Source organism: Genypterus blacodes, unplaced genomic scaffold, assembly GCF_046128005.1.
Source record: "Genypterus blacodes isolate CSIRO-AG114 ecotype Tasmania unplaced genomic scaffold, CSIRO-AGI_Gbla_v1 ptg000037l_1, whole genome shotgun sequence".
Classification (NCBI taxonomy): domain Eukaryota; kingdom Metazoa; phylum Chordata; class Actinopteri; order Ophidiiformes; family Ophidiidae; genus Genypterus; species Genypterus blacodes.
Window position 1 is genome coordinate 3,276,667 of NW_027466850.1, and position 121,896 is coordinate 3,398,562.

Below are 121,896 nucleotides of genomic sequence, written 5' to 3' on the forward strand. Positions count from 1 at the left end.
TGTGCCTTCCCAATTTCCTAAAAAAAAGAAAAGACATTTTGCGGTTTGCGGGGGAGGGAGTCAGGGTATACAAGCGCAACATGGGAGAGCAGGATTTATGGACTAATTCTGAGCAGTTGTAGATTTCGACATGACAACCCAACTCTGTTCCTCGTTCCATTGCTTGATTCATCTTTATGAATCATATTGTGTTCCTATGTTTACGCCTCCTTCAAATTCAGTGTGGCTCAAGTAGCAATGATGCAACGCCAAGACCCACTCTTTTCACTCGTGTGTAGGGGGTGTGGCTTATACTTTAGGCTGGCCAGCATGTAGTCCTGCCCAGACCTAGTTTGCCTTTAAGGCTTCTTGGTTTACTTTGAATCATTCCTTCTATTCGGCTCAGCTCATTTTGATTCAGTTCAAGTCAGTTGCTTTACTGATCCGACATCTTTTGAAATCATAGTGACTTCATAAAGTTGATTATTGCTTTATCTCCTGTGTCCCTTGCTCTTCTATTAGGTGTTCATAGTAGACGTGCACAGTTACTCATGCACAATCTCATACTTTCTGTATGAGTCATTGATGGAAACTGCAGCCTTTTTTTTCACATTCTCCGTCATCACACTTCTGTAAATCACCCATGCTGGCTGACTGGAAATAGAAGGTGGTGTGCGTGCCGCTCTGCATGCAGCAGGCACTCGGCAACCACCTCACCACAGCTGGGTCGAGGAGCCAGGAGACAGGAGGAGCTTGTGTGTTACCGGTGTTACAGCTGGTTTCAGCCACCAGAAAGTCAAGTTGATCATTTTAAACAGTACGATCAGGTTTCTAACAAACAAATCCAGCATGCTCACAATACAAAGATGATCTCATGCACCGTCCACATTGTTCCTGTTGAGTCACCTTAGGTAACGAAATGAAACATACACAACACACTCATTAAAGATATTCAAGAAGTAAAGAGAGCATTAGAATGTGCAGACACACCCTCAATTAAATCTTAACTTGACTTCTAATATGTTTGGCATGTTTGGCGTTTGATCTACAAAAGGGATGCTGCACTTATTTAATGGGCCCTTGTGAGATTATTGTTTATAGATTACATGCCAAAAGTTAAATATCTATTTACAGGAACAGAAACAGTCAGGGTGGACGAGGGAGGAGTGGAGATCAAACCACCTGAGCACTGAGAAGGTGGACACACTCTAAACTGTTGCTTAAACATACTGTATATCGAAATGAAGGAAACATATGGTTTGAGACTACAGGGGTTGATAATTCGACAGGGTTCAGATGGACTTTGCCCTTCTCCTGCTTGCACCACTTAGGCGTGGCATTGTTCTCAATACATACCAGGAAAAATGTTTGTAATCGTGATTCAACCACATTATGGTGTACAGGATGTCTGTCATCTGTGATGTCTCTCTAATTTCTCAGAAAGGGGATGTGTGCTGGGGCTGAATCAGACTAAATATCCTTCCTCACAATATCAATCCCTGTTGGGCAAACATTGAGTGAGACAAACTACGCAACAATGAAGAGAAAATGAGTGATTCTTGAACTAATAAGCAAACTTTGATCCTAGAGACCACTGTTTAGTCATTCCCATGCTCTTTCACACACAAAAAACTTCCAAAAACCATCAAGGTGGAGGCTTGATTCTCTTTGAAGCATAAAACAGCAAACATAACAGGCCTTGCCTTAGAGGAAGCCCCCACACACACACCACAGCCTTTGACTGAAGGGATTTCATTGTTTCGGGGGAACAATGCAATATAAAAGCTATTTTGAACCCAAAACTACCCCTGATGATGACATCTCCACAAAAGCTAAAAGGATTCTAAAATCATTTCAGTTTTTCTCTACTTTTATTGTATGTGAGCTAAGGGGTGGAACCCATAAAAATATATTTTAAATGGCTAAACATGCTAGTAAATGGAATTCTTTTAAACGTTGCTTTGAATGCCAAAGCGTTCTTCTTGCAAAACTAACAATACAGGCTGGATTTTAGAGTCCTTGAGTCCTCTTGATTATAATCCAATATTTGAATCACTCTTTGTATAATCAGTGTTATTGAATGTCTGTTGGTTTCTTGCTTGTCTTTATTATTTTGTTCTGTACATTTTTATCAGAATAACTGTTCAGTCAGTGCTGGGACGAAGGATGTGGCCGTTGGTAGATAGGTAATAGAATGGCCCCCTCTAGTGGAGCACAGTCTATAAAATGATTTACAGATGATTTTAAGAGAATAGGTTTTAAACTGACCTCTTATGTAAACTAACTTAGAAATGTTGAATAGATTTACACAAATCCGAACTTGTTACTTGCACAACCCTTCACCACTACATTTAAACAGTGGATCTACTCGGCAGAATGGGAGCCCACATACATATTTTATGAAGCTTCTCATGTATAATCTGCACACATCTAGCCTGTGATATTATGTAAATGTCACTAGGCAGGTGTTCGTTCCAGACCAGCTGAGAGGCAATTGTGTCCGGCGTTACTTTTCAGAGGCGATATGAGCTACAGAGCATTAATATCAGGCAGTTTGCCTGGCTGGGAGCCCATAACAGGTCTACAGGGATTAACCAAATTACTGGAATGATACTGTGTTCGTGCTGCTGCTGCAACTGGGGTATCAAGGGAGCTATGAAAGACCAGATAATTAACTCAAGGGCCAACCAAATAAGTCATATTCTGATAAATTATTCAGTATTTTCAGGCAGATGAATGCACTACCATCTCATCTTGCAGGCAACACAATAGCGACTCCCTACAACATGAGCAATTCATCGCTGTCAATTTTACTACCATGCTGGGTCATTTTCATATACATTAAGGATTCAAAGCTTGTACATGTTTGTCTTGCCCATTTTGAAGACTGATGTGAATTGAAGGGTTAGTGTAAGACAGAAAAAAAAACATTAAATTGTAATTAATCTAATATGGGCAAGAAAAGATGCAGAACCCCACATCCCTTATGTGGTGTGAATTGGAAGTATTGAGATTATAGATTACCTTTTAATTGATAAGTGAATCTAGTCAGTGATTCTTTACATTATGTTTTATAACACAACCTCATAATTAATCAGTTAAGGTTAATATTCAGAGTTCCATATTTCTACTAATGTGATGACACTGCAAAAACTTCCAATTCCCAATATCATAAACATTTCTGTCCTACTGGTTGGTATGTTTTTTAGGACTACTATGGACTTTTTTGATGGTGAATCACTTGATATGAAGTACAAACACTAAAGTTAGGCTACAACAGAGCTGTTTGCTTGATAGTTTTGTGTACCTGGAATGACAAATCAACACAGAGGCTTCAGTCCCTTTAAGGCTGAGTGACTTAATTCTTGGGGAAGTGTCCCACTGCAGAGGTTGGGCTCAGGCCTTTGACCTGCTCAATAGTCCTTGAACAGAAGATAAATCCCCGGCTGCTACATTGGTGGTGCGTTGAGGGGTGGATCCTGGCCTATGGCTTCTCTGGAGGAGAGAAGTGTAACGGCAGATTTGAACTGAAACCTTTAAGAATTACATTATGATACACCCTTCTTTCTGTAGTGACCTGAAGCAACCCTGGCTCCCTTTGTTTCTTTAAGTGTCATTTGCATTTGTCCCAATGAACGCATTCACTGAGGTTGTGAGGGCTGAATTTGCTAAATGCTTGCAGGATTCAATTTCATTGCCTTTGTTCATCTCTTTATAAAACAAAAAAAGCCTTCATAGAGATGTTTTCTCATAATCAATGTCGCAGCGTACGAAATTGGTGGTGTATCCCTTTAAATTTCCTTTGTTACCATGGAGATCGTGACAGCGGTCGCGACTTGACAGGCGCGTGGAACAAGAGACAAGAGGAGGGGATGGAGGTATTGGGACGTCCTGGAAGGGGTGTGGTCATCGCCCGTACTGTCCGCCCATTGGTGAGGACGGCGTCACGTGGCCATTTTGGAATGCCGTCCTGAGCTCGCGCTTGTCTGCTCGGGAGCTTGAGAGTCGATTTAGCCAACATCCAGAAATGGTGTAGAATAACAAGAAAAACACCGAGGCAGAGCGGCCGGAAAGAGGAGAATTCCCGAGGCTTTCACGACGAGGGTATGGAGACTCCACACTTGTTTCTCTACGGCGGGTAACGAAGGCCTGTCAGTGTGTGTCGGAACGCGTGAGGTCGGCCGAGCAAGCTAACGTAAAAACCCCGCGAGCCCCGGGACGACAGCAGCGACAGCAAAACAGCAACAGCTTCTATTAGCTTGCTTGCTAACGTTGTCAATAGTTAGCAGCAAAGTGTCGCCTAGATACCATCAGATAGTTAAGTAAACATGCAGATGGTGAACGATCTCAATCGAAAGACCTCTGCTAGTTTTTCGTGTTGTTTCAAATGAAAATAATCGCATTAGTTGATATCAACGAGCTATGGAAGGAAGTTATATATGGAACAACTCGACGTCTGTGTGTTATTACAAGCTTATTGACGATATAGGTTGTAGGTTTTTATTTGAGTGAGTATTTTGAAGTTGACTGCTCGTTTTTGTGACACTGAAACATTGTCTCATTGGTCGTGACCTTTGCACGGAGGAGGAGCGAGTTATTTCGGCCGTCAGACTCGGCTGTACTCTGCGGTCGTGGCCTCCCTGTGACATAAATGTGGTCTAAATAGCATTAGATGCCATTAAACGGAACAAGCCTCCAAAAGGTTTATTCACACGTGTGTTTATCTGTGTTGTTACAGGGAGTGCATCTCCCGAGGTTGACTAGTCACCCTGAACTCTCAAGAGGCTCAGATCATGACCAGCAATGAGTTTATTTACAGATTTAAAAGACATTTGGGGGTTAATTGTTCACAAGTACATCATGCTTTATCGTGTATGTTCAGCGAAAATATCACTTTCTTAGTACCATCAAAAGCGTGTGGCTTGTTTAGTAATAGTGTCTTAATTCAATGCTTAGTCTTCACATGTAGATAGATTTGTGCCCATCAGAAGTCATTTACAGGTTGTCTGTAGGCATGCATGAAATTAGGCTTTATATTAGGGTTATGCCTTATCAGTATTGCAAATGTGTTCTTACTCATACATTTTCATTTATTTTGGACATTAGCTCAAATGTGACAATTACAGTTAAAATTATGGTTCATTCTCTGAAAGTCTGTGGAAATCCAATTAAAATGTTTCACTTCTTCTTATCTTGTAAAGAAAATGTCAGCCAGATCAACACCTCATGCTGACGCAAGTAACATTCAGTGCATCTTTAAAATGTTAGAATTTGTGTTCATAGGCAGATGGATTTCTCCATCAGATTGTAAAGCAGTCTTGTTGTTTAGATTAGTTCGTCTTGATTGAAGTGCTAGACTCAGGGACAGATGGCCCAAGATCGCCCTGGCGCCAGCATTGTTAAAAATGCTAGAGTGAAGATATTTACTAATGTTTTGCCTAAACAAATGACATGGTTTCTGTATTCAAAGTGCTAGGAAACAGTGAATAGTTAAGTTATAAACAAGAACAGACACAAGTCTGGATCTGTCCCAGTAGAAGTATTATAGGTACATTCAACTGGTAGAAACTAGGCAAAAGGCTGTTAGCGCTGACTGAAATTATTATGCAATTTCTGAATGTGGACCAATGACAGACATCATCTTGACCTTAAAGCTTTAGCTTCATTCTGACGCATACAGTACGGAGAATAGTGCATCCAAAACAGGTCAGGTTAAATTAGGTCATCCTCCTCATCATCATAGCAGAGGGACTTCCCTCCATTTTGTCTCATGCAAAACAGGATTATAGATAACGTTAGTGTGGTACCAATATGGTCTAAGCAATCATGAAAGTGTGAAATATGCTAAATATCCACTACCAGGTTGTGCAGTTTCAGTAACGAGATTAGTATGTATGAAATTTGAAAGAAATGTTTCCGTCTCCAAACAAGGGTGAGATAGGGAAGGGAAATACAAAGGTATGATACTTAGGCCATAAACTGTACGTCTTATGGCAGATCTCAGAGTTGAGATTCCAAAGCGTCCCTGGGCCCAGCTGTTTCCCCCGACCTAGTTGAGCGTTTGATGGCTGGCACTGGCATAAATTGAACATGCTGCATTGTAACGAAGACAGGAAGCACATTTCCCTACATTTCCCTTTGCTGCAGCTCATTATATTTGGCTCATACCTGACCTATTTTCGCTCACGGTGTGAAGAGTGATGCTTTGCAGATTGCTTTGAGTGATCTCAGTATCAGATTAATCATGCTGCTAATCTGCAAGGTTTGCCAGAGCTGTTTAAGAGTGATTTAGTTTTCCTCTGCTTTTATTTCTCTTTCTCTATGTTGACTTTATCAGATATTACAGCCCAAGTGACTTTTGCTGTGTTATAGTTGTGAAGTTTTGCACCTGACAGGCTTAATAAGCACAGACTGGACTCAATGGCCATGGTTACAATTTGCCATTTAATGTGACTTGTATCCGGATCTAAGCTGAATTAAGTGGCATGGTGTAACTAATGTCAAAATCAAGCAAAACTGTTCTCTATCTGCAATGCATTGGGCTACATGTGCTTTGGTGATACACACAAGTTCAGCACAGTTTACCCAGGGAGCAGCCAGAGGCCCTTTGCACTGGTCTACTCAGCTGTTTAAGGCGAGTCAGATGTCTCAGTTACAGCTACACGACCAGTCTGCTTCAAGATCAGAGGGCATCTCACTCTGACACACTCAAACAAATGTAATGCACTACTTGGTCTGTTTGGACAAGCTATGTCCACCATGATCAGTCACAGGGGACGGCCCTGGCACCATTACAAAGTCCTCTGAGGACACTGATGGGAGCACATGCTGACGTTTTATAGTTTGAGTTGCAGTGCTTATAATTAAAAAAAATCATCTAGACATTTTGTTGGGGGTATTTTCATCTGTTAAGTTATTTTTAAGTAAACACCACAGTAAAGGTTGTGTTATGATCTGAAGGGAAATGGATGAAGTAGATGCAAGTACGTCTCTCAGATCGCAATGTCCTCAGCTGTGTTTGTTTAGGAAGGTTCGGTCATGGCCCGGTGAAGAACTCATTTAATCCTGATCCAAGATTAACAAAAACATTTCTTAACTTTAGGAGAGGATGTTTTTTTCCATATTTCTGTCAATTACTGCAGACACCCTGACGTTTCACCCGGTCCAGACTGGAACCCGCTCAGACACAATGCATATCATTGTGTAGTATAGTATTTTATTCTATGGGTTTCTTAGCTTGTCGTCCTCTTAATTCTTCTCCTCTGACCTCTCCTTAACCCACTTCTCCTCAGGCTGCTCCTCCTCCTCTTACTTTATATCTTTTATTTTCATGCCCTTTACATCAGGCTTCTTCTTCCTTTGACTCCTCTTAAATGAGCTCTTCCATCTACTACTTGTTCCTCACCTCAGGCTCCGTCTCATCCTCTTTCCCCTTAATGTCTTCCTTTATCCCATTCCGCATGTCCTCATTCTTCACCTCAGGCCATTTCTCCTGTAATGTCCTCAATCTTCCTCTCAATGTCCTCATTTACCTCAAACTCTTGTCTCCTCTTGACTCCTCCTTAATATCATCCTCCTGTTCAGTTCTCTGACTTATTCTCTTCCTCTGTCTCTCCTTTAACTTCCCTTTCCCTGTTCTTCACGTCATGCTCTTTCTTCTTCACTGACTCGTCTCTAATGCCCTCCTTAATCTCTGCCTGCACACCCTCCCCCTTGTTCATCACCTCAGGCTTCTTCTTCTCCTCTGACTCCTTAATTTCCTCCTCTGACGCATCCCCAATGACCTCAATTTCTGTCTGGCTGTCCTCCTCCTCCTTCCTCAATTCAGGCTTGTTCTTCTCCTCCGACTCCTCAATGTCCTCCCTTATCTCCTCTTCGCCCTTTCTTCATGTGGCTCCTCCTCCTTCCTTCTTTAGACATGCTGGGGTGAAGAAACTGCGGAAGTTCTTCTATGTGGAGGCTCTGTAGAGCTATGGTGCCCTCCTACTGTTGTGATTCTGCCAACTACTTGAAGCTTTTTGTGTTGCCTTCTGCTGATCTTCCATTCCTCTCCGTCTGCTTTGAGATCTCCATGAGCTTTTTAGATCCAATTTGTGAAATTTCTTCATTTGTGTAATCCTTGGCTAGTTTTATTTACCCTTAACTCTCTCACTGCCACCACTGTCATGGAGTGTCTCATGACCGTCCCTTGAGCTGTCAATCTTTGGGTGCCTCATCAAGCAGCTTGTATCAAAATGAGTCACCCCATCCTGCTCTTTCCATTGTAAGGCAACCTTGTCAGCTGCACGGTTCCCTCCGCCAAATGGTAAATTCAGCGCTTGTGTGTCTGTCTGCACCACCAGCTAATCTATATGCTAATGAGAAGATCATAATCAATGAGGTTCACGCATGGATGGCCCCAATCAATACCACATTGCACCAGCAAATGATTCAAATGGCTACATTTCATATAGCCAGACAGTTGGGTGGCGTGTTAATGCATCGGGCCGAGCGGCTGTGTGTGCCATTATCCTGTGGTTTTATCTACCCTATCCCTCGTTATGAATACTCCTGTCATTAAAGGGAGGTTTGAATTCAGCTGCAAAGCTATCCCATTTCACCTTTATGAGGGGGGGTTGTAATTTTCAACACAGATTCGTCTCTTTTTTTGTCTCATTTTAATAACAGCTATAAATAGTTTTCTCTGACATATCACTGAGGATTTTCTGGCACGTCCCTCACTGATTGTAATTTATATATTTAGTTGAGTTAGGGCTTTAAGGGTGAACCTTTACCAGGATTGGGATAATTGTTGTTACAGATCTGGTCTACCATTACCCCCCGCATGACAGGCAATTAGTGGTATTAGACTTCGATTGAGGACCACAAGTGTACTCCTTTATTTTCAAAATTAGTAATGATTAGGGTCCTGTAAGAGAATGGGCTGGATGTTCAGTCTGGCTCTAAGTCACTGCACCTGTCCATGGCTAAATCTTCTCATAGGCTCAGATGGAGGTATGTAATTCATGGTAATGGACCCGTCTTAGCTGTAGCTGTAGCAAATATGGAATTAAGCCGCCACTTGAAATGCAAATTGTTATCCTTAAATTACCCGCAATATCTTGGATTTTAAGCTTTTCCGAAAAATATTTTGAGTGATGATTACAGTCCAGGTGTTGGGTCTATCCATCATACCAAATCCAGTATTCAAGCAGCAGTAGAGGGGGAGGGGAGATGCAGAGTAAAATCATTACCATCATCTTCATTAGAGACGATCCTGCTGTCCAATCAGCACGCTACTCTGCACGGGGATTCCATAGGCACCCCGTTGGCTGTCGCTAGGATACCAGATAATCAGGAGGCAGGCCGGGGCCTGGTTGGTGGAGTGGGGTGTTGATGCTGGGACGACGAGCTAGCTGTGTGTTGGGGGTAGACAAGAGGGGCTGGGGGTTTGGATACACCACAGAAACACACTCACACACGCTCACTCATTCACACAGCCAGCCAGCCAGCCAGCCACTCAGTCAGGCAGGCAGACAAAGAAGAGCAACATCCTGCAGGAGGACAGCACGCTCCCGGGGGATGGGGCATCATACCCCTGCATCGCGTTGGGGGGGCCGTAGGAGGTAGGAGCACCAGGGTTAGGGGTCTTTGTCTCAACAGCAGAGTACCCCTCCACACACACGCACATCGGTCTGCATCTCCTTGTTGTAAAGGCTATTATCAGGCATCAGTCAATTTGTGTTGTTGGCAAATGTGCTCTTGTGGTTTAAATGTAATGTGGGTGACCACAGTTTGCCTGTATATGGGCTGGAGGATACTGATGGAGGGTCCTGCACTTCCTAAGTGTGATCTCAGCTCTGAGGAGACAGCCAGTCTGTCTGTCTGTCAGCCTCTTAACTCCTCCATCCTGCAGGCTATGCGGATCCTCTAGACACAAATCTGACAGTCGTCTCCTGTGGTTTCATGATGTTAGTCTGGCCGCAAAGTGGGCAAAATTGTTTTGTTATTGTGTTGACCAGGTTTTGCACTGCACCGCACAATGCTGGCACTACTCGTCTGAAACACGCAGGCCGAACCATTTTTACACGAAACCATCACAAACAAACACGGTTGCCAGTGCAGGTGTAGTAGGATGTGGGATTCAGATTTGGAGCAGGGGGGTGTTCTCTCTCGCATCACTGATGGATGGGTGACTCCTCTCACTCAGACAGGGCCAGCAGGCATCATTACCAGAGGGGATTCCCAGCCTGGGAGGCGATGACACACAGGCTGTGTGGGATATAGTCTAGAGGAGCACATCCAGGCAGGATTTGGCAGTGATGGAGCTTTAAAAAAAGGAGAAAAAATCACATGGACCAAACTGGATGTCTAGTGTTTTTCACAAACAGACACAATGCTAAGACAGAAGTAGTCATTCGCGTGGTGTGTTGGCTGTTTTACAATGTGTTGACATGTGCTGTTAATGGATGGGACAGTGCTACAGTGATGAAATACACAAATGAATTCCAATAGAATTTCAAATGATTTGTATGCTACACATACAAATCATATACTGCGTCTATTAATAGAATAGCACAAACAATCCAAAATGTGTTATTTTTATTATTAGGGGCTCTAACGTGTTCTTCTGGTTCATGACACGTTAAAGCACATTGAGCTCTGTGTTCCGTCTTCTGCCAATTCTTTGGAGGAATGTGGTTTATTAACATTGCACTTTGTGTCCGGGCCTGCTTTGTAGCGGAGGTGAGCAAAAGAACTGTGCTTTGCTTCTTAATCCACTCAAAAGAACAATGAGGAGGAGGGGGAAAATAGCTTAAAAATGTGCCACTGTGCCTTATTTAATTACCTCCATTAGACCCTCTCTCCTCTTCAACCCATTTTCTGCTAGCTGAACCTTCACCCCTCTGCCCTGTGCTCACTTGCTCTCTCCATTCCACTCTCATTCACTCTTCCGTCCTAATGTGCACACGTCCAACCTCCGGGCCAGACACTCCTTCTGCCCCCTATTTGCCTCTCTTTTCTGCTCTGTTGCATCAGCTGTCATGGTGATTGAATTTTGCCTACACACCCTCCACCTCTGCACCGCCACCATTTCCAGTTCTTGATGAGTTTTGCATGTATTTGCATTGTGACTCCGGCCTCGTCGCAGACTTCTGAATCGACCGAGTGTAAAAACTTTTTACTTAAGTTATTTCTGTCTCTGCTGTCAACCTCTCAGCATTTTACCATCACTCTTTCATGCCAAGGCTCCTTCCTTCTCCTCTGCCTAGAGAGCGCTGAACCCTTATTTTGTGCTAATGGATAGTAAAGCACCAGGGGACCAACCTTAAAAAGGCTTTTATGCAGAGGGCCTAAGTCATCCTACCTCTTGATCTATGTCTTGATGACTGACGTGGAGAAATAGATTCAGAAGGCATATATGTTGTATAATTTAGTTTTGGCACAGCATCAGGAGTTTTTGTAGTTTGATACAGTATCCTTACTTGGACATACATGTATATACTTCTGTAAAAAACTTAAAAATTAAAAAAGTTTCACAGTACTTTTGTCTTGTGTAATTGCAGAGACTGATTAGATAGTGGTGTTGGTCCAGGGCCAACTGGTAGGTGGGTGGGCTGCTCTCATATTTGGAACAGCCTCTGCCCTATTAAGATTTAAACTCACACTAAACGAATGTGTACTCCTTTACATAAAATGGTCAGTATTTAAAATGGAATTTTGTGGCCATTAGTTCACTGGAATTTGTAGTTCAACAATTCAAAATGTCTAAACCCCTCTACACCGGTGTGTGTATGTGCGAGAGTGTGTGTGAGAGTGTGAGAGTGAGTGAGTGTGTGTAGCTTCTAGATAGAGACATAGATTTTCAGACAGATGAGGTGGGTTCATTGTTAATTCCAGAAATAAATGTACATTACACAAACACTAAACAGTGCTGCTGATACGATTTGATTTATGAAGATATGTTTCATGATGATGATGATCTTTGTCAATATAGTAATTGCTTTATCAGCTGTGGTAGCTGATATTGTCAAAAAACAAAACAAAGCAGCAGTGTGTGCCCAGAACAGTCTTTAAATAGCTACTGATACAGACTTAATTAATATTCCCCAGTATGTTTTCCTGTTGCCAGGAAATCATGGTGTGGCTCAGCAAACAGCTCATGCTATTTCTGTTTCAAAGGGAATTGGGTTTGATTCCAATTTGCATTTCAGCCTTAGACTTTGGCAGAGTAGTTTGCATATGCCTGTGTCAAAATTGGCTACGGTGCAAATGTTTTCAGACCAGTACTAAAATTACCATCAACCTTTATTTATTTTAACTATTTATTATCTCTGTCTATTCATTTCTCTCCTCTACATCTTTTAAAAATACATTTTATGTGTGTTTAAGGTCCTATATTTCCTCATATTTGATGCACTGAGTTTAATTATGTCTTTGTTTGTCAGCTGTACTTTTGTTCCGACTAAAGAACGTTGTTCAACATGTTTTCTTCCTTGACATTTTACTCATGCACTGCTCTTTTCTGGCCTTCCAGGCACAGGAGGGCAATTCAGAAGAGCCGGGGGTCAAAAGTGAGAAGAGCAGAGGGCACCATGGACACTGAGCCAGCGGCCCCTGTCTCCACTGCCAGCAGCACCGGAATGTCCACCTCCTCCACAACATCCACCTCCAGCACCACAGCTGCCAACAGCAGTAGCACCCCTAACACTACTAGCACAACTACCACTGCTACTGCCGCTAATAGTAGTGGCAGCAGCAGTAGTAGTGGTACTAGTGGCGGTTCTAGTAGTACGACAACAACAACAACAACAGGGAGACAGGCAGTGCCTCAGATATCTGTTTACAGTGGAATCCCTGACCGACAAACGGTACAGGTAGGTTCACTGGTGTAATGATGAAATTACTGAAGATTTGAATTGCTGTTGCACTTTGCATGTAATCTGAGGACATTATCAGACAGCCACAAACCTACAAAAGTCAGTCAGCTCACACACACATGGCCACACTTTGCTCTGCTGCCCTCTGTTGGTGTACATCAAAGGACACCATTGTACTCGTGATTCCTTCCTGGGTTAAGTCAATAAATCAAATAAGAGCCATTTGTATTCCTGATCAGTTCACAAATGAGACGTTAATGTAAATTGACACTGACATTTCTGCAGACATATCCGACTGACTGAAAGACTGCTTTCTGCGCTCACTCTCCTCTTGGGTAATGTCCAATCAGCGTTTAGTGCTGATGGAGTTATGGCGTCAGGGGTTATGTCTGTTCAGGCCTCCTTTTCTTATATTCAGCCTTCGCACAATAAAGTACTGTTGTCTCCAAGCAGTTTTGAACATAATGCTCATTTGTGCTCAGTGTAACTTGGAACACATGGTGTATTCTTGAACACTACTTAAGAACTCCATTTGTGACTTTGAAATTCAACACATACAAAACTGTTGGAGAAAAGTGGCTGAATAATGAACTCCACAGACACTCTCTCTCTTTACTTCTATGCAGGTGTTCCAGCAGGCGTTACACAGGCAGCCAAACACAGCAGCACAGTACCTGCAGCAGATGTATGCTGCCCAGCAGCAGCATCTTATGTTGCAAACTGCAGCCCTCCAGCAACAGCACAATCTCAGCACCGCTCAGCTGCAGAGCCTGGCCGCTGTACAGCAGGTCAGCAAACACAGGACACACACGTCACACAAAATAGCCATTTTCTTAATAGTCTTTTAATATCTTCATTCTCTCATTTCTTTATCTTTTAACAGGCCAGCATCGCAGCTGGCCGGCAAACCTCTTCACAAAATGGCACTTCATCACAGCAAACAGGATCTACTCAGACTACGGTGAGTGCAGTATTAAATCTTTAGACATTTATTTGAAAGACTCCAATATATCTTTGGATTACCATTGAATTAGGTTTCGCACCAATATACTTTTGAGCGACTGATCATTTAAGCAGCTCTTGAGTAATATATCTTTTTGTTCTCATCTTGGATTTAAGGATTGATTCTAAAATGGGATATGTTCTATTTAAATTGGAGATGTCTTGAAGGTATTATTTGCCGTTGTGTCTTACATAATTTTACCTATCTGTGACTCCATATCTTATCTCGTCCTCTTGTGTACCTCACAAGCGGTATGTAGACAAGTACCAGAGTCACTACCTTCTTATTAAGTATCTACTCACCATTTAACAATTGATGTATATTTTAAAAGCAATCAGTGCACTACAGTGGTATTTCACTTAGCATAAACACATTAGTGTCAGTGGAGGAAGGGCACGTGTATCAACTAATTATCTTTGCTCCCCCCCCTTAGATCAACCTGACCACCTCCCCAGCGGCAGCACAGCTGATCAGCCGGGCGCAGAGCATTAGTTCCACCCCCACTAGTATTTCCCAGCAAGCTGTTCTGCTGGGCAGCCCAACTAACCCCACTCTCACGGCCAGCCAAGCACAGATGTACCTACGCGCACAGATGGTAAGGGGGAACGGGATTGTTCATACGTGCATAAACACAAGTGCACACACACACAAACACACTCACACACGGCATGAATAAACGGCCATACTACAGCTCCTCTGGAGGATTAGTGTGTGTGTGTGTGTGTGTGTGTGCGTGCATGCTCGCGCGCTTGTATGTGTGTGTGTGTGTGTGCGTGTGCTGTCGTAAATGTGTTTTATTTTCATTTCACCACCAGAGTAGGTGGTCAGGTCATGAGGGAGTCGGTCAGGATAAGTCTCACAAGACGGATTATAACCTAAGTGGGAATGAATTGAATGTGCTTAAATGCCTTGGAAACATGTTCAGACGTCACAAGTGCTGTGGCTTTATCATCCACTTAGTTTTAACACAGTTGGTTAAGGAACATAAAGTTGTTTTAGTACCTAGTTCATCAGTTCCGTTATGGGTAATGTTTGGGTTTAATTATGCTGTCACATATACCATTCCTTTATGATGACTTTATGTTGTTATGCCCTCAGCTTGTGGTTTCCTTTGGCCTTCTTTATTTCCACATAAAAACCTCACCAACAAGAAGAGTAGAACATTTGATGTAATAAGTGCTAGAAAATCTTGAATAAATTATTTTCATTTTACATTCAAAAAAGATAAATTACGATCATTTTTTACATTACGATCATTTTGGCAGACGCTTTTATCCAAAGCGACTTACATTACATTCCCACTTCGCAGAAGGGGGAGCAATTGAGGGTTTGGTGCCTTGCTCAGGGGCACCTCAGCAGGGGCTCGAACCGGTGACCCTCCGGTTCCCAAGCGGAAGCACTACCCACTGATCCACTGCCTGCTAGTTTGTAATGTTCAGGGTCAGAGTGGCATCACAATCTTTGCACACTGGCTCCAAAACAAGTTGCTCTCTCTTAAACAGCTTATGAAGGCTTAGGATTTTTAATGGTTCTTATTTTTTGGTGATTTGTGATTTTTTTTTTTTCCTAATGTGGACTGCAAAAAATAAATAAATTCACAAGTCAATTTATGGTACTCACTGCTTTCTTCTGCTTTCCAGGCCCAGCAGAGTAACCTTGTGCAGGTGGCCAGGAGTTTGGGTCGGGCCGTTCCTCTGTCCCCTCAGCTCATCTTCACTCCTACAGCCACAGTCACGGCCGTCCAATCAGAGAGTTCCACGCAGGCTTCCTCACAGGTATTACCTAAAGTAAAACATATGGGATTACTCTCTGGACTAAACATCCTTCAGAAAAGTCAGATTAAAGGCAGTGATAACACAGTTTCATTCATTCTGAGCCTATTTCCTTAACCAATCTCCCTCTTTGTGTCCAAGAATCAGGTCCAGAACCTAGCCATCCGCGGCCAGCAGGGGGCGACTGTGTCCTCCTCTCAGACGCAAACCCTGCAGGCTCTCAGTCTGAAGCACACCCCCGTGCCCATTCAACCTGCCTCACTTATTAAAAGCCCCAGCCAAGGGACCCAGGCCTCTACAGCGGGGAAGGCCGGCTCCTCTGACAGCCTCCCCGAAGGAGGAAAGAAGGGCGAAAGCACAGCGGTCACAGAAGTGCGAGCTATAAACATGAGCCGCAGTGTCACAGCTGTCAGCGCACCGCCTCTCATTGCTCCAGGTAAGCTGTGGGTCCCACATCCAGTAAACTAAACATTTTACAGAAGCGTTTTTGCTTCATCCTCAATTGATTGTTGTTGTTTTGCTCATTGTGAAGTATGAGTAAGTAATGACAAGGAAGTGACAGTAACAGATTTTTGACTGGCACCCCTAAACAATGTACAATATGTATTAATGATAAGTGGTTTTCTTAATTCTCTGTCTGGTTCCATTTGATTCACTTGCTGACTCATACTTATATCTGTTTGTGTGTGTGTGGGGGGTCATAAAACTTCGATGTACTGTACATTATTAATGCATGGTATTTAGTTGTGTGCCTCTTCATATTCCTGTATGTTTTGGGGTAGGGTGTGTGTGTGTGTGTGTTTGGGGTCGAGTATATAAATGTCTGTGTATGGGGTTGGGGGTGGGGAGCAAGGATTACGGGAGCGTGTGAGTGCACAACTGTGTCTTTGTCTTCCTTTGTTGCGGTAATGGATTCACATAAAATAAAAGGGCGATTGGAAGCTGCAAATCTGGCTGCGCACAGTCTGGAAAAAAAAAATTAACATTGGGTTGCCATAGCAGCAAGCCATGAGGGACAGGTGTACCCATGAGATGCTGGGGAAATGAATACACTGTGGACCAGGAGGCGACATGGCAGGCTGCTGGGATCCACAGTGGGATAAAGGCAGACAGGCTGGGATTCAAGAACTCCATAACCGGGGCTGCATGCACTTGATTTCCAGCCTTTAACCAAAGGATGCTTTTGTCATCCACATGCGGTTATACAGTATGTTTACCACTTTCATTGACGACCGACGTTCCCATGGCTTAATGACCTCTTTTCCCATGGCTAGTGGATGGGACAATACAGAAAGGACAGATAATGAGGTTAGAAATCTGGTCCTAGAGGTCATTTGAGCATTTCCTTGAACCTCTCCCATGGTTGTCCATGTCCGATGAGGTCATTGTATTTAAGTTTTACTCTGACTTTACATGATACCATTACTAAAATACTATGGACATAGTTTATGACGACTTGTTTTCTTTGGAGTAGCCCGGTCTTTATGTCATGTTAGAGTTGCATTCAGTTAGCCTGTCCTTCTTAAAGTTCAGACCGATTTGATACTGAAGCTACTAACCTCTCTTTTTCTTATTGCGTTAATGTGGGAAAAGATGTCTCTGTTGATTTAGTTCAGAATGTGTTAAGTGAGCCAAAGTAGCAGCCACAGTTTGAATGTGGAAACTCAGGGATTTTCCAGGGCCCGGTGCTAGAAACCCATGGGGAACGTGTAAACTCATCTTCCTTGAGACATTGTGCAACAACATGAGCACACAGAGACAGCCATCTACACACTTGCATAACTTAAGGGGAGTGTGGGACACTGCACCATACTGAAGAATGTGTGTATACATGTGTGGGCGAGGGGGGGGCTGAGTCATTTCACTCCTTAATCCCAAGACCTTGAGGGGGGAAATCGCATTTAAATGACTCCCCCTCTCTTGCCCTCCTTCCAAGACCACTCTCTGTTCTTCATTAGGGGCTTAAGAAAGCTGTCTGGACCCTTGAGGAGGGTTAGTTGTATCCGGTACAGAATGATTCAGAAATCCCCCTCCCTCACTCACACAGAGGCTAGCGGCAGAATTGACGGATCCTGACGCTTCAGTTTAACTTGCTTTTCAACTGTGAAGTGCTTCATGGGTTAGTATTGTTGATTATGATGTAGTCAGCTGTTAGTTGTATCCATCCATCCAAGGCTCCTTTCCATTTTACTAACTCTGTAAATCTGTATGCCATACCTTACCACCATCTCTGGCACCACGTCTCCATATGTGAAAAAGAGAACTTTCCTCAGCAGATCTGCTAGCATGAAGGAGACTAAGGACATGTGAACCCTGCTGGACAGAAACATCTATATTTTCCACAGCAGGGTACAGACTGTGGTAAGCTCCTCACAGGAAAACCTTGAGACCAGATGGAGCCTGTCCCACACATAATATCGTGAAAGGGAAGCGGGGAGCCAGGCGGGGATGCGGGGGATTAAAAGACAAACGCTGATGCATTTGGCAGCGCTCCGTGTCAGACTTATTATGGACTTTGTTAACATTGCCTAACACACCTCCGTGTTCACACAGATCGCCTGGCGGAAGCTGATACAGCCGAGGCGCAGTAGTAACATGGACTCGATTAATCTTCTTGGTTCCTGGTAGAGTTTTTCCTTATGAAGGACGCAGTAAATGGGCTGAGGCTGATTCACGTTACCTCTATGAAGCGTGTCATGGACAGTTGGCTCTGCCTGTTGGTTCCTGAGGCATTGGTGTGAATGTGTTAGCCTTGGGCCACAACCTCTGCAGTTTAGGAACACTCATCTCACAAACACATACCATCACATTACATGATTGATGGACTGTCTTGAGCTTTGGGGCAAGTTATGAGCTTAAGTCTTCTTTTTGCCCACAACAGCACCAAGACGCGGTGATGTACTTGCTTCTACACCTTCAGTCATTAATCATAAACCTTCTTAAAATGAATTGCCTGTACATCTTTCAACAGGCTCTTGAATATTACACCCTGTTAACAAGAGGCACAGTCAGGACGTTTCTGTTTTGCACACGTCTACATTTTTGTTTCTGTTGTTTACGAGCCGGTGGCACAGTGCTGCTGATATACAGACTTTGGACACTTTGTGGAAAACAAATCACGGTTATGGTTTGTAGTTGGTTTTGTAACTGTATTGATGAATTGAAGTGTGAAGGCATTTGACAAGACAATGGCCTGCAAATGTGAGCTGTGTCCAGTTTCAGCATTGGGTCTTTACCTGACTGTTGGTGTCTTGTTCTCCTTCAAGCCTACACCCAGATTCAGCCGCACTCTCTGGTCCATCAGCACAAACAGCAGCAGCAGCAGCAGCAACAGTTTGTAGTCCATCAGGCCCAGGGCACCCAGAGGACCCAGGGTCAGCTCCTGCAAACGGCGTCCATTCAGCCATCGCAGCATCCGGTCCCCGTGTTGCCCAAACCTGCTCCCCACCAGCCGTCCACGCCTAGCCAACAGGCCACCATCTTCCACTCCACCATCAGTCCCCACGCGCTCCACTCCTCCCTCAGTCTCGCCAAAGCTCAGCCCGTCCAGCTCACTGCCATTAACCTACAGATACAGCCAACGGTGAGTGCACTTACACACACACACACACACACACACACACCTCACAGCTGAGATTTACATTTAATAAGTGCGATGAAAATGTTTTTGGCAAAGCTAACGGTACAGGAACTGGAAATCAATCTTGCATTTCCATCCAGTGGAGCAGCGACGATGTGATGAACCTCTTTTACACACGTGACCAGTTTTTAGTGGTAGATCCGTTTTTTTTGTTGCCTTTGTTCACATTCTTTAAAACGGCAGAAACTCCCACACCACAGACAATATTCTATTATTTTCCAATATTCGTAACATAGGAATCTTCTTACTTTGGGATTTCTGCTTGAATATTTTCCTTGCGGTGTCACATTTTCCGAGCCTGATGGATTTCCAGTTCGGCCTCCGCTGATCTGCGTCTTACAGCTTTTGCAGACCTCCTTTCACAGACTTTCTTTCCTCTTCACCTCTTCTTCCTCACGCACACCCAAAGGCCTCTCGCTTGGTTCAGGAGAGTAAAGACAAACCGACCTCGCTGGTGGTCAGAGAGAGATGTGCGACGCCCGCCGCCGCACAGCAACCGCAGCTACAGCAGCTACAGCAGCTACAGCAACCGCAACCGCAGCAACCGCAGCAACCGCAGCAACCGCAGCAGCAACCGGCCGCTTCTCCATCACAACCCGCCAAGCCTGTAGAGCAGCCCAAGGTGGAAACGGCCACCACACCTGCCGTCCAACCACAAGGTGAGGCTCCTCTTTGTTTCCCTTCGCTCAGCAAACTGGTGTCGACCCTGAACTCTGGAGCAGTTCACTCATTCAAAAACACAAATATTGTTTTGTGTTGTTCACTCTATAGCTTTTACTCCAGTCATAACGTTGATTGCCTTGTTTAACACTATCGCTTCATCCTCATACATAAGCGACCGTTTGAAGACAGGCAGCTCGTCCATTTTGAAGCGCTTGATGTGAACACGAGCATAAAGGTTGCGTATTGTAGTTTAAAGCCGATCGGGAGCCGATCCAAAGTACCTTTGTGCAGCCTATTATACATAACGACTGAGCCAGAGGGGCGGGCATTCCCCTGCTGGAAACGTAGCGCGGCACACACACACACCCAAAGGCCTTCAGCAGTCTGACATCAAACGGTAAACTCAGGAAATAAATAATTGGCAGGTTTAGATAATCGACTTTTGACAGCAGTTCAAAAATCAAAGCAACTCTTGAAATTAGCTGTCCAAATATGGGCGTAGTGATTCTCTGCCTGGCCCTGGAGTCTCATCTCTTTGTGTAACAGAACAATATTAGTCTCTTCATTTCTACTTTGCAGGATATGTCAGGAACTTGCCTCTCTTGTCTATAGCCAAGTGTGTCTTCAATGAATATCTGAATACAATAAGCAGAGGAAAACATGACTTCACATTTTACTTTGTGGAGGTAAGGATTGCTTCACTTTGGACCGCTTGGAGTTTGTTGCTGAAGTAATGAAGTCTGTGACACGTTAGACGGTTAGAAAGCTTTCAGCCGCAACAAGAAGATTACACAAGTTGGCGAGTCAGCAAAGACATTTTTAACACTGCTGCGTTTTTTGCTCTTTGTGCAAATGTGTGTGCCAGATGATTTGATGAAGCAGTAAAGTGCTTTGACTCCGTTTGGCAGCTCTCTGATCACAGCAGCACACACACGGTGTAGAGGGGAATGGTGCTAATGTTGTGTTTCTCGTCAAATGAAACATTGTGTGAAGCCACAAAGTGCTTGTCTACATGCTAACCTACATTTATCCACTGATAGGGACACAAACTCATCCAAAGCTTTAAACAAACCTCCAGGTAAGAGCAGTGTGTTTGTCAGGCTCACTTACTGTCAGAATATCAACTTCATCAGCTTCGAATCCGTCACTCAGCATCTCCACACAAACAAACTTACCGCTAACCACTTGGTAGCACCCGACCCCAGTTTGAGAACCCCTGGTGTCGCCGCTGTAGCTTTGCCGCCTGAATGCAGCGCTGCGTGTCCACGTTTACCTGGAAGAGCCGCTTTAGAGCAACACACACGTGCTGATGTTGTAGTTGTGCGGTGTGTGTGTGTGTTCCACGTTGGTAAGCTTGGAGTTAATGGAGGAACTCGGACGCCGTGTGCATGTTTGCGCGCGTGCGTGTGTCTCTGTGTGTGTGTGTGTGGGAGGGACAGGAGGCGGGCCCTCGCTATGGCTCGGGGGTGCAGCACACACACGCACACACACACAGGAAGGAGCACGCTGTGTCGGATCATAACAGCGGTCGTTCCACGCGTTATGCGCCGTGAGAGCGGACGTGTTGCGGTAAGATCTGAACTCTCTGTGTGTGTGTGTGTGTGTGTGTGTGTGTGTGTGTGTGTGTGTGTGTGTGTGTGTGTGTGTGATGATGTGAAGTGTTGCTACGCGATGTTTACTTTCGCTTTAAGGGGTTTAGATCAGAAAGATTCAGATTCTGTTATGATTTAGCATCGAAACTCCGCGTGGATCGCCGTAAACTAAGACTCAGCAGCGGCGGCGCTACAGTTTACTTTACTTTACTTTACTTTACTTTACTTTACTTTACTTTAGTTTAGTTTAGTTTCGTTGGTTGGTTTAGAAAATGGAATAATCTGATTTTGGATAGAAACCGAATGTTGATGTTGATGGATAGCAGGGTTGAGTGATGAGCTCCATCTGGTGAACATGTGAAGAAAACAAACCGCCCAAAGCTGCAATAACATTCAAGCTTTCTCCTCTGACAAACAAACCTTTTGTATTCTGAACATTTGAGCAGAGTGATGTTATGATTGATGCCTGTTTATGTGAACACAACTGGGATGAACACAATGAAAGTGTGTAAACAGAAAGGATAAGGCTTGACCTCCTGTTGCCGGTGTGACCAATGAATGATTGATGAATGTTTCCTCAAAGTCACTGGACTAATGAACAGCTAATGAAGAACTGCTGCTCATTTCCTGGTCAGGAGGAGTCTCGACCAAGAGGCAGAGTTCTGCACCTGGTACCCCACCTCCAGGCATGACCTCGGGAACCGAGAGCGAGGCGCCCACCGTGACGGGCAGCACGCCTCAGAATGGAGAGAACAAGCCGCCCCAGGCCATCGTCAAGCCCCAGGTCCTCACGCACGTCATCGAGGGCTTCGTCATCCAGGAAGGAGCCGAGCCGTTCCCCGTGTGTGTGAGTGTCTCCTCTCCCGCCGCACCGCTGCTTTCCTGGCACACCAAAAAGCTGTGAACAAGCAGGAAGCAGCAGGTTCCCTAGTGTAGCTGTCACACGTGAAGTGACAGCTCGCTGCTTCCTACACACACTGTGTGATTCAGTCCTTAATGATGTTACAGAGTGAGGTAGAGCTCTGCTGGAGTTCAGGCTTCATAGTGACACAATGCAGCCAATCAGCTCAAGATACTTTGTTACATTAGTGATAGAATCTGTGTCCCGCCTCCATCCACCTGTGACCTGCCTGACTAGAGCTTCACACCACTTCACTCTTCTCAGACGTCCCACCGGACATTCGATATGGTACCTCATACAAAAACTATATCTTCTACTTCTACAATCTGAACATGTTCAAATGCAACACACTAGAACTGGAGAACAGCAGGTAAACTCCATTTCTAGCCCGTGTAGTTTCTAGAGCTTGAGTCTTACTGCCACCTACTGGACATATTTTGTACATCTTAACTATTTATAAACAAAGAATAAAGGCACAGCTATGTGAGACCACAATGGAAATGGAATTGCACACTTATCTCTCACCGATGTCACGCAACCTCATCTTCCTCTCACCAGGTGGAGCGTCTGCCCATCCTCATCGACAGCCCAAAGAAGCATCAGGACCATCAGCTCTCCTCAGACCCGGACAAGACGCCCGTCAGCAACCCAGCGAATACCACCGACTCTGAGGCCGAGGACATGAACCAGCCGGGTGAGTCACAGCTGCTGCAGGAAACAAGATGGAGGGGAGTTCTACAGACCGTGAGATGTTATTGTTGATGTGTTTCAGCTTAGAGAAGCTCTAACGGTAATGTCTCCAGTCTATGATGCTGCTTATACTCCCAAACAACAAAATCATGTATGAACTATAATGCACTGGAATATTCCTTTGGTTCCATAGGGGAAACTCAAACTTTAGACGTGTGCTAATCCTATTCTCTCCCTTCCCTCAGACAAAGAGGAACCTAAGCTGACGTGTGAATACTGCGGCTGGGTCGACTTCGCCTACACCTTCAAGGGCTCCAAGAGGTTCTGCTCAGTGGTTTGTGCAAAGAGGCAGGTCACCTTCTGTAACATCAGCTTTACCTCTCAAACACTCGCCTGCTTCCTGAGTTGTGCCGCGGCGGAAGGAAAGCCCCTAATGGCTCTCGCCCTCCTCTCTGCAGGTATAACGTGGGATGTACCAAGCGAATCGGCCTTTTCCGCCCAGAGCGGAGTAAACCCACAAACCGCTGGCGCAGGAGGTCACAGGGCCGACCGAGTATCGGAGCTAAGAAACAGGTAGGAACCAGCCAACAAACTCTTTCCATCTGCTTCACTTTCGGACGCCTGGATTTGACACAAACCATGAAATGACTTTACAATCTACTTTGTTTCTGTCCTGCTGCAGGGTGTGAAAGTGTAGTCTGTTTGGAGCTTAAGTGTGTATGGAATACAGTGTGTGTGTGTGTGTGTGTGTATTGTGTATTGTAAGCCAGATGTGTCAGCACTTGACAATAAGTCATTGGTATCGATCTGACGCTCCTTCCAACTCCCTGCAGGTGCATAATGAGCATTTTATGCTGCGGGGCGATAAAATTTAACTTCTCCCCGTTTTAATGTTTGCTGTGATTAACACAACGTCCCAGAGCTTCTACTGATAAGGCAACCAAATGCTGAAATGCTGATCATGGACATCATGGCTGACCATCTGCCCTCAATGCTGCGTTTCAGAAGCTGTCCCCTTCACCGCAGCAGCAGCCTCAGCCTCAGCCTCAGGGCGGCTCCGTGTCGTCGCCTCACCCCTCTCAGCCCAGCCAGGAGGAGTCCAGCCCGTGTTCGGACATGTCCAGCTACGAGGAGCCGCCGTCTCCCATGTCAGCGGCCAGCTCGGGGCACCTGGCTCCTCCCTCTCCCCCGGTCCCGTCTCAGGTCCCCGTCCACCGGCAGCCTAGCAGGGCCTCCGAGCAGGAGGGCGGAGCTACCAGAGACGTTCACACACCCTGTCAGCAATTCTTGCCAAACGACCCCGGCAAGTGGAACGTGGAACAAGTGTACGAGTTCATCCGTTCACTGCCAGGTCAGTGGGGCGAGCAGAGACCTGCTGGGGGCTCAGGGGCCTTTCTCTTCTCTTACATACACGCAATGGAGCTTTCTAGTGCCACTAACTTCAGCCTCGTCCCTCTCTTCTGTCTGTCCAGGTTGCCAGGAGATAGCAGACGAGTTCCGCTCTCAGGAGATTGACGGACAGGCCCTGCTCCTGCTAAAGGAGGACCACCTCATGAGCACCATGAACATTAAACTGGGTCCTGCACTTAAGATCTTTGCACGTATCAATATGCTCAAGGACTCTTAGTCTGCGAAGGAATGTGTGTTTTTGTGTTTGTCATCACCTACATCTGTGTGTGTTGTGTGTGTGTGTGTGGCAGGTAGGGGTGTGTGTGGGTCACTGGGCAGGGCAGAAGGGGGGTGCAGGCAGCCCTGAGGGATGTTAGACCATCACAGTGAGAAGGCACGGGGCTCGTGTGTGTGTGTGTGTGTGTGTGTGTGTGTGTGTGTGTGTGTGTGTGTGTGTGTGTGTGTGTGTGTGTGTGTGTGTGTGTGTGTGTGTGTGTGTGTGTGTGTGTGTGTGTGTGTGTGTGTGTGTGTGTGTGTGTGTGTGTGTGGAGGGAGAGATGCAACATCACAGCACGACATCACTACCGTCTCACTTTCCCCCCAATTCTGGATTTGTTTTCTCTGTAAATAATTTGACTCCCCTGGACCCAAACACCAGGATGACAGAACCATGTGCTGTACATTCCATGGTTGATGACAGGACACACTCAGAAGTTCTTTCACCAATGGCAGCAATTCTTAACTTAACTTAATTCTCACTTGACAAATCTGCAGGACTAACGGCTGCTTTATGAAACACTAAATAATAATAATCCTCATTTCTGTTTCTCTGATCGGGCTTCATTAGATGACTTGGATCAGATCCTGTTAGTCTTCACAGATGTAGAGGTAAACATCTCTACTTCAGATGAAATGAGTCAAAGAGCCGCAGTGACGTCTGTGCCAAACTCCTCCCCCTGCACACACACATCATCTCATGAGCCGGTTCTCTGGATGAGATGAACGGGCTCATGTCTTCTACATCCGGACTCTGCAAACAGGAAACTCATGAAGAAGCTGCAGTGACACACACACACATGTGGCAACAGGGTCAGACTGCAACTAAGAATAAATTATTATTATTATGATTCATGTTAGTTTTTACTTTTGGTTGTGTGTGTGTGTGTGTGTGTGTGTGTAGCTGCGAACAAGGCTACCTTCAATTGTTTATTTGCTCATCTTTGTTCAGTAGCTGCTCTTCTTCCTTTCAGTCATCGATTTTCCTTTCACGATCGACCGCCCACCCGCTTCTCATGCGTACTTAAACGCTTACAAATGATTTCTTTGCTGCCATTTTAAGGTTATTAGCTCAAATATGTCAGATGATTGATTTCTTGCCCTGTTTTGAAGACATTAGACACCAATGGAACAGTGTGTGTGTGTGTGTGTGTGTGCTGCTCTCTTCACACAGATCTACTTTCAGCACTTTTTTCTCTCTTTTTGTCCTAAATCTTGGAAATTGTGAATTTAGCGTTTATGCCACAATGCTAAGGATTTGAATGTCCACCGCAGGTCTGATGAGGAAAATGAATGAAATCAATGTGGAACTATGTCAGTTTTTAAGTTAACATGTTTTTTATACAAAAATGCAGTGATATTAAATTTTGAAATATGCAAATGTGTAAATATCACAACCTGGAAGGTGTTTTCAAATGTTTTTATTTTGTTTCTATTTGTGTTTTGTAGCTGTGATCAAAGGACAGATTTTTTGGATATTGCTTTGTCAAATGCCTGTATTTATAAAAAAAAATGTTTCACAACATTTTGCAGTTATAAATCATTTGCAGCACAACAAATGGCTTGGAATGTGTGTGTGTGTGTGTGTGTGTGTGTGCTATATGCTGCAAACACACTGTATTTCTTTCTTTCAACACACGGAATCTCATGGTGAAGGTGTCTACAGCGATTGTGACCTTTTCTGTGTGTGTGTGATTTGATCTCTTTATAAGCATAAAAAGCAAGTTTTAACATTGCTGCCTGAAGGCGATAGGGAAATGTCAGACTTAATATTGACAAAACGTCGTCTTGTGATACCTAAACCGATGATGTCATTGAAGCAAATGTGCTGCAAAGGTATTAAAACCAGGGGAGCACAAGTTTGCACCATTTTCTGTTAAAGAAATAACAAATGTAACTTGTCCTTGTTACACTTAATACCTTGTAAATCTTCCCCAGATATCCATCCATCCATCCGTCTCTACACCTGCTCACGGTGACAAGATTTACAGGGCCGCAGCGTATTCCTCCGCCCATATTGCAATCGATTTTTTATCCCATTTCACTTGTTATTTATGTCTTAGTTATATAGAATTTAATTTACCATTTTACTCTGCAGCTGCTCTCTGACAGAGGCCTCAGAAAAGACATCATGACTCAGCCTTGGTCCATTCGTCTCCACTGCTGTCCACAAAACCAGAAATAACCTGAAGTCACCTGGGACCTATAACACATGAGTCATCTTTTATTGATCATGAGGGAATGTTGTGAGTCTCTACACACACATTTTGGAAATAGTACAGTAATGGGCATCATTTTCAATAAAAACACTGGACCTGACCTGAGCTCTGTACACTTTGATGTTCAGGTCAGTGACTCAAGCTGCAGGCTCTGGAGGCGTCGCTGATGCTACTGACCGATTCTCAGCGTGAGGGCGCCATTTCCTCCGTACAGGAGCTTGTAGGTCCATCACACAGCCGTGGCAGGGAACAGCGTGGAGATGCGTGTACAGTAATTGGAACCGGTTGATGCGACAGGAGGCAACTACAGCAGCTTGTCACAACACATCAAGCTGACCTCATTCTTCCCTTTCAACAGAAATTCCATCACAATGGCAGACACAAACGTTGAAGAACAGCTTGTGAAATCCAGGACTTAGTCACGTCCTGATCTCAGCTGCAATGAAACACAGCACAGGCAATTTCTTGTTTAATCACCTTTATTATAATGTAGCTTTGTTTATTCTAAATGCCTTGTGAGGGAACTAGGTGGTTATAATAGAGGCTTATTTATTGACTTCAATGAATCCCCAGGACGATTTGCTTAATAGGCCTTATAAATGGACCAAACTAAAAGGTTACAATACTGACCATTTTATTAATGATTTTACAGGGCAGCTGACCTGAGGGGAACACTGCTGGCCACCCAGGGAAGACGGCCGCTGCCTCAGTACAGCCAGAACACACTGATTTGTGTTGCCTAACAACCATATCCTCCAACTCACAGGTCTGTTGAAGGGCAGATGTGTAAAAGTGTGTATAGTGGCCTTTAGATGTTGCACAGGTAAAAGATGAATCGAAGCACAAATGGGGAAACTGTTATAAAAAGGAGTAAAATTGTTGGTCAAATCTAACTTAAACACTCCTCTGACCTCTTAACCTCTTCTTCTCACTTCTCCAAAACAAACAATTTAGTGTCCGTGAGAAGTTTACATCCCTGTCTCTGTCATTCAAACACAGGAGGAAGAATACAGGACTCCCTCCAGGCCATGCTGCAGGGTGGCCCCCTAAAAGGAGACCTGAGCCTCAGGCTGCTGAGCTGAACCGGGCGGCCTTTGGGAAAATCAGCTCAGTCTCTGGTCCTTCATATGCACTGATCCTCGGGGAGCTGCTGCTCCAACCAAGACAGGCTGAGGCTGCGCACATCAAACAAGCACTGGTGACTGTGGTCTACTCCTGAGCAGTAGTTGGGTTTCAGCATGTAGTTTAGAGCTTCTAGTTAACTGCTAGGATCACAGCTTTGTTCTTCTCTTTTCTTCTGTGGTTTTTTTTGACACTCAACTACTTCTGCATTCTGAAGACACCATTCGAACATCAACCTATTCAAGACATTATTGGTAATTGGACATTATTTGGTGTTCATATCTGAAATATGAAGCATTTTCCAGCTGAAAAATCCCCATTTAAATCTCTTCCATTTTCCTCCAGGCACTTCCTGCCTTCAGGACCTGTTAACTTCTTTATACTTTCAGAGAAACCATTCAAGCATTTTTCAGACCTTCAGACCCGTTCAGTGTTTTCAATCTTACAGGCATTTCATTTGCATTCAGCAATGATTTCAGCGTTTTCAATCATAGCACATTTTCTTCAGGAAATGAATTTTTTGTACATTTTGAATCACTGATTTGAAAATTAAAAAAGTGACTTTTGCAGCTTTTTGTCTGAAGTCTATTTCATTTTTATAATGAAATCAAATAAGTTTTAAAGACACATTTACAATCTTCAGGAGGAAATGTTGTTAAATACTAATTAAGAAAATATTGATTGATTGATTTAGAACTTTCACATGGACAGGAACTTCTGTAACTTTGTGCACTTAAACATCAAGGTGCACCAAGTAGAACAAAGCCAAAAGTCCTGAGCTGCTCTGAAAACTGTTCACTTTGCTTCCATCAACATGTAACACACTGGAGTTGACCCACCTACACACCTGGTCAGTCACACCTGTGAAGTATGACCTAGCAGAGCCCTGATGCAGCTGACCAATCAAAACAGAGGGCTTTCGCGAGGGGGCCTTAAAGAGACAGTAACTAAAATGAACAGTTTCCATTCAATGTGCGCAATTGTGGTTCAGAGTGGAAAAGCACAGTTAATAGCTAATTGACACACACAAGGTTTCATAGTAGGACCCTAAAGTAAATAAACCCATATATATATATCTGTATAATAGGTCCCTTTAATGAGAATATAATGGGGTCATTTGACTTCAGCTGGAGGGTCGATTCTGAAACACATTTCTTATGTTCATCAAAGATCAACATCTTCAGGAAAAACATAAAATAAAAACAAAGAATATGAGAAACCAAATATGAAATATTAGTAGTTTAAATATCTGTCACTGGTTTCTGTTCCCTTCTTCTTCTTCATGTTTTAAAGTTGAACATGTGTAATTTTCCAATGGTAGTGCTCAATGAAAAACGACTGCTGACAACAAACTTGGCACTGTTTTATCATTGTATTATTTAATTTCATTTATACTGTATATTGCTTTGAAATTTGAAACAGTAGGACATTATCATCGACAAACCAGACTCCGTCCACAAACATGTGGCAGAGCATCGTATGCTGGTACAGTTTCTTACTCTCTACTCTTTGTTACATTTCAGTTTAGCCTTAATAATTCCCACAGTTACAATCTCCTTACAGACCTGAATCAATAGAAATGCTCATTAATGCTCTCTATATCATTAATGCTCTACAGTGCTCTAAACATTACAGTACCTACATTGGCAAGATCAAAAAGTCAAACGGTGGACCAGGTAATAGATTTGACCCTTTCTGATTTGACCTTTTTTCTGGAGACAGGAGTGACGGACAGGTCCTGTTCAGCCAGGTTACCTTTTCCGGTGTGTGTTAGGATTCATATCAGGGGGCAGTGGAGGAGTGGGGGGAGGGAGGGGGGGGGGGGGGATGTAACTGGAAAACTAGCCTCTGGTCATAACCCTTACCTCCCGTTTCGTCTGCCCAGCTAACTTAACAAACACACTCACACGGGCCGCTCCCCTTCAACTCACAGCTTGGTATCCGGAAACTTGAACGCTGGGGTGAGCTACACAAGGAAAACACCGATGTTAAAAGACCGGTACATGCACAGCCATATCATGCCACCAAAAACTTACATTTGCTTTAAATAGCTGCTGCTCATTAAAACGTAATGCTCTTATATTATGCATTCATACTAGAGCAGGTTGAAAGTGTCTTGGTGACTCACAGAACGGGAGAACGTACGTGACAAGATGAGGAATGGAGACGACTATGGAGACGGTGGATGGGCTGAGATGAGAGGCTGCGTTGGTGTAACCGGGGATGGGAACAGAAAAAAGCCAATGGGGAATGAGCGAGAGGAGACAAGACACGGCTACGGTACAAACAAAGACGGCTCAGGCCAAATGCATCAAAGGTACAAAACACAAAACACTGCCAACATGCATCATCAGTGGAAGCTAACAGTTAACAGTCAGAGAACAGAGAGTGGCAATGACACAGCCACAGTACCGCACACACAGACCAGCCCGTCTCAACCCGTCTCCAGACAGCACTGTGTCTCACACACACACACACTGTCACACACTCTGGAGACGAGCGCAGCAACACACCTCACCTCTCCTGCAGCACAAACAAACAAGGACAGTGGCCGGCGATGTAACAGTAACAGTCCAAACCCCATGAGGACAGACAGAGACACACACAGTAAGGTAGTGCAGACGGGGACGAACCCACACATACACACACGCACACACAGACACACACAGCGTTTTGAGTCACGGTGCAGGGGGGAGATTGAAGCAGAAATGATGTGAGGTTCTCAGCAAAGCAAATCCATTGGCATCAACATGATTCCAGAGCAATATTTAGATTTGGTTCTTTATTTGCAGCAAGATTCATCTTTTCACCGCTCACTCATTTGCAAGTGACACACTTTGCTGTGCTGCATCTAATGCTAAACAGAGCCCATACCTACCCATGGAATCAGGATTAGAAGATGCTAGAATACACACAAGTGTTCGCTTTGGCTCATTAATGTCCCAGAATCATTTCGATTGATCTTTAATTCAGTCCAAATCTTTCCATGTGGAACCAAAGTCAGAACATTAAAGGGGAAATATTGTGCTCTCTGTTATTTCCCCTCATTTTAATAAGTGTGATAAAGTGGGGGGGGGCTTAAAGAGACAGGACAGTACAGGACTGTAACCTGTTTTCAATCACTGTGCACAACGGTGCTGCAGCAAGGGAGGCTAGAAGTGAATCAATGTGTTTTTGAATATTAAAGCATGTGGAGGGTTAGAGAATACGTAAATAAAAGCTAAACTATGACCTCATATCTGAAGAATACACCCCTTTAATGTGCTTGTTGATTGTTTCCTTCCTTATTTTTGTCTCTGGTTGTATCATCACACACAAACAAAAACACCAAAGTCCTGATTGCACCATCAGAGGAAAGAATAAGGGATTCAAAGGGAAGAATGCTATGTTATGTTGCTAATGCTATCTTTTTAAGCACAGTGATTTGCAGTACGACAGGCGACGCTGTGATCTGCAGTCCCTCAGTGCTACGGTGACGGCTGAGAGGCACAGGGAGGGGCAGAAGAAAGGAGGGCCAGGACTCTCACCCTCATCTGGACAAAACTGTACCATCATAAGAACGCCGCTCGCTACTTCATCCCGCACTACGTTTCCTTTCTCAGTCAATTTCAACACCAGGAGTTCAGTCTTTAAGAAGCAAGAAGGAGGGGAGGAGACGTGCAATTGTTTGGGGCGGTGGAGGTGAACGAGGGGGAGAGGGGGGCGGGGCTTAGACTAGATAATTGAAATGAACTAAGGCTGTTGTCCTTGGTAACGTGTAGGAAAGTGGTCTTCCTCTGTGTGGACTGCGGTCCGTTTGAGTTCAGACATCAGTGGCAGATTGGTGACGGATCCGTCGGGGTTACCGGGTTATGGTCGCTGTACAAATGCGTTAAAAAAGAAGTCTGCTGCATGTGGCTGCTGTGTCTGTAAGTCAGTGTCCATCTTGCATCCCATGCTAGCAGAGCAGCCTCCTCATAGCGCCTCACAGTGGTCGATGCCTGCTATGACAGGACAAGCTACAGATGGAGAAAGGAAAAGATTCAACCGTCTTGAGGCCCAAAAAAAAGTCAAAGGATTCTGTCAATTTAAGTTGCCGTTGGTTACAATGCAAAATAAAAAGTAAGCATGCGTCTTTGCAAAGTGGGGAATCGATTCAAACGTCCGAAAAGAGGAACAATAATGATAAAGATGCGACATCTGGAGCCGATCAGAGGATTGGAGGCAGGAGGAAGAGGATGAGGAGGAAGAGGCAGTTTGGTTTTGAAAGCGGGACCGCGGCAAAATGAGATTGGTCCAGGATGGGTCGGTTCCAGGACTCTGCCGCCGAGCTGCAGCAGCGACAGGGAGGCTGCCAGGGGAGTCAGGGAGGCACGGGGGAGCTGCAGCAGAGTCATGGCGTCGGGCGGGCGGGCAGGGGGGGGAGTGTGTGGGTCACCGGGCAGGGCAGAGGGGGGGTGCAGGCAGCCCTGAGGGATGTTAGACCATCACAGTGAGAAGGCACGGGGCTCGCATGTATGTGTGTGTGTGTGTGAGAGAGAGAGAGTCGGGGCGAGCGGGAGACTGCGGGGATCCGGCCTCAGAATATGGTGGTCTCGTACTTGGTGCTGACGGGGCGCCTGTTGGAGTCCCGCTGGTCCAAGAGCCAGGTGGTGCTGCCCAGGGACTGCATGTCTGCGTCCATCTCCAGGGGGTCGATCTGCCGGGGGAGGGGGGAGGGAGGGAGGAGGGACGAGAGGAGGGCGTGAGACGGGCGGGAGACGGGCGGCCGCTGCGCCGCACTGAGCTCACAGTGCATGAGTGGATCAGAGTCCAGTGATCCTGTTAGAAATCACAGACTCACTCACGTCTCAATCCACAACACGGGACCATGTCTGAAAAACACTGACACACTGTAAGCCGCCGCCGCCACACACACACACACACACCACAGCTAGCATCCTCTGCTACGTACGGCTAATGGAAGCTAAAGCAACATGTGTTCTTCACCAAGGTGCTGCTGTCTGTAACCTACATAGATGAACATACAGTATACTCACTAACATGGATTTAGCTAGAGCTACATGTGAAGATGTGCAGAGAAAAGGAAAGCTTCAGATTCCAGTCTGTTGTTCAGGTTAATAAGGAGTAAAATAAAGAAAGGAAGCTTAAACCGCCCAAGAGACCAAAGACAGAACGTTCACCTGCTGGCCTCAGAGAGTCCAGCACAGTAGAAACATCCAGATACAAGATACCCTCTCTGATTACACACAAGTCCTTAAACTCTATGATGTCAGATGGAGATGAGCGATGGAGGAGGAAGAGGAGGAGGAGGAGGAGAAGGAAGGTCATGGTTTGATATATTAAGTCTACAAAATTAGGAGCTAAGTGCAACAACAAGAGATGAAGGGAGGAGAAGAGGTCGGGCGGGGGAGGGGGAGGGGGGGAGTGGTGGAGTGTAAGCGGATGGGTTGTGACTGAAGGGTTGAATAGAGGAAAGAAAAAGAGAAGGACCTGGACTCCGGGGCTAACAGAGTGCAACGGGAGGAAGGAGGGACGGTGGGTGGTGCAGGTGTGACAGTGACAGCAGCGGCATTCCAGGAGAGGTGCACCCTGGGAGGCAGGAGGACCAAGAAGACAAGAACAAAGACATGTTAAAGAAAAAAGGAGCGGGGGACAGGAGAGAGAGAGAGAGAGAGAGAGAGAGAGAGACAGAGAGAGAGAGAGAGGCAGGGTAGACATCCCAGCTTCATCCTCTAAGAAGGAGACAAATTATTTCAACATAATCCTCTGCGTCTTGTGTTATAATCGCTCCTTGGAGGCATCGCAGAGAGAGTGTGTGTGTGTGTGTGTGTGTGTGTGTGTGCCTGTCACCCCAGCTACACACTGCCAGGCTCAATATGCAGCCCAGTGATTACACCATTTATTATCTTTGCAGGCAGGTAGTAAAAGCGAGTGATTTGTGTCTCTGCATGAGTGTGTGGTCCGGCCTGGCGAGCCTGCGTGTGCGTGTATGTGAGTGTGTGTCTGTCAACCTCTCAGGTGACAGTGATCACTGGCTGCTGCGTATATTCAGCCTGAGAGGTCAATACATCAGTGTGTGGCCCCGGGCAGAGGTGAACATTACGTAACACACTCAGAGAAAAAAGGTGGACGGGCCGCGACTCCAGTCCAGAGGAAACACACACAGACACACACACACACACACACACACACACACACACACAAACACACACACACACACACACACACACACACACACACACACACACACACACACACACACACACACACACACACACACACACACCTGCCTGAAAGAAAAAAATACAAATATTCATTCATCATGTTTTGCATATGTGCGTGATGAGAGTGACTCACAAAGTTAGGGGTGGGCGAGAGGAAGTAAGGAGCCAAGAAATGACTCATCGCTTTCTACCACACACTCACAGACGCACACTCGGCGCTACTCTTCCTTTGTAAGCGGCTCTCTGGGGATTCAGTGACGGGGAAAAGTCGGTCACGAGGTTTGTGTAACTTATTATTGTTATTCTCACAGCGCCGTGTTTCTCCTCTGCGGCTTTACTTTGAATCACAAAGCAAACTGCTAAGTCATAGGTTCACACACACACACACACACACACACACACACACACACAACGCCTCGACGTGAGAAGTTTGTAAGCATCTTCTCGTCGAGTGGTACTCACTGCTGATCTCCGCATGCTGCTCCATGACTGAGACGCAGGTCGGCTGGCTTTCGTCTCGATGACCTCTGTGCCCAGAGATGGGGGCGGTACATACTGTCTCGCCCTGGACTGCATCGCCATTTGATAGGCCACCTCAAACGCCTGTCCTAGCGTCAGGATGATCTCGTAGGTCTGCGTCTGTGTCAATCAATGAAGATGAGGTGCTAAGTACAGAAACTGCCTCAGCTGATGATAAATGACAACACACACCTCCTCCCTGTGTGTGGACTTGACTGATGTAACCACATTGAACTCCTGTAAGAGCATCACTTTTGAGTTAGTTCAGTTCAGAAGTCTTCCCCTGATGCTGCAGAAGCAACACCGTGATCCGGCTCCAAATGAAATTGATTGTCATCGACCTTTACAGAAGCTGAGACACAAATGAGAACATAATCTTCCCCTGTACATGAAATGTCATGCATAGTGGGAATGAAATTTAAATGAAGTGATTGAATGAGCCAATCAAGGAAACCATGTCCAGGAGGAAGCCGCATGCAGTTTTGTCTGCAGGATACCAGGAACCCCACCAAGCAGAACTCATCCACAGAGGACCTCACACACTCAAACAAAGTCTCTGAAGGTTCTAACAAAGGGTTTGTTCTTAAACTCACCACTTCCACAGTGCTGAATACGTGACAAAAGTGGTGGCCGCTCTTCAGATCCTTGGTGATGTACGCAAAAGTGCAGAGGTCATCAGGGTCTTGGGCCGCACAGGAGATGTTCCTGATCTCGTGCTCCGCTACGATGGTCTAATGGAGTCAGACAGGAAGTGAGAGACTGCCGAGGTGGAAACAAGCTTCGAACGGACGAGTGTTTATACTGCAGACTGAATCAAATGGAGTGTTTGGGTTTGGCAGATCGATGGAGTGTCAAGTATAGAGTTTCCCATTACCTTTGTGGCTGCATCGATGAACTTCACCCCTCTGTAGGTGATGGAGAGTATGACAACTGGACCCTTCTTAGCATCCTTTGATTTCTGGAATGGACGGAATAAAAGTGAATTGGAGAGAGAAAGGGTTATAAATGAAACACACAAAAGTTGGAATGTGCCAATAGGAACATTCTTGGGTAGCAGTGTAATAAGGAACTCACTCTAATTTTAGCACAGGCGTCTTGTGTGGACTCAATCCCTCGTAGATCCCTGATTATCATCGATCCCAGGTACTAGGGAAGACAATCAAAACAAACCAGGCCTCCATTTCTAAAACAAATCTATTTAATTTGCCTATTAAATGGCAAAATAAAAGGAATTTGAACATGTTGCAAGACTAATGGGAGAATAGCAGAACCAAGATGCCATGCACAGTAAATCAATAGCTAAATCTTGATCAGTCCCATGCGGCATCTTCCTAAATCTATAGGGACGAACTGAAGGGACTTACAGTTGCCTCGTACCCGCAGGAGTCCAGGATGAGCTTCTCAGGCTGGTGGTGCCAGGCGGACACTGTGGCGTAGGTAGCAGAGTGGCTCGGGGGCCGGAGGTTTAAACGAGAGTCTTTGTGTCGTTCACTTTTTCTGTCCTGTGGAAACATTGGCTGGTGAGCGTCATGAAAAGTGTGATTTTGTGTCAAACCTGAGCGACACGAAACAGAGCAAGGCCTTCTGGAAGGAAAACAAATCAATACGGCAGCACATGAATTTGAGCGCTGCCACTACTTACAGCCACTTCTCTTTTCATCGCGAGGTTTATCACAATGAATGAAGTGTTGTGGATGGTTTTAAGAGTCTGCGTTGTACTGAACACTGCAGATGAGTGTGAATAGAGTTCTGCTTGGTCTGCACCTTTTAGAGATTACAGGCTGATCTGTTGGTTTGATCATAAATATTCATGCGCTGTCTTGGGTCTTCAGGTCAATATGGGCTTTGCACTTGTCAGAATAAAATATAGTAATCTGCAACAATCCATCAAGGACATGGTGAAATTATGAACACTGACAACTGGTGAGCCCTCTGGTGCAGCCGTGCACCTCTGATCCAACAAATGAACCGCAAACGTGTATTAGAGGTTTAAGTGCAATCACTGGACTGGAAATTGATGGTGAAGACGTTTCGCCGTTAATCTGAAAGGCTTCAGGCTCAGCAGTATGCACACCTACAGCACCTACACAGTTCGGAGGATCAGCATGTCTACAGTATACCTTAGACATGAATGGCAGATGCTTTGGGAGTTAATAACCTTGAGTCTATTGCTCGGCTTCTTCACGTGGGACAGCGCTGTCCCATCAAGTCTGACATCTGGAATTGAATACAGGGAACAGTTTCCCAATCTCCCAATTCTGAATCTGAATGTCCTCGTCCAGCAACCGCCCTTAAACCTCCTAGATTAACGTTTACAGATATGATCTACAAACATATTGAACATATATCCCTTTTGTTTGAGCATTTCTCTTTGGCCTGGTTGAGTCAAGCAGATCAGGCACATTAGCATTAACATTTCCTCATGTGCCACAGTTTGGCCTTTAGCAAATGGTAGAACTGGATCATGGACTTATTTCTAGGTCTTCTTCTGTCTGAAATGTCCAAAGATATTGTGTTAGACTTTTAGTTTAGAGCTGTGCTGGCACTGCCTAGCTGGACTTCACGTAACTCTTTAGAATAATGAAGAAGAAACGCCAATAAATACCCCAAAGACTCTATAAAATGTATATAATTGACGATTGCAACCATTTTAAAAATCAATATTCATCCTCCAGCCATGCCAATCTTTTTTCCTTTTTTTACATCTCCAATCATTCCTTTGTACTTTTCTGGTTCTAAGGACATGGAGTTCTTTTGGCTCTAAATATGAGACATGGGGTTGTTTTTGTCGATTTGTCTCTAACATACTCTTGGATATAAAATAGAAATACCTATTGACTGGTTTAGCAACAATACAAAGGCATTCCTACTCTTTTTCTGTTTCTTTCAGATCGGAATGGCAGCTGGCTCTAAATACTGTGTGTACCCATGACCCACAGCGATTGGATGTTTGACAGCAATGTTCCTGGCTGTCCAATATATCTCCTCTCACTTTGCTTCTCTGGAGGCTCTGACTTCACTGTGGCAATTGTTACTAATCCAAAGTAAATTAGGACTCTTTCCTGAAGATGATACACGTGAAAGGTGGAACTCACTACAGAGCGCGGCCTCTCACTGTAGGAGCGCAAAGATACACTACAGTCTTGGTCGACTCCTCTCCTCCTCCTGTCTGACTCAGTCAGGGGCAGCAGCATGTCCATGGAGCGACTGGTGTATGGGTCCATCTGACTAAGGGGAGATGTGGCCTGGGACAGGAGGTCATGGAACTGCCATACACACATTCATGCACACAAATACACACGTACACACAGGAACACAAAACACGACATCACACACAACACAGTTTAGTGATTTTAGAGCATTATGGCTGGCGTCCCTGATCCCCATCTAAGATTTATCCCTAACAAAAATCCTCCCAATGAAGGTTCTCATTTCTTTTCAGTCCAGTTTAATCTGGATGGCAAATCAGCGCTTTGTATTTATCCACTGTGAACATAATGATATTGGAGAGTCTGTTTCTAAAATTAGAGCCTCTGAGGGGAGAAATGGAGACAGTGTCTAACACAATGATACTGACATGGAATTAAAGCTCATGCACAATCTCACTTCCATCTTAAGCTCTTTCATCTTTTTTATTCAATAACAAAAATTACCATATCAATTATGTAATCAATCCTTTTTTGAAAATCAAAACATTTACAAATTAAGTCCCATTCATGGCTATCAGAGATGTGTGTGTGTGAAGCAGTGAATCTACACACAGGAGCCAAACACCTGGATCAGCTGCACTGAGCATGCGTATTAACCTAATTATTATTTTCAGTCGGGTGGTTAATGAAGCAGCACTAACAGAGCTGTGCTGTGATTCACGCTGATACAGACACGCACGGTGCTGCAAGGTGCTGTGGAGTAACACACACACGCACACACACACACACACCGACTAACAGGATTCTGCGATCCTACTCCAGGATAAATAGCTGTCAAATCAGTGCCGGCTGAATGGAGAGCTACTGAACAACCAAATATAAACCATATTTATTTTTACATTACCACTCTTACCATAATTGGGGAGAGACGACGGGACTTAGATGGAGCCTCTTCATAGGGTCGCTCTGCCAGAGAGGCTATGATCCTCTTCCTGTGGCCCAGGGGACCAATCTTGATAACCTGCATTTCAGACAACGTGAGAGCTCAAAGTGAAGATGACTTCCTGCTGCATCGTCGTATCAATATTTTACGCGCAATCATTTACGGAGGCTAAGCTTACACAGATACTGTATATCCCAAATACACTGACACAGAAACTGTGGCAAGCACCCTTCACTGGCAAGTGTCCACAAGCAAACAGAAATGGCTCTCGTCAATAATTCAGCCTCAATCTGTTTTGCCGTAAGCTTAAAGTACAGCGTCGCCTCCTTCCCGGGACACTCTATAATTCAGAGTCAGTTTTAAGGACAGATTGCTTAAATAACAGAGGAGGACATGGTGATTTATGGGACCATAACAGGTAATGTGCTGATAAAGAATCGCTTTGTTGGTGATTTGCAGACTACGGCACACTTTAGATTCTCAGAACCTGTGACACTTTATCTTTATAGTTCTTAATTTACAGTATGTTTGGACAGCAAATCCTGTCTCTGTCTCTTTGAAGCTTTTAAAGAAAGCGTTTCATCATGAATGGCACGTAACCTCAGAGGAAGAACCACGGGTTAATTGAATGTTGTCAAGTCTCATTATCCTAATACTATATATTTGCATAATTGGCTATTAACATTTCTGGTCATCCGGGAAAGGTGGATGTTGAGTGATTAATGTAACATTTGCAATTAAGTTTCTGCTACAAAATATTCCATAACGAGCTCCTAGGATCTTTGTTAGACTGCTGCAGTTATCGATTCATTCCGAGTCAAGTATGCAGCAAGGCAACCGGGCCCCTTGTGCTGTTTCCATTATCCCCTTCCATCCCAGAGAGACCACCGAGCATGAGGTGTGCAAATTCAGGGAAAATGGAAATTGGGTAAAAAGGCTGGAGATGAGAAGGAAAGCCAGCTCGTATATCATGTCCATGCTTGATTCCATTTGGCATAAGATGCTAAAGAGAGAGGGGAGAATGCAGGAAATGTAATGGGCATAGTGAGGCCTGCCAAGTTGCTCACAGGCAGTTCTGCTCCTCTGCACAGTGAAAGTAGAGTGCGCTGTCCTTACACTCATCATCCGATGCTGTACTGCATGGCAGTGTGCCGGACATCATCGCGCTGCACAGGACGGACGTTGCTTGCTGCTGTTTTTGCTGCTGTTGCTGCAACTGGGAATGGTGTCGGCCATTTTAAAGCCGCAAAATTTGTTTGGTCATCACATTTTAGACATGCAGATCCAGGACTAAGAGGGAAAACCTGATGTGTGGGAAGTAAAGGCTTTTCTCTCTAGCTTCCCTCCAAACCACTTGTGATCATTGGTGAACTACTGTATATCGGGTCATCTGCTTTGATTGGTTTCCTGTCACCACATTAGCAACGGTACCTTGTACATTATGGGTTCAAACGAAGGTCTTTGAAGGGGACATATGCTATTTCTTATTGGCCCTAATGTATTATGGTAGAGAGTGTGTGTGACACTGAAAAAGAAGCAAAAGTTTTAGTTCAACTGTAGCAAAATGTCTTGAGTAAAACAAACATCAACATGCCAAATGTGTGTGTGTGTGTGTGTGTGTGTGTGTGTGTGTGTGTGTGTGTGTGTGTGTGTGTGTGTGCGTGTGTGTGTGTGAGTGTGTGTGTGTGTGTGATTGTGTGAGGGGGGTGACTGCAGTTTGCACAGCAGTGCTGCAGTGAGGGAGAGGAGGATCAATGTGTTTATGCACATTGAGGAATTGTGGTTTCAAGGTTTGGAGGGCAGCTAGAAAGAAGAGATAAATCAACGTGCTCTGGTGATTAAGCAGACGACTCTGTGAGAAACGATCCAGAACATCACAGGTTTGATTGCCGACTGCAGCAGCCACCAGGGGGTCTCAGTTAAAAGTCATTACACATAACGCTGAACACTTTCCTGCTTAGCCACCGGCTGACTGGCAGCTAAATAGAAAATTGAAGCCTGTAGTTCTTACATTGACAATCTCCAGCTCCCACAGGTTCTTCACACAGTCCAGAGTTCGGTAGCCGCTGGAGAGGAAGTTTGGCAGGTATTCGTGCAGGCCGAGGCCGTCCAACCAGGAGACCAGCGAGGTGCTGCCATCGCAGCCCAGAGCCTTCACCTGCAGGACAACAAACAAAACTGCATTTTCAAGAGGTCGCTCACATGAATCTTCTGTTTTTGGCATCAACATTCCCCTGCCAGGACACAGAATTTTGGATAAAATCTAAATAGAATTTTGCAACCACAATGTGAATGTGAGGACTCTGATGATTTATTTGATACTGGTCAACCATAACTGTTATTCCTGGTGTATATTGGAGAATCTGTGCTATCTATTCCTGAGTTGTCTTGTGTATCTTATTATGTTTCTCTCTCTATTGCCACCTTTACACAGGCTTAAAAAGAGATTTGAACTTTACAGGGACATTAAGGTTACACACACACTGACACCATAATGGATTGCAGTGACTAATAGTTCAGCGCTGAGGGTCACTCATGATGCAAAGTACCTTGGGTAAATTGCGTGCCGCATGGAGGATTTTCTTTCGGTGCCCCGGGTCGGTGATCCCCACGTCTCTTAGATCTTGGTCCTCCATCACGTTACTTCCCTACACACACGTAAACACACACACACAGACACACACACACACACACAAACATAGTCACACACAAACAGACACACACAGACACACACTCATTCACAGAGGCATACAAACACATGCATGCACACACATTCACAGATACAATATACAATATGGACAAACAGAAGTCACGGGGGGAAAGAAAATCAGTGATCCATTATAGTAGTAATCAATATATTATCTATACTCACACACACACACACACACACACACACACCGTTACTATACATACAACACATATGGATGCATGACGTTATATGGACTTCTATGTAATATAAAGTACAGCTCAGTAGAAACAGCATAACTTACTTTACACTGTAATGATCAGGGACAATGAACAACAAAATGTAGCTGCACACACAAGCACTGGCTCACAAACACACAAACACACACACACACACACACACATGCACATCTCATACTCTGACACAAGCAGTAATACCGCAGTGGGAGGACAATGAAGTCAAATAAATTGTGCACGCCAAGAGCAATCAATCTGATCAAGTGTGACTCCAGGAGAACAAAGCCTTCATATCTGCAGCAGCGGCGGCACCAGCAGGGTCCGCTTGCTTGCTTGCTTGCTTGCTTGCTTGCTTGCTTGAGTGAGATAAAACAATTTGACCCAGAAGAAACAACAATTTTCCCGTACAGTTTACAGGAATGCTCGAATTTAGGTTGTAGAGACAATGTAGAAGAGCTGTTCTCTACATCCTGAAATCCTGATTGACAAGCAGAATCTTGCGGTGTGGGTCATGTAGCTGCTTATGTTCTCGTCTCCTGCTGCTTTGTCATCTCGTTCAGGTTTATAGGCAGGAATAAAGACGCGAGGAGAGCCTTGAAAATGTGGAGCTAAGCGTTTTCCCCCGTTGGACTGCTGCAGATTGATTCTTCCTGGCCAAGAATGTTAAAATGCACCGTAGTCTTTACTCAATCCGGCCTCACTGTACTGCTTTCAGAGCACAATGCAGCAGTTAGAGACCTGTACAAGAAATAAAGCTAGAGTCTGATATGAAAATAGGCCCAGAAATGGATTTGCCACTTTTATTAAGACAAGCTGGAGTTTGATGAAACCTCAGGAGACGATAGAAGTTATTATTTAATGCTGCGTTTGAAGATTGGGATGGGATTCTACAGTATAGTCTGGTTCCTACATAGTTTATGAGCTGTGCTAGTTTGATTGGAGCTGATGTGACTCGCTCGTCTCTAATCTGACTTGGTTAATGCAACAGTGAAATAAACAACCGCTTAAGGAGATGCTTGGAGAAATTATGTAAAAGAAAAATGTCATGGAGTTTTCCCACGTAGTCGTGTCCAACGATGAAAATCAAACAATGGGAAACGGTTTGATTTTTGTGTGAGAATTGAAGCGTTCATGTCAACATTTGAGAGAAAGATGGCCGCAGTTACTGATGCAAAATGGAAGATGCAGAGTAAATATAGGATGTTTTGCCTCATTGCCACATTAGTTTGGGACATCAGAGTAAATGAACATTCTGGTGCATGAACGTCCCGCTTCTATTAGCATGAACAGAGCAGAAAACGATCGTCTCTGTGTAGAAATTATGAGAAAAGGCACACGGTTGTTCATAATTTATGATGCCTCCAAAGCTGCATCTCCCAGCAATCATCACATGCAAAGAGCCTCACTGCCTCATGCCCGAGTCTCTCTGCGGCTCTGGTGGGCAGAGCCAAGGAAACTTTCCAAGCGGTCAGAAACAGGTACAGAAATGGCCGGCAAGATAAGATTCAGACTTTTAGAGGATTAGATCCAGATGCTATTTTGTTCTCCAGTTTAACTTCCTTATTGATTGATTGATTGATGAAAGAGCCACAGTAAAGTCCACCTGCATTTTGCTGGTCTTTTTATGCAGATCTTCAACTTCAAAAATAAACTTAGATGTATCATTAGCAAAAACAAGTCTGCTTGAATCTAAAAGGGCAGAATATTAAACATTCAGATGTCTGCCTGACTACTCTGACCTTTCCTTTGTTTTCAACCTTCCCATCCATGTAAATATATCTGTGGGTAATTTGCCCTGCGAGGCTAATGATTTATCATCTTGATGCATCAAGTCCAGCAGACACATTAGTCATGGGATGAAACTGAACATCAGAAAGCCTAATGAGCCGTAGCACTCGTCACATTATAGCCTGATCAACACGGAATCCTGTGTCCCAATTTCCCAAGATATGACGGTTGCTGTGTTTGCCCATTAAATGCTGCTCATGTGTGATTATAGACAATTGACTGGTGGCATTAAAAAAAGGTAAATAAATGCACCGGGACACTGGGAATGATCGCATATCATTGAAGTCTTTATGATGTGATGTCAACTGCAAATACGTCCATTCACTGTTTCTCATCTAACTGAGCTCAGGCGTGACATGTAACATAGAATGCAGCTCAGTAGAGTGAGACACGACCACGTTCACCCCCCGGCCCTGTTATTTACTCCCTACAGCAGACTGAAACGACGTAATGTTTTCTACAATCATAGCTAAATGCCATATCAAGTATCCTGGTGCCTTACAGGAAACATGAGAACGCTTTTAGTCAGATCGCAGCGACCTCTCCTGCTGCAGTTTGATGAATCCATCAGCACATAATCTGACAGGAGGCTTTAAATAAAGGATGCACCCATGCTAAATGTGTGAATGGTTTTCAGCAACACAAACCTGTCGGATCACATTTTGGTTGGCACGTTTCATAATTGACTTAGCTAGTGGAGTAATTTGTATTTGTGTTGAATTTGTAACAAAAATAAATGGTATACAGCGTCCAAATACAGTCATACTGCATGCTGCTGATGGGAAATCACACCATGTGCAGTTATTCCAACGCTCACAAGCAGTGTGTGACACAGAAGATGATGCAAACAGGATTTAGTGGGATTTGGTGAGCAAGCATGCAGTGTGTACTTAATAAAACCACAGTATGTTTGGACTGAGGGAAGGTTTTATGTTGGCGTCATCTGGTTTTATCTACACGGAGGTCGGGTTCAGAGATAGTAAATCAGAAGCTTCACTGTCGGGGGAGGAGGTAACTTGGAATTGTACAGCAAATGAGATGGCATGATTGGGAATGCTGGGGAAAAAAAATTAATGGGATTTGGTTGCCATTTGTCTTACCATTGTTGACAGCTCATATACTTTAAAGGGATTCGCTGTGGGGCCATAAATCTCACCAGGGTCATGCACTGCTCAGAGGTGAAGAGGAGTTGTAAAGGGTAGAGGGGGGGAAGTGAAAGGAAGAGAAATAGCAGAGCCAGAGTCAAGTGCAAGGGTGAGCGGGAAAGAGAGCGAGGGGGGCTGGGGTGAAGCTACGTGGAGAGACAAGCGGAGAGAAGTGACTGAGTGATGTAAACTGGGACAGGCCCTGGAAATGATGGGTTACAGGTGACTCACCATGAATCGCAGGTCGTCAAAGCCATTGAGCAGGAACTTGCTCTCGTACTGCGGCAGCCCCACATGCTCCAGCCACTCTCCCACCGGCTGGTCCAGGGCTTTACCGCAGGCCCCATCTGCCGAGAGAGGGAAGCGCTTGAGCAGGGAGAAGCCGTTCAGCCGGTAGCAGCGGCACTCCGAGGACGACACATGGCATTGCCACATCATCCTCGGCCAGCAGAGACAGAGCCGAGTGCAGCAGCACCCGGCGGGGTAAGGGGGAGACAGGGTCCAGGCTGGGGGTGAGGGGCTCCCACGGTCTAGGCGGGGGCCCGGCTAACTCAAACACAGGAGAAGGGTAGGAAGTGCTGAAGGCCCTTCAGGGCTCTGACTAGCCTAATATACACCCACTGGTGTTAGTGTGACTGACTGAAGATGTCAGGCGAGGGTGGAGGTAGTGCAGGGGAGGAAGCCCATCTGAAGCTTGGTTTTGTAAGTTATGTTGGACAGAGCCACTGTGGCATCGTCCAACAAACAAGGTTCACTAAACATTCCTTTAGTGATCAGATGAGCGAGTGTAAGACAAGTGCTTGACTAGTTCAAAAACATGGTAATACCAAACACTAGATAGAAACAGCGGGTAACTGTATCAGCTCAAGGCAAAATGCAAATGATTTATGGGTAAAGCATGCATTTTGCTACATCACACAACCCCCTCATCTTTAAAACTGAAATGTTCAATTCCCCCAAAATAAATTGGTCAGGGTTTTCACCACATACTTGTAAAGCTCTGGCTGAGTCCCATGGCTTCATTGGTCAACCTCTTTGAGAGCTAGGACACGGCTCATACAATGAAGGTAGCAGCATTCTAAAGCACTGTTGAGGTACTCATGTTATTTTTGATCATACACATTTGCTCAAACCATTTTTCTTCCTTACTCCACAGCCACAGGGAGCACGGTCAGGTGGACATATTGTAAATCCTACATCAAAGAAGGAGCATTGGCTGAGGACTCCCACAGTTTGCAGATTCCAAACTCCTCAATTCACAATCAAATCCAAGTAAAGATTCCTTGATAAATCTCCAGGTAGGCAGATGAAGAAGAAGGGTGCCCTTGGTTTTGCGAGTGCTTCTTGTTCTTCCCAGCATTCACTCTCTCCAGCAAGCTGCTGTCTGTGTGGCTCAGCCAGAGAACGTTCTCATCTTTTCTCAAAGCAATAAATCCGGGGTTCAGAACAAACAGACAGCAGTTGAGCCCCTTGGCTCTGAGCGAGGATCACTGCAGGACCACGCTGCAGGTTGAGCTACAGTGGCTTCTTCCTGAGGTAGTCACCTCCCCACCAAACCCTGCCTCAGCCCACCTGGTTCTTCTGAGCTAGCAGCCTCGGTGTGAGCTTCTGTGCTCAGGGCAGAGGTTTGCTGCATCCCCTGAATGTCTGAGATGGGCAGGCAGCGCAGACGCAGTCACAGCAGCTGCTCCTGGCTCACACACGTCCCCTCACTGCTCACAGGGCATAACGTCCTGATGCTGGCTACTTCTACACAGGAGACCGCAGCTCTGCCTCTGCCTCAGCCACGTCCTTTCTACATCCACAACAGGCTGCAGACTCAATGATCATCCCCCGTCTCATCCGGGCAACTCCCCCAAAGCCCTTCTTTTTAACTCACCCCCTCCTCTTTCTTTCCTCTATCTGTCTCTCTGTTTTCTTTCTCCTGCTCTCGATCTCATAGCCTCATTCCCAGACTGCGATTGCACTGCAGGGCTGCTGTATGCTGCTTGATGAAGTGGGGTGCTGCTCCACGTAACCAGCTCTCCCTCTCCCTCAATTTCCCACTGTATGAATTCCCCTCCCTCTCTCTCTCTCTCTCTCTCTCTCTCTCTCTCGCTCTCTCTCTCTCTCTCTCTCTCTCCCTCCCTTTCTCTCTGGCTTGCACTCTGTCTCGCTCCCTGCTTCATACACACAGGCAGATACACACACACATATATGCTCCTCTCTCTCTCTCTCTCTCTCTCTCTCTCTCTCTCTCTCTCTCTCTCTCTCTCTCTCTCTCTCTCTCTCTTTCTCTCTCTCTCTCTCTCTCTCTCTCTCTCTCTCTCTCTCTCTCTCTCTCTCTCTCTCTCTCACACACACACACACACCCAGGCACACACACACACTACCCACTGCACTGATTAGAATTGCACGGAGGCACTCTGATCTTGCAGAAAGGACACCACCATCAGAGGTGAAGAACAAGCACTGAGAGACCCAAATCGCTGTCCTTTCTGCTGAGAAGGAGGAGAATGTAAAGGCATGATGGAGTCCCAACCCTGTGCTGCAGATGAATCAGTGCTCTAAATTAACACAGATTAAAATGCCTTTTGTAGCCTCAACTTATTAGCAGATGGCTTTAATTCATTTACATCTCACTCTGATGATAGATTGGGGGGAGGGGGGGAGGGGGGGGCAGCATTGATTCAAGTCAGCAAAAGTCTAATGAAGAGAAGAGTACATGGAAACACACACATTCACTGCACACTGCATACGACACACACACACACACACACACACACACACACACACACGCACACACGCTTCAACGCACAACCACAATTCTCAAGTACCGTCTCATCCCCATCTGACTCAGTCCTACAGCATGACAGAACAGAGGCAAATTCCTTTACTTCCAGATGTTCATGTCATATCAATCAGATAAACAGCACAACAGCAGCTGCTCTTTGTACACAAAGCATGGACTAACATGTGAAGATTATATAAAACAAAACAAGGTAAAAGTCATTTCTTGATTTACATCCAAACTAGGTCACAGACATTGTTTTTGTATAAGCAGCATGATTCTGGAGCTATTTGGCATTCACCTCCCAGGTCTGTAGGCCTTTGAATGGACCTTTATGGAACCCTGTGGTACTATTTCACCTGCGAAAGATAAAGGTAATGAACGCCGCTTTAAAAGCAAACGTATCCTGTGGATTCACAAAAAGAGATTGTAAAATCAATTTTCTTGGGGTATGTATGTATATCTCTGCAACACTCTCCCGCCTATTTCACATTAAGAATACAGATGTTTCATAGGAAAACCCTTTCTGAGGCAACGGTGAACATATCCGTATCAACGGTGTCAGTGTGAAGTAGCTTTTAAAGGCTTTTCAATGTGTATCACAGGGATCAATATGGGTCCATTCAATGGCCTGTAGACCTGGTAAGTGAACAGCAAATATCTCCAGAATGCTGACCTTGTCTAGATATAAACGACCTGAAAATCGTTTGAGTGCCACCTTAATTTTGCCATAGTCAACACAACACAGGGACTGGTAAACTTAGGCGCCAATCTATGCTGGGGGATTACTCTATTCTTCAACCCTGCAGCCAGGGCCTAATTATGCAGGTACTACTTGCAATTGGCTTACACATTCCCAGACAGGTAGCCATTCAGTAAGTCAATCGGTAAAGCAGGCAGAGCAAAGAGACACCGCGCCGATGGAGTAAGGCAAAGTGAAAAGCTATTGATTAAATCTCCTTGGTAATTGGCTGCCTGTACCCCCGTTGCTTTGTGTTAACAATCAGGTAAAAGGCCAGGTCAAGTCTCTGTGACCTGTCAGTCATTCACAGGGCCGATGCTCATTATGGGTGCGAGTTGCTGCTGTCAGATTTGCTTGGAATGAGAAGAATTGTGGAAAATAGAGAGAGAGAAGAGAGAGAGAGAGAGATAGAACTAGCAAGAAGCTGATATGAGTCAGAGAAGACTAATGGGGGGGGGGGGGGGGGGGGGGTGCAATGGAGCACAGGAGATAAGATGGTAATGGGAAGTAAGAAGGATTGAAGTGAACTAATTATCATTCACTACCAAATCCCACAACTCCTCCTTCCTTTCCATTTCCTCCTGAGCCTCATACCAAGGTCCGCACCTATACACACCCCATTCAGACAATGACTGTTAAAAATACCAGCCATCCCCATCCAATTACCTCCATTCATTTGGGACGGCGACATCTCTCACGTTAGCAGGACCTAATTACTGACGGACATAGTATCCGATGCTCCTCTATAGGGGGAACTGTGTCACTGTCTTATCCCCTGTTAAACACACAATGGCGTCCAATATATCAAAGTGGGTTTCTTTAATGTTTGAGCACCGGTAGGACGACTAGAACTAGGCACAAGGTTGTGCTTAGATACAGCTGTGTCTCTTTATCAGAGCAGGAGAAAAGCACAAGCTCCTTGTCATCTTAACGGAGCGATGGGGAAAATGAGCTGCAAAGCTGAATTAATTCTGGGAAACTGATGGCGGACTCTTTTCCTTTGAACGTCAGACTGTGCCTGTACACAAACTGTAGCCGACGCCTCCTGTGTGCTCTCGGCTGAGCTCGCTCTCGCGTCCGTCTCTGTCTCTTTTCTAAGCTAATTTACTCCGTTGTCTCTCAGCACACAATGGGAGCGGTCTCGAGGAACACACGCCACAAACATCGTCATCCTTGAACAAGCAAGATGGCGCAAAATTGCACAGTTGGTTTTTGTAACAATATGCGACCAAAGTCTTTGGCTCTAGGCCATGTAAGGCAGACAGGACACAGGGGGAAAGGTGGATGGAAGGAAAATAAGAGAAGGCAGGGACATGGGGATAAGGCTGTTCCGGTTCTTTCACAATAAAAAAGATAACAGTGGGATGTAGAGTGACAATCTTGAGGTAATCCCTCCTTTTCTCCCTCTTCCTTTTCTCCTGCCGATGCCTCTGAAGGGTACATTGTATGCTATGAACTAGTAAGAACAAGTATATAACACTATGTATATAACACTGATCCAAACAAACACTTTCAAAAACAACCAAAGCCTGATCTGAACCTCAGTACATGGGCCTGATCAGAGTAAACATTGAGCAGCCACTGTATGACTCAGCTGGATCTTGGACCGTCTGAGCATGTTGTTCGTTAAATAGGAACTATAAATAACTCACACTTACGAGAGAAAAACAAACAACATATTTCATATTATATAATAGAGAATAACCCCAGGTCTTCATTGTTGGGATAACAATCAATTACAGAGTGCTTGGGTGCATAAGAAGTAAATCATAAATTAACACTGCCTTGGTAGCAAGCAATGACTTCTCCTCTTTATACTGATACATATCTCATTGTATACATATCTCTTTTTGCTAGAATGACCTTTAATAAGAATTCTTTAGAAATCATTCTATAAGTGAGTGAACATAACAATATATTCAGTAAAGAAAACCTTGGGCCCTGCCCTCGACGGGGAATAATTATAATCCTTCCTACATCTTGTTTCCTGGTTTGCCTGCACCTGCTTGTTTTTCTGACCCTGGACTGTAACTTAGTCTGTAATTATGCATCTTATATAAGATTAATGTGACATTGTCGCAGCAGTGAACGTGTTCCAGTGTCCTCACAATGTGCCCTTCAACACAAACACACATTCACACAGTCTCTGCTCTGGGTCAAATGACGTCTTATTGTGGTCAGCTGTTCGTTCATGCATGAAACTCTGCATAAACATTCTACACCTCTATGCTGTTTAAATAAAGGCAGTTCTGCAAAGAGACAGGGAAACTGTTTCACAAGCACCTTAAGGTGTGAGTATCCAATAGAAGGTTTACAGTGTTAGAGCTGAACAAAGTGAACTGATGCCAGCTGGCTTCTCTGTCTCCCCTGCCTGAAGGACGTTTTATGAAGCGTATTATCAATTCAAGTCCTTTTCAGATACAATTCCAGAAAAAACAGACTGAATATTACAGTGAGGGTAATGATTTCCTCAGAAAAGTGGAAAACAGAGGAAAGGCTGTAACAGCAGTGATGTGTTTGAATAATAAATACCATGTTGATAGATAAGCTGTGGGACTTATACTACTTATACTACTATAATTAGAAAACGTGTGTGTGTTTATCTGTCTGTTTATCAACGAGCGCAGTTCCTCCAATAGCCTCCAAACTTGGCACAAACATTGTTGAGGGGGTAATAGATAGATAGATAGATAGATAGATAGATAGATAGATAGATAGATAGATAGATAGATAGATAGATAGATAGATAGATAGATAGATAGATAGATAGATAGATAGATAGATAGATAGATAGATAGATAGATTTACCTGATCTCTTTGTGGGCTGCTTGGTTTTGGATGTTTCGATGCCTGCACCAATCAAGTTCATGATCTTCTCAATCTGCAAAAGGAAATAACAAAAGTGGAAGACATCATCAATATTAATAATAATGTAATGCATTGGTGGTTAGACTACAGTGACAGCAAAGTCAGACTCAGACAAAAATTACAATTCATTGTTAATGAACTCAATATGGTTTAAATAAGTTGAGGATGGTTGCAATTGTGCAGGCATCTGTAGAATTGTCTCCAGATGAGAGTTTATATCATCTGGGATGAGACTGGACAGGCAAATTGCTTTTCACATACTAATGAATGTTGAATCGTACATCTTAAGCATATATATTTTCCACTGATTCATTATTCTGCATCCTAACCCCCTTGGTCTCACTGTCCCAAAGTAATTACTGAGTGAAAACACTAGAGGAGTGGCACTGGATGCAGAGTTTGCCACAGTGCTACAGCTGGAAGTGCTGGGGAGGAGGAAAGCTGCTTTGCCGTGATGGATTACAAGCAACAGTCCAACATGGACAGAAATTCAATGACCAGCCCACCACTCAGCAAAAGCACGACAGGGTGATGAGGTCACTTACAGTCCAGAAGCTTTAGAAGCACCTTACTCAAGCACAGAGCTGCTCCAGCCCAATTCACCATCTTCCCAAAAAGAAATTGGAAGATATGAATCAAGATCCAGTCTGCAGTGCTGCTATTTATTATGTTTACCTCAGTTGAACTAGAGCTATTTTCCAAAACATTAGGAAGAAATGTGGCCTGTTGTCATGGCCTGCGGTTAGTCAACAGGCTTTGACCTATTCGCATGTGGCTATCTAGCTAGCTAGCAAACACACGAAAACCCTCCCAAAACCTATTTGCATATAAGCACACATTACATGTAGTCAGTGATGAAGGCAGAACATCATTGAGAACCCGAAACGTTGATTCTGCTTTGACTCGTGACAGCAGACGCACAGCGATGCACATTTGATGTAATATTTAGTGTTTTGTTCATGCTGCTCGTGGCATCAACACTGTGGAAAAGCCTGCGCTCGTTTCAAAGTTTGGCACATAGGACACATGGCCAACGCCTCCAGCAATGCAGACCTCATATTAACCCAGATACAGTCGACATCACACACATACCAGCACTGTGCTACAGCAACGCTCAACGCTACCTTTATTAAAACCTGCTTGAATTTAAAGGGCCGACACGCCAATGATCATCAGCCGCTCATTCATTTCTCACCTCACTATTTTCACTAAATATTATTCACAGAAAATATGTAAAACACTTATGGAAACACAAACCTTCTAATCAGATTAATGTATATTTAGGCATAAAGTCAAACAGCCCATCTTAAGTCCTAGCTTTGTGCCAACAGCAGCATTTATTGAGAAATATAACATCATCTCTGAAATATTGTCATATTTTTTTTTACATTTCCCAAGTGGACTTGATTATGATGAAAGGTTCTTCTCATATTCTTCTCCCTTGAGTGTGTTAATGGTGATAGACAAACAAAAAAGAAACATTATGAGCTGCATGGTGGAGCATCTCAGACAGCGCTTTATTGACAATCTCTCGGACTCTCTTGATTGGTTTGTTGCAGCTGTTATGCCAAGAGAATGAAGTCATCTCAAACTTCAAACACTGTTATTGTCATGTGTACGTCGTCGTAAAAAGGGAGAGACCAAGTTATTAAGAGGCGAACTCTCAGAGGGGATTTAAATATCACATCATTTTTGCCCCACTCCAATAATGTCAGGGAGTGAACAGATCTAATCAATCAACATGCTCCTTTCATGCAGATATGTAATTGGTAGTTTTATGTTGCTTTCACACTTGGGAGTCCCCACTGTATCTTTTGTATTTGGGCTGGTTAGCTTCACATAGCATCAAAGGAAGCGTAGTAATGTGATGAATTTGACATGGGGGCTAGTTGATTGCTCACAAAATCAATTTTTCATTCATTCCTTTCCCGAAATGCACCTTGTATTGATCAGCCACCCTAGAACTTCAATTCATAAAGTCTTCAAGCAGTGCAAGTGTGTCTCACACTTAAATTTGTAAAATAGTTTGATCACAGAAAAACGGATAATCTATATAACTGGATATGGAGAAATGCTTTTAACACGCACACACACACACACACACACACACACACTGTAGAGAATGTGTGTGATTGTACCGTTTGCGTTCTAAACTGGGCTTGAGATCGCTTTCTGTCACTTCATTCCCTCCTTTCATCTTTCTAGTTGCTTCCAACTGCATGCAGATAATAAGGAGAAGATTATGTGAAACAAGCTTTAACAATTTCATTAAGAAGTATATAGAGGACAATAATGTGGACCGAGCCAGTCTCCCCTGCAGATAAATGATAGCATTGAGCTCCAAACAGACCAAGCAGACCAAAACAGACCGCCTGCTTCACTGGTGCTGGTCTGGACGCAGGATTACTGCCTCAGTATCACTGTCAATAAAGACAGATGGGCCCGTAGCTCTGTACTACACAAGACCCAGATGACATCATTTTATCAAGTGGTGCTCATGATTTGATTTGATTTTCAGTGACATGACAGCTTTGAAACCACATAGCATAAATAAAGGCAGTGAGAATGAACACAGCGAAGTGATGATCCCCATGATGAAAAGGTCTGTTGTGGAGGCAGCTTTTCATTTAGAGGTGTCTGGTGAAATTATCAAACACATTTTTGTGGCCAGTTCTAAATGATTTATGAAGGAAATTACAAACTAAGGCCTTTTTTCTTTATTAGAAATGTTCCCATTTCACATTGATTTTAAAGCTCATGATGGATTTTGAAATGGTCTAGCGTCTGTGTCGCAATAATTTAAAAGTAAAAGTTTCATACATATCTGATGTTTCAGCCTCTTTCAATGACCGTCAGGCTGGAAGCTGCAGACTGGAGTAATACTGTTTCTCCTGAGTCTTACGCTTAGTGAGAAACTTTTCATGCAATGTGCCAGGTGAAACAGGACTGCATCTCTCTCTCACACACACACACACACACACACACACACACACACACACACACACACACACACACACACACACTACTCTCATATTCATGTGGCGCATCTGTCAAACCTCATCTCAGGATGTGTTCATTCAGCCATAGCTCTGTATATGAATTATAAACCAGTGAGCACGTACACATTGAACCTATTCTGCTTTACAACTGAAATTTTCTAATTATAGCCATTTTTGAAAGTTCTCCTTTATTTTTAACTGTAGTTACTATGGCTACATCTCAAATTGTCATTTGCAAAGATAAGTACAGTTTTTGGGTAATGAAGTAATATATAAAAACATGAGAAACAGAAATGGTTGCAATATAAAGATAATAAAATCAACAATTGCAATGCACCACTTAGAATTTACGTATGACTATTTTTAGAAGGGACCCAAATCTATTTGGGTTATGTAAAACACTGACACACACACACACACACACACACACACACACACACACACACACACACACACACACACACACACACACAGTTGCATGCACTTTAAAAGCTTGCATCTGTAATTACCCTGGGATTAAGGACGGGAAATTCAGAGTATGCACATGAAGCCACTCAAGCATCTGTAACATGTGGTTGTGTTAACCTTTTGAGTATTGAACAGATGTAGTAAAGCTGTCAAGCTCTTAGTTATATGTGTCATATCTATTATTAGCAAAGTGCATACTGTTCTCAATTTAGGATTATTATCTTATAGTAAAATTCTATGTGATTTTAGCTCTGCAGCCCATTTAGCCTCAGATGATGACAATGAAGCAGGAGCTAATTCAATCAAACACTCCTGCTGAGAGACCAGCTCACAGAGATGCAGATGGAGGTGGATCAGACTGGAAGACCGTCCAGTCTCATTCTCTCCCCATTCCTGTTTAAATAATATGCCTTGGAATTGAACTACAACACTCAGTTTTAGATGCCACAGTCCTGCCATCTAAAATAGGGATGGACATGAAGGAGAGTACAGGGACCTGATGGGTAACTAGACAGGAACCACCTCCAACTGAATGTGCTGAGAGCTAAGGAGATGGTGGTGGACCTTCAGAAATCCAAGCCTTTCCTGCGTCCAGTCAACATAAGAGAAAATCATACCTGGTACCATAGCATTTTTAGCCGCATGTTGACCTCTGCCTGTTTCCCAATCTGAGCCCTCAAATTGTTGTTATTCTGGTGCACCAACGTGTTTTTCCACCTCAGTCTGAGCCTGCTTTTGGGTCTAATCACCAGGAAATGTGTCTGCAAGGAGTCTCCTGTGTAATGCTGCACAAATCTGACCAGTATAGTTTAAGTACCTTGAAATCCATATTACCAACAATTTTCAAAGCTTCTATGGGGTTAGAAATGTTCCAGTATTGACCAGCATGGTACACTGAACTGTGTCCGAGCAAATTAAATCATTTTCAAAGGTTCTTTATGCACGGATTTCCTATGTAGTGTAGTGCAAAGTGGGAAATCTAGTTTGGGGATTTAGTTGGAATGATGAATCCATAAACATGTTTTTTTTCTAAATCCATCCTGTATTCACCCTCCAACCACCCGGGCCTCCCCAACCTCAATTTCATGGCTCCATTCCAGCGTCAGGCTACATCAGTTTCCACTCATGTCTGCTTCATACAGGTCTAATCCCTCGGTGGTAGAGAGAAACCTTTTGACTTTACGTGCACAGAGCACATTTGCATTTAGAAAACTCCGGTCATCATGCTAATTTTAGTCAACTTTACAAGACCTGGCTGGATTACTGTTTTTCATTTCTTCATCCTTGCTTCCTCCTTATCATTTTAAAACAACAAAGGGAAATATCTGCCAATGCGATACAATTTGATTTAGTCTTCACATTAACGTATGTAAAAACATTCAAAATGGCTTCACCAATACATAAAATGTGAATATATGTACATAAAATTATAACCCTTGGCTGGTATCACTGCAGTAGCCTGAGCAATATGTCAAAAGAATGATTTATTAATCTACCAATGCTGACAGGACAGGTAGAGGACACAAGGCTAGACTGTCATAAATCAAGACCTTCAAACTCACAGCAGTCACCGAATATTACAGGCCGAATGTGAATCATGTCAATGTAATAAGTTGAGAACTTCATTAATGTTTCATTTAATTACAATAGTAAAACATCCAGAAGGCTCAACATGAGTTCTGGTGTCCAACAGACATCACCGTTTACATGATGGATCTCAAATTTCATTCCACACAGGGTGAAGGTGCTGCACGTCTTCATTCCAACCAAACCCTTCTCACTCCAGATTCACCCATAAGCTTCTACTATCTGATATCTATTCTTTTCCTAATATTAGCAGCGTCTCAGCCAGCCATGGTACACGGTTTGAGGCCAATGCTTTACCTCAAACACGCTACAATTCACATGCAACCCTGTAGAAATTGGTGACCTGAGCCCTCTGGTTTGACCCTTAAGAAATCCAGTACATCAAGAGAACGCTGTTGATTGGGGAACACATCCTTCATCTGAGCTCTTGTGTCGCTTGCTTGGTTGATGACATTTAACAGGTTATTGAGCGGACCATGATCCCGTCTCGCCCCTCCACTGAGAAACCAACAACTTTCTTTCTTCTATGCCGACTTCAAAGGTTATTGACAAAATATAGCGGTTTAAATTTAGTTACCTAAAAAGTTACCTTTTTGAATTATGCAGTGAGTGCACATGAGGTATTAACAACAGCGCTATCAGGCCAGTCGGTATCAAAAATGTAATGGGTTCTTCCCTGGATCATGTCCTACCAGCCCTCCAAGTTTCAGGGAAATCCATCAACAACTTTTTGAGATAAACAGAACAGACAAACAAATTAATCGACACAGCCGACTGAAATCATAACCTCTTGGTGGAGGTAATTAACAATAATGCACAAAAGCAGTTGCCAAGCCGTGTATAGACTACCGGAATGTAAACTGCAGCAATGTAACAGACACCACTCATTCCTAATGAACACAACCACAAAGAAGGGTACATTTTTGCCCTCACCCTTTCTCCAACCCAAACAAATCCCTGAAAGTCTCAAAGAGAAACAGACACCCAGAAGCAGCTGCAAAACAGGATGCCCTTGAGAACCGGACACTCCACCCAACATGGCCTGAATAAACAACTCAGTCTGAGAGCAGCAGGGTGGGCCAGAGTGGCAGGGATGGGACAGGATGAGGAGCGAAGTACTGCTCTCGCTAGATGACAGAGAGATGTGTGTTAGATACTGAAAGCTTTGCTCAGAAATGCCTCATTTATTCTATCAAACTTCTATTTACCTCTAAGTCAACGCAAAGTAAATAACTTGTCTCAATAAAGTTTTCAAAAAGTTACATATCTCACATGGTTGAAGTTTATGAAGTCATATGAAGTTTTTCTGACAGTATGAACACTTTCTATTTCCAGATTTAGTAAGTTGGCAAAGGCACAATAAAAAAATTAAATAATAAAATATCACCAAAATAGAGCTCAAACGTCTTATACCCAAAAATAGAAAGGCATGTATATTGGAGTGTCTATATTCTCAATATTCCTAGTTGTGCGTATTTAAAAAAATATTCATAATTTCTTAATCGCAGGGAATTTGCAGTTTATACAGGTAATTGAATTGACTCGTCAGCTGAAAAATCCCAAGCTAAGGCTTTTGGGGAGAGTGGGGCTGGGGCTGCTCTCTGTGGGCTGAAAGTAGATGGTGCAAGATGGAGCAAAGGAGCCAGGGGAGTGCAGGAGGAGACAGCTGGAAGCGTGGGTCGGCCCTTGAGACATGCACTGAGTGGATGTGGAATGACAGCACAAGGCCAATTAGTCTTAGATGCCAGGGCTGCCACAGGGAGGTCGGTCCAAGTGATCAAACCATTCATGCATTCAAGCACTCGCCTGCAGGCACTTGACGCAGACAGCCGGGCTAAAGTTACAACACATCGCATCTTCTGCTGGGCTCTAGGTTGCTCTCATACTGCTGTCTGAACACTCTCTCCCTCTTCCTTCCTTCCTTCCTTCCGTCCGTTCTCTCATTTAGCACTCTCATTAGCACAAATCACTCCACCCCTACTTTTCTTTCTTTTTCTCACAATAGTCCTGCGGTATTTATCTTATCACTGCAAATACAGGGGACTCTCTTTTCTCACATTTCTCCTTATCCAAAAATTGTATCAAGCGGCATATGAATTGAATTATGAGACTCAAGGTGAACTGGACAGTTGTCACAATGAGCAGACAAATGATCTGTTATCGAGTTTTGAACGTCTAATTTTTTATAGAAACCAAATTCTCCCACGCTTGATTACCATGTGTGTCCCTCACAGCTGCTTTGTGCAATAATGGAACCTCCAAAGCGATGACAAACTCAACAGAAATGGCAAGAATTTGTAGTTCCTAACAGCTAAAATGAGCTGAATTAAAGTTACATGACAACTTTCAAGCAAATTTGGCAGATTATATTCATCGATTACATGTTATTTATATTTTTCTCAATTTGTCAGACCCCGCCCTCTCTCTCGCTCTCTCTCTGGAGGTCATCACACACTCTACTTGAAAGCCTGTCCATGCCTGAACAATGACAATGCCACCCCCTGTGTCCTCTTTACCCTCCCACTTGTTTCCCAACCCACATTACCTCATCCCACTCAGAGGCGAAGGAAGGCGTGCGCTCAATGGACTGCTGCCCAGATCCGCAGTTCTTCACAGACCCAGTGCGACGGGCCAGACCTCCTTCATCTGCATGTGGTGACGCCAACAAGTCAGAGTCCGACTTGGACAAGCTACGAATCAGTCCGAGGTCTGCAGGTCTAACCTTAACCACCGTCAGCTCGGACGCAGGTGAAGCTTCATTTAAGTCAGCCATTTCATTCTGGATCACATTGGAAGGGTTGACATCCGTTTGGCTCTCTTCTGCCATGGTTTTGCGGCTGCCACAGGAGCCAGTGGGGCAGTCAGAATATCAGGATCCTCAGTGTCCCTCTTCTGAGAGAGAATGATCACGTATCAAGCTGCATCAGTCCTTCTAAAGCTTCTAAACTTGTAGTTGGATGCTTGTAGCTGAAGGGCATCTGCCTGTGCACCAATGGACTCCAAATCTTTCAAAGCATTCCTGTTTAGAAAGGGACGGAGACTTGGTGTTTGTCATCGCACAGAAACAATCAGGTTCCACCCACTAGTTGTATCCTGTTGCCCTCCCCTAAGAGAGACTGGCTCCCTTAAAACAGCCCCCCGCCCCCCCCTTTAACCTCTCTGATGTGATGTTTTTATTCTTAAACAAAGGAAGATTTAAAGACACATGCGGCCACACACATGTGCAGCGCAGTAAGGTCAGCAAGTTATGTAATGTAAACGTAAACATTGTGCAGCTGTTCTCAATCGTTGTGCTGTGGCAGGGCTGAAGTCCTGGAGAACCAGAATAAAGACTGGTGAAGTAATACCCAGTGCCCGTGCCTGTATGACAGATGATTGGTTATGATCGGATAAATAAATCTAAATAAATAAAGTTGAATTTAATAACTTAACTTATCACTCTTCTAAATTCAACAGAATTCATCATCATTGTGCGTCCTCTTACCTTCTGACTTATTGTGCTCCAGAACGCTCCCTCTCCCTCTCCCTCTGCACTGTGTTTGTGGCCATGCTGTTGGAGTGTGTTTTCAGACTCCACAAGGAGCGACTCTGGCCCACAGTGAGGATCAGAGGACAGGGGGGATCCCAAAGCCATGCTTTATTAAGACTGACAGCCAGAGTAATCAGGTTACTTACACACTCGGTGGCTGTTCCATTTTAAAGGAGGGAGAGACGGGATTCCTCTTCCTCTTTACGGTGTGTTTGTGTGTGTGTGTGTGTGTGTGTGTGTGTGTGTGTGTGTGTGTGTGTGTGTGTGTGAATGGAGTCTGGCTTGGTCTTAGATGTGTTATTGTAAGGACTGCTGAGGCTTTCATTGCATGAGATAATCTATTAATGTTTTCAAAAGACTTATTTTATGTCTTATTCAATAGAATAAGTTATAAAAAGGAAGTTATCCAAATTGTGTTTCTTAAATTCACTAACATTGGAGGTACAACATTGTTTCAGATGAAACACTTTGGGGAATTTAATTAATATGTATGAGATACCTACAATGGTATTAATTTTGTGTCAGGAATCATTAATTTTTATGCTTCCGTAGAATTATTTTTGATATTAGGACAATTGCACAAGTAAACCCTTACATATTGTTGGATAATGTAGTCATAATTAGAAACATTTCATGGAAACAAGCATTCAAGAGTCCATTTAAAGTTCATTTTCTTGCTGGCAGTGGGAAGTAACGATCTGCAGTACACCCACCATATATTTAAATGTTCATCCATTCATTCACTATAATCAATGCATGGTTGATGATTTAGTTTTTCTTAATGCTTCTCCACATTTTTCCTCTTCCGCAGGAGCCATATCTCTGAAAGTCACACAGGCATATTTTATAATCCAAACCAGGCCAAAGTGGTGACTTATGAAACATTGACCGTGATGCCAGAATAATTGGGTTACATTCATTTTTCTTCTCTATTTTTCTGTGATAAAGTTGAAGGAACAGGCTTGCTGATATCGTGTACCAAGATAAAATGTCATTTCAAAGTGTTTAATTGTATTCTTTGACTGGATGGTATAATGGAATTATGTCAAATCACTTAAATAAGGCCAGTTAAGCGAATGAACTCTCGAGTGCTGTAAAAGATATTCATGACTCTCCTCAAAGGGACAAAAGGCTTTTCTCAGCCTTCCTTAGTATTCATAGGCAGCCGTAGCTGTGCTCAGTGCTCTTCTGTGACCTCAATCAGCCACGTTGCTTGCATGCTCACCTCTTCCCTATGGGCAGCTCTGGCATGAACATGACACAAAAGATAACGTCATGTCGCTTGCCAGCCACACGTTGCTTAGCTGACGATTTTGAGAACGCCACGTCTAATAAAGCACATCCAATTTTCAATTATGACACGGATAAAACGTTCAAGGACTCAACGTCCATGCTACTATTTTTAACAACAGAGCTTGTAGAACACATGTTTCAGGGTGATGATGTCTTCCCTGCGTATTAGAGACTAAAATAAGGCGTGCATCTGCTCCCTCAGCTGGCTGACTGCTGAGCCTCAGGGTAAAGACTGTGGTGACTCATAAACACACTCCTTTAACAAACACATACACAGTGTGGAGACACTGAATGACAGCACGTACTGTAAATACACACAGTCTCAGGGTTGTTTTAAGATGATTCTCATTCAGGGGTATCGATTGGTTCAATCATCACTTACGATAGATTATGAGACTCCCTTCTTGTCAACTACAGCTGGCTAGAAACAAGTCTAACAGGGAGAAAACAAGATGGCTTTGCTAAGTTGACGAATCAGAATTTCGAGAGGAATATTCAAAGTTTTGTTGTTAGTATTTCTTTAACATTATTGCTAACATAGAGCTAACCAGTTGCGTTGTAGCCCTTTGCTGTGTGTAGTGTTGTTAAACTGTTGTCTGTGTGTACAAGCTGTGATGTCCTTTGAGGTTTGGTTTAACACATCTAGACCACCATACGTATTTTTAGTTGTAAAACTTCTGAACCCATTTCTCTTGTTGCTCTAGCTCTGGATTTATTACCTGATCAGCCCATGTTACAGGTACGATGAAAGAGCCCACAGGGTAAAGACCTGATTGAGTGTGCTATTACATTTAGATGGGCTGCTATACGAACAAAGTGGAATGTACACTTTCCTGCATGCCTGAGAATCTACAGACCCAAATGACACTCAGGGCTACTTTGTCCGATTTTTTTTATTGCACTTCATTTAGCGAGTGTCTCTCTCCTGGGGCTTGTAGAGGACGTTAACCCAAGAGTCACGGACAAGGATGTTCAGACGCTAACCTCTGAGGTCATCTTTTCCCTGAGGCAGCAGGGACACTGCTATCATTGTCACAGCAATGTGGGAATTCAACTACAAGGACTATCCCATGATAGTCTATCATGGGATACATTTGCAAATGTTGGCACATTACCTTTGGAGAAACTGATTGTAGAAAAATATCTCCTTGTATTATGCAATTCATGTATCTAACCCTGGATCTGGACCACATATTTCCTGTGTTCTTCCCAAGGCCATGTCTACTATTTCACCTACAAACACAGACGGTGTGGTGGAGCCCACAAGATGGGTTAGATGCAAGCTTCCCACAGCCAAATCAAAGAGATAGAGACCAGCAACAATACGGTTTTAGAACATTTGTAAACATTTTGGAAAAAGACAGCTGAGTATTTCAAACAAATGTTGCGTGACTTGCTCTCAATCTTGACTGTACTTGAAGCGAAGGTAGGAATGCAAGCAAAGAGCTGGTTGATGGAACAATGTTGGTCCTACTCTGGACACCTCCAGTAGCCAACAAACAGAATTTAAATGATCTCTAACTGATCTGAATTTTTTATAAAAGGGTGATCCAACACAGTGGATTATTCAAATCTTTAATTGACGTTTCCTCACTAGATTTACAGAATTGCGACTGCTTTGGAATACCGTGCGTTCCTTGTGAAGTTAACTTTATAGTTAGGGAGGAAGTAAATCATGTAGTAGCGGCAACAGCGAGTGATCTGCTGTTAGCGGCTCTGAATGATGCAGCTCGTGTGAAAGCTTTGCAACAGACACGAAGAGAGCTGATCTCTCAGCAGGGACACGTGAGGGCAGGAGTGCATGGCTGAATGGAGATAATGCTGGATATCCATCAGTGTTTATCTGTGCTGAGAGAGAGAGAGAGAGAGAGAGAGAGAGAGAGAGAGAGAGAGAGAGAGAGAGAGAGAGAGAGAGAGAGAGAGAGAGAGAGAGAGAGAGAGAGAGACCGGAGGGCACTGATACTATCTTTTCTGATGATCAAACAGGGTTTTGTTGGTTATCTCATTGGAAAAACTGTTAATTTCCTCAAACACTTTCTTATCAAGAGCATCTGTAGGGTATGTAAAGAGCAACTACATGAAGATCCCCACCTTGAAGGAATCTGGCCATTCCTTCTTGATGTGGAACCATCTAGTGGTATCTTACTTGTTATTGTATCAAAGAGAGATGGAAATATTCTACTAAATTTGAAAGTAATGATTCCATTGGCTTTACTGGAAGGTCCCAGTAGACCAGAAGAACAAATCAACAAATTGCGAAGGAACCTTTAAAACCTTTAAACCTGTGTGGTCACAGGATCTCTGCTCAGCATGCCTTCAAATGCCACCTCTCGGTTTAAAAACTCACATATCACAAATGTTATTACAGTATTTACACTGCCTACAGTACTTCAAAGGAAAATATCTCCTGTCTTACAGTGATGACGGATGGATTATGGTTTTCTGTGAAACTTCATGGCATCGTGTGCCATTATAATCACCGCAGGCCAAATAAGAAAGAAGATCCATTTAACAGATAATGTTAGTATGCTGGAAAGATTTCGAATCAAAGTAGACCATCACTCCATACTATGCTCCTTTCATTTATATGCAGGAACAGAAACAAGGCAAATTTTGCATGATTTACCATATAGGATGTGTGTGTGTCTGTGCTGTTCAAGGGTGAAACAAACAATACAACATGAAAGCAGTAATAACACAATAAAATCAGATTAAGCAAACAGACAGTGAAAAGTATGAAAGTATAGTAAATGATGTGATCCTTTTGCAGTGTGTTTATGTGCATGCATATGTGTGTGTGTGTGTGTGTGTATGTACAGTATGTATGCCTATGAAGAGTCCTGTGTTATAGTCATGCACCACAAAACAACAGGCACAGATCCATGTCTTACATTTGAGAATGTTGTGATGACAATGACCACTGACAGATAAAACAGAAATCCCTCCGGGTTTGGCAGTGAGTACAGAATGTAAGGGGGGAGCACCAAAATGGAAAAAAAAAGAAAAAATACTAAAATAATCTTTTCACCGGATGTCAAAGTGAATTTTTTAACACATCAAAACAAAACATTTGTTTTAGAACAGAACCAAAACAGAAAGGCAGTGTGGTATTGAATGAGATAAACAGTGAATGATTCAGCTCAAACTCTACAGAGATCACATGAGTAGCAAAGATTTGTGGGAATAAAAAAAAAAATGTGTTGCATGAAAAAAAAACACATAATAAGAGTTTGTGTGAAAACACATGGTCCATGTGCCAGGGGCACCAATGAAGAAGAAATTCAACATTAGAGGTCAAAATATATTCAAATGTATCAAGGTCTCCTAAATGTGTACTTTATGTATTAGGGAAACACAAACACTTCAAATGTAATGAACAAATCTCATTATTATAGCCTATCTGTACTTCATTCATCTTATCAGCAGATTATTATGCCAGAGTTATAGAGTGTTTATATTCAAAGTAGCTGGCTAAGTATTAACCACAATGACATTGGATATGTCTAGTAAAATAACTTCATTAAGGAAATACTTTCCATCAATATTCATTTACAGGATTGTGTTTTTAAATGTTGTATTGGATGAATACAAATTTGAACTGCATATTACTCTCAGCAGTGCAGATATTGTGTGATAAACACACATTTTTGTTGTTTGGAACCTTTACAACTTGGTCACTAAGGGCAGAGTTGGATTATCTTCAGTTCAATTTGATTAAATTCAGAAATATTCATGTTAAGTGTTGCCTTTGAACCTGCCTACCTACCTATCTACCTATGTTTGCAATAAAATTTACATATAAAATATAGATGTAAATAACATAAATTATTTCCATTCTGGTTGGAGCTAGATTTCACATTGTAAGTCTTATTAAACACTGGGGACTTTGTGACTACATTTTTCTACAGTTTGGCATTAAATCAGATCACCACTGCAGTTAAACCTGCAACCTGTTCAGGCAGCGGCGCCACCAGGTGGGACTGTTCTGTTTTAGACCAGCCAATCAGATCATTAACACAATTGGCCCACTCTGACATGAAAACAACACTTTCAAAATGAGCAGAACAATGCTATAAACACACGGGACAAGCTTATACCTGCTGTAGTTCTGTTGTAAATAACCTGTTAAGAACCACCTCTTTTTACACACACTATGACAACACATACACACCAACTTCCAAACAAACAGCGATGGAAGTTGTTTGAACATGATATTTCACAACATCCTAGCCAAGAATCTGACAGAAGCTGCCCAGGCACCATCACAACAGCCAACAGCAGCAGGGCATTTAAGCTTTGACATGGAGTTACAACATTCTCTCAGCCAAAATATGAACTACGCTTGCACACTCACCATCATTTTGAAGCTTGTAAGGAAACTACACCCAGACGCACTTCTTTCTCGGAAGCATGATGCTGCCCGATGCTGACTGAACCCAGTCAATGGAGGAAATGCTGGTTGAAAAGGAAGCAGCAACTGCATTTGTAGCTTCCTTTGTGCCTTGATTTGGTAAACTTGAACTATAAAACACATTTTAGCCTTCCTGAAGAGTATTCATCACTAACTTTCTGAAAATGACCACAATGGAGTCAAACTAGATTTTACCTAACTTCCCATTGGCCTACATAATACACATAGTAGTATTTTTTGTAATTTCAGGCAAATGTTGACAATGGATGTCTAAAATGCAATTTCCCAGAGCGGAGCATGTGAAGGAGAATTACCGCCATTGCTCACAAAGTGTTGAGCTGGTCAGTGCCACAGCGCCAAAGGCTGAACACTGAGCAGCTCACTGAAGCTAACAGTGCTTTGTACACTCATTACATGTAGCCAGTAGCACCCTGTGACTAGTTGTTGTTTGGGCATTTAGATGATGCTAATGCTGCTGATACTTGGGGGCAATAGCATGATCAGCACAGTCATCTTGCTCAAGGACACTTAGGTAGAATGTGTGGTCTGTTTGTAATGATGAAACCGCTGACCTTTTTCATGAATGCCTCCAACTTCTCCTCTATCTGCCACCCCAGGATGCAACACTGTGCTGATAATAAATCAATCACTGTGGCAGATGGAATAATTCCATCTGGGCACTTTCATGACCCATTAATCAAATTATCTTTAAATAAATCACATCAGATGGCATTCATTTGCTAACTGGTCGGGCCCTGTAATCCAACATCTCAGTAAAAGCACAAAGTATGTTTAAATGTATGTGTCTAAATATGTGCATACCATTTTATATTTAGTAAAAGAAGCTTCGAGCATAAATTCGAGTAGGTAAAGGAAAACATTTCCCTCACCATCCTCCCGCAGAACGGACTCCCATCTTCACTTACCAGTGTCCTGTTGTTCCTGCCCTCTGCTCGGCTGGAACCTTCTCTTCTACCTGTTACATCTCTACATTAACTATTGATGGCTCACCTGGTTTCTTTATTGCTCCTCTTCCATCCATCTTCCCACCACCATCTTGCAGGCTATGTGACCTATTGTCCTCTGTGCTGCCCTTTCACAAGCACTAAGGCCTCCACACAACTGATTTCACTTTCCATTAGCCACATGTGATTTAATAAACTTCATTATATATGTTCACATTGTGCCTGTTCACAATTAAACCAAGTAACACATTGATGCATTTTGTTCATGAAATCCCAACGTGTCATTTGCTTTTTGTCCCCGTTATCCACGGTGTCCACTAACACAACTGCGGTTACTTTGTCAGCGTATTATTGAGGGATTCGATGTTAGCTTTGCTTTCAGTCTTCTCACATTGTTTTACACCACATCTTTATCAGCCCACAGGCCCATGGGAGCTGCTGCCGGCCAACTCAGACACTGTGTGAAACTATAAGATTCCAGTGGTACTCCCCAAGGCCAAGGAAATGGATATTGATCCGGAGCCATGACTAAATGGATTAAATTACAGAGTTGTATTGGAAGCTGTGCAGCAGAGGGAACGATGTGAGATGGAAGACTAGAGGAGGTTGAAAATGGGGAGAGACAAAGGGGAGGAGGAAAAGGAGAGGCAGGGGGAACTGAAGGGGTCTGCCAAAATCTTTGTCTATTCATGCTGAGCTGAATGCTTACTCTCACTTCCTTTGGTAATCAATAGCTCACTGTGCAATCATCCTGGCCTGCCACAAGCATCATCAAGGTCTTCATGCAATTATGAGCCAATTGGCTGTAGAGGATTGGCAGTTTGGCAATTATCATTTTCCACTCAGCCACACTGAGAAAAGACAGAACACACGAGGAAATTATTTAACAATTTGGTGGAATTTGCTGCTATCGAGCAAGAAGCTGGCGAAAATGACTAAATGAGAGAAGAACTGGCCTGGTAAATGTAGACACAGTCCGACTTGTTGGAGGGAATTTAAATTAAACACGTAATGCGCTTTAACTCTGATTAAATCAAAGCTGCTTGAGGTTTGGGATTTGCATTTTGGTTCAGCTCATCTTAGTAGTTGTCCAAACTGGAAAAGTGGAAAGTTCAATCAAAACATTCATCAGATGAAAATCAAGCTTGGGTGAAGTGTTGTCTTATTGATTCCAGTACTCTCTCCTTCGTCTTGTTTCAGTGGTGACATTCAATGTGGATCATAACACTTTCAGCTCTCAATAACAGACATGCATACAATCTTGAAACCTTGATGAATTCCTGTGTTGCAATGCAAGATGGTTCAGCGTCAAGAATGCCAAATGCATGCTTAGAGTAAAGAAAAGGGCTTCAGCATGAATATAGATTATATACATTGGGTCTGGTGAGCTTGCAGTGGCGCTCAATCCGTTTGGTATCGATAGCTGATCGATCATCTTACCTCCTTATGCTTCTTTTCTGCTCTTCTCTGGGTTGATGGGTCTGGAGTCTGCAGAGAGGAGCTTTCTTTCTGAGTGCCTCTCCTGTCAGGGCTGAGTGTAGGGACATTAATGCATTCACTTGCTTGTGTGAGAGCAATATCAGAAAGGTAAGCTTTTCCTCTTGCAGATCACTTCCTATGCTGCTGTTAATAATATCTGTAAACAAGTGGAAGACGCTTTTAAATGAACAATGCATATTTAAAAGAAGCTCAAATTCTGTCTGAGTCTAATTATTGCTGTGTATCAAAGGTTTTCTTGCCGCAAACTTTATTATGATTCTTGTAATCATCGTGGCACATTCGCCCAACTCCTAAACTATAATCATGAACACATCCTCCCACTCCACTCGGTTCCCTTTAGGGCAGCACTCCACTTCATGGCAAGATTGAATATTCATAAAGGACTCTTCTGATTTCAGCTGACACATGTGCATAAAATGCATTAACATGGTTTTATTCCTGTCTTACTGATGTGGAGAGTGGATGTTTAACTACATTTAATGGAAGCTGTGCCTCCGAGTGGCCATCAGATTGCATATAAACTCTTTTGAAGATGACAATTTCCAATATACATGACTGACAGCTACCAAAACGTATCTACTGTGGCATAAAGCCCCGCAAGTCTTTTGCAGTGCTTTCCCTGTAAGCAAGCATCTGAATAAAAACAGGCATATGCAACATGATGTATATGGAAATCACAAAATGCATTTTTTAAATAAGTGACCTGTGAATTCTTCAACCATAAAGCTACAAATATGTCCTAGGGTAGTGGGCGATACAAAGACAGCCTAAGTGTCTTGGTGTTCTAATCACGAAGCTTAATGACTCTCTAGCTCCATCTGTTGACAGTTTTTAAAATGATAGCAGATCATTGTAACCAGACACCAAACACAGCATTTCCATTCCAGCTAGACGAATGAGGTAAATACTTCAAAAGCAAATTAAGTATCAATAGCAGCAAAACATCCTTATGTAGAAGCTGCAAAATGAAGACAGTAAACGTTCTGAATTCTTCATTGTAAAAAAGAGTTAGAGGTAGAACTCAATTCTGAAGATCTGCAGTTTCTCTTTCTCTTGGCCATTTGAGCAAGCTAATCAATGCAAATGTTCTAGAACAATATTCCCTGAAACCTTTAGGTTTTAATCAATACAATAATTAAAATGTCAGGATTAAATCACTTTTATTTCCAAAATGCAATGCATTGAAATACAACAAAACTTGATGTAGAACTGAAAGTAAAAAGGTAAAAATGTAATTACAAAAGTTCTCAAATGAAACAGCATTCCAGATGTGCTTGCTGAACACGTCTTGCTGAGTCCGTCGGATACGAGACGTTCCAATCTGAACACTTATGTCTAAACAAAAAAGACTTACCAACGGGGAATCAGAAATATCTTTCGATGAGCTGAACAGCAATAAATACTGAGCTTCAATCAGAAAATAAAAGGATAAAACAAATGGCATAACTGCACCATAGACCTGGGGGTTAAGAATTTTAAAAGTCACATGTTCATGGCAAAAAACAAAAACACAAGAAAGCTCCACTCAGTCTTATCTGTCTGGTCTCATCATGCCAGGCCTGACTGGCATCATCATGGGTCGTGGATGTCGCATCATATGTGGCGGTCCAGGCATCATCTGCATGGGTCCTCCCATTGGCGGCCGCATGCCTCCTAAACGTGACAGTGAATATATTGCTTCATGACAGCATCACACGCACAACAAAGCCGAATGGACTTTAAACTGGTGATATGTTGACGCATTTTACTAAATAAAAACGAATGCGTTTCCAGAAGAAAATGCACTGCAATTGCAACTGCGGAAGTTTTGCTGAATGCTGAAGAAGTGCTTGAAAGATTGAAGATTGTGTGAAGACCTGAAAAATGTCTGGTTTCTGTACCTGAATGAATGAAGACGTTACAAGCAGTGCGAGTGACAGCTAAAGCTCAAATCATTTAGAGCTGTCAATTGTTTACTAACAACAGGTGCAGCCAATTAAGTAGGGAGACAGAGCTGAAACTGTCTGAAGGAGAAACTGCTAGGAGAACTTCCTGAACGTAGGGATGTATTATGGGATATATTTTTAGTATCCTATCAAAAGGAGTTTCTTACCTGGTCCACCAGGTATCATTCCATGAGGAGGAGGTCCCATCATGGGCATCATTGGAGGCCCACCCATAGGAGGCGTTGGTAGCATGCCTGGGCGAGGAGGTCCACCTGTTCCACAAAGAGTTAACCATTCAAAAAGCTGACATTGGAACTGGACATGGGAAAATGCTGAAATAATGAAGAGCTGTGTTATGGTCTATAATTACTGTAAGATGGACTCACCTGGGGGTGGACCACCGGGAAACGGTGTGGGAGGAATCTTTCCCTGTTGAAACGCAGCCGCTGTTGGAGAGGCAAAACATTAAACACACATCGTGACAGAAAGATTCATCACATGAGACTCAATCTGTGTTTCCCACTTGCTGGGTAAGCAGTATGGTTAAGTTCAATATGGAGGCGTCTTAAAAGGAACCTTATAACCTAATATTTTCTAACACAGCCTTCAATTAAGCTCTTTCTGTAGCGGTGAATGAGGCTTCACTTCTCAGCTGGCTGTTTGTTCCACTCTCAGGGTCTGTATCGTGTTGGAGGAGCTCTGACATTCAACAGACACAAGGCAGTGCCTTTCAATTTAGCTTCATTCTCCCACGAGCATTCCAGTTCAAATCAAAAGCTATGTGTCAGTTTCTATCATCTATCCATTGTGAGGCTTCTGATCATTCTGCCATTCAAGCCACTGCATCTTGAAACTACAACGTGTTTTACCATGAGATACTTTATTTTCTCGCCTCTCATCGATCCACACACACACACACACACACACTGATCTGCTGCTGGGTGTTTGGCACTTTCATCGTCCAATTTTTCCTACACTGTCTACACGAAACCAAATGCCACAGCATGAAAACACAAGTAGAGCCAAGGAAAACCACTGCTGAACAAGCAACTATCAGAGGGAAAGTTGTGTTTAAACTAATTGAACGTATCCCACGGTCTCGCAACAAAGCATTGATGGTGTTTTCAGGTGATCAACACAGCAGTTTAGACACACTGAACTATAAACCGCTTGCTGTTTTATCATAAAGTACTAAGACAGTTATGTGCATACTTGTTTTATCGATCAGGCTCTGAGCTTGCTCCTCCATCCATTTCTGGTAGTAATCTTTCACATTTTCCTTGTGTTTTCGTCCACTGCAGTGCGTCTTCCTCACAGACGGCTAAAACAGAAACAGAGAAAGAAGGGCCTTCTTTTATATAAAAAAAAAAAAAAAAAAAAAAAAAAAAAGGGCACAACACACCAAGTTCTGCTTATGCTTTCCAAAATATCTGGCTTTGCAAATGATGTGAATCATCAACAAATCTTACCGAATCATGTGTAAGGTAGGTGTCACAGTAGTCACAGTAAAACCTGGGGAAAGGTTAAGATGGAATAATACGGTTAGGTTACTTGACACACACACACAATAACTCCATCACATAGGGCCTTAAACTTTGTATTTAAAGATTGATTACTACCAACGCTGAGGTATGAGATAGGCCTACAACTTCTTAACTTCAATGATGAAATATATATCTTGGTCTGCTTTGTAAATATGTTTAAGTTGTATAGCAGCACCATACAGTCAGGTGGAATATGGCTACAACAGTCCAATAAGTAGAAATTGAGGCAAATATTACAACATGTGGTTTATATTACTATATTCTACTTCAATGCTCTCCTTGGTGTCAATATAGGACTACAGCGACATTTGAATATAGGCTGTCAGAAGGTCAATGTTACTAAATGTCTTACTTGACTTGAATGACTTATTTTATTGTGATGTTCATCATGTATGTGGGAATCAGACGATCCAGCTGACAACATGAAGGTCTCAGGGTGTAAACTTTAGTGATCACAGGACATTCCATACAGCATATTTAAACAAAATTAGGCTTTAAACGTTTACTTCTAACAAACGAGACTGAAGGTGGCATTGGGGTGGATAAAGCTTGGAGGGAACGCTCGCTTCGCCACATATTAGCCAGGCCCGCGTGTTTCTCATTTGTGAAACCCGTGTTCGGTGAGGGAGGGAGGGAAAATTCAAACTCGGATCGATATCACGAACCACTAGAGTAACGTGAGCACATGTTAGAATAGTAATAATAATGACCGAGCCTTTCTTCTGTCCGCGGGTGGTTATCCAACTAAACCTCGCCATTGAACAATACACGGTCACATAAGGAACCAACGCTACGACTAATACACAGCAGGAGACATTATTGTTTCACATAATCCGACCCCGTAAAGACACACAAACAAGGCGTGATCTTAATATCTGGGCAGAATAATTATATACCGCAATACCATGAGGAGGAAAGCTCATTTGGTGCACGCTCCAGCAATTAGACACAGCCATTGCATGGTGCCGGCGTTCATTCGAACACAACGGGTGTGTTTCTTAAGTTTAGAGTCAAACCTCATCACCTTTGATTACTTATAAACATTGGTTGCAGTTAACTCTGTTGATCTACATAAGTTAGGAATATTTAACATAACAGCATTAACGTTTGTACTTACTTAGGCATGTTTCACTTCAACCACCGCCGAAAGCGCGACCCCTGTGTTCCGCTTAAACGTTCCCACCGGAAAATATATCGGCTACACATAGTTCCGCCTTAAAATTAATAGAAAACGGGGAAATACCAAACCAGTTTCTTTAGTTTGTGCTTGGTTTTAACTTTATATTATACACCATAGTACGTTCACTCTTCCAGCAATCACAACGTTTTTCTTCTGTTTACTTCTGTAGGTTTTTTGGCACTCAACTAGTTACGCATACCTACAGTCATCAGTCAAACATCAAACTGTTACAAAATACAGAATATATACAGAAACAGAATATTCAGGGCGTTATTGCCATGACTTTTGGTATTCATGTCTTTCATATTTCCAGAAACATTCAGCATTCTTCTTCAGCATTCGGCAAAACATTTCAGCAATTGCAATCACTGTGCTTTTTATTTTAGTTTCCTAAACACCCTCACACGTAAAGGGAAGCTCATCACGTGTGTCCACCCTCAACATCATTTCATGTGTCAGCTGTGTCATGATGTCTTTATGGGGTACACTTGGTGTTTCCATTCATGTGTCTTCATGAATCATCTGTGACATCATTCTTTTTCATCATTATGGAGGGTGCTAGAGCGTTTCCATTCATGTCTCCCTGTACTCTAATTTGGTAATACAAATAAATAAAACTGCTAATTTTGATAACAATTAAATTAGATGTAGCATGTGCAGATGCTGGACCCCTGAGCAATGTGTTGGGCAAATTTGGAGGCGATTGAAGGAATGGTGTTTGTTGCAACTCGACAGTCACACACATATTATCCAATTACAGTAGTACAATTAGATTTGATGCACATATTTGGGCTAAAACCGGATAATTTGGGATTTCATTGACAAACCAATGAAAAGATGGCTGCAAATAGCAACAGCTGACGTCATCGCACACATTGTGATTGGTCGAGGTGACGCGCGGCACAACTACTATAGCGTCACGCGACGTCCCCCAGTGTTGACATGCGCAGTAATGGTTGTTGTTGTTGAACTGGTTGTTATGGCTGGACGAGGCCTCGGACTAAACTGAGAGAGGACCCCGCACCACCACCCCCGTCTCCGCTACGGGACACCCGCCACCCATGGAGGGCACGGACATGGACGTGGACGCGGAGCTCATGCAGAAGTTCAGCTGCATGGGCACCACGGACAAGGACGTCCTCATTTCGGAGTTTCAGAGGCTGCTGGGGTTTCAGCTTAACCCGGCCGGCTGCGCCTTCTTTCTGGACATGACCAATTGGTGAGTCCGGGGATACGAGGGCCTGTGCGGCTGACCTGGGTGATGCTAACATGGTTATGGAGTTAGCTCGTTAGCATACGTTAAAATGCTAAAACAAGAGGGGGTGGGTAGGCGGACATTGTGCCAGGTTTGGGTTGTTCAATTCCGGGGGGTTAATTTCATCGTTCATACACGGGAAATCCTTGTTAACTCGTAAAATTATACGTCAGGAAAGTAAAACCGAAAAGTTTGTCCTGACAGAGTTTGGAGCAAATAACAAGCTAGCTGCCGAGTCCACTGGCTCCTTTATGCTGCGGGGCCTCGTTGTTTATCTGTAATGTTGCTTTGTAGTCTCGCTCACACTGAGCTTTTAAAGAACCTACAACTCAAGGCATCGCCACCGGTTAACGTGTGTGTGATGACGTAACCAGTCGTGATAACCGGTCAGCTGACAACAAGTGGTTTTTTATCACGACTCTACTGTGTCCCGAATCAAACCTACATCAACCATGCCACCAATCAAGGATCAATGACCTTGATCACTATGTGTTTTAAAGTGCTCATCCAGTCAAGAGTTGATCCATTTGATCAGCTGATACTGTTTGGAGCTCTTGACTCTGACACCTTCTAGTTTGGTGATGATTAAGACAAAGTTTTGTAATCACAGATCAGATCAGTTACTTATCTAATCTACGTTAGATTCACACTCGGTAAATAAGTAGCTATAGAAACGCGTAGTGTGAGTTATCGGAGCGTACACTACATTACTAAGTTTTACAAGGGAGCAAGTTTGTGGGCAGAGCCAATGGGCAATAAAGTGTGGACCCCTGCTCACATCATTCTCTCTCACCACCCAACAGGAACCTACAGGCTGCTATTGGCGCATATTATGACTTTGAAAGTCCTAATGTCAACACGCCATCCATGTCCTTCATTGAGGATGTAACCATCGGGGAAGGAGAGTCTGTCCCCCCAGATACACAGTTCACAAAGACCTGGAGAATACAAAACACAGGTTGGTATTATCCACAACATTGAAAAAATGTTGTTACATTATACAGATTTACAACCAAGCTCGCACCATGACGACAGTTACACCTTCACCGATATGCTGCCAATCTTTGTGTTGTCTTAAATCATTTGTTATTGTAGGTGCTGAGTCATGGCCAACTGGTGTTTGTCTCAAGTACATTGGTGGGGATCAGTTTGGGCACGTGAACACGGTTATGGTGAAGTCTCTGGACCCCCAGGAAATATCAGATGTGAGTGTGCAGATGCGCAGTCCCACAGCTCCTGGCATGTACCAGGGCCAGTGGAGAATGTGTACAGCCACGGGATTATTCTACGGAGGTACGCAATCAGTAAAGCTTTAATGTGCATGTAACACAAAGACAAATCACCGACCATGGCTGCTTAGCAACTTGGGATGTACTGTAAGAAATCTCTTGTGTCATGTGACCAACAACAGGACATGCTTCTTTTTTTGTTGCAGATGTAATCTGGGTGATCCTTAGTGTGGAAGTAGGAGGTCTCCTGGGTGTGACGCAGCAGCTGTCCTCCTTTGAGACGGAGTTCAACACCCAGCCCCAGCGTAATGTGCAGGGAGACTTCAACCCCTTTGCCTCACCACAGAAGAACAAGCATGAAGCCACTGACAACAGCTTCAGAGATCCCGGCGGGGCCTGGGAACGTACGCAAGAGCCAATCCAGCAAGATCAAAATGGACTGTCTCACAATGTTGTAAATAGAGCATCAAATGGTCTCCAAACCAATCTGTCAGTGGTGACCTATGGTCAGGTATGTATGCATCAAACTTAGTGTTTTAGACTCCACAGAAGTTACATTTGCTTTGCCTCTCCAGATTCATAACACAATCACTCTCTACCTTCTGCTTGGAACCCGGCGTCCCTGCAGATGGACATAGACCGGCCTGTGGCAGCGGTTCTAAATAATTGTGTACCGAAGTGTCATTGGACGTAGTGATCTGGCTCTTTGGTGCAGTTATGAATGAGCTCCCACAGATAAGAGAATTAAACAAAGCTTATTGAAAGTGTCCCTCCGGACAATCCAGGTTCAATGGCAATAATAGGCTTTTTGAACAGGCTCCTCCAGTCCTTCTACAGAGCACGGGGATGTGGGAGACACCTAAGGCCTGTTCACACCGAGTCTGACATGACAAAAATGACACAACAATGTGATTTCAAATCGCATCACAAATATTTTCAGCAGTACTGTTCACACCAAGTCTGACACCCTTTTTTTCCATTTTTCTGAGGAAATTTCGCACAACGAAAAAAGGAGCAGGATGACTGCAAGTCAGATTGAGGCACCATGTCAGGTGCACACACACACACACACACACACACACACACACACACACACACACACACACGTATGGTGTTTAAAAGTCACAAACAAAAACAACCAGCACGTCGGTGAATCAAAGAGTTCATACATTCAGACCACATTGATTTGTTTGGATGATGTGATTGAAAGTCTGTTTTTTTTTTAAATCGCTCCGACAAAATTTTCAATGAAGGGACCCATCCGCTGTGAACATTTCAGCCCAGGTGTGAATAGGAACACTGAGACGCAGGTGTTTGTTTGAAAATGCTGCGGCCTGACTCGGTATGAACGCGCCTTCAGACTGGTTTGGGCTCGCACACTGTTCTGACCAGTGTCTCATCGCGGCCGATGAATCGCTGTGATTGCTATGGAATTATTTCTGTGTCGCAATATACCTATGATGCCTAAGCCAGCAGCGTGGAAATGTCAGAAGAAAGGACAGATTCCCAGATTTTGTAAACTGGCGGCTTAGTCATTACTATCATTACTTTTTCCCTTTTAGTCTCCTGTGCTGTATTTGTAGGTTTGAAGGAAACAGGGCAGGGTCATACATTGTCTATCACTGAGTACATGTTGTGATTCAGCTTTTGTTTCGGCGGGGGGGGGGGGGGGGGGGGGGGGGGGGGGGGGGGGGGGGGGGGGGGGGGGGCTGGGGCTGGGCTGACCAGTCTAGAAACCCCTGCCTTTGATATGTGGGCAGGCCATTTAACTGAGGCCTGCCCAACTGAAACCAACCAACCAGTGACTGATCTGGTCTAAGCTCTGCTGGTTTTTCTTGCTGAGATGCAGTTTGCCCTGCAGCTCATCTGGCAGGCAGCGATGCAGGTATAATTACATATGCAAAACACTTCACACCCTCAATTGCTTGATGTGCATTCCATGAACTGTCACTTCCTCTGAATAAGTAGAGCACACGCCCCTCATTTGAATTTAAAATCTGTTCTAAGTATTGATTTTACTCACGCCTTTTTCTTTTTCTCTCCAGGGTATTCATGGACCCTATCCATTTGGACAGAGCTAGAATGACTAAGACCCCCTTCCCCCCTCCGCCCCCCCCCACCCCACGGCTGATGAGCTTAACATCCTGGGACTCCTTACATACGGAGGAGTCAGAGAGGGGAGGAACATTTGTTTTATATTAACTCATGACAACCCCTCTCTCTCAAGCCCATTGGCCCTTTCCACACAAACTGCAATGAGGTGATGGATCGCATCCCTTACAATGAACCCCACCCCACCCCCGCCCCCCTCTGATATCGACACCCGGATTCGCATGTGTGAACGCTTCATTAAAGAATGGCATAAAACCCTTAAAATAACACAGCTACTTTATTTCCACAGTCAAAAACAAAGTAATTAAAGGGAAAACCAACCTAAATCTGTGTACATACAGCTTGACTACCATGGACCGTTGAGCAAGAACAACTCCCCCGGGGTTCCTACACAGATCTGGAAACGTGTGGAAACTGGATTTCTGATCACTGGTAATTTTGAGGCCTTGAAAAGAGTTTGAATGAGTGAAGAATCTGTCTACTTTTAGAAACCTCCACGTCTGAATTTGTCCACAACAGAACTTTAAACTCAAAAACCAAGGTGAAGGAGCTGGAATAGGAAACGACCCAAGTATGATTTATTTGTCCCCGGGACTCCATTTCCACACACACAGTCGGCACTGTAGCCCCCCGTACGGATCACTTGTACCTGTTCTGTGTGTGGTGTTTTGATGTCTGTACATGTAGCTGCTCTAATGTTGTCTCCACACTTTGAGGTCCAACATGCTGAGGACATTGCGGCATAATTATAGAGGATTTATTTTTGCTATGTTAGTCCCATGGAAGGTCGATTCAAGCATATTCTATCTACTACCATGTTCCAAGTAACTTTGCTGTTGAAAAGTGGAATTTGCGGTTGGGGAAAGTCTACAGGTTGCTGATATACAGTAAACAATAGTAACTACATTTATAGTCAATCTCAAACGAGTGTGTTCACTTGCACACTGGTGTTCAGAAACCTGGATTAGTTATACTCATGTAGACATGCTGCACCTGTGTGTGTGTGTGTGTGTGTGTGTGTGTGTGTGTGTATGAATATAAGAAGCCAGTGTGTAAACAACATATCCAGACTACCGTCAAAAAAAAAAAAAAAATAGAAGACTCAACCCGCTTATTACCGTGCATGTAAATATTCAGTGTACCTCTCGACAAATGAAGACCTGGTGAACTTTCTGGCACTACTGCGTAGAAAACATGGCTGAGCCCTGTGTAGGAACCCCGTCTCTCTTCCAAAGACAAAATCCAGAGAACCCCCCCCGCCCCCCTGCGCCCCCCTGACACTAATCTGTGCCGTCACCAAGTCACACATTCTGCGGGTGCCCGTCTGAGACTGCATGGGATGTTTTTATTAGGGTGGGTTTTCCGCTTTAAATAGATGTCGACAAAAAGGCAATGTGAGTGTGTTTGAGCTGAGGTGTGTGAGATGTGAGGGAGGGTTTGACAAAGCCATCTGAATCTATTTTGCCTGGTGAGTGATTGTAGTTTAGTCCATGTCTTATGTGTACTACATGCTGTATGTGTGTGTGTGTGTGTGTGCGTGTGTGTGTGTGTGTGTGTGCATGTAATGGTCTCCCTCTGGATTTATCTGACATAAAATGGTGTATACTACTTGGGTAAGATGTCGTGACTATACAAATACACATTCATACTGAGAGGGCTTTAGTAAGTATTAGTTTTCTGATGACCTGATCCATTATTGTCGCTCTAATGTTACTGATGTGTGCTGCAATTTCAAAAAAAAAACCCCACTTACAGGCAGCAGGTGGTGCTAAAAATCAGATAGTCAAACTTGCCAGATGGCGGCGAGTCCTTTGTAAAGAAAGCGAGGGGTTGTAGTTTGTGTCTGCTACGACTGCCTGAATATGAGATTAAATGGTTTGCGTCAGGATTATTAATACTGATGATGTGTTATTGCTATTTGCACAACGATGCGCACCACCTGTGACGAGAAGCGTTTTGTGTTTGTGTGTGTGTGTGTGTGTTGTTTGTTTTTCTTTTGTTGGCAGAAACCTAGGCTGTATGTTGGCCTGTTGTGTGTTGTGATACCAGCGTTTTACAGGGAGTTTGATGGGTTTTGTTTTGCTTATTTGCCGTTCCCAAAAGGCCTAAAATCAATCAAAAGTTTTTGTTTTCATACCGTGCAATGTCGGAAGACGCGTTTGTCTAGGTTTGTGCACATCTCACAATTAAGTAACATTACACAACATCTTACGGCTCGTGGTTATAAATGAACATGGACGTGTTACTGATGTCAATTTGGACCGTCTGTGTAATCAGAGTGTACCACCAGCACCGTGTTCCAGAGCTGCCGTGTTTGTATTGAGTCAGCTGAGAGTCCTCCTCCCGAACAGTATACATTGTTCTGCTCTGCGTTGCTTTCCTTTTGCGTGTGCTCATGTGTGACTGTGTGAAAGAGAGCGAGAGAGAGAGAGAGAGATAGTAAACTCTGAATATTGCTGGATTCATTTTTTTAGTTTTAGCTTGTGACTATGAATTTGAAATGGATGGCATGGTGAGTGGATGAGCTGAAAGTTTACATAGTCCTAAAATAGCACATTTATCTGAAGAGAAATTGTCAAAATTAAAGCTTTTTTCCCCCCCTCCTGTATCTGTAATTAAGCATTTGTATGATTAAATTAACACTGAAACCACAATCCTCTGTTATTTCTCCTGTCTTTTTTGGGTTCAATAAAATGGCGTCATGTATGAATGTGTAACCATCTACAGTCTTACTTTACATTGTTACATTTGTCATTCTGGCTTTCAGGATCTGCTCAGTGTAAAAGTCACAAATACCCCTGAAAAATTGGGGACAAGAAACTCTTAACGAATAAACTTTGAAAGCTAGAAATGAATAAATCAACACGTATGAATGAAAAACCAGTACCTGCAAACCCCTCCAGCTGGTGTGAGAGACGTTAGCACAAACCTAATCTGCTTTGGCTTTCACCCAACATCTCGCACCTACGTCTGACACACACACAGAGAGAGTGACTGAGCTCTGTTGATATTCTCAAAAAGGACACTACGGCCTCCAAACACATCTTAAAATTTTCCCCAAATTTGCCAAAATTCACCAGATTCTTCACTTCACTGCTTTTTAGTCCTGCTTGGTATCAACACTTAGAAAGGTAGAAACTCTCCGTTGACAACATGCCCCTAGGTTTAATCAGAAGATCCTGCTAGTCCATCCAAAAACTCCATTACTAAAATGCATTACTTCTACTAGTATATCCGCATTTCATTTGGTATTTACAGTATTATAATAAAATTTTAATATAATAAAAACACAAAACACATTTTAAAGGGTAGGTGAGTGAAGTATGTTCTTGGTGGGTTAACTCCTAAGATTTAAAGAAACAATTATCTTTATTTGACTACAGTAACGTATTTCCCCCTCCCCCAAAGTGGATTGAAATTAAACTCCTCAAATGTCTCCTACTGTATTCTGACTCACAGGATCAGATACCAGTCCAGATCCTGTAACAGGATACACAGCCATTTCCATTGGAGTGTTGGCCCAATGACAACTGCTCACCTCAACATTGAAAACCCTTCTTGTTCCTTTAGAAATTGTGTTATTTCCTCACATACTTTCTCAATAGCCAGGGAATGCCAAGATTGAAATGAGTCCGTTGAGTTCCTATTTATCCAATTGAGAAAGTCCAAATAAATCATTCAAGGTGCACATTTACATAATGTGTCACCAGCACCAGTAGCCTTGTTCTCTTTCTTAACATGATGCACTTACAGGCCTCTACTGGCCCACTGGAACTCTGCCCAGGTCAAAATGAACACAAATATGACAGAGAACTGAGCCGCTCTGCTCCTTACTGAAATTAAATGAGTGTTAGACATAATGCAATCAGCTAAAGAACATCAAATAAGCAAGCCTCTGATCTTTTGACAATGAAAAGCTGTTGATTTTAAACGAATGGAGAAAGGGGATAACGAACGGAGTAGACATCAGCTATCATACGTGAGCCTGATGACACATAATCATACAGTTATACTGTATATACAGTGTGTGTGTGTGTGTGTGTGTGTGTGTGTGTGTGATGCCCTTGTTCATTCAAGCAAGTAAAACTGAGGAGATTGTTTGAATGGGTTTGTGTAGACATTGTGTGACAGGGTAACTGAGGACAAATATTGACTCTCATTGACGCTCGTATCACATCACTGATCTCCACAGCACTTGAGCAAATACGTTCTGTTTTGTTTGATAACTGCCCATCATCACCGTCAGTTCCAATAAGCTGGAGGCTTAAAAAACATAAAAGCATAAAAATGAAAACAAATGTGCCTCAACCACACAGCAGCTCAAGTACAGGCTTCAGTGTAACATTCTTTGTGAAAGATCTGTCGCTGTAATGTGAATGTGTCCAGTTTGTTTCCAGTTATCACAATTCACAAAACGCCAGTTCATATTCAGCATCATGGGGTATTTATGGTTTCGTGAATAAGATATTAAATGGAAAACCTGTTTCTAAACGACACTGAGCACAATGTTAGACGCGAGCTGAAATATGTAATTCCTCTCTGATTCTGATGAGTGAGGCTTCGAGTGCAGCAGTCAACATATTGTACAGGAAGCTGTACAGGAAGCTCCCTCGTGTTTTCACACACCATCTGGTTGATAGAGGCCTCTGCTACTATCAATGTGATTAGATTAGGGATTTTACAAGTCTGGGTGGAGATAGCTACAGGTAACAATCATAAAAGCAACATGAGTTGCCAAAGTTTTTGTGAAGTTATGACTGAGAATCACAGCCTGAGAGCGCAGAGCAGCGATGTCAGGCTAATTAAATCACCGGGTGTACCAGGGGCACGAGAAGAACAAGGAAAGAGAAGAGCAATGCCTGTGATTGCTGGATTTTCTTTTCTTCTGTTATTTTGCACTCAACAACTTCTGCATACTTCAACCTAGAGAAACCATTCAAACATCAATCTGTTCAAATTATTCAGGACATTATTGCCTTGACTTTTGGTGTTCGCATCCTTCATATTTTCTGAATATGAATAATTTTCTCACCCTAACCCTAAACTTAACCCAGCATATGTTAGATATGAGACCACAGAGCCATCTCCTCTCATCTCATTTTATGTTATTTCACAAGGCCTCCCTTTCAGCTTTGTGGACCTTGTCTTGTCACCAGTGATACAAGGAGAAAGAAGAGAATAAGAAATGACAAAAAGCAGAGTGCAAACAGTTCCATCCCACAGAGCTGAAACAAGCCTTCAGTCTCCTCCTCACAAAGCCAACCGCTGGATTTGTCCAGTATGTGTTGAGAATCGCAAGCCACACACACACACACACACACACACACACACACACACACACACACACACACAGGGTACTTCCAAATGATGTCTGGTCTTTCCCATATCATATCAACCTCTGTATAAACGTTATGTATTACATGAAACTTCATAACGTTCTTCCTGTTTACCTCATATCTCATTGTTTTTGCACATTTACATGATCAAACATGTCTCTGCAGAACATCAGACTTTGGCACACCGCCCAGCGGGGAAGCAGGAAATAGATGTTGGACTAGATTTACTGTAATACCTGTCTTTCTGGGCAGTGTTGAGAGAATATTTGAATAACACTTTTTAAGTGGGAAATAATTTGTTGATTTATCAAATGATTTGATATTTAAATGTAGTTGCAGTTGTATTTATGAATTGAAGTGATTGCAGTCAACAGAACAACAGAACAACTTTTGCGGAATTTGAACACATTGTTCAAATTCCGCAAAAGTTGTTTGGTTACAACTAAAGTTAAAGATGTTTATTCACTTTTCTCAACACCACATATCATATTAATATAACCTCTGCATTCATAAGAGCTTACAATAATCCTCAGCATTTATGTTTGCTGACTTTATTAAAACAGCTCCGGTGGGCTCGTCTTTGACACCTGATCTCCAGCACACCTGCACTATCATTACTTATCATCAAAAACACAGAGGACCGATTGAGCATTTTTATTTGACATCTAGTCTGTTGGTTTGTTTTAAGTCATTGTCTGTCAGCGAGCAGAATCTTGTTCTCCAGCCAAAGAAAAGGTCACATAGGTTGAAGAAACTGCCATGCAAATTTTGTGGAAGGACTGGATGTGGGTTAAGTCAAAAGCAAAGAGACATTTTTTTGTTGTTAACTAATCAGTCGGTGTTTTATGTATATATGTATGTTGTAATGCATCATGAGGTCATTCCTTTGTGCATCATGTGATAAAACACAACACACACCACTCACAGAATGTTCTGGCAAGGAATGCATATACGGTACATTAATGCACACACACTCACGTACACACACACACACACACACACTTACTCCATGATCTGGCAATGAAAACATATACAGTAAATTAAAGTGCGCACACACACTTTAATATGGTTAATGAAACAAAGCCATCTTCATCCATGGTTTGACTTGGTGTGTCTGCAAACATTCTGCAACTAAGAGGCCTTGACGCACTTTGTGCACGCCCTGTCTGTATATTACAATTACTCCATTCAGTCAGCGGCCATTGATATCAAGCTCACAGCTACGGCACTGAAAAGAAAGAATAGAACACTTTGCTGCAAATGCAAGAATCTTTAGGATTTAATCAACAGGTGCTATCAGATGACCGGCCACTCAGTAACTTGTGTGGAAAATTAAAAAGCTCCATTAGACGAGAAAGATTAGATGCAGGCTTACTGTAAGCACTCTTATCATTGTCAGTGGTTTTGCCATTGTTTTGCTAACAAAACAATGGCAAATGGCTTTTTTTTTCTTTTCACCGTCAACTCTCACTTCTATGCTTCTGACAAACACATTTTGTTCATAATGTTGCTGCAAGGATTGAGATTGTCAGCACAATGCAGCATTCTGAATCATAGAATGGCTGAAGCCATGTTGCTGTTATGCTTCAAAGATTTACTATCTGAATGTAATCAGTTTTAAAGGTGAGGTGAGGTGAAAACAGCACTGATATCTTCATTCTTCGGGTTTTGTGATGCACTAACAGAGATCCCTCCACCACACCAGGCTACCCTGCTGTAGCTTGAAGTGTTGCTGCAGCCGAGGGAAACTCTAGTCTAGTCTCGACCATCACTGTATACCATGACAATGATTTCATAACTTTACTTCACATTATTAAAAGCTTTTTATTGCCTTTCGTACAATAAATCTTAAAATGTGTCACTTTCCCAGGCATCCTTCCAAATGTACATTTTGCAAACTGTAACACCAACCCACATCTACTCAATGAGGGTTTGTGGCTCTCAGGGTTAATTACATTTATTAAATCATACTACATATTGCATGTATGAAGCACATCTTAACCAACTTAAGGAAGTAGTTAATAAGGAAATGTTGATGAAGTATATTAAAGGTGTTGTGATGGTTTTTATCTCTTATCTGAAGCATTATGTTTATTTATCCCTTTCATTGAGGCAGAGGATGAGACTCCACAGAAAATAGATAAGGAACAACATGGCAGCCTGGGACCATCTTGCATAACTCTGTCATTATGTTAACACCACTTTTTTCCGCACGCTATGACAACACACAAACAAACGTACATGAAACAGCCATAACAGTGTTTGAACATGATATTCACAAGGCAGCTAGCAGCAGTCTCACACAAACACAGAGCAGCCAGCCAGAGCCCAGACCTCAGCTTTGAGCAGCCGGCATTTAAATGTTCACATGCCATCATATCATTCTCTAAGCCAGAACTCTGCGCTGTCACCGAATCTAAGCCGGAAGCAACATCATTCAGCCCAGGCAGATACAGCTGACGGACACAGCTGAAAGATCCGCGTCTGTGGCCTGCGGCAAGCAGTTCAACGAGCACAGGCCATTTTCCTGTTCAAATTAACTTATGATATAAGGTTTAAACTTTGTTTCGGTAAAAATATGACTTATAAAACTCATTTTACACCACCAACTCACAGAAAATTACCACAATTTAGTAAAACATCAGTAAAATATGATCCACTGGGTCTAGATGGCTGAAATTTGGTACAGATTGAGACAGGAGCAATGGGAAGACAAATGCATTGTTTCCCGAAATTTCATGTTCATTGATGAGAAACAGGTGGACCTTTACCTGTATTTTCAGTTAAAATTATGTTTTTTTTCTTTCAACACATGGAATCTCATGGTGAAGGTGGAAATTGTTTCTTTGACGTTTTTATAAAGAGGGTTATAAGCATAAATTAAAGCCAAAAATACAGGCGAGCTTTAAGATTGCTGCTTCGGGTGGTCTGAGCGAACGTGCCAGTCCCACACACGCAGACACACCCACACACACACACTCACACGTGTGCGCGCACACTCAGGGTTGCGTGTATGAGTAAACACGGCTGCCCTATAAATGTGAATGCAGTCAGTGGTGCTAGAATTCCTTTGCACTCACTCACACAGCCCTCAGTCATCTCACGCTCTCCTTCTCAAGCTTGTTCACACCCCCAGCAGGTGCTTTCACCTACGCACCAGTTTGCAGTTGTGCTTTAGGCTGTGACTTTCAGGTTCAGTGTAATTGTGCCAAAAGCCTGAGACAGTCAAAGGCCTCCAGCTGGGGGTCTACCACAGCCATCAGGGGGAGACAGCTGAGAAGTGGCCTGCTGTCCTCAGTCCCATCTGAGCTGAGCGTGTGTCTGTGTGTCTGTGTGTCTGCTGCAGGACACACAGTCATCTTCAATCTTCAGCAGGGCCTGACAGCTGCACTGCACCGTCCAGTCAACTTCACCTGCGATCAGAGCGTCTTCCTGTAGGTAAGATGAGAGACACCACATTTAAAATCATCCTAAACAGGTACAGGGAATTTGCATGGATGAAACCTTTGTTTGCTTATTCATTGTTCATAGATATGTTATAGATGTTGTGATGAATTAAAGAATGTTTATTAATCTGAATATCAGTCAGAAAGAGGCAGAGAGGAGGTGGACTGGCATTGATCACTTAAGGATGGAGGGTTGGATGACAGGGTGTGGTTTTTAAAGTTTTTGTCATATTCATTGCTTTATTAGTGTAATTTTTGTATCTTAGTCATGCTCACCTGTTGCTGTTAAAGTTGCTACAGTATATACTTATTTTTTTTTTTTTTTACATCGAAACTGAAAAAAACAATGCCAAAAACTCGAAGAATGGTTAAAAGTAGCTCAAACAAATGTAGGATCACTGTCCAGAATGGAGTGTGAATTGTAGTTTTGCTGAGCTGGAAAACACAAGACAGGAAAATAATAAGAGTTCAGTTACAATGGGGATTATGTCTGAAGTCTCACTGACAAGAAAAATGACTTATTGTGACTGTTCTGCATAGAATAACCCAATTTCATTATGATCTTCTGTGTTAAACCTGATACCAGTATAACATTTACAGTGACATAAAAAAAGTTAAAGCACAGGTAATACTTAGTCTCCATCAATTTGCCATATTGGCCCAAAGTGACATGTGAGGTCACTTTGCTTGTGTGTTGACTTAATGTTCCAATAGCTTCACAAATCAACATGTGATTAAGTTGTTTTCTAAGTTTCAGCAATTTGTAAAACTTATATTAAAAAGGTGCCTCTTCAAATACGGGTGACAGTTCTTCAAGTTCACTGATAAAACTTCCAATGTGCAGATCAGATCTCACAACCCAGGACCATAAACATAACTGATTGAATTATTGATAATTCAGAACAAATGCCATGACTTTGACTTACTAACTGTCAGGATTAACAGCAAACTATTTGCTATGGTGGCATTTAGGCTCCTGGCCTGGTGCCAGTGCACCTGACTCACTGGAGAAATGACTCTGCTGAGTGAAAACAACCAGCCTGAGGGAGGAAGATTAGAATCGCTGTAAAATGAAGATAGGAAAGGAGGGAAAAGTGTTTATTTGATGCTATTAATGACTTCTAAGGGTGGAAAATAAAATAATTATCTATAAACTGAATTTACAATGAGAGCAGAGCACCTGGTTGTTGCCATAAAAGAGGCTTGCTTAAGAGACTGGAGGGTCTGTATGAGGTTCTGACTCTACGATCCTCTCAACAGAGCAATATTGAACAAGGATGAAACTCTTTCTTTTTCCTTCATTTTGGAACAATGACTTTCTAAGTTGCTCCAAGTTTCCCATGAGAAACAATAACGGGCTCCCTTTAAAGCTTACACCATCGCTCACACAGCAAACAGTCACGCCTGCCTATACACACTCCGTTAACTCCAGAGTCAAACAACAGGGCCTTTTTGTGACGAGCAGAACACTTGGCCAACATTTTGTTCGCTGTTAGACAGATGTTGTCACCGCTTTTCGGACAGGAACATACAAGTTACACAGATGTTTGACCAGACTCTTGCTTGTTTTAATTCCCACTTTAAAGAAATAATTATTTATTAACTAAGGTAAACACTTGGCTGTCACATCAGTTTGAGACAAAAGTGACAAATAGCTTCACAGGTTCATCTTAACTGAGTTTGGGTTTTTTTCTTTGGGTTTCTATTGGAAGAGTGGAATTTTTTTCCTATATCTCAGGAATTACAAGCTCCTTTTGTGACTGAAATGCAGTTTCATGTCAGTTGTTAAGCTTTTTGTGCATAATATGACAGAATAGATGACAAACAGTATTAAGATTATACCAAATTTGGAAATGGAGATAGAAGAAGAGAGATGGTTCCCAGGGAGGACGTCGGCATGGAGGCCTGTGTGTCAAAGGGCGTCTTTGCTGAGTAAATGGAGCAAACTCTAATGCTCCTGAAATGAATATCAGCGTCTTGACCAAACTCATTTAGAGATCAGTCAGGTTCTTAATCCCTCTCCCCGGGGGGGTGTGTTTGTGTCCTCTTCCTATGCCCCCTCTCCCGTTTGGAAGAAGGTAATATGGCTAAATTTGCTTTACTAATGGGCTTAGTGCAAGCTGTTACAGAGCAGAGGTGACACACAGCGGACAGCCTGGATACCAGCAACTTTTAATCTGACTCCCGATAGAGTGAAAGGAACTGTGGGTTATAGTTGACGGGAAATTTGGAGATAAAAGGAAGAGAGTGCAGGAGGTTTTACAGTGGGGGGCTCGGGACCAAAGAGGAGAAAGAAAAGATGGCTTCATTTGAACTCTGGGGTGGGAGTGGACACAAACTAGAGTTTAGTTACAGCCTCACAAAAAGCCTCGTGAAAGTCTTCATAAGAAATAGGAAATCATAGATGAGGGTGTAGTCCGTCCATTGTCCCATTTTATGGGACTTTAATTCTTCATCTCTTGACAAAGAAAGCCACGATTATCTGTGAACATGTGTTTTGTGAGCGCACACTTCCTTTACAGCAGCATCACTGATAACCCGGTGTGTGGCAGCAGTGTGTCTACCTATATGCCAGCTGTGTGTATATGTGGGTATGTGAGTTCACTCTGAGATTACAACAGCTGACGCTCATAAACAGCCACTTATGACAGTCATTTCCTGTCAGGAGAGAATATACAGGAACACTCTCAATAAAATACACCAAACCCTGAGAAGTTACCAGAAAGCAAATCAGGAATGACAAATAAGAAAATAAGTCTAAATTCATGTATTAATGTAGTTTATTAGTTTGTTGCTAGGTCACTATTCTGGATTTTGAGAGCTTTTTTTGTGACATGCTAACATGTCACCTGTGATGAGCTAAACACACTCCTTCTAGACTGTTTGGTTGCTTCTGGAGATGCTGGACGCTCTCCTCCATGTTTCCTAACGTGGATTTGATTAAAAACTCCAGCTGACAGTGGAGACAGAGGGCTGCAGAGACGGCACCTTGAAATCCAACGCAGGCGGCACAGTTGGCTCAGGTCTCAATACGAGTCACCAACCCCCCCCAAGCCACCAGCCATTCTGGGCCACTGACCCACAAATAAGAGACTCAGTCAAATCCATTTTGCAGGATGCCTTTCAGCGCTGTGTGATAACTCTGGGTCATTTCCCCGGTGTCTCCATCAGGCTCTGGTTCATTTTAAGAGCCTCAACCAACACAACCAACCACATTTCTGCAGCTTTTAGGGATCCAGCCTGCAGCTCCTCTGATGGAGTTTGTGATAACAGTGACAGAAACGCTTATTTAGCTGCCAGAATTGAGAATTGCACAAGGGAGGTGTTGGGAAAGGTATTGTTGTTACTTTCGTACAAGGCGATACAAAATTTGGTTTGAGAATTGTTCATTTTGATTTGCAATTGCATATTTCAGCAATATAAGTGGATTCAGAATGGGTGTGCAGTAGATACACAATGATTAAGCGTTTTCTTTCGTTTTTATCTTTGGAAGTACTTTGTTACGGTTAGTGGAACAATATTGCTCAAACAACTGTTGACTAATTTCACTCTAATCAGATTTGAGCTTGCAGGCTTTGTCATTGAGATATTAGACTTCTTATAATTGTTACATTGTTTTAGCACCATTCAATGACCAATGTCTGGAAGGTCATCCTCACTAATGTACAGTAAAACGTACTTATACTCTTGTTTCTCTTATTTCCAGGTACCAGCTATGTCAAATCCAGCGGACATCTTATCAGAAGGAACAACGTATGGACCCCAGATCGGGATGGTTGAGGATTCCCTTGCATTGTTGGAGAGGAACAAGGGCTCTCCAGAAACATGGGACATGGAGGACACCAAACCAAACGTGGACGCTCTGGAACGCAGCATGCCAGGTCTCTACCTCTCCTGCTTTGACATGCTCCTCACTGAGGACCAGACCGCTTGGCTGGTGAAAGTATCGGACACCTCCCCCGCCTCGACCGTACCTCGCATGGAGCCTCGGGAGGAACCGGAGCAGTGTCCCGTCATTGACAGCCAGGAACAGGGACTCTCTCCTGGGCTGGAGGGCCAGGAGGAGGAGCGGTCTCTGGAGCAGGTGCAGAGCATGGTGGTGGGAGAGGTGCTGAAGGACATCGAAACAGCCTGCAAGCTGCTCAACATCACCCCAGGTAGGCTGCCACACCTGCTGCATTCATCATCCTCCAGCATATTAAGCCATATATATATATCAACATAACACAATGCATGTCCCGCTATTGAAAAAAGGAGAGAAAGTGTTCCGTTAGTTGCAGGGAAAGTATTATTGATTTAGAGAATGTTAAACTTGCGGCTCCTAGACACCCAAAATCAACACATATTTGTATAGATACAGCAGAGAGATGACAGATCTCGTAAGTCATATCCTTTCTGACGCATTGCCTATTTGCCCGCACCAGGATCTCTGTAATCCTGACCTTTGCATAAGGTCTCTGTGTTCTAACAGTGATGGTTCTTTGCTGCCAGTAGTCGTGTACACAGTCTTAAGGGCGAGGTCCAACAAGCAAAGCAAACACACAGGAGGGAACATTATGCATTGTAGGACTCCTGGCTGTCATAAACCCAAATCATCCCTTGAGTGAAAGTGGAAAGGTGTAGATATAAACTGGTTTGAAAAGAATGACTGACTGTCTTAACTGGACTCAGGGCACTTGTGAACCAAGTGATTTACTGCAGGGGCAGCTGGGACTTTTCTCATCATTTCCATCCCTCTCTTCTTTGCTAGACCCCATAGAGTGGAACACAGGGAACGTTCAGAAGTGGCTGCTGTGGACTGAACATCTGTACAGACTCCCACACGCAGGGAAAACCTTCCAGGAGCTCACAGGAAAAGATCTGTGCGCCCTGAGTGAGGAAGAGTTCCGGCAGCGCTCACCCCAGTGTGGAGACACACTGCACGCACACCTGGACATATGGAAGTCAGGTGTGTGTCCTATTTACTTGAACATATTTCTGCATAGCCTGGGTGCTGTATTGACTTATACACCAAATAAGAACAGGACATCTAACTCCTACAGTAATGATATTTGAGTGTGTAATAATTAAATGTATTTCTCTCCCCAGCTGCCTGGATGAAAGAGAGGTGTTCAGTTGGAGATGTTAAAACTACCGGTACGTTTGGTTTCCTAACACGTCTGCCAAATAAATCTCCCGTCCTGATTGCGCTCAGACTCTGTGGGCCCGAGGGTCTATGTGCTTTTCTCTGTCAGTCTCTAATACCTTGTGTTGTTGTGTAGGTGGTGAGGAGCTTTGGTCCGAGGCAGATTCCTCCTGTTCTGGTCAGCCCATTCATCTGTGGCAGTTCCTCAGGGAGCTCCTGTTAAAACCACACAACTACGGACGCTGCATCCGCTGGCTCAATAAAGAAAAGGGTACGTTTAGTTTAAATGCTATACGTAGATACATGAGCAAGAACTTTTGAATAGTACAAGAGCACTTACATGTCACAGATGATGATAATAAGGGTAATGATCAACAAGATAAAAGGAATAAAATGTACCTACCCAGTGTTAAAGTTCTCATTTTGAAAGAATGATAGCTTGAAGAAGGTATGGAGGGAAAGGACTGGTAGGTAGGAAAGTGGACAAGGAGAAAATACTAAAGTATATAACAATACATTTCTTTTATTGAATATAAAGGCTGAATCTGCAAACTAACTACTATTGGCCAGCACCACAGGGTCATATTTCCACCTTGCATTGCAGTAGAACTATAAAGTCTTGAATAAAGCTGCATAAATTGAAGTTCTCCGTCTTTTTCTTAAAGGTATTTTTAAAATTGAAGACTCTGCTCACGTCGCCAGACTGTGGGGACTGAGGAAGAACCGCCCAGCTATGAACTATGACAAGCTGAGCCGCTCCATACGTCAGTACTACAAGAAGGGAATCATTCGCAAGCCTGACGTATCTCAGAGACTCGTGTACCAGTTTGTTCACCCAGTTTGAGGAGCTGGAGACTTACAGACTGAAAAGACACACGATCACACCATGCACTTAACACCGGAGCCCCAGCTGGAACGCAGACATGGAACACGTGCACCGGCCAACCCCTACGGTACACACTCACACTGCCAACACCGAAGCAACAGCTGGCAGCTGCTGCACGGAGGCTCCTTGTTTGAGCGCAGGAGCGAGGAGAAGAGACAAGAAGAAAACAAAGGTAGCTGCCGAGGTGAAGTCAAATGAAATAAGCAAAGATTTAACATTTAAAGTAAAAGGAAAAATAAACGAGCTGCCTTGTCATATGCGTGATCTGCCTGTTTATTCTTCCACAAAGTGATTCTCCGTTTACTTACTTTACTTATTTACTTTGAACTCATCACGCCAAACAGTTTGGAGGGATTGTTATCACGCCCTGAGGGGAAACACCCAACGCCCACAGCTATGCTTGCTTTGCCAGTTTGTATCCTTCATCATGACCACCGTGCCTCATGTGTTTGACTCTGAGCCAGTTATCTTCACACTCCGGAGTATGCGGTTTCCATTGTTTTGCTTCATTTTGGGTTTGGTCCTGGCTATTATAAAAACGGCTTCCTTCTTCCATCGACCCGATTCGGGGACAGAGATGACTGATCCTGTCTGAAAGGTGCAATGGTTTGATAAATGGAGATCTAAGGGGTAGAAGAGTGATCGAGCGGTCGTCAAACCAACGCATTGTGAGTGTGTTGGTGTCACTTGGTTAAATGGTTGATCCAAAGTGTTTGATACTGCAGTGATCCTGCTTTTTGATCTGCCTGCTCATTGATTTACAGTTTAGGTTCTTTTTCCTCATAATTCTTACTTATTACTTTCATTTGCCTGGTCAAAGCCAGGATCTACACTCTGTATATCTGTGTGTTTGTAGTATTTCTCCTGAAAACTAATAAAGGGAATGTAATTCATCTCCTGTGCACTTGTCACTCCTTTGGGCAGCAGGCTGGATAATTACCCCCACTAACTGTTTTGGAAGGCTGCACTGCCTTTTGGGTGTCTGTTGACATTTTACTTCTCATAACCACAAACTGATGTTTTCATTACATAGCCTTGTTTCATAAGTGAAGGGAAGTTGCCAAGAAAATGTGTCCCCGGGGTAAATCAAGCAGATCAATCTTGCAGGTAAGAAGTGTCACACCTCATCTGTACGCCTTCTCAAACCTTGCAGGGGAAAACACGGACTACTGCTCTACTACTACTGCTCCTTCTTTAGGATAGAATAGAAGAAGTTTAATGTCCACATAGTGTCCTCGGCATGCCCGTGACACAGACACACACAAAATAAGTACATACAATTCCTGCGAAATTACTCAACATCATAATATGTAACAGTTATAACGGCAATTAATAAGATCCATAAGATAGTTGTATGTATTTAATCACATTGTTACGTCCCTCTGCAAACACTGGCATCAGTCTGAGGGGAGTCACTGTGATGAAGAGGGGGTGAGACACAGCACTTACAACCTTTTTTTGCTGTCAATTTTTGGTTTCTCCAACGGTTTAGAGAGTTTTGTCTGAGCCTGAATTCCCACTAAACCTGCTGTGCCCACATTCACGACTCTCACCGGTTTGACTTTGCTGCTGAGGTTTGCAATCAATCATATTAAAACATGCAATGTGTTTAGATAAAGCTTTTGTATGTTATTTTTTGATATATAGTTTTTTATACAGATCAGATCATGGTTCTCACTCAAACCTTGACTCTTCGAGGCTGGATGAGTCTGCACAGGCAAACAGCTGAACTTGGTGACTAGCGCCCTCTACTGGCAGGATGAATTTGGACATTTGTATTTATCCAGGTTGCCCAAACATTTGGCTGCATCTCAAAATCACACAAAGCCAAAACTTTCTTCTGAAGGGTTTGAATACCAACCTACATTTTCTGATCCAGTTTATTCAAGGGTGATTGTCTAATTTGTGACTCTTGTGACGTATTTAAATGTTTGAGGGAGGGAGGAGTTTGTGTGACTGACACACACACACACACACTGACACACCATCTTCCCCATGAATCTTAAGACACACAGACACTCACGAATGCATTACACATTATTGATGACATTTTATTTTGTACTTATGCAGGTGAAGAGGTAATTACAGCACTATGTTACAAAAGACAGAAAGACTTCTAGTCCTCTAAAGAAAATAGCAGACGTGAAAAAGAAGCATTTCAACAATTTACTGTCCTCCAGTGTTTCACAGAAGTTTCACAGTGGACGCCTTTGTCAAAGTCTTACACATTACTGCATAAATGACACAATCAGAGCTACAAATGGATTGAGTAAACTTGTAAAGAGCCCCCCCCCATTCTCTTTCAAGATGCAGGTAAAGGTAGGAGAGTCACTGTCGAGCTGTAAATGGAGCTGGAGAAGGCGCGGTCAGATTCTGTGGCAGCGATCTCTTATTCACTGTGTTGCATGAGACAGATGAGTATGTCTGGATGAGCAGGGATGGTAAGCGAGAGATAAGGCAACAATTACTCATCGACTGATTTCGACGCGTACAGATCAACACTGAGAGAGCAGACAGAAGCATAGACACAATGACAGACGACAGCTCCCCCCTCATCCGCTTCCCGACGCCTCAAAATGAACTTGTTGCAGCAGAAAGCCCATTGTCTCATCAATATTTCAGAGGAGGATCCTCTTTCTGCTTTTCTGCACGCCGCTCGTTGCAGCTTTCTCTCTCTGCATCAGTAAGCGTACACCTCCTCATTGCACACAGTAAGAGGATAGCATTCGCCAACGCCTGTGGTTACCAGGAGTAACAAACCAATCTCACATGACATCGCGCCGTCACATGCACCGTCCTGAAAGTCTGATTTCAATGCACTCGCTACAAATAAATGTCTAATTTTTAAAACCGAGTATAGCCTCTGATTGATCATACATCCTGCAATTTAGCAACTTTAAATTTGAGGAAATCATGAGTGAGGACTGATTAGGAAATGCAAATCAATGACATCATCAAGATCAAGTGTTTATTCAGGTCATAAGTTGTCAGTATCTCAGGCCATGCACTGGATCGCTTGTATATCAGTGAGGAAGAAGAGTAGTGTGGGAGCTTCAGCATGCAGCAACGGCAAATGACTGACATTCACTTATGGGAAGAAAGAATAGTTCAATCAACCGGTTGAAATGCAGCGGTGACATACATTAGACCCTCGCTTTTTTAAAATGAAGTGAATCTTTGTACAAAATAGCTGTGAATTTACATTTCCGGGTGAGTTTTTCGTCGATTCCGTGACATCGCAACGATTTGGAAAGGGTTAAAGGAAAGGTGAGAAAGGAGAAGAGGAGGAGAACGCTGTGGGACATGAGTGACAGACAGACAGACAGAGAGGTTCACGTAAAAACAGTCCTTCCACTTTGATCTCTGCTGAGCGACTGTTCATCCCGTTTCAAAATGCCAAATTCCTGACAACACAAACTGTGCCGTAAGGAGAATAGAAGGAAAACACTAAAAACGCATGAATGCAAAACGTGTAAATATTCACAATGAAGGAAATCACCGGATGTGATGCAAAAAGAGACTGTACAAGCATCCAGACTGTAAAAAAGAAAAGAAATATATACATGGAATGCACGATGCATAGCTCATTCTTACTATCCAGGCACCACGCATTCACACACACACACACACACACACACACACACACACACACACACACACACACACACACACACACACACACACACACACACACACACACACACACACACACACACACACACACACACACACACACACACACACACCGTCAGAACTGAAACAGAACAAAGCTGCACACAAAAGTTAATAACGCCTTTTCCCTCAGTTGCAGATGATCCGATCTTAAACCCCGCCCCCCCCCCCCCCAAAAAAAAAAGAGTTCCTGATGAGTCCTAACCAGATGTTGAGATGAAGACGGCTTACTGTGCCCGACAGGAAGAGGAAGCTTTGCTGTGACGTCTCTGGCAATGTGCAATGTGACTGGACGGCTCAGTCTGGGTTTGCCCTCCGGTGAGGCGGTGTCCTTTTAGACGGCCTCCACGTAATTGGCCGGGTAAAGACCCAGCTGGCCGCTATCCAGGCGGCCTTTACACCAGCCCTGCTCGTCTTCATCCTCCAGCTTGATTAGCTCGTCCCCTGTATCAGCGGGAGGAGGGAGGAGTGTTCAGTAGAGGGAGATCATTGTTAACATCAACATAACACACAGTAACGATGACTCAATGGCGACGTTTGCACTGTTGGATCCTGTAACCGTCGTGTAGGCGTCACACTCACCGGATTTGAAGCTGAGCTCATCGGGCTCCTGGCCTACGTAGTCGTACAGCGCTCGCACTCTGACGCCTTTGTCCTTTTCTTCTTCGAAGGGGTTGGCCCCTCCGTTGGTGTCGTTGCCCGAGTCGGGAGCCGTCACGTCCTCGTCTGACCACTCGGTGGACGCTGTGTACGCCTGGTTCTTCTCGTAGCTGCTCACGCTGAGCGGGAGACATTTCAGCAGCACATTTATGATTCATCTCAACCTCAAACTGCACATATATCTGGATAAACCATCCTTAATGTAAATGAGTGGGTGTTGGCAGTACCTTCCCCGGTCTCCAGACTGAGCCTGATCTCCTGTTGATGTGACATGAGTCAGCATGACTCCATCAGTGCCTTTCTTTGACTTTTCCTTCTTGGAGATGTTGTGAGAAAGATCTGGATTGTATTCCTGCAGAGCAGATGGGAGGTGTTTACATGCTGGATACTGTACAACAGCACAATCTGCAGGCCGATGCCAGATGTGACTCAACATGTTCAATGTCTTCTAAGCTTTGTTAGAAATGTGACAGATATATTTGGTGTAAACAGAAACAGCCTGTGAGAGCAGAGAAGATGTTCCTGTACCTCAAACTGAGGCCAGTTCATATGCATCCCAGGGCCGCTGGTGTTGCTGAACCACTTCAGATCGTCCTGTGCACTGGCTGATGTGATGGTGCGTTCGAGGTCTCTGTACACCATAGCATAACTGCAGAAAAGGAACAGCAAAGTATTTATAGCTTGGGTCGTGATCCGCCGACGGCCTTTATGAACCTAAAGACTCTTTTCATGTCTCAAACCTTTGGTTCTCTGTGAGGTTCAGGTGGCGTTTCACATCCAGCAGCACTTCCCTGAGAAAGCTCAGCCTCTTTTCTTCAAACTGCTGGCACTGATCAAACACTTGCTCCATGTTTTCCATATACTGCGGAGTGCACTTACTCAGCTCATCCAGAGACTTCTCATACTTTTCCTTGGCCTGCAGACAAAAGCAAAGTGAGCTGGGTACAACCTGACGTCGCGACACGGAACAATGAGACTTCTCCACTGTGTGAAGGTTTCTCAGCGCCGTTAACAAATGAATGTGAGTCCTATTAACCTTGGACAAGTGACAATAAATGGGAGTGTGAAGGCCAAGCCAGTCAATTCATCAGAGGAGGAGGCTTAGGGACCAGAGTCCACTTCAGCACAGCAGCATAATGTAGGTGTAGGCAGGTGAGGCATTGAGTCTTACACTGCGCTGCATTTACAACAATCAATCCAGAAAATCCAGCCTTACACTCGCACGTTCCCACGGGCGTTCCCTCCTCTGAAGTTCTCACCTTCTGTGAATCCTGCTTGCACTTGTCGACTTTCTCGTGGAGTTTCTTCTGCTGGTCGCCTGCCACGGCCTCGCCCTTGTTGTTGGCCTCTCTGGTGGACGCCAGCTTCTCCTCCTTGCAGGCCATGTGGTAGGTCTTCTTGGCAGCCTCGAGCTAAAGAGGCAAATTCATGTTAATACTTCCTTACATAGGAGTGAATCTGTTGGCTGTGTGTGAGGAGTGAGGCGACGCTGTGCCTGCTGGCCTCCTCACCTCTTTGAGCTTCTTGGCCCATGGTTTCTGGGCCTTCTTGAAGCCTTCTTCTGCCTCTTTGGTTTCCTTGAATCCGCCCATCATCTGTTTGTGGTAGGAGTCTTTCTGCCAGTTCTTCACCTTCTCAAAGTCCTCAATGACCAGGTTGTTCTTCACTTCCTGGTGAAGCTCGCTCACTTTCTCTGCCTCCGTCATCATCGCCATCCACGCCCGCTCCACCGTGCCGTACTGGGGCCCTGGTGGAGGCATGGAACAGTGACGCATCAAAACATCACAGGAAATCACGGAGACTTAAACGCGGGCCGTCGTCTTACCTTTGTCTACCAGCTGTCTCCATCTCTTGGACCAGTCGGTCAGTTGCTGTGCGTAGGCTTTCTCGATTTTGGCACGCTCCTGGATACAGTTCATCAGGTCATTGCAGAGCCGGTGACCGTCATCGATCCGCTTCACAGAACGCTTGTAGTTGCCCACCTTCCGTAAGAACACGAGGACAGCAGTCAGATACATTACCACTCACGCTCAGAGGTCTCACACACTTTACAGCTCTACAATTACAAGCCAAAAGTAGAAAAAGAATAATGCAGAATGCCACTTATATCAATATCAAACACACCAAAGGGGCAGAAGTTGAAGTATCCAATCAGTGTGAACAGAGGCCTGGCTTAGTGACGTTACTGTGATCTCCCTCATTACTTCATTGATGTTGACACTGTGATTTTTTGCATACAGTATTTTGTAACATTAATCCTCCCTTCCTTCCTTCAACACGGTGTTGATGCGTTGATGAAGCAGGAGGGGACAGCGAGGGAGAGACTTGTGCATGTGGAGTTATGCAAGGAAAGCAGGGGGGGCAGGTTAATGTCATGTGACTGACATCTCTCTGTGGACACAAGCAACCTCCCAAAGAGCTGCATAATGCAACGGATTAAGAAAAGAGGGAGAGAGAGGGAGAGAGAGAGGGAGAGAGAGAGAAAGAGAGAGACATTTCGCAGCAGAAAAAGAGCCTGCATTATGCAACTTTGCGCCCCACCACTGCTGAGTGTGTGACGCGTTTGCCGATACTTCGCCCTGAAAATGATCCTCGACCAATCTCCAATGTCGACTAAATGGAAACCAGCCTGTATTCCACAGCAGTCAGCAGAGTGAGCTATCAGCAGGCAGGCAGCACTGACGCAGCAGCAGCAGCAGCAGCTACCGGACTGTAAATGCAGACAGCGGCTGTGATGGAGCGACTGGGAGCTGAGAGCTTAGAGCTTAGAGCTTAGAGCTGGAGGTGAGAGCAGGTACCTTTGCTGCTCCAGCTGAGTCCTAAACGCTCTGCACGGCTTGAAAAGACATGATGAGGATAGGAAAACCAGATGATTACCTCCAGACCTATGAAACCCTATCAATATACCCCGCCTGCATCCATCAGGTAGACCTGGAGACAAAGCGATGTGTCACTGGTGGCTTTAAACTTTTACTTGGTCATAAGATAGTGATACAGTGAGGTGATCGCTGTCAACTGCCTCATCCATTATAAATACACTCCTGGGAACATGTTGATCAAATTACTGGCCGTGTTTGTTCTTGGGAAAGGTCGTTGGTGAGGTGACCTCACAGGGGAAACCCAGCAGAGCACACAGATGCTCACAGGAACAGAGTTTACTAAATGCCTCTGTGCTTTGTTTCATTTTAGAGATTTCAGACTCGAGCGTTGCTAGAATGGAAGAAGGCGAGAAGGAGAACAATTCCACAGCCAAAGGGCCAGAGGCAGCAGGTTCAGTTAGAGTTCATCGCCGGTCACTTTGCAGTTTCCGATCTTTTAGAGCCTATGGTCCTCCTGTCTCACCTCCCAGAAGCTGTCTGTGGTCTCCTCCTGGCTGGCGGATTCGTCGTAGGCTCCAGACATGGTCCCAGATTTGGCAGATGTGGCTTCAGGCTGTGGCAGTCTGCAGCAGAGTAACGTCCCTCATGCACTGTAGGGAGAGAAGAGAGACACAATCAGATCAACACAACACTATCTGAAGAAATTAATCTGATGTTGCTCCATCCAATGTGTTTCTACAGCCATAAAATCAGTTTCAGCTCGTGGCTCACAGATGAAGTGTGTGTTATTGAGCTCTAATCTAGACGCTTAGCTCATGCAAACACCTACAAATGCTCGTGGATGTATAATATGTAATGTAATGATAAAAAGATACCGGGTAAAACCACATAAAATAAATGGCAATACAAAGATTCACAAAACAGAATAATAATCAATGCGGGTCGTCTATCACAACACTTCAAACGCTTACGGTCGCACACGCACAGCAGTTTGAGAACCACGGTTTGAGCCACACAGCGCACAACGACGCAAGCTAGCCCCTGAGCCAATCCACTGTTGTACAAAGTCTAAGCTTAAGTCGGCGTGATCGGCGATAACAATCAGAGAATAAGAGCGCTTCACTCCACGTAACACACATTCCATAAACGTGAATCCTGACTTCACATAAGCGCTTCCTCATAAAGCAGCGGTGGCCTTTACTACCTGAGCGCTTCCAGCTATCGCTCCGTGCTCCCATGAGGCCACTTTGTCAATAGATTTAATGGCCGCCTATTCATTTCCAGTGGCGTGGACTCACCCGGGCCTCCGTCAGACTTGTGTATTTGAATTGTTTTGTGACCTTGCGCCCCGTATAGTCGGTGGCATCGTGGCGCCCGGGCCTCGTTGGAGCGACCTCACGCTGAGGCAGGAATTAAAAGCGGTGACGTGATTGCTAATGATGACACTCATGGCACAAAATGTCTCCCAGAGTGAGGAGAGGACACACAGGAGAGACAGTGAGGCAGAGGTGGGAGCGGAATTGGAAGAAGTATTGAAACCGACACGTGCCATGGAGTAAAAGTACAAGAAATTCCTTTAAAAAGCAGAAATTAACGTTTGAATTGTAGACTCCTCTGACTAACTGTTCAAGTCTGTGTGTGAACCATGGGGTCTGTAGGCTTTGGTGTGATTTGTGTTGAGTGCAAAGATTCCATCCGTTCACGTGCACACACAGGTTGAGAGCTCTAGATAAGGACACACACACACACACACACACACCATGTTTAGAACCTCATTCACACACTATCATGACCTGTCCTGATAATAGGAGGGCGGTGGTGGAGTTCAGCTGCTTGTAACAGGTCCCCCCACACACACACACACACCTGACATGATGAATGCTCTGAGTGGAGTCATTAACCCTTTGCTGCTGATAAGCATTATACAGCTTCGAAGCCCGATCACTTCTCTGTTTGTTCTTGTAATTGAGTAATAAAAAAGAAGAAAACTTGGTCTCTCTCTCTCTCTCTCTCTCTCTCTCTCTCTCTCTCTCTCTCTCTCTCTCTCTCTCTCTCTCTCTCTCTCTCTCTCTCTCTCTCTCTCTCTCTCTCTCTCTCTCTCTCTCTCTCTCTCTCTCTCTCTCTCTCTCTCTCTCTCTCTCTCTCTCTCTCTCTCTCTCTCTCTCTCTCTCTCTCTCTCTCTCTCTCTCTCTCTCTCTCTACATGGATCTGTTTTCATTCAGTGAGGTAGCGGTGCTTTCCTCCGAGTGACATCCAAACAAACTTTGAGTGTTATGACACAAAAACTCGCTGCAGCCGCTACAAAACAGTATTTCACTGCAAATACTGCAGATTCCTGCACAAATTAAACGTGAAAATCTCTTTTTTAATCTGTCGAGATAGTTTAAGAAGCAGCTCTGAGCACAGAAGCTCCATCTCAGCAGGAAGTCTTTGTGTGAGTCGGCCCTGACTGAACTCATTGTGTCACATTTTTAATAACAAAAACAAAAGAGGAGCTTCATACACAGCATAGGCAACAATCCAAAGACAGGAATCAAAGGCTTTGTAGGAGGTCAGGGGGAGGGCGAGAGAGAGCTGCAGGGGGATGTGGGTCAACAACACCGACCCATGGACGGAGCAACGCTTCTGACAATGGAGGGGAGAGATGAGACGGTGGAGGAGAGTCAGGCAGGAGAGAGAGAGAAACACAGAGAGAGAGAGAGAGAGAGAGAGTCAAGGGATCCAAAGACTTTCCACCGCTGTCTAACCAAACAGATTTAGGCGGTAAAAACGCCCCGGCAGGATCCAGCGTGGAGCTCGGGTGGGGAAGTGTGTGTTTATCATGCTTGGTTAATCCATCAGCTGCATGCAGAGAGGGGCTTTTGTTCAGGGGAGCGCTCGCTTGCTCGCTCGTCTCACTAAAAGGCTGGAGAGCAGTTTGTGACCGAACAAATCCAATCAGGCAAAAACCCGAGGCAGAACTGACGATTGGAGGGGTGAAGATTAAAATCTCTAGTGATTTATATATTGTGGTGAGATAAACCAGCACAGGAATACCAGCCCACCCACCCACACACACACACACACACACACACGCACACACACAAACAAAAACAGAGTGGCATGGTGCTCTGACCCTGATCCACCGCCTCACTTTGATTCATTCTTAAGCGTTACAAAAGCAAAAAACTGCTTCTTTTTTCTTCTTCCATCAGTGCGACCTGCAGCATCGACACTATGATCCACGTCGTCACAAACAAGCGCCCCCCGACTCCGGCACGCCGGGAATCCCCATCTCTCTGAGTGCACAGGCACCAAAGCTCAGCTCACACTACCTCCAGTCACATCAACACACAGCATAAACCCCCCTCTGCTTAGCCACACAAAAGCCTTTAATACACCCAGAGAGTGAGAGAGAGAGAGAGGGAGTGAGAGAGAGAGAGAGAGAGTGAGAGAGAGAGAGAGAAAGAGAGAGAGAGAGAGCACAGCCCCCGCCAGAACAACAAAAGCTTACCCCCAGTCCTCCATTAATGTGACACAGCGGCTACGGCTACGGCTCGGAGAGAATAGGAGACACGTGGGCTCCTCTAGCCCCTCTCCTCCTCTCCTCCTCTCCTCCTCTCCTCCTCTCTTCCTCTCCTCCTCTCTCTGTTATTTGTTTTCAGCACTGCCTCCCGTTGCATCAGTAGAGAATACGAGCTGGTCACTATAATCTGTGATCTCTCTGCCTGGAGCACTGAGTGGGAGGTGTGTGTGTGTGTGTGTGTGTGTGTGTGTGGTGTGTTGCTTGAACAGCTCAGACGGAGCAGCGGGCCAGAGGCAGAGAGAGGAGAGAGAGAGAGGAGAGAGAGAGGGTGGAGTAGGAGTAGGTAGGCTCAGGGAGGCCAGAGGTTCTAGTGTCCTGTCTCCATCAAGGGCAGCTTTTGTTCCCTTCAGAGTACACACACACACACACACACACACACACACACACTAGACACAATAGAAACTGACCTATAAAGCAATCCTATAATCATGTATCAATAATGAGTCATGTTAGCATGCTACTTTCCTCCAACCTGAACTTTATCATTTGAGTGTCAGAAACATGTTGTACCTTTAAGACGCGGAGACTTAAGTGGATCCATTACAGCTCATTATGTGAGGAGTGTACAGTACACTAACTGAACCTTCACCTGATACTGGGGAACACACAGAGCAGAGGAGGGAGTGTGTGTGTGTGGAGGGAGTGTAGCAAAGTGGAAGTTAAAGACATGTATACAGCCGGACACTCGGGGCGGGGGTACGACTGAAGTTATCAATCACTGGGACTCTAGTGAGACGGACACAAAGAGACACAAACTTCCTTTCTCCTCGAAAATAAGTGCAGCTTTTTGGGAGTTTGGGGCTTTCTATGGTAACAGAGGGATCGTATGAAAGTGAGGAGGAGGAGGAGGAGGAGGAGGAGGAGGAGGAGGAGGAGGAGAGCTGTCAGAGGACCAAGAGGACGTGTCAAGATGCTGGTCCATTAAATAGATTATAAAAGAGCCGCTGACTGACACTCCTATAGCTCTGAGGCACAAAGCAGCACACGGTCCACCTGGCTGTGAAAGAGCAGGAAGGGTGAGGAAGAACTGACGACCCTGCACTGGTTTGAGTAATAGATTACAGATCATCAAACATCGTAAATTTATAAAGTCCTCAGGAGCAGCAGCCTTCATCCAAAGTCCTCTCTGACTGTTCTACTCATCGTTCACACCAACACGTTCCACTAGCATCTGCACTTCTGAGGAAAGCGTCCACCTCTTCCTCTCCTTCGCGGAATCACGAGTATTCAGGCCACAGCTGTAAGACATCGCTCTCAAGTAGCTGAGGCAGACGTCTGTCACCGCCTCGACTGGAGCTCAGGTGTGATGTCACAGCCCGACCGCCCCCCCCCGGCTGTCAGCGCGAGGACCGGACCCACTGGACCACAGAGGGCAGGCGGCTCAGAGTCGATGACTCAGTGTCGCCGCTGATCGATCGCCTCTGCGGCGCGAGGAGTAAACTGAACGCTCAACAAGGCAGACGAGGTGTGGGGCAGAGAGGTCACGTGGAGCTCCGGGTCTGAATGTATTCAGTCAAACACACTGTAGGGTCGCAGTTTCCTTCCATCCAGACGCCGTTCAGTTTCATTCACTCCTTATCTTATCTGTTCTTTTCCACTTTGCTGATTCATATCGACTCATTTCAATGCACTGAATGCCCCGAGGCTAACATGTACTACGTCATATTTGCTTGTGTCGGTCGTTGTCAGCAGCGTGATAACTTAACGTAACTTTCATGGCGGAGCCGTGAATCAAACTGAAACACCGGCGCCGCCCGCCTCTGTACATCCATCAGACTTTGTTCTGAGATGAAAGCCAGCGAGAAAGAAAGGCTGCTGACATTTTCGAAGATGAGAGAAATTCAGTTTCACTTCAAAGAAGAGCAAGCAGAAGGCGACATCACCTCCCGGCGGCCTCGCTGCTTCTGCTCCCCGGCAGTTACAGACTATGAGACAGAGGTCAGTGCAGGGCCTGGATTCATTATCGTCTCCGTTATGGATTATCTTTTCCAACCCACACAGTATCTAAAATGTCGACGAAATAGTCAGAAATGGCAATCTGGTGTCCTCAGCACCCGAGGCTGATGTCCGAAACACAACTAATTTGAACACACACACACGTCTGAGCTGCCACTGGAGGTAGGAGCGTCCGAGTCAAAGCGGCGTTTGCCTTTTCGTTCCCTCAGGACAAACTGTGTTTCCTCTGCCCCCCCTCATCAGATTCACGTCATATAAATAGAGCCTCGTTCATCCATTATTCACACTGCGGCGTAAACAGAGGAGACGAGCGACCCGCCTCCCGGGGAGAGAACTCTTAAAGTTTGATATAATCTCATCTCGGCGTCAAGACTATTGCATTATAGAACAAAAGATCAATACAAGTGAGCGGGACGCACCTGAGCGAGTACAGTGTGTGTTTACACCTGGAGGCAAGGTTGATATTTGCATCTAAATGAGGGTGAAAGCTGTGCGATAAACAAACTAAATGTCAGCGAATCAAAACACAGCGCCACAGGTTTCTGCTGCTAAATAAAGATCTGTGCTAGAAACACAAACACTGCGAATGAAGAACATGAAGTAAACCTCAACATCTATTATTATTACTGAGGCAGAGCGCGCACACACACACACACACACACACACACACACACACACACACACACACACACACACACACACACACACACACACACACACACACTTGAGAACTAATCATGAGACGATTAAGAACACAATTAAAAACTAAAACACAACCCTTTCCATAAATCAGCTGTCTGTATCACACTAACCTTCCTTCTATTGCTTGACAGGTATACAGCGCTTGTGTCAAAGGTTCGTCTACATATTGCAATGAAGTTCATGACGTCAGCTTGCTAAGACAAAGGTCAACGTCCATCTCCATTTAAGCCCAGGTGACTTCCTAAAGTCTCTATCTGAACATGTACGGTTTGACAAATGTATCAATAAAATCGTATTATTCCAGCGTATTAAGTCGGAAATGACACCGTTGTCATGAGACACCGGCGTAGTTACCGAACCTGATCCGTCCCGTCTGCAGCAGCTCGTCCTCCGCAGCGTCACGCCGAGTGTTTCCTGACAGCTTACGGAGAGTCAAAGAGGATCCGTGCTCCGGCGACCATGACACATCCTGCACACGTTTCACACACGCCTTGCCGAGACTGAACTTTGATGTATTAACTGAGAAGACGCACGAGTTTGTCAATGATTAGCTAGCTGCCAAGACAGATTGGGGACACACACATTCCTTACAGGTGAGTCTTCTGTTCAGGCTGAGGAGACACAGAGTGTGTGAGGGAGAGGAAATGTCACGTCATCTGTCTTTATCTTAGTCTAAAGGCCAAACACAGTGTTTCAGGTGAGGAAATCGGTCTGTCTAATGTATTAAAGGAGGGTAAATGAAAAATTGGAAGCCGATTAAGTCCCCTGAAGTCTAAATCTTGAAAGCATTAGACACGGTCCCTTTAGACATAAAAAGCCTGTATCTGTCCCGACTAGAATTGACATTGTTAAAGCAGATTGCAGGGGTGGACGGTTTTCACAGCAAAAGGCAAAATCAAAATATCCATAGAAACCCAAACACAGACATCTTACTATACTTAGTAAACTCTTAGTATTTGACCGTATGCACTACAAATGTGGAACTTTGTCGCTGTCCCAGAAAAGCTGAAGTCCTTCTGAAAGTCAAGTCCAGTGTTTCAGATAATATTGTCCCAAACTATGACTGTTTGGGAGAAGATGAGCTCATAAATGTTAAGTGGTAAAGTGTGTGAAGGTGCATTTCCAAGAACGTTCCAAGACTACAGGGCACAGACGCTTCGTATCCAATTTTGGTTGGAGTTGGACTTGAACCACATTCTCCACAAAGCCAATTTTGATGAAGAATGCACTGAGCACTTTTGTGACTCAGTGTGAGCAAAAGGGCCCCGAGCCTTCATTACAGCGCTTTGATACTGAACAGAGAAGCTCCACTCAGATACAAATCTCAGATAGAGCCACCTGTCTGCAACATCTGAGCCATCTGTGTGTGATCCAGTCATGTTTCCCCTGTGGGATTCACTCCAATTGACCCTGACGTTACATCCCATTATTGTAGGGAAGTAAATTACCACAGAGCAGGCAGTGGGAGGGGCAGCCTGACCGGGCGGCCGGGGAAGGAAACACACGCTGATAATTGATTCTCTTTCCCTGCCCTGTTTTTCTACCAGCATGTATTTTGGTGACTGTAACAGGTCAGAGATGAAGAACCGGACACTTTCAGTCCACTCAAATCCCTCAGCAACTACACCAGGAACTCATCAACCAAAGCTGTGGACTTCCAGTTCTGTGTGGAAAAAACATGGGGGTTTCTTTTCATGGGGAACAAAAATGGGAAACTATTTAAAATTCATGGAAGACAGGATGTGAGATTTGTATTCATGAGTGTGGAGCATCATTCAATACTCAGCAGCTAGAGTTTCATACTCCAGGCGTGACAGGATTTAATCAATACTCCAGAGCCGGTATGGAGAACCTCTGTGCTCTCCATTCCAATCTGGTTCTAATCAACCACCTTCCCCTGCTGCACGTGCACGGGGGGGCTTCAGCCGAGCGTCACACTCAGAGCTCTGCACAGACGGGGAGAGAGACGCCGGGCAGGAGTGTCAGATCACACACACAGCTAACGGAGGGAAATGGAAGTAACTCATTCAAAGGCAGTGCAGCTGCTAACGGCTATGGCACACACATACACACACACGCACACACACACACACAAACCGCCTCTGTTGATGTTCTCATGAATGGGAACTCATCTGGCTCGGAGAACTGAGATCCATTGAGTAGAAGGTGCTGTGATGGTGAGGTGTGGATTCATCAGCATCTCCAGGTTAGAAGCAGGTGTTCAGTCGGTTCTTCGCATGCACACACACACCACCATCACACAGAAACATCCATACACATAGACACACACACACACACACACACACACACACACACACACACACACACACACACACACACACACACACACACACACACACACACACACACACACACACACACACACACACACACACACACACACACACACACACACACACCCCTTCTTAAACACAGTCACCATGGCAACATCAAGCCCCCTTCCATCCCCCTCCCCTCGGCTGTAAACCTCTTCACTGACACGATAAATCGGAGGAGCGCCGCACCTCAGAGGAGCCGGAACGCCGACGACCTCTAATAGCCTCTCGTTGTTCCTCTTAAGCTGTTAGATGGGTTTTCTATCGTCTAGCACAGCGATGCCCCAGAGATACACAGGAAATCTATTAGGCTCCGGAAACACGGAGGCACACGTGTTTCCAAATCCAGTCTTAACACGTGAACTCAGCTTATGGCGGCGATCTGGATGCTCTGTTGGTAGAGCTGTTTCGTTTCCAGCTGGACGTTACTGAGCTGCCGGTCTGCACTGCAAACCTGTCTGTGGATTCTGCTGAATCAGAATCCACAGACGCGGTGTGTGCAGGCTGTAGAGAAGAGGAGGGGAGGAAGATTTGTAACAACCAATCAATTTCTAAAGTCAAACTTTGACATGCGTTTCCCTGCAAACCCTCACTAAGGCAGATACACGCTACATACACACACATTCACATCTAATTCTGTAAAGTCTGTGGTAAGACTCCAGCCACCTCCCCAACACCATGATGCTCGTCTATCTGTGTCTTCTGTTGTTGTCCGATACAAACTCTGGGCCTTTAAGGACATGTAGCCTGCTTCTCTCCCATGATCCCCTGCGAGGATCCTATCTCGGGCTCAAATTACTTTACAGTTCAGGCCAAAGCACCACAGTCCGGCCTGTGAGTCTGTACGGAGGGAGTGTATCAAGGCTCCTTCCCTCACACCGGGGCATGAGGATTACGACACCCGACATATCAAGAAGCTATAAACACCCGACGGGTCAACAAACAATAAATTGAGACATTTGACAAGCATACAACTGCAGCTAGCAGTCAGACATGTTGAGTCCTATCTGCTGTTGAGGGACCAATAAAGACTAAAAGCCCAGTTCCTCTCCTCTCTCTGGGTCATATGATGTCACACAGAGATTGAATTCCCCATGTGACGTGCCAGGTTTTAACCAAATGGTGTCTGTACCCACTGGGAATAACGCGGTCCAACCCATATTCATTTATATAGGAGTCTATTTGACAGAATGACATTAGCACAGGAGGCTGGTCTGTGGTCGTTCCAGTGAATGGAGTGAAAGGAGAGGAGCCGGCTGCTGCAAATCAATGAGTGTCTGTAATTTGTCACATGAATTAATCCAGTTAGGCACTCACTCAAATAAAGGCACTTAACATTTTAGCCCACACACACACACACACACACACACACACACACACACACACACACACACACACACACACACACACACACACACACACACACACACACACACACACACACACACACACACGTTGCTATGCTGTTTTCATAACATAAAATACTGAGTAAACAAACAAGCCGCACACTCAAAACTCCGTCTGAACCAATTCACATTTGTTCATGATAAGGAGAACACACTCGACTTAACTCCACTTCCCTCTGCAAACATTCAGGGCATCTAAATGAGCAGCTTGTGTTTGTTTAGGCCTTGTTTAGGAGGGTTGATGATCAGAAATGAGGTCATTACAATCTATAAGAGGAAGAAATTTCCCTTCAGCTTGAAGATATCAGAGTCATTGATGTATTTCTATAGATTCAGTTGATTGTCCAGCATACAAGAAGAAGAAACTCGTTGTAGATGAGTCAAACAATGGGACTGCATGGGTTAAGGAGCCACCTGATGATGTTTCTGTGACTAGGTATCTTTGTGTAAGCTCGTCAAATGATCAAAGCAGTAGTATGTGCATAAGTGTGTGTGTATGACGCGGGTTCAGAACCGTGGACAGAGCTTGTGATGATGGAGGTCAGATCCTGGCAGCAGCTCTGACCTGCTACCACCAGCTGCTCCACACACATCCATCAGCTAAATGTGCAGCTCGGGAACCAGGTTCTCCCCAGAGACCACATTCTGTGTGGTTCTACATCCTCTACAGAGCTGCACACACGGCCATGGGTCCACTCCCCAAAGGAACACACACATACTATCACAAAAGCTCTTCTCCTATGTCAGAATAAGCACGTTGCATGACTGACTCAGTGTTATGAGGCAGGGGTGCAGGCTGCTGCTATTTCAACTTAAACCTCCATCACTTCAGCATAAACTGCAGGTTGTTTCTTGCAAACAAATCATCCAAAAAATATTTTTCTTGAATCAAATAACTTTCAATGCAAACGCCTTAAATTGACTCTAAGGACCCTGATTCTGGGTGATGAAGTATCGATACCAAATAACGGTTTAACAATCAAAAGATGAGCAATATTAGCTATTTTTACATGGAAACAAAGCCTATATCTTAGAAAGGAATGCGATATTAAACACAACTTACCAACAGGAAATTGTAATCCGACTTCTTTGTGTGTTTTTAGGATGTGATCATTGTCTCCAGACTCCTGGATGCCTCTGTTTTGATGGCCGGTAAGTGTGCTGTTGAGACGGGCGGCGAGCCGCCAGATGGGGGATGGTCCAACGCTGCCTGTCAAGACAACATGCATAATAAACAACGTGAGTTCCTGTAAAGGATTTCAAAATAAACGTTTAAGTAACTTCATCCGGTCCCATCTTTTACGCAAATGAATGGGAAACGGTTAATGTGGGAAATAATGATATTTTCGGGCAAAGTACAAGAGCTGTTAATTAAACCAGAAATAGCGGCAGCAAATCTTTGGCATAAATACCGTACAATGTTCAGATGAATATTTATTTACCAGTTAAATGAACACCAACTAATACTGGTTGAGAAAGAGACGCAGTTACTATCTTACAGAGTTAACGTGAGACTGCACAGAAACATGGCATTTCTTACTTAACTGTCCAGTCTAAAGATCTTGTAAACTTACGTTATTTGGGTTTCACGTTGTCGTTGAGCTGCTGTTCCACTCCACACCACTAGGTGGCCACACGTCTCGAGTCGAACGCGGGCGCGAGCATAAACCTTCCTGACCCGCTTCCATCGGTCCTTCCGGCTCCGGTCCCTTGCCAAGTGGAAAGGTAACGAAATACCCGGCAAAAGAATCTATATTTATCTTAACCATCTTACATGATATCAAACTTATTTCCTCCATTACTGATAGTTTATAGCGTTGGAATAGAATAACTGCCAACATTTCAGTCATAGACGCTTCTGAACATTTGTAATCTTTGTTGGAAACGAAGTGACCCCGGTTCTTGATTCTCTCCCTCGGCTGCCATTGCGCTCCAGTAACGTGACCGCTCGTTTCTCTAAATTGTAATTATAAAGGTGTGAGCTCATATCTGCACATGAACACAACGATGCTGCTGTTTGATAGCGGATATGCTGAAATCTCGGTTCTGTGTATTTTACGCGGCAGACATTACCAACAAATGAGCCCGCTTACATGCTATCGTACCTCAAGCTAAGCTAGCTCGGTGTGGCTGATGATGGAGACGTCTCCTTCTTCTCTTTTCCTTATTCCTCTTCCTTTCTCCACAGATGCTGATGCCCAAGAAAAATCGCATAGCCATCTATGAGCTCCTCTTCAAAGAGGGCGTCATGGTGGCCAAGAAAGACGTCCACCTGGCCAAGCACCCCGAGCTCGCTGATAAGAATGTTCCCAACCTCCATGTGATGAAGGCGATGCAGGTGAGGAGCTGAGCGGCCGATTGAACTCCCAGCAGGGCCTCTGGGTGGTAGATGGATGTTGTGCGTTCCATTGTGTTGAAGTTACAGCTAAGTGAAGCCGACTGAACCAGATGTGGAGTCAATAGTAAAGCAGTTTGTACCCTAAGCGAGAGGATTGAGAGCTGAAACATCTGTGTGTGTTTCTATCCAACCTAAGTCTCCCTAGCTGGGATCTGATTCAAACATCACTGATGTTGTGTGTGTGTATAAAGGGTAGGGATGTTAAGTCAGTGTGTGTGTGCATTGCTCAACCAGAGCAGTGAGGAGTTAACCATACTAGTGCTTCTCAGATGTGAATGTTTCCAGATGTTGTCACTATCAGGAATTTGTAACTAATGATACAAATGCCTGCTCTCCTTCTCAGTCACTGAAGTCCTGTGGCTACGTCAAGGAGCAGTTTGCCTGGCGTCACTTCTACTGGTATCTCACCAATGAAGGGATCCAGTACCTGAGGGACTTCCTCCACCTCCCCCCTGAGATCGTGCCCGCCACCCTGCGTCGCCAGACCCGCCCTGAGACCGCAAGGCCCAGGCCCAAGGGTGAGCCTTCTGTCCAGTCACATTCACAGCCCGAGTTGACGTAAACCTGCTGAGTGGAGGAGTTCCACACTGTTAAGGCTGTTTAGTCCAGCTGATCTGTAGCTGCTGGGGTGGGAAAGTGGAGGCGCCAGTCACTTTCAAAATGCATTAGGCACATAGAGAAAAATATAAACTGGTACCATCCTAGCCGTGTTCCTGAATTTGGTTGAAGATTGATGATGTAAAGATTTTCTTGAACAGCAGTGTGTGTAGAGAATCATCTTACTGATCTTTACTTGTCACACACGTTAAACATCTTCTGACATGTTTCTTGTATGGTTGTTCATTACAATAACCCTTGAATGTTGTGAACTCAATGTGCTTCTTTGCTGCCTTTTAGGAATGGAAGGAGAGAGACCTGCCCGTCTGAACCGGGAGTCTGACAGAGATGCATACAGGCGATCTACTGCACCACGTATGTATACTTTAATATTACACACTGGTCTGTGTCATCAGCTGAAACAAAACAATCCTGTAGTGAGACTTCATTTAGTATTATGCTTTGGTGAATCCCCCTCTGAATTATTTGAGGTACAAGCAAAGGTGACTTACTGTCAAATTGTGTTAATCTGCTTGTAAATATTTTTGAGGTTAGGATTGTCCTGTCCTAGTTATGCCAAACTGTCCAAGTTATAGTCCAACATTTTCCCAAATCACATTTTGGTTTATTTAGCTCATCCTGGAACTGTAATAGATTACTCTTAAGTGAACAATGCTCCTTGTTGGTCTCTAGGTGTGTTTTTGAACTTGTTGGGTTGATGTCAATTCTCCTCTCTTGCAGCTGGTGCCGATAAGAAAGCAGAGGCCGGTGCTGGAGCTGCCACAGAGTTTCAGTTCGTAAGTACAGTGTTTCATCTATTGGTTTGCTGATCCTAATGTCTGTATGATGCGTAGTGAGTTTGGCCTTGTGAGTGACAGCTCTTCTCCTTTCACAGAGGGGCGGATTCGGACGTGGAAGAGGACAGCCACCTCAGTAAATTTCTGTATCTTTCTGTACAATAAAAATGTCAAAATACAGTATATCTGCGTCATTGTTAAATAAGTAACCTGTGTGATTGTGGTTACCAACAGTAATAAAGTCTTCACTATGTTTCACACACCATAGCTGACATGAAGGACCAAGGGCAATGGACTGAATGTGAAATACTGGTGTTTATTTGTTGGCACATTTATATTACAATCTTCAGTCTTGCTCTGGTTTAATCCAGTCCCAAATGACAACAGGAATAGAAAATTCTATACCTCGGAGAACAATTACAACAAATATGTAACTCCAAGGCTGGGGTCAATGGCTAGAAGTGTATTAAGTTGGTTATTCAATTCCAAATATGAGTAAATATAACTAGAAGTCAATGATCCAATCAGTATTGCGACAAGGAAACTACAGAAAGCTGCAATTCTCTGCTGCAAATTGATGTGCTTTTATTTTCTTTGACCACTAGATGGGGCAAGATATTCATATGGCAATCGGTATATTTCAATCACGATTGGTAAATCAAGGACATGATTTGTCTGAATCTTCAAATCGAACTGTCCACTAATTCACCAACAACCAGTTCTGAAGCCCAAGATAAAAAGGTTGATTTGACTCCAAGACAAATGTGGAAACACTGACTTCACAGCTTTCCCCCTGACACCTCAGCCTCATTCACCGTTTGAAAGGAACTCACTGAATTAAGTTAGAGCGTTTAAAAAGAGTCGGCTTCAATCCTAATGGATCGGAGCCAAAGTGCAACCTCTGGCTGCCAGGCTGCTGTTAGCTATATACAGGACATTATCTTGTCAATGACAGATTAAAGTACAAATAAAATGGATAAAGAACAAGTGGTCATGAATTGATCAGTCACTGTTACTTGAAGAAATCCTCCTCACATTCATTTTGACAATACCCGTCGCCATATCCAACCGCAAAGAATTGTCAATCCTCAGATTTTAGCTTTTTTTCTTAGCCATGTACAGATTAACCGTATTAACATTGAATTGCACATATGAAAACTCAAAAGGTGTAATCGATATGAAGTGCCACCGCAACGTGAATCGAGACTTTGGCCACCACACCTTGTGACGCACAGCAATAACTCGGTTCAAAGTCTGGAGTTGTTGCGAAGGAGATAATGCAATCTACCACCATGCAGTCGTTTACACAGAATCAGGGCGGATCTATGCAATTCAACATGGTTGACAACCGTAATGCTCCATTTCTTGGGACACAGAAACAGTTTTGAAAAGCTAATCCGTTAGCCAGTTATTGGGCAACCACTGCTGTCACCGTTTCTACCTGCCAACGCCAAAGTCTAGCAGTTTGGAAACTCACTGCAGTTATTAATCTTTCAGCCCACGAAAAATGGATTTCAACTCATCTGCTTGGTCTCAATTTGGAGCGTTGGAGAAGTAATCTATTAAGACATCGTATCCTGCCTCTTCCAGCCACATTCCTTGTTCTTAAGCCTCAGATGAACTCTATTGCCGTCTCAGGAGGGGGAAAAACCTCTCAACACAACTCCGAAAGCCAACGCCGTGAATCGACTCCTCCAGCCTCGGTTGAAATGACACTTAGCACTCACAGATGTGTAGAATCATTTGTACTCCCACCTTTGATCTGTACAGAAATAAACAATATACAATAAAAACGTCTCGGGTGCCATCTGCAGCACCTCCAGTTTCACAGTATTGAGCCGGCCGCCCCCCCCCCTCCCCCCCCACGCCGCGAGGTGCGTGATGCGGCTCGGCAAAGGAGACTTGCCAGACGGGGAGAGAAAAAAACAAAACAAAAACAAGTAGTATCCAAAAGCATTTTACATGTTAAAAACAAGGTCTCAAACTATACAAGGCTTGTTTGTTCTGCATCTTGCCAATGACAGCATTTTAGATTCCACTACTTTCAATGTCAAGCAGGTGTTATGAGTGTTTTTTCGGGCATGCAGGTTAAATACAAATGAGAGAGAAGGGTTTTCAAAAAAAGGATATCGCAATTATGAATAGTGCCCACTAAAGTCACCTGTGCAATGTTATGAACACAATGTAAACAATTGCTCTGAACCAAACTGAATGTGAGGAGTAAAGAGTTTGTAAATGGGTTTCAATAACTTAAGTGATATGTGCTATATTTCGAAATGAAGTCCACCATTTTGAAATCTACTACTTCGACCTCTCGGTATCTAGAGGAAGACTCCCCATAGTCACTCACGACACAGAACACAAAACAGGAATTAAAGAGGAGGTAAAGACACAGAAGAAAGGTGAGTCGTGTTACGTGTCGACATCCCCCCCCCCACATCACATTCTCATTCTCTGTTCCAAAGCGACACCTGTAGTGCTTGGCCATCATCCCCGACTAAAGGGAAACACACTCGACACTTGAAATGGAGAGACTAGCGAGGGGTCTTGTCTTTCTGATGAATTAAACAACAACCGTGATGAGGAGCCGAATGGAGAGAATGCAAAGACCTCGCCCCGCGTCTGCCGTACAGTCGGGTTACTCCAGTAGGGCGAGTGAGACACAACATAACAGTGCTCATGCAAGACAAGTCACTTCCCACAACTCTGTACAGATACAGACATTTCCTATCCTTATAACAGGGGAAATACACTAATGGGCACATTCATTCACAGAAAAAAGAACCAAAAATGGAGACGTTAAAAAGACCACGAAAGCCTTCAGCTTAAGTACTAAGTATACACTTTTACATTACAACAGTAAAAAGTAGTTCTTGCATTCAATTAACACCACGCTAAGGGTGCATTGAGGACAGACGATGAAGAGCAGGGGGGGGAGGGGAAGGGAGGGGGTCGAGGGACATCTCATGCAATTGTCTGTAAAAAGAAAAAGTGGGATTCAAAAATTACATTTACATTTACAAAGTGTTTCAGACTATTCACCCAACACTTGTCATCATCAGGTCTGTGCCGCAGGTTCTGGCACAAATGAGTTGGCAAGGCAAACCATGTTATTGAGACAAAAGGAAAGGAAAAAACTAAAAGAAAAGAAAAGACAGGAGGAGGATGAAGAACAAGAAGAAGAAAAATTATACAAGTAAGAGCGCAAGTGGTGGCGAAAGCTCCTGGGGGGACTCGGAGTCGTGTTTTTAGTTATCTGATACCCGAGACGGAACTCTGATTGATGCTGTAGGTGGGGGACAGTTCCCCGCCTATCGTGGCCACCAAAGGTGTTCCGTTACTTGTCCGGCAGCTCTCCTGGAGAGCCTCGAAGTAGGTGGCCTGCACGGGCTTGTGACACAGCAAAACTTGTATGGCATCGTCTATTTTAAACCATTCCCTTTTTCTTCCTGTTGAGAGAAGGAGATGAGAGGAGCGTTGCCAAACAGGTTCGGACTTGAGAAAGACGACACAGAGCAAATGTACACAACAGTAAGGGGAAACTAACAAGGAGCAGCAAGAGAACTGCTTCATGACCCCCCCAAATAAAAGAAAATCCTCCAACTTTAATCTCATTTAGGCCTAAAAAGCGCCTGACGCCTTGTGACCGCCTGAGCACTTTGTCTGTTTGAGCCCCATGTTTGGAAGGAAACACGTGTTATACTTTACCAATGTTAACCGAATCCTCCCAGTCCTCCAGCAACTCTGTTACAATTAGAACATAGACGTATGTTCTATGTTTCCTCTCTTGGTTCTGTGGGGAACAATGAATCTTTTTAGTACATCACACACACACACACACTCTCTCACGCACAGTTGACATTACAAGACTAAAACCATTTAGAACTCAAGATAGACGCTCACCTCAAATACTCCGACTAGGCGACCCAAAGTCCCCTTCACCCCGGCCTGTGGGACCAAGAAACATTACATTACATTACATTACGAGCATTTGGCAGACGCTTTTATCCAAAGCGACTTACATTACATTACCACCCTACGCAGAGGGGGGAGCAATTGAGGGTTCGGTGCCTTGCTCAGGGGCACCTCGGCAGGGGCTCGAACCGGCAACCCTCCGGTTCCCAAGCGGAAGCACTACCCACTGAGCCACTGCCTCCCTCCCTCCCTCAAACATCAGCTCAGTGCAGGATCACATTTACATTGTTAGACTAAAATACAATTTAGTCCTGCAGACAGAAAACAGCATCAAGTCAACACTTCAATGTATTTGGCAACAGGCATTCTGGGTACAGATCTACATGTTCCTCCTTACTGAAACTACAGGTGTGTGAGTCTAAACACATGTAAACACCTCTGTAACCATGAATCATCCGCTGCCCAACATGAGGCGAGACAGCGAGAAGCCGAGGGAAACAAACAGCTCGATACAGTCTAAGCTAATGTCACAACCTCGTCTGCAGAGGACGGCAGAAGCTATTTCACACTGCTCATTACCGTAAACACATTTCAAACAACAACATATCCTCCAGGGTACATGTAGATCCCTCGGGTGAACCGTATGTCAGGTTTAGACACAGAGCCAAGCCACTTGCTGACATCTTTGCAACTTCTTCTTCGCAGTTCCAGTTTCAGTCTATAAATAAGTGTTGACTCTCTGCACTGTAGCCCGGTCTCTTGCACTCTTCAGGCCGTCTACAAGATCATGTGGAGAGAACAGGACCAACACTAGAAACCCCAGAACCCCACCAAGTGCCAGCAATTAGGCAACAGCCAGAAGACAAACTTGCATTATTCAATACGAAGGAAATGTTCTGCAGCTCATGTGTTCATCTCACTCATGAAGCTACGGGGCATCACCCTGAAGGAGGATGTCCAAAGACTTATGCAAGGGCGTCCCGTGACTAAACCGTGTGGAATGAGACAGACAAGTTGTGGACAGAGACTCCAAACTGTAGCACAAAAGCCATCACATCACAAGCGGCGACACCACGGTCCAGTCAGAGGTACAGGAAGTCTTAGTCGTTGCAGAAGCATCATTTGCCACTCACAGTCGCCGCAAACTTTCTGGACGCCGCCCATTACCACTTAACAAACTTCAGCCGCGACGCGACTGCTACAGACCCTGACCCTGTGGAAATGTGTTGGCAAGCCACAGGATCCCCGCAGCTGCCAGACTTACAGAACAGCGGCGGGCTTGGATAGATGATATCAGCATCCATCAGCATGATGGATCACACACACACAGAGAATGGGCTTTATATGGTCGCTGACCTGCCAAGAGCCAACAGGGGGGCCGGATTAAGTGCCTCGCCTCTGCAGCCATTTTGTTCAGAAGGCAAGAGTGATGTATGCTACTCTGGAGGGAAAGGTAATCTAAAGGAATGAGCTCAGGTGATATGAGCAGAACATTGATTTCCAATGAGCTGCAGAAGTGTTCAGTAATTGCTACCATTTGGCGCCGCATGTAACGGCCCCCTTAGAAAACCCCACAATGACGGAACTAAAGGTCCAAAGTAACGACGCATGAACGCCATTAGACATGGTAGACCAAGGCCGCTGAAATGAAACGGAAAACCTTATTGAATTGATGAATTTCCAGTGGATATGTGATTGGATAGAGCTGCGGCGGAACCACTGGCAGCGAGGGTACGATCTGAGAGTTGACCTCCTTTAGCACTTAAACACTGCTTTGTAACACGATGCTATGATGCAGCTTACATGTTGCTAGGCTCTCTGTCCTCGCAAACAGGATGACTGCGCCGACCAAATGGGCTCTGAGAGCAAAGTATTAAAGCCAGTGTTAAATACAGACGTGATTTAATAGAAACGAAACACAATACATCCTATGAGCCGGTACTCAAGGTCCACTGCCAGGGTGCAAATGTAAATCAATTCTCAGAAAAATATTCCCGAGTATGGACTAATCGTAGAAAGGCACTGGAGTCACATTATCAAAGGGAGAAGAGGGCCGAAGGCAGAAACACCAGAGTGCGGACAACACAGCCACACTGACCAAACCAGGTCAGCTGCTTAGTAGAGAAGAAGAAACATTCTAAAACTAAGAAAATAAACTGTAGTCTTGACGGTTCACGGATCACAGGACGTAGACGTACCTCCTCACACACTTCTCGGGTTGCGGCGACACTGGCCTCCTCATCCGGCTCCATACCTCCCCCAGGGACGATCCACTTGTCGGGATGCCGACTACTGCTCACCAACAGCACCTACAGAGCATCACACAAGAGCACAGAGTCACAACAGCATCACACAAGAGCCCAGAATCACGACAGTACGACTCAATGCTGTGAAGAGAGCAGACGGCCACCAAACTCAGCCCGGACCGTTCAACAGCTACCTGTCCATGTGTCCACCACTCAAAAGTATAACAGCTCATTTTTATTGTTTAGTTTCATGTAGATCAAATATCAACTAGAGATCAAATCAGCGTTCATGTCCCATTGAGTGAAGGTGGAGTCTGGCTGAGTGCCGAAACTGATAAACTTTCTTGTGTCAAAGGTCAAGGTTGGCATCTTAACTTTTATTTTGGTCAAATCACATGCAAACACGTCATCGGGAATTTCTCTTGCCCCTCTGCCCCTCTTACATATCACAACACGCACACAAATGCATTACAGAGGGGTTGCAGGGTGCAATTTTGGGGTTCGGTGCCTTGCTCAAGGGCACCTCCGCAGTGCCCCGGAGGCAAACTGGCAACTCTCCAGCTGCCAGTCCACTTTCTTGGTCCATACGGGGACTCGAACCGGCGACCCTCCAGCGCCGAGTCCCCTTATGGACGGAGCTACTGCCGGCCATTCTGATAAGTTTGCTGCAGTCTCCGGGCGGTGTCGTTCACCATCTTCGCTCTTCGCCTCCTCCTCCTCTCCCCCGCTACAAAGACACCTTTGTGCGTGCTGGTGACACAAGCTTCCCCAAAAAAACAAACTCTTTACAGGCTAGAAGGAAGCGAGCGACCGGGACACTGAAGTAGCGTTACACAGTTCAAGTAGAGTGATGTAACGGTTTTATTAGCTGTCACCAAATGTAGCGGACACATGTAGCGGACACACCGAGTCTGAATATGATGGAATCCGTTAATAACTTAGCAAGTAGGCAACTCTCCGTTAGCTTATAGCCGCTCGTCAGGTCAATGTTTGGCGAGCAGAACCAGTTATATTAATGATAATAGCATATCAATAACGCTGCTTTACCCGGAATGCCAGCGTCTTCCGCAAAGTAAAACTAATGAGACGCGTTACAGTGACTTCGCCCGGTGAAGCGTCCAGTCACCCGGCTGGACTGAGCCCCAGCAGCCGCAGCCCACAGCAGCGACATTGCTAGTTAGCGAGCTAACTAGCTTATTCAACGTACAGCCGGGTATGAGCAAGCTAGCATGCCATCTAACACAGCTAAAGAGGCTTACATAACACAACAAACACCAGTTTGAGTTGCGTTAAATCACAAACATAAACATTAAGAGAACAAGCGAGGCGTCGTTCTATCCGACATGAAGTCTCAGGTGTAACGGTTTCGGGGTTTTATCGACACTGAGACACGCTAGGTTCGCTAATGTTAGCTTGGCCTAGCAGAGAGCTACATCCTCGGACTCACCTCCTCCTCCGTCTCGCCCCTGAAGCACAGACAGGCGGCCCGTTTCTTGTAGCCATCCCCGTCGTACGTCCGGGTTTGATTTGACTTCGGTTTCATCATCTCGGTAGGTGCAAAAGTTCAAAACGATATTTAAGTTCACCCCGTATGAATAAGCTGAGTAAAGATGCAAAGTCCTCCTGTGGGGAACCTCGGCGTTTTATATTAAAAGAAATAACTTCTTCTTCGCTTCATTTTCACAAACCTCGGCACATCTACGGCACGGTCGCCATTACAAGAAGCCGTTACGCCCACGACGTAGTTTAACCTTTAACAGCGCGGAGAGCGTGAGGAAAGTGCGTATCACACGTTGAAGAATCCAGGCAGCGGCTAGGCGAGAGACGCAACACCGCCGTGACTTGAGCGAGCCGGTGAGAGGAAACGGGCGCTTTCAGCTCCGAGCAGCTCTCATGGCCGCTTCTCTCTCTCTCTCTCTCTATCTCAGGCGGAGGTAATCTCAGGTTAACCCAGAGAGAAGTGGAGCCATTGTTAAAGTTTAACGGTTTAATGACGCTGTGAAAGTTTACAAATGCGATGCTGAGCTTATTCAGTTTCAGCACCGCAGGTAATGGACAGCGCCTGTATGATTAGAGCTAATTCATTCAACCAAATGGCAGGAAACACCATATTGGTTTTCATGTTAACACGTTTTCGTCCTTGTTTGTTTGTTTGTCTGTTTATCAGCAGGATTACTCCAAACATTATTAACAGATGAGCATGAAACGTGGTGGAGATGTTGGGGATGATCCAGGGAAGAAAACCAAACAGTCTTGGATCCAGGCTGTTCTTTTTTTTTCATATTGTGAGATAAAAAAAACAAAAAAACATTTAATCTATTTTTGCAAAAACAGCAAAGAGAATAATCTTTTTTTAATAATTGTGATGTGGTGCAGAGCCGAAAAGGAATCTTTATAAGGATCTGGTGGACTAAAACGTAAATTACTTTTTCCGGAAAAAATGATCAGTTCAGTCGGAAGAAATCTGTCATAACCGAAAAAGTGGTTAGCTCTTGAAGATAAAGATGCAGTTTTGGATTGAAGGTGTAGATAGAGAATACTTTTTTTCATCTCCATTTGGCAATTTTCTTTTTCAGTCTGTCTAAACTAAACTAAACCAAACTAAACTGGACTGGACTGGAAACACAAAAATGAGAATGAGTGACTTTGTGTTGACTTGGGACTCAGCTGGGGACATCCAAGACCTCAGACTGACTTGTGAATTTCAAATGAATGACCTCTAGAAAGCTAAGCGTCCAGTGATGCTTTATGATGAGCTGAAACTGTGCCATTCATGGATGAAACACACTCTGACCCGGCCCTCTGCTCATTCTCTTCCTCCTTCCTTCAGGCACCCTCTTCCTCACAGTCTGATGTGGCTTGATCTTCATTCCCCTGAG

At 44.2% G+C, this 121,896-nt stretch overlaps 8 protein-coding genes and 1 long non-coding RNA gene across 15 annotated transcripts; 4 read left to right on the plus strand and 5 right to left on the minus strand.

Annotated features, from left to right (window-relative positions):
- Positions 1-3,946: 3,946 nt before the first annotated feature.
- Positions 3,947-26,594, plus strand: phc2b (polyhomeotic homolog 2b (Drosophila)). 5 transcript variants are annotated; one of them, XM_076147229.1, is made up of 16 exons: positions 3,947-4,174; positions 12,497-12,836; positions 13,466-13,627; positions 13,723-13,800; positions 14,276-14,437; positions 15,483-15,617; positions 15,756-16,050; positions 18,881-19,197; positions 19,664-19,913; positions 22,145-22,356; positions 22,969-23,104; positions 23,346-23,448; positions 23,559-23,673; positions 24,106-24,451; positions 24,573-24,924; positions 25,041-26,594. In XM_076147229.1, the coding sequence occupies exons 2-15, from the start codon at positions 12,555-12,557 to the stop codon at positions 24,725-24,727; spliced, it is 2,748 nt and encodes a 915-aa protein (XP_076003344.1). In that variant the 5' UTR covers positions 3,947-4,174; positions 12,497-12,554; the 3' UTR covers positions 24,728-24,924; positions 25,041-26,594. The 5 variants fall into 5 exon arrangements, with proteins under 5 accessions (XP_076003344.1, XP_076003343.1, XP_076003345.1 ...); XM_076147228.1 differs by having other exon boundaries at positions 24,573-24,920; XM_076147230.1 differs by having other exon boundaries at positions 24,573-24,912.
- LOC142996285 (uncharacterized) lies at positions 7,727-18,970 on the minus strand. Its single transcript, XR_012961746.1, has 3 exons — positions 18,851-18,970; positions 15,463-15,624; positions 7,727-10,286 (listed from the first exon to the last, which is right to left on the minus strand). It is a non-coding gene; the product is annotated as an uncharacterized LOC142996285 (long non-coding RNA).
- Positions 26,595-32,218: 5,624 nt separating the features above from the next.
- Positions 32,219-59,243, minus strand: anks1ab (ankyrin repeat and sterile alpha motif domain containing 1Ab). Its single transcript, XM_076147321.1, has 13 exons — positions 58,758-59,243; positions 51,099-51,171; positions 45,010-45,125; positions 41,473-41,571; positions 40,935-41,081; positions 38,894-39,001; positions 37,927-38,097; positions 36,196-36,333; positions 35,906-35,977; positions 35,706-35,789; positions 35,425-35,562; positions 34,775-34,951; positions 32,219-32,784 (listed from the first exon to the last, which is right to left on the minus strand). The coding sequence occupies exons 1-13, from the start codon at positions 59,037-59,039 to the stop codon at positions 32,665-32,667; spliced, it is 1,725 nt and encodes a 574-aa protein (XP_076003436.1). The 5' UTR covers positions 59,040-59,243; the 3' UTR covers positions 32,219-32,664.
- Positions 59,244-69,053: 9,810 nt separating this feature from the next.
- snrpc (small nuclear ribonucleoprotein polypeptide C) lies at positions 69,054-72,582 on the minus strand. The gene is made up of 6 exons (XM_076147077.1): positions 72,497-72,582; positions 71,305-71,347; positions 71,048-71,156; positions 70,222-70,281; positions 70,003-70,107; positions 69,054-69,563 (listed from the first exon to the last, which is right to left on the minus strand). The coding sequence occupies exons 1-6, from the start codon at positions 72,502-72,504 to the stop codon at positions 69,442-69,444; spliced, it is 447 nt and encodes a 148-aa protein (XP_076003192.1). The 5' UTR covers positions 72,505-72,582; the 3' UTR covers positions 69,054-69,441.
- A 912-nt stretch (positions 72,583-73,494) lies between these two features.
- ilrun (inflammation and lipid regulator with UBA-like and NBR1-like domains) lies at positions 73,495-78,300 on the plus strand. Of its 2 annotated transcripts, none has more exons than XR_012961745.1 (5): positions 73,495-73,778; positions 74,618-74,772; positions 74,910-75,107; positions 75,250-76,095; positions 77,089-78,300. XR_012961745.1 is itself a non-coding variant. In XM_076147214.1 (5 exons), exons 1-5 carry the CDS (start codon positions 73,621-73,623, stop codon positions 77,122-77,124), a joined length of 852 nt encoding a protein of 283 aa, XP_076003329.1. In that variant the 5' UTR covers positions 73,495-73,620; the 3' UTR covers positions 77,125-78,300. The 2 variants fall into 2 exon arrangements, 1 of the variants encoding a protein (XP_076003329.1); XM_076147214.1 differs by having other exon boundaries at positions 75,250-75,554.
- Positions 78,301-85,570: 7,270 nt separating this feature from the next.
- On the plus strand, positions 85,571-92,837 carry spdef (SAM pointed domain containing ets transcription factor). Of its 2 annotated transcripts, none has more exons than XM_076147075.1 (6): positions 85,571-85,929; positions 89,644-90,094; positions 90,688-90,885; positions 91,026-91,073; positions 91,199-91,333; positions 91,728-92,837. In XM_076147075.1, exons 2-6 carry the CDS (start codon positions 89,653-89,655, stop codon positions 91,904-91,906), a joined length of 1,002 nt encoding a protein of 333 aa, XP_076003190.1. In that variant the 5' UTR covers positions 85,571-85,929; positions 89,644-89,652; the 3' UTR covers positions 91,907-92,837. The 2 variants fall into 2 exon arrangements, with proteins under 2 accessions (XP_076003190.1, XP_076003191.1); XM_076147076.1 differs by having other exon boundaries at positions 85,571-85,925.
- Positions 92,838-94,002: 1,165 nt separating this feature from the next.
- On the minus strand, positions 94,003-110,268 carry pacsin1b (protein kinase C and casein kinase substrate in neurons 1b). Its single transcript, XM_076147287.1, has 10 exons — positions 110,128-110,268; positions 99,623-99,749; positions 98,106-98,262; positions 97,792-98,027; positions 97,540-97,692; positions 97,021-97,196; positions 96,809-96,929; positions 96,508-96,632; positions 96,203-96,399; positions 94,003-96,064 (listed from the first exon to the last, which is right to left on the minus strand). The coding sequence occupies exons 2-10, from the start codon at positions 99,680-99,682 to the stop codon at positions 95,955-95,957; spliced, it is 1,335 nt and encodes a 444-aa protein (XP_076003402.1). The 5' UTR covers positions 99,683-99,749; positions 110,128-110,268; the 3' UTR covers positions 94,003-95,954.
- A 411-nt stretch (positions 110,269-110,679) lies between these two features.
- On the plus strand, positions 110,680-113,036 carry rps10 (ribosomal protein S10). Its single transcript, XM_076147167.1, has 6 exons — positions 110,680-110,789; positions 111,253-111,402; positions 111,806-111,980; positions 112,360-112,434; positions 112,801-112,856; positions 112,955-113,036. The coding sequence occupies exons 2-6, from the start codon at positions 111,253-111,255 to the stop codon at positions 112,994-112,996; spliced, it is 498 nt and encodes a 165-aa protein (XP_076003282.1). The 5' UTR covers positions 110,680-110,789; the 3' UTR covers positions 112,997-113,036.
- A 116-nt stretch (positions 113,037-113,152) lies between these two features.
- On the minus strand, positions 113,153-120,867 carry nudt3b (nudix (nucleoside diphosphate linked moiety X)-type motif 3b). Its single transcript, XM_076147166.1, has 5 exons — positions 120,465-120,867; positions 118,970-119,080; positions 116,760-116,804; positions 116,565-116,649; positions 113,153-116,305 (listed from the first exon to the last, which is right to left on the minus strand). The coding sequence occupies exons 1-5, from the start codon at positions 120,561-120,563 to the stop codon at positions 116,109-116,111; spliced, it is 537 nt and encodes a 178-aa protein (XP_076003281.1). The 5' UTR covers positions 120,564-120,867; the 3' UTR covers positions 113,153-116,108.
- Positions 120,868-121,896: the final 1,029 nt, after the last annotated feature.

What these genes read in the sequence shown, in the direction of transcription:
- phc2b (XM_076147229.1), top strand. Translation starts at nt 12,555, where the DNA reads ATGGACACTGAGCCAGCGGCCCCTGTCTCCACTGCCAGCAGCACCGGA. An exon ending in TGTACCTACGCGCACAGATG is followed by an intron (nt 14,438 to 15,482) that starts GTAAGGGGGAAC and finishes TCTGCTTTCCAG; the next exon opens with GCCCAGCAGAGTAACCTTGT. An exon ending in CCACGCAGGCTTCCTCACAG is followed by an intron (nt 15,618 to 15,755) that starts GTATTACCTAAA and finishes TTTGTGTCCAAG; the next exon opens with AATCAGGTCCAGAACCTAGC.
- anks1ab (XM_076147321.1), bottom strand. Translation starts at nt 59,039, where the DNA reads ATGGCAGAAGAGAGCCAAACGGATGTCAACCCTTCCAATGTGATCCAG. An exon ending in TCGCCTCTGAGTGGGATGAG is followed by an intron (nt 51,172 to 58,757) that starts GTAATGTGGGTT and finishes TTCCTTTTGCAG; the next exon opens with ATTGAGAAGATCATGAACTT. An exon ending in TATTCAGCACTGTGGAAGTG is followed by an intron (nt 34,952 to 35,424) that starts GTGAGTTTAAGA and finishes TGATTGACACAG; the next exon opens with ACGCAGACCTACGAGATCAT.
- snrpc (XM_076147077.1), bottom strand. An exon ending in TCCCGGTGGTCCACCCCCAG is followed by an intron (nt 70,108 to 70,221) that starts GTGAGTCCATCT and finishes TTTGTGGAACAG; the next exon opens with GTGGACCTCCTCGCCCAGGC. An exon ending in AATGATACCTGGTGGACCAG is followed by an intron (nt 69,564 to 70,002) that starts GTAAGAAACTCC and finishes TGTCACGTTTAG; the next exon opens with GAGGCATGCGGCCGCCAATG.
- ilrun (XM_076147214.1), top strand. Translation starts at nt 73,621, where the DNA reads ATGGAGGGCACGGACATGGACGTGGACGCGGAGCTCATGCAGAAGTTC. An exon ending in CTGGAGAATACAAAACACAG is followed by an intron (nt 74,773 to 74,909) that starts GTTGGTATTATC and finishes TTGTTATTGTAG; the next exon opens with GTGCTGAGTCATGGCCAACT. An exon ending in CAGTGGTGACCTATGGTCAG is followed by an intron (nt 75,555 to 77,088) that starts GTATGTATGCAT and finishes TTTTCTCTCCAG; the next exon opens with GGTATTCATGGACCCTATCC.
- spdef (XM_076147075.1), top strand. Translation starts at nt 89,653, where the DNA reads ATGTCAAATCCAGCGGACATCTTATCAGAAGGAACAACGTATGGACCC. An exon ending in TGGAGATGTTAAAACTACCG is followed by an intron (nt 91,074 to 91,198) that starts GTACGTTTGGTT and finishes GTTGTTGTGTAG; the next exon opens with GTGGTGAGGAGCTTTGGTCC. An exon ending in CTGGCTCAATAAAGAAAAGG is followed by an intron (nt 91,334 to 91,727) that starts GTACGTTTAGTT and finishes TTTTTCTTAAAG; the next exon opens with GTATTTTTAAAATTGAAGAC.
- pacsin1b (XM_076147287.1), bottom strand. Translation starts at nt 99,682, where the DNA reads ATGTCTGGAGCCTACGACGAATCCGCCAGCCAGGAGGAGACCACAGAC. An exon ending in GCAAGCAGGATTCACAGAAG is followed by an intron (nt 97,197 to 97,539) that starts GTGAGAACTTCA and finishes TTTTGTCTGCAG; the next exon opens with GCCAAGGAAAAGTATGAGAA. An exon ending in TGAGCTCAGCTTCAAATCCG is followed by an intron (nt 96,065 to 96,202) that starts GTGAGTGTGACG and finishes CCGCTGATACAG; the next exon opens with GGGACGAGCTAATCAAGCTG.
- rps10 (XM_076147167.1), top strand. Translation starts at nt 111,253, where the DNA reads ATGCTGATGCCCAAGAAAAATCGCATAGCCATCTATGAGCTCCTCTTC. An exon ending in CAGGCGATCTACTGCACCAC is followed by an intron (nt 112,435 to 112,800) that starts GTATGTATACTT and finishes CCTCTCTTGCAG; the next exon opens with CTGGTGCCGATAAGAAAGCA. An exon ending in CTGCCACAGAGTTTCAGTTC is followed by an intron (nt 112,857 to 112,954) that starts GTAAGTACAGTG and finishes CTCCTTTCACAG; the next exon opens with AGGGGCGGATTCGGACGTGG.
- nudt3b (XM_076147166.1), bottom strand. Translation starts at nt 120,563, where the DNA reads ATGATGAAACCGAAGTCAAATCAAACCCGGACGTACGACGGGGATGGC. An exon ending in GGGGCGAGACGGAGGAGGAG is followed by an intron (nt 119,081 to 120,464) that starts GTGAGTCCGAGG and finishes GATGCTCTGTAG; the next exon opens with GTGCTGTTGGTGAGCAGTAG. An exon ending in GCCTAGTCGGAGTATTTGAG is followed by an intron (nt 116,650 to 116,759) that starts GTGAGCGTCTAT and finishes TGTTCCCCACAG; the next exon opens with AACCAAGAGAGGAAACATAG.